Below are 113,637 nucleotides of genomic sequence, written 5' to 3' on the forward strand. Positions count from 1 at the left end.
CTGATGATGGGGGGCGGAGGGGGGGAGCGGGGGGGGAATTCCCTGCCCCCACTGGTGGACCTGGGATCCCTAGTCCCAAAAGTGATGATACAACATTCCTCCAGTTGTATCTCCCCTGCCCTTGCCCCTGTGCTCATCTGAGCTCCTGAAGAGTCACTGCCAGTCAGAGAACATTACAATGAGTTAGACAGTCCAGTGTTCTGATGCTGTAGCCATTTGAATTGCCAGTTGCTAAGCACTTTAGAATCTCCAAAGTTTCTTGGAAAACAGTGTCTCTTCTCCAAGCTAGTAAAATTAACTCAGGACTCCTGTTTACAGCACTTCTTTTCTGGAAAGCACAGCACTGCAGGACTTAAGTATGTGTTATTTGAAGGTTGAGTATTCATCTCCAACTGCTTTGTATTAGGAAAAATATGGAGACTTTTTTTTAAAGGTAAGTGTTGTGTTCATTTAGGTCTACTGCAGTGACACTCAGTGGCACAGGAGTTACTAGTGGATCTTTGATGATTTGCTCTTCTGAGCACCATTCCCCAGGGTGGAACATGTCCCATATTTCAGGAAAATTGGCCAAGGCCGTTGCCTTGTGGGGCTTGTGGTTGGCAGGTGGTTTCCACCTTGATACAACCACCAATGTGTAAGCTGTGGGCCTAATGCCAGGAATGGAAGCAAACGGGTCTGTTTTTGGTTGATGATAATTGCAAATGCGGCTGTCCATGAGCCATGGTGTGAGTACTGTCAGGTTCTGCCCCGGGGCGCCGCTAGGCCGGGTGCACGTGCGGCTGATCTTGGCTCTGGGAGGTTGTCAGGGACAGCACATGTTCTTGCTGTGTGGAAGGAGGGGGGGTATACATTACCCTCGCTCCCTCTCAGTCCACTCGCAGGCTTGCTCAACCTGATGGAGTCCCGGCTGCCTCTCCTTACTTCTTGCCTTTCACAGCCTTCGGTCTCCTGGGCTCCTGCAGGCTCGATCTTCCTTCTCTCCTCCCTCATGCACACTCTTCCTCCTCCCAGCTCCTCTCTCACTCTACCAAACTCCCTCCTCCTCCTCCCTCTTCCTGCTCCTAACTCGTCACTCCACCTTGGAAGAGAACTTCCCTTATATCCCTTCTCCCATTTCCAGCTCCATCTGCCAACCACACTCCCAGCCCTCTAGCCATGGCTGTGGCTGTCCTAGGCAGCCACGCCTGTGATTGCTTCATTGGCTGCTCTGGACAGCCACACCTGCATCTTCTTTGTTGGCTGCCAAGCTTCCCCTGCTGAATGCCTAAGGCAGCCCCACCGGGGGCTGCTTTGCTCTCAGCCTCATCTGGCTCTTGTTAGCTCCTTCTAGCCTGCCTGCAGGTTGAGGTGTGGCCCTGTGCTGCCTTTGTTGCCTTCCCTCCACTACAGGTAAAGTTGCTGGCTGGCCTGCTGCTCACTGGCCGTTCCTGCGCCTTGTGTCCTCATTCCCCTTGTCTAGGCTCCTAGGCTCCCACCAGAGGGTGGGGCTAGCTGGCTTCCACCTGCTCCGTCTGACCCTGTGAGGCTTTGGTGCTTCTCTCCCTCCTTCTGTTGCTGTCAGGTTTTGGACCAGGGTGTCAGTTAGGGTGGCTGGGTAGCTGTCTCTTGGCTGTCTCCCATCCCCTCCTTCTGGTAAGTCCGGGGGCTGAGCCTCAGACCCCAGACATACCTCCCCCCTTGACTCTGGCTTGTGGGGGTTGGGGTCAGCTTCAAACATATGGGGCATGAAGTCTGCATCTGCACGAGCAGCAGTGGGACTTCACATCCACATTTACTGACAGCCAGAAGAAGTGCTCAAGGATCTTCGCCTGGGGTCTTATGAGGCCCTAGGTGGCCTGCCCTGGCATGCTCGTGGGCAAAGCGAAGAACCTCAGCACGGTAGGCGTTGGGCACTAGAACCTGCTGGATCTTGCCTTGCCCATTCAGAGCTCTGGCAACCCTGACCCATACTCCTTGTTGCTTTTCGATCCATGGCACTCGCCCCGCTTTCCGCTCATCGCGCACCTGCCCTTCTTCCACTGCCACATCATCTTGTAGTGCCTTTAGGGACGCATCCCTCTCCTGCGCCCTGCAAAACTCAGGGTTGGACAACCAGGCTAGCGGGGCTTCCTCCTTTTGCCTGCGGCCCCCTTGGGCAGTGCTGGGCCCGGCGTCAGGGTCATCTGTGGAAAGAGGGGGGTATACATCACCCTCGCTCCCTCTCAGTCCACTTGCAGGCTTGCTCAACCTGACGGAGTCCCGGCTGCCTCTCCTTACTTCTTGCCTTCCACAGCCTCTGGGCTCCTGCAGGCTCAATCTTCCTTCTCTCCTCCCTCTTGCACACTCTTCCTCCTTCTAGCTCCTCTCTCACTCTACCAAACTCCATGCTCCTACACAATCTACATCTTTTTCCTTCTCTCTCTTCCTGCTCCTAACTCATCACCCCACCTTGAAAGAGAACTTCCCTTATATCCCTTCTCCCATTTCCAGCTCCATTTGCCAACCACACACCCCAGCCCTGTAGCCATGGCCGTGGCTGTCCTAGGTAGCCACACCTGTGGTTGCTGTTGGCTGCCGGGCTTCCTCCACTGAATGCCTAAGGCAGCTCCCACTGGGGGCTGCTTTGCTCCCAGCCTCATCTGGCTCTTGTTAGCTCCTTCTAGCCTGCCTGCAGGTTGAGGCGTGGCCCTATGCTGCCTTTCCTCCACTACAGGTAAGATTGCCAGGCAGCTTTCTGCTGGCTGGCCATTCCTGCGCCTTGTGCCTTCTTCTACCAGTGGGGTCCCCTCCTGGCTGTCCTCATTTCCCCTGTCCGGGCTCCGAGGCTCTCACCAGAGGGTGGGGCTGGCTGGCTTCCACCTGCTCCATCTGAGGCTTTGGCGCTTCTCCCCTCTGTTGCTGTTGGGTTTTGGACCAGGGTGTCAGTTGAGGTGGCTGGGTAGCTGTCTCCCGGCTGTCTCCCGTCCCCTCCTCCCGGTAAGTCCAGGGGCTGGGCCTCAGACCCCAGACAAATACCACTGTCCTAGTATACCGAAAGGGCTGCTTTCTCCTATTTGAACATGCCCATTGGCTGAAGTCTTCACTGGGGGCTGTTCTCCAAATTATCCCACCTTTTGGACATTAGTTCAGCGGCTACTGAAAAGAAAGCCTCTTATGTAATTGTGTCCCATGTATGGAACTTCTGAGGGATGTTCACCTGGTACCATCTTTGTTACCCATTACACACTAGAAAAAGTGTACATTCTCCTGAGCCATGAGTGATTAGATGCCCTCCACCCCTTGCTGCTATTTAACATAGGAAGAGTGCCACTGGATCCAACCACTCTAGTCCAGCAACCTATTTCACACAGCAGTCAACTAGCTGCCGTGAAGGGACAGCATACAGGGTATAGAGACCAAGGCCTTCCCCTGAAGTTGCCTCCTAGCATTGGTATTTGGAGGTTTCCTGTCTCTGAATCTTTATTCGCCATGGCTAATAACCATTGATTGACCTATCCTTCATGAATTTGTCTAACCCGTTTTAAAGCTTCAGGTTGTTAGCCATGTTGGTCTGCAGTAGAAGAGCAAGATTCAAGGCCAGTAGTACCTTAAAGAACAACTAGATTTCCCTGTTTAAAGCCATTCATGCTCATGGCCATTACTGCATCTATTGGAAGTGAATTCTACAATTTAATTAACTCATTTGAGTAAAGAAATATTTTCTTTTGTCTATCTACAACATATTGCCCATTAACTTCTTTGGGTGCCCTGAATTCTAATATTTTGGGAGAAGCTCTCTCGCTCGCTCGCTCTTGCTCTCACTCTCACTCTCTCAAGTATATTTTTATAAACCTCCATCATGTCCCCCACTTGTCTCTTTTCTAAACTGTCAAATCTCAGGCTCTTTAGCCTTAACTCACAGGAAAGGTGCTCCAACCCTTGAATCATCTTGGCTGCTCTCTTCTGTACTTTTTCCAGTTCTGCAATATCCTTTTTGAGATGACCAAACCTGTACCTGTACACAATATTCCAAATGAGGCCTTACCATATATCTATATAGAGGCATTACAAAATTGGCCTTTTTGTTTTCTAGTTTATTGTCCTGATAATTCCTTGCATGCTGTCACACACTGAATTGACATTTTCATCAAGCTTTCTTCTACAACTCCAAGATCTCTTTCATTCTCAGTCTCAGTCAGTTTAGACCCTATCGGCATATATTTAAAGTTAGAATTTTTCCTTCTAATGTGTATGACCTTTCACTTACCCATACTGAACTTAATTTGCCACATTGTTGTCCACTCATCCAATTTAAAGAGATGTTCCTGGAGAATCCACCTTGGTTTTCATCATCTTAAATAATTTGGTGAAATCCATAATTTGGCCACCACCCTGCTCACTTGACCACTAGTTCTGGGCTCCTACATTGGTAGTTTAATTCTGTTCAGTTTTGATTGAATAATGGTCTTGCAGTGGTGGGTTATTCTGGGATATTGTTTCAACCTGTTCTTTGGTTGTTTTCTGAGTACGGTGTTTTTGTATTGATTATGTATGGAGATTTTTTGCTACCTGTTTTATAACTCTTTGTCACTGATTGCTTGCTATTTTTGTTATTGGAATCCATGTTGAGTGCCATAGATTGGCAGAAAGGTGGCATAAGATCTCTGACAAGATAATATATGCTGCATACAAACAATAACTTTTTAGAGACCTGGGCTGTATCCATAAGATTACTGTGACAGGTGACATTTTCCACATTGTGCTACTGTCTTTGATGCAGCAGTGCAATATTCATTTATTAGATTTACTTTATAATCCATCTTCAAGGTGAATTACACAGTGTAAATCAATGTAATCAGTAGGATGAAACATTTAATAAACAATGTAATAGGATCAGGATTACACCATTCTGAAACAAAGCATAAAGTAATAGACATGATATATTTTACAATGCAGAAAATATAACATATACATATTTGTATATTGATTTTAGTTTTTGTTTTTATCGATTTTAATTGTTCACCGCCCAGAGCCCCTGGGGATGGGCGGTATATAAATTGAACAAACAAACAAACAAATAAATAAATAAATAAACAAACAAACAAACAAACAAACAAACAAACATGAGTACATAGTGCTACACATACAAAGGGGAACGAACTTGTTACAAAGATTACATTTTTGATGATATCCTTGTTTCTTGTGATGTATAGTTCTGTTAACCATAACAAAGTGAACCTTAGAGGATATTCAGTGCTAAATCCTTGGGATTCATAATTCCCTCACTACAGGGTTTGCTAGGAGGAAATGGAGTTAAATGACACAAAGAAATCTGGAGATGAGTTTTAAAACCTTCAAGTAACCCCATTAAAAAACATATACATATTGCATTTGGGATATATATCTATTCCAAGCAAAATTCCTGAAGTATCTTGGGGTAGAATAATTTTCACAATTTTTGTTTGTGGTGGCAGAAGGCATTATGTTTCACATGACTTGAAATTACATTATGATATGAGGCAGACTGTTTCTTTTGCATAGATTCACCCATTTCATTTTGAATAATTCACATTAGTATGGTTCCTCTACAAAATAATTTCTAATGTTTTGGATCTCTGATGCATTTGTTTACCCCAAGAACATATTTCTTTCTGGGGAGGGAAATACTTAACAGGTTATCAAGAAGAGTCATCCAGTTGTCAGAGCTCTTAAAATGGTTCCCTGGATCAGAGTTTTCTTAATAAATTCATGGTATATTTTTCAACCCCAAACATTCAATGGCACTGAGGTAACTATACCAAAATAATAGATTTCTAGTTGCTTTGGCTCCTGAGTGCTTTTTTGTTTATAAAAAGCAAACTGTAAATGTAAGTGGAAACTGGCTGTACTTTGGTGATGTTTATTACTGTTGAGATGACAGTGTTGTACAGGTACTTCTCTATGTATTTTACCAACAAAAGTTAATGGGTGGAAAACTTATTCTGGCCATAGAACCAGGGTTAAACCATTGTTACTTTAATTCCAATAACATTGTCGCATTGGTAGAAAGTCAGTTATGAATCCATTTTACCATCTTCAATTGTGAGTAGATCTTAGGTTTCATTCCACTGCAACCAGGCCTCTCTTCATTGTCTCTTCCACAGCAACCAGGCATCACTTTCCATCAGTGATGAAAAGCAATATATGAGACCTGCTTGACTATTTAAACAGGAATTTAGTTCACTGTAAGGAGAACACTAACTACAATGACCGCAGAGGATAAAAAACTCTTGTTAGAATATAATAAATTAAGGGAAACCAAGTGTTTGCTGGAAGGAAAAAGTGAAACGAGCTGGCTACGACCTCAGAGAAGACACTTTCCTCAGTCTAATCGCAGTTCAATAGAAAAAGTCAGAGAAGAGAAGCAAGAGTTTAACAGTGGCAGGACTTCCTGGATAACAATTAACCCTCCTCATCATAAGGAAAGGAGGCATTTTCCAGAAAGAAGTAAGTTCATATATATTACATTGTAAATTGAGCAACATAAGTCTGGAGTGTTTTTTAAAACTAAAAGTCATTTTCAGGGAGATAACTAAGCTGGAGCCAGCCTGATACTGGTGTCCCTCTCCCAGCCAGCCTCTGCTCTGTTTTTTTCTCTAATTCTCCCCCCCCCCTTCCTTCTCCTATCTTTCCATTCTGTCCTTGATGCAAGGCTGTTGAGGATTTTTGGCAGTCTCTTTCATTCTCAGACCCAGTCTCATTGGCTCCAGTTCAGAGTAATAGCTATGTTTAATGCTCACTGTTTAAAAATTAGAGAGGCTGGAATGTATGGTTGCAAATTCCATGTGGGAAATTCCTGGAGATCTAAGGATGGGTGTCTGGGGAGGGTAGAGGGATATACCATTCAGCCCACACTTCAAAACATCCGTTTTCTCCAGGGGATCTGATCTGCGTAGCCTGATCAGTTGTAATTCCTGGAGATCTCCAGGCCACTATTGGAGGTTAGAAGCCCTACTGGGACCCCCCAACCTGCTCGAAAGAGAATTGAAGTCTAGATGTATCCAGGTAAAAGGAGACCATTTGTCACTAGGCAATAGAGAAAAGAAGACTCAGCGTATAAACAGTTTCAGGCCAATAGTTGTGTTAATCTACAGTCCAACTAGATTGCCAAGGTATGAGCTTTTGAGAGTCAGAATCTTGAAAGTTCATACCTTGGAAATCTAGTTGGTCTTTAAGATGCTATTGGACCCCAATCTAGCACATAATTGGGGGAACGTTCTTTATATGATTTCACCTAATTCTATGGCTGAGAGCCTTGTTACTGCAAATAGTTACTTGGGACTGATGTCCAGTGAGCCCTGACTCAAATTAGCCACAAACTACATCTTTTGAAAATAATAATACAAGGCTAATAGCACCTGAGCGTAACGTTGCACCATCCAGTTTATTTTAGCCATTGCTCTCAATACAAGGGGAACGGATGAACTTATTTGTTCAGTTTCCTCATGGCTAAATTGTAGCCACGGCTGGCTCCATTATGTGGAGTAGTCTGTCTGCATGGGGGCTGACACTTGGCTATAAAATATAGTAGTAACATATTGACCAATCCTTTTTAAAAGAGTATTGTAAGGGTTACCAATGAAAACTGAAATTTCTATGCAAATGCTTACTACTAAGTAAAGAGTGAAATCAATAAGCCACATCCTTAAGGCCTGCTGTTGTGTGGTTTGTGTCCTTCTCCCCCTCCCATGAGCAACTGGTTTAGATTTGTAGTGTGGATTATGTGTTTTTCATAGTCATCACTACCGATCAAATCTTGGTCCCTCTGCAGATAACAAAAACTGCAGAATGAAGCCAGGCATAAGAAAGATGGAAACTTTTATATACTAGAGATGGGTGACCCCAAGGTATGCAGAAAATATAATATGCTTGCAAAAGGGGAGATAAAATCCCCCTCAAACAAGTAGATCAGGTGCTTGCACAGGCAGCCTTCCTTCTGCCCACAGATCTAGGCTGAATGGATCCAAACCCTTTGCTTCTTCATAAAGGACAAATCAGCAGACACTGATCTTGTTGTAGGGGGTGGGTAAGGAGAGGAGGTGTGAGACAGGTGCTCTACCCCACATCCCTCCCCAACAGAAATGTTATAGGGCTGTTGCTCCATTGGGCTGGACTGGTGGCCATGGAAGCACCAAAGCATCAAACTAGACATCCCTGTAGACCCACTAAGCTATACATCAAAGAACTGCTTTTAGAAGCTCCAAACCACATCTAAAATATTTCCCACATCAAGCTGGAAGTGTTGTTTCTTAGACTAAATTATTACTAAGAAAGTGTTTGCTTCTATTGTATTTTCAACTTTTTAAAAAAACTCTTGCAGATAACGCTATCTTTGGATGACCTGTCTTCAAATGCAGTGTTCTTTCTACTGAAGTGCTGGACATCCCATTGTTCTTTTAAAAATTAATTTTCATTGTAACTCTGAATATTAAAAATGCAATATTTTCAGTATATTTACATGAATGTTGGACCAGGAAAATGAATAACTAATAAAGTTAATTAACTGGAGTTATATACATTGTATAGCATTGATATTGCTATTTTCTAGTGCTTGAAATACTTTGGATTGGATCCCATAAAACATTCCCACTGATGGTAGGATTTCCATCAGCAGACCATGATCTTCTCATGCTTGGGCGGGAGGGGCAGGAGTAGCATTTTGGAGGGTATTTTGGGCTGCAGAAGGATGGGAGAGGTAAGGAAATCATCATTCCAACCTTGAGAACCAAGCCATTTGCTAAGTAATTTTTACAGCAGCTCTATAAAGTAGGTATTATTACTTCATATTACATATTTGGGAGAGGGTAGTAATAAGGCTAGGAGATGATGGCTTGCCTAAAACTACTGGACTGTTCATGGCAGTCATGGAGTTGAGAACCAAACACATCTTTCTAGCTCAATTTCTTATCCATGATGCCTTACTATCAAAGATCCACTGAGGTCATTTTAAGACCTGTTGCAGCTGCCAGAGTGTGTTCATAATCTGTTGCTTTGCATGAGTGACACATGCCAAACTGAACCACCATTACCAGATGTATTATGGTGATGTCATATAACATTATTAAATACTACAGACATGGGTGGGACTGGAGACTCATAATTTGTTTTAAAAGACTTTATAGTACTATCTAAGGCTTTTTTTCAGGGGGAACGCGGTGGAACGGAGTTCCGGCACCTCTTGAAAATATTTGGCAATAGTGCTTGAAAATAATATTATTTCAAAGAAACCCGTGTGTTTCCTCTTCATTTTCCTCTCGAGAGTTCCACCACCTCTTTTCCCAGAAAAAAAACCATGGTACTATCCCATGAAACTATGGCCTGTGCAGTTTACAACAAAAACAACTGAAATAATAATTGCAAGACAAACACAGTTTAAAATAAATTATGAACTGCTATCAAGTAGTGCCCTGGAAAGACAAGTAAAACATAGCACAGACAAACAAGGTCACAAGAATGGCAAAAAATTTTTACAAGCCATTTAAAGATAGAGAAGGACAAACCCAGGAGAGACTCCTTTGGAAGTGAGTTCCATAGTTTTGGCATCACCACAAAGAAGATTCTGTTTTGTGCATAAAAGTTCTGGTTCATAAGGACAATTACCTCACCAATATAATATAATATAATATAATATAATATAATATAATATAATATAATATAATATAATATAATATAATATAATATAATATAATATAATATAATATAATATAATATAATATAATATAATATAATAAATTAGTTTTTATTGCTACTAAGAGTTGTCTGGTAGGTTTTCAGTTTACCCTGTAAGTTAAGTTAAAGTCAAATAGTACATGTTTTAATCAAAAAATGTGAATTGTTTGGCTGAGTGATGGCCACTGGTTTCCTCCCAAGGTTTTTAGCTGTCTTCATAATGGGGAGCCCAGAATGCTTCTTCAGCTACACATCCCACCAGGGCTGAGAACCTGCTAATGCAAACACTTTCCTAGGAGTAATCACGTTGACTAGATCTGGATAGGATTTTGAGTAGACCAGCTTAGAATCACTCTTGGCTCTCATAGCAATTCACACAATATGCTTAAAATGGTAGTGATGTGGGGAAGAAATAAGGACCAGCACACACGGGTTAATACAGGGACAAAGCTCAAAGGAGTGAACATTGTGGAATGAGAAGGCAAGGTCCATCCCTTCCAAACTTGAACAAAAACTTACCCAAATGCATACCCTCTCTCTCTCTTCTGTCCCTTGTGATGTTACCCAAATGATGTACTTCTGTAAGGCCTGGGACATTTAGAGACCTACCTTCTGTGCCAGGTCCCGACACATGCACTTCTGGGCAACTTTTTTTAAGAGATCACGTTCTGGTGTACACCGAGGGTCCCCAATCTAAAGAGCGCTTTGTGCACAAGCAGAAGAGAATTAACAAGAAAACCACCCAGAAAAATGGTACAAATTCAAATCTTTTATTGGAAAAATACAGCAAGAGGCACACGCACAGCAAAACTATTACCTAAGACCTAGGCTCTAGAAGGAGATTGCTAACAGAATAAAAAGGGAGAAGGGAAATCATACAAACCTGATTCTGATGAGAGGAGAAATCTTGGAAGGTCCAAGGGAAGAAGACAGACACATAGCTACCAGGTAATCCCAGATGGTGACTGGTGTGCAAAGGGTGAAGAAGAGAAGGCAATGCAGAGCCTGAGACCTGCTCAGAGTTTCTATGCAGGGTCCTGTGCACGGGGGCAGTAGATGGGATGATCCTTCAAACAAAGTACTGGGGATACCAGGGTTACTTTTATACTCTGTTGATCTTGTTTTTTGAACAGTTCAATAAAGTTTGTTTCTTTTGAGAGTTACTCAGCTTCTACTGCCATTTCATATACAGAAGGAAGAGGGGTCCTGCTCTTCCCCCTATCAAGTTCTGGGCTAGGCTAAAAAGCCTAAAATATAACCACACATCAGGATGGGACAAAAACAGACACACTCTGCTGGAGGCTACTCAGCCACTGTGAGCAAACTTTAATTTTGGCGGGAAAATCTGCCTCACAGTGGGGGGAGTAAAGGGGGAGCATCATAATTTTGAATGTTTGAACAGAATGCCCCTATCCTTCTGGACCAGGGTTGGACTATGAAAAAGAGTTTAATTGTTATTGAATAATTTATCATTTATTTATTTATTTTATGTCATTTATAGTTTGCCTTTCTCACTGAGACTCAAGGTAGATTACACAGTGTGAGATTAGTACAGTCAATATCAAGGACATTTCAATACATAATGTCACAGGATAAACACATGCAAGTTTACAAAGACATAACATTAGCAAAAATCCAATACAGAGTTGAAATAATGCTGAAGCAGAGCATAAGCAATTCTAGGACTAACATTAGACAACAAAGAACTACCCAGTAGGATCATACTTGAAGCATAGGTAGAATATACTTAAAGAAACAGACAGTACATAAGGCAACATAATGGTGAAGTCTATGGTCCCTAACTCATTAGCAAAGCATCTGAGACCCCCCCTCCCTACAATACAGTCATTCTATCTGAGTTTTAAAAAACCCTTTTTGAATAATTCAGTTTTGCATAATTTGTGGAAAGCCAGGAGGGTGGGGGCTAGAGATGGGCACAAACCAGGAAAAAACCGAACCATGTGGTTTGTGGTTTGTCAAATTTCACGAGCCATGAACTTTCACAAACCTGCCCCTGGTTCGCAAACTGGTTCGTTTGGTTCATAAAAACGTCACATCCAGGTCAGAAAAATCATCACTTCCGGGTCAGCAGAAGGTCTGCAAGAAGTCCATCCCCTGTTGCCTAGGAAACCGATTGATTAGCACCAGGCTGTCTGCAGTGACGAACCAAAAAACGAACCAAACGAACCAGCCTAAAGTTTGTGGCGCTTTGTCAGAAATGGGATCTGATGAACTGTGGTTCGCAAACCACGAACTGGCTTGGTTCATGCTTAATTTTGGTTCGTATTTTGGTTCGTGCCCATCTCTAGTGGGGGCTCTTGTGACCTCCTCAGGCAGGCCATTCTACAGGGCTGGGGCCACCACAGAAAATGCACTTGTTTGAACAGCTGTTGATTTTGCCCATGTGCAGGGTTGGCACCTTCAGAAGACCCTGTTCAGATGAGCAAAGCTACCATGGAGGAACATAGGGAAGGAGGCAGTTCCTTAGGTATGCCAGACCCAGTCCATGAAGAGCATTGTATGTGATAACCAATACCTTGAACTGAGCACAGTAACAGATAGGTAACCGATGGAGGGTCGGCAGGATGGGAGTTATGTTCATTCTCCTACTCGCTCCTGATAACAGTCATGCTGCAGCATTTTGCACCAATTGGAGTCTCCTAGTTAATCAGGATGGGACTCTTGATGTTACCATAGCATGAATCCAGGTGACCAGGTTGGCTATGTCAAGGTAAGAAGCCATCTTCCAGGCTAGAGTGAGATTATAGAAAGCATTTTGTGCAACTGCTTTAACTTGTTTTTCTAGCAGTAGCAGTGGTGGATCCCGTATAACACCTAGGCTCTTAACCGAGTCTGCAAGGGTCAGGCAAACTCCATCGAAAGTGGGGAGTACAATGTCCTTCAAGATCTCTGCCTTCCCGGGGGGCATGGCATCGGAGCCTTAGGGTATGGATGCACATTGAAAGAGCTCCGTCTCCTCCCTCCCTGAAAGCCCTGAAAAACAGCTGATATCGCCTACCTTACACTTTAAAATGAGAAAACTGGACCAGGGGAAAAAGAAAAACTACCCAAAATAGGCAAAAAACCTGCAGCAGCTTTTTCAAACCACGACTGAAACTGTTCTGCAAGAACACAGTGAAGCTGAGCTACTCAAAATGGCAGACGGAAGACTTCCTGGATCAGTTGCTGCAACAAAAAACCCCGATCTCTCCCTTGAAGCACAATTTGCAAGACTGGAACAAAATTTACTCAGGCAAATGAAGCTGCTTATCCAGCCATTAACAACACAACTAGCAGAGATTAAGCTAGAACTTCAAAGAACAAATCAAACAGCTGAAAATGTTTTGGAACTCAGCATTATGTCTCAAAGAGATGTGAGAGAAATGCAAAGCACAATCGAACAACAGGAGGAAAGAATCCTTAATCTGGAAGTGACTGCTCGAAATAAGAACCTTAAACTTCGCGGAATTGAGGAATCCCTTTTGGAAAATGAGGACATAGCCAAAACAATAACAACTTGGTTAACAAAACAACTAGACTTGGATGGAAAAGCAATCCAATTTATAACCAAAGCCTATCGCGTGGGATCCATAAATCAGCAAAGACAAAGAAACATGCCAAGAGATATCATTGTTGAAATACCAGACTCTACCATCAGGAAGAAAATAATCAATGAAGCAAGAATTAAAGGCTCTATATTATTCAACGATACTCCAATCCATGTATACAACGATTTACCTAATGGAGTCCTCTTGAAGAGAAAAGAATTAATATCAACTGCAGAAGCTTTAAGGAGAGCTAAAATTTAATACAAATGGCTGAACTATACTAAATTAATGGTTTTCCACAAAGGTCATCGCCTCATTGCCTCAGACCAAGACTCTGCAACATCAGTGTTAAATGACTTAAATTTAGAAGCTCCGATGGAAACAAGCAAACCCAGTCAAAAACGGAAGTTTCCTCAATCATCATCTCCATCTCCCCAGAAGGGAAGTAAGATACCTATAAGAGACAATTGACTTAGTTATTTAATCGCAAGGCTAAAAAGCCAATGGTAGAGCTATCATAATTATTTCTATTTAAAATAACAAATGGGGCAAGAAAGGGTGGGGGGAAGTTCAGTCCTTTCATTGTAACTCCTATAAGTTAAGCCCAGTAGCTTTGGTACATACCAAACTAGTGTGTGTCTAAAACACACTAGCTAAAGGGGCTTTTGCAAAAAACTATTATTCAAGTGTATTTTGTTTTAACTAGCCAAGGACTTTGTGGGAAAGAAGGGAAGAGTAATTAAGGGAAGGGAAGGAGGGGGTTAAGAAAGGGAGTGAAACATTTGAAGTACATTTATATTGTTGGTTAAGATTAAAGGGGGATATTAAAGTGGGTTAGGGGGAAGAGAGGGAAAGAAAAATTGAGAAGGGGTGGGAAGGGAGTGGGGGAAGAAACATTAAAGCAAGTCAATTTATTTAATTTTTAAAAAAAGGAAGCACAAAAGGAAAAAAGGCGGAGAAAAGGGGTGAGTTGTAAGAGAAAACTAGGTAAACTCTTTTTATTTTATTTGGACTACTTAGCGTGAAATTGCAACACTTTAAGTAGATTTAATTTTTTTAAACTAATTTTATTCTTTAACACAAACTTAAAAGGGGGGTAAGACCCCAAAATTTTATTTTTGAATCAATGGAACAATATTGAAACTCCACAAATTAGAAGAGAATTAATCAGTAACCTCTTAGTTGTAGCTAAGAATCTGATAGCCTTAAACTGGAAATCAAAGAAGGTACCCTCAACAGACAAATAGCTAGAGAAAGTATGGGATCACTACATTCAGGAAAAAATATATGATAGATTATATCAAAATGAACACTACCCAAAAGAAACGGACTTTATAGCAAAATGGTTACCATTTATTGAATTTATAACTATTACTAATCACCAACCCCTAAACATTTATTCTTTGTTGCACAAGACTGAAGAAATGGCTACTAAGTTTATAAAGCTTTAGTTTTCTTTGAATTAGCAAAGTGGTTTATCATTCACCATCTCTCTTCTTTCTTTTAGTATAAAACTATGTATAGAATCAATAGAAATTACAAGTGTATATCTATATATATGAATATGATTGTTTGTTCATTTGCAGTTGTTTGTTAACTTTGTTTATTGAATTTGGAAATTTAAAATAAAATTTTTTTTAAAAAAGATCTCTGCCTTCCCAACAAGCATCACTTCCGTCTAGTCTGGGTCTAGCGGCCAGGTGGGAAAAATACCAGTGGGAAAATTATAAGTTGAAGCAACAATTTGGCATGATTATTCTGGGGGACAAAAGGCCAGGTGAGTCTGATGGCTGGGGCAGACAAGGACTTTATGATAGGGAAGTTTGCGAAGTGGATCCTTCTGTGTGTTTGGCTTATTATTAGTCCTAATCACTGAGACATCACTGGAATCTTAAGTGGGCAGGGTGTTGATAAAATTGCCTCAAAGCAGACCTTTTTCCACACAATGGCCTGCTTTCCTGTTCACATGTGGGAGTATCTTAAGGCTGCTGGAATTTTACAGAAACCCTAGTCTTAATTGCTACACACATGCTCCAAACCTTGAGAGAAACCAAAAGTAAGAAGCAAATGCACAGGCCTTTGTGGGGATCCTGTGTTGGGGCATACCCAGTAGGTTTCAATGATAGCATCCTCTTCCAGTGATATTTGAACTGACCCTTATCATAATGAAATAAGCATGCCAAGCTCGCTTTGCACAGTATAACCCTGGCACATGCAATATAATGAATCTCCAAAGTGTCGCAGATCTTTAGATCTTTACGTTGGATAATTGGACTTGGAGGTCACTGTCTTGGCATTTGTGCGATATACTGGAATTTTTGCCTTCACGTATTGATTGCAATACTCATGGACTGATGAACTTTACCAGTTGGACTTGTATGCATGTTGATGAACTTTACCAGTTGGATTGAAGTGACTATTGATTAATGTTATTGTTATATGCTTGCACAATATTAGCACTTTGCAGTTTTAAAAAATACAAAATAATTTAAAAAATTTCTTCAGAGATTGTGGAACCTTGTAGTTCCTATACACCGGAATATTTTGTAGTTCTTAGATTATGTATCTGGTGGTGCCCATCCAAGGTTAGGCTTCCCCTGGAGAAAATGGCTGCTTTGGAGGGAGGACTCTATGGATTTATCTTACACTGAGGTCCTTTCCTTCCCAAAGCCTGTAAGATAAATCCATACAGTCCTCCCTCCAAATCAGCCATTTTCTCCAGGGGAAGCCTAACCTTGGATGGGCACCACCAGATACATTACATAAACTAAGAACTACAAAATATTCTGGTGTATAGGAACTACAAGGTTCCACAATCTCTTAAAACAGCCTGATACAAATTTGGGAATCGGTTAGAAAGAGAATAAGTCTGCTGATATTGCCAATATTTTCACCAATTGATGCTTTTTGTGATAAAAACCAAAGAAAAGACAATGACTTAATAACGTATAGAGATATGATAAACTCTCAAGGAAAGATAAAATCATGGCAAGAAATTCAAGATGAAGGAATAAAAATACAACGGTTGATACACTTCCAGGCGGTTTCCAGATTAAAAGAAGCTCTTAAAATTTACAGAGGACAATTAAGAGATCTTACAGAATATTCCGCAATACAGAGGAATATAGCACTATTAACTAGCCTTTGCTAATTCAGCATATTTTAATTAATTTATAATTGGTTAATAACTTTAATATAAATATTCATTTGAGCTATAGAAAAGGAAATATTTGATTTATTTATCCACTCTTATCCTTCCAATTGTCCAAGGAAATCAGGATAGCATTCCTGATTCTCTCTTCCTCCATTTGCACTGATAAAGATATGTTTAGAATCCGACTGTAATAAAGTTTTGAGTTTAATTGGATGTGATTCAAAGGCTCTGCTTCTCACTACTTTTCTTAACAGAAGATTTATTCACTTCATGCCAGTAGAGCAATTTGAAAATCAGGTTACAAGTTAAAGTTCCTTTTTTTTCCACCTTAAAAACTATTCAGATATTCCCTAGAGAAACTTGATAAGGCGAGTTTTTTCTAGACCATCTCAGATTGGTTTGTGGATCACAGTGTGATGATGTGGGATTCAATTCTTATTTTTCTCAGTTGAAGGCACATGATATGTTTTCTTTGAGCTTTAGGGTTGCCAACTGCCTGGAGAAAAAAATGTTCTGTCCCTTTAATATGGGCTTAATGGAATGTTATTTACTAGGTGATGTTATTTACATCATACCATGAAAAGCTTCAGCTACACATTTCCACAAATTAAACCTCTATTAAACGGACAGGACATTTTTCTCCAGACCTGTTGACAACCCTGCTGGATACCAGCCTTGTAGGCATGCCACACATAACTCACTGCCAGCGATCTGACTTTCTAGATATGGCAAAACTATTTGCCTGGGACGTCAGTAGGACAAGCAGAAGCCATTAGAGGAAAAACAGAGAGAAAAGATGGGACAGAGCCGGCAACTCAGCAACAACTCAGGTTATTGAGTTGTTTTATAGTATCTTGTAAATACCAAGCATTAATTGAGGGAAGAGCTGGAAGGTGGCAATATTTACTCCCACGCACACACAAACACGTATATCTCACTCAAGCAATATAGGAAAATAGAGTTCCTGTCTTCATGGGCCCCCAAGGTAACCAGGGACACTGGAAATGGTATCCCCCTAGTCCCCACCATCAGTGTGGCTGTGTCTTGAGGAGAGGGAATAACTATAACAGTAATTTGGGTCTGCAGTATAGATACATCTCCATGGTTGGCATAGTGGCAGAGATCATAGTAATGGGAAGGAAGAGAAAGGGAGTTTCAAGGGAGTTGTTTCATAACAGTTCATCTTAACAAACATTTCCTGGAGGATAAAAGGTAGTTATGTAAAAAGATGACACATGACTTAATTAATGGCATGACACCCAAGCCAAGAATATCTCAATAACAAAGAAATCAAAACAACCTTTGCTTGCAATAATGACACGATTCTTATCATGCTTCTCCAGCATGGAATGAGGAACAGTACAGTCTCTGCATGAAACCAGTCAGAATAAGCAAAACCTTATTAGACCTCAAAACCTGAAGAGACCTTTGATTATAAAAGCACAGGAACAGGCACATGCTGAGGCAAAGGATGGCATGAGAGATTTAATATATACCTTTAGACAGGGCTTTTTTTCAGCTGGAACGCAGTGGAACAGAGTTCCAGAACCTCTTGAAAATGGTCACATGGCTGGTGGCCCCGCCCCCTGATCTCCAGACAGAGGGGAGTTTAAATTGCCCTCCGTGCCGCATATCTAAACTCCCCTCTGTCTGGAGATCAAGGGGTGGGGCCACCAGCCATGTGACCATTTTCTCCGAGGTCAACCTACTGAGTTCCACCACCTCATTTCCCAGAAAAAAGCCCTGCCTTTAGATATTTTATTTCTTACATTATTAAAGCAACCTGCTAGAGCATGATGATGCAAAAGGCTGTCTGAAGGAGATTATCTCGAACTCTTTTTATTGTTTGCTCTCTTCTGCAGAAACAAAATGTTAGTTTTGTGCGTAGAATAATATTATGCAAATCAATGATATTTAAGTATACTTTATTCTCATGAACATATTTTCTCCATTTACATGCTTTGTCCTGGGTCAAATCCACATTACTCATTCTAAGTCGCATGTTCCCCGCATTCCCCACGCAATCCCGAGTGCCGGTCACATTACCTCATTAAACAGACGCATTTCATTCGCATTTCTCCCGAATATGTGGTCACAGGTTTTCAACGGGAGTTTCACGGTGGCTGTGAACGGGCCAATGCACAATTTACGCGATTTTTTAAAAAACCACCCCCCTTCCTGTCTCTCCGGCTGTTCCGAGAGTTCCTATTGGCTGATTCAACTTGCAAGTGCTCCGTAGTCTGCAAAAGACTGTTTTTGACTTCATAGCATTGGATTTATTGATTATGCTGTTTCTGAATCAAATCTGGTAGTTTGAAAAATCATTTTGGGGTGAATCCATCCTCAGAACGGACTCGCGAAACTTCCTTTTTAACTGTTTTTTATTTTTTTTATTTTATATTACTGTAATATCGAAATTACGAAATATCAAAATAATGACACTCCAAGGAAGTGAAACTTCAGTAAAATTCAGGCACTGAACTGTCCTGCATAGGAAATGGCCAAGAAAGCTTCCCACATGCTTCCAAATTTCCAAAAAAAGAAACGGGAGAGAGCCATCAGTGCTGTCAGAGGGGGAAAGAGAGGCATCATTATCTTCAATGATGTTTCTTTATAAGGCAAGATCAAAATAATGGAAAAGTGAGCTCCAAAAAAATTTTAAAAAATGGGCGGGGAAAAAGGTCCCGCCCAAAAAAGCGGTTTTCGAGCGGCCGTGTGACCGGAGGGACGCGCAAGAAAGACGGATTGGAAGCAGGAATGTGAACGAAGAGGAAAAAATCGCGGATTGGAGGCAAATGGAAGATATCCGATAAACATGCGGGTAATGGGTGAATGTGGATTTGACCCTGGAGTGTAAACATTTTTACTTTGACACCTAAAAGGCTTTTTTGGATAATTATAAAACAGTCAATCACATCATCTCTGGGACAGCAGTAGCTTTGGAAACCTCTAGGAAATCTGATGGGTCAGCTGGTTAACAGTGCAATCCTAAAGAGTTATGCCCTTCTAAACCTATTAAATTCCATGGACTGGGAAGGTTATAACTTGTTAGGATTATGGGTCAGCTGGTTAACAGTGCAATCCTAAAGAGTTATGCCCTTCTAAACCTATTAAATTCCATGGACTGGGAAGGTTATAACTTGTTAGGATTGTACTCTTAGGGTCACCTTTTCCCCTTGCATAGAGAGAGTATACATTTTCTTCCCCTTTTCAGGTTCCTCATCTCCCAAATCTTAGTTTTGTCCTGCTTAGAAGTAGATGACATTGTGAGAGACTGGGGCAGTTTAGGAATACAACATATGATCAAAGACGTCAGTTCTTTGCCGTCTTACGATCTTGGCACAGAAACATTTAATCATAAGTATCATGATCATGCTTGATCACAAGTAATATTAATTAATTTCTGGTTCCTCTTAAAATAAGGAATGAAAAAACTACAGCTAAGGAATTTGCATAAGAAACCAACTTCAGCCTCATGGCAGACGGTTAGTATACCAACAGTGATTTTGTTACTTCAGTGTTACTGAGAGCAAGTTCATATATTTATTTTTTGTGAAAATGTAAGCAACTCCAATCCATCCTTGGCCATATACTCTCTTGAAGAAATATGATAACTGGCAGATCACAGTGCTGCCACGATCTTGGAATTACTACCTGCTCTTTGCATGGCTAATTCATACAAAATGTTTTCCACATGAATATTTGCCTGGGGTAGTTGGATCTGCTTGTAGACAAGACACAAAATATATTGAGGGTGCCAGCTTTTGTTCATGTTGGTAAGACAAGTAATTCTCAAGCACCGAGAACAAGATTACTTATTAGCAGACATTCTTACACAGAGGCATGTATGAACCACTATGCAGCATGAATTGTAATATTTAATGTTTTTAAATGTTTTTAAATGTATTATTTAATGTTTTAAATGTTTTTAATGATGTTTGTATTTGTTATCCGCCCTGAGCCTGCGAAAGCGGGGAGGGCGGAATATAAATATAATAAATTAAAATTAAAATTAATTAAATTAAATTACAAAATTGAAGATAAATAGAACCTGCCTCATGATTTAGCATCCTCCAAGCTGTGAGACACATGTACTGGTTTGTAAATTATTCTTATTTATTCTAGTAATTACGGTAGAGGAACTGGAAGATGTTTGAGAATAAACTGGGCTGTTTATTTTTCTGCTGTGGCTGCTATTGGCTTCCCAACTCTGTCTTGCTTGACTCTATTTTAATATGCACCTATTTGGCATACAGCATTTTCTAATTTTTTGATGTATACCACTTAACTATAACTGATTTGAAAAACAACCTGAGTGCATTCATAGAGGATGTGGGTCTATCGATGGCTGATAGTCATGATAGCTAAATAGAACCTCCACAAGTGCAGACCCACAAGGACTTGTGGGAGGCATTTCATTTTTCCCCTCCCCCACCATGTTATCTTTTCCTTCCTTGTCCCCACAGCCTCTCCTCCCTTTCCTGCTTCTTTTCCTCCTTCCCACCCAGCTTTGTCTGCTCCCCTGTCCTCACTTTTCCCCTTTCCAGCAGCCCCTCCCCTGTAGCCCAGTTGTAGGGTTGCCCGGTCCTCTTACCTCCCAGCACTTACCTTTTGGGAAATCTTCACACACACATGGTGCCAGAGCTAATGAGATGATGTCACTTCCAGGAGTGACGTCATTGCACCAGCTATGGGAATGCACTGGGCTGAAGCGTGGGAGCATTTCTGTGGCTGGTGCGATGATGTCACTCCTAGAAGTGATGTCATCGTGCCCCACTGGGAAAGAGTCTGACTGCTAACAAAATGGAACAGCCACACTTCTGGTAGTCAGGGAATCCCACAGTGGGGGGAGGGGAGATGAAAAAGACCCTCTCATGAATACCTACGAAGCCTATGAAGCCTAATCTCTGATCATGCAGGCTGTTATAGCAGGGCACCTGCTGGCTCATCTCAAATACTGAGGAAGACTTACATGGGCAGAACCTTGTGAACTTTCATAGAGATCTGGTTAGCTGATGTTATACTGATGAGTCTGCAGCCTGACAAGTATTTCTTAGGTTTTAGATAGTGCAGTTCAAAACACAGTTGCTCTTCTATGCCAATTTACTTCAATAGCTTTAGAAGGGTGTAACTCTGTTTAGGCTTACATTGTAAATTTCTTTTATTGTAATCCAGACTTCCTATTCAGGATATGTCTGTTCTCTTTGAATCAAAACCCTGCTCTCAGAGGCATGCTGTGAAAGTCTTCAAAAACCCTAAAAATACTTTTTTGTTTGTTTTAGATGCTCATTGATCTTTCCTTTGACTTTTTATAACCATCTGTTGCCATGTTTCATGGCGGATGCCCCAATCTGTGTTTGTCATTCAGCTTCTGTAATCACTCCAGTCTCCAAGATATAAGGACAGATGGACTTACACTCTACCTGTATCTGAAGAAGCGAGCTGTGACTCACAAAAGCTCATACCCTACCACAAATTTTGTTAATCTACAGGACTCTTGCTCTTTTCTACTGTGTTTCTAATATTAGATATCTAACAATCTGCATTTCAAATATTTCCCTGATTTGACTTGTTTTATTAATGGACAGAAGAATGGCTTAGCTTCACAATGAACCAAATAATCAACTTCCCCACATTCTTGTTGCTCACCTCATGGGAGAGAAGGGGAGCAGCAGCAGACAGCTGCCTTGTTCCTTTGATCCCGTAGCAGCTGCTAAGGTAAAGGGAGGACAGAGACATTGTTTTCCAGAATGCAAAACTCTCTTACTCCCCTCTCCTTTCCCTCTCCTGGTCAACAACAACTCCTACTTAGCCGCAGGTTTCAGATAATGTGTTCAAAAATGTACTTTTTTCTGTTTCTGTCTTTCCTAGTGTTGTAATGAAGAGACCAGTTGTAATGATTTTAAGTAAATGTGTGTGTGTGTCTTTATATGCTTGGTGTGGTATAGATGAAGAGTGGGGGTGAAAGAGAGGGATAAGTGAGTGATATGATTGGTTGATGACTGAGTGGGCAGAGTGAATGCTTAGATGGAGAGTGGAGAGAAAAGATTCAATCAAGGCAAGAGAGGCTGTGTGCAGCCTGAGTATTTTTAAGCAGTTCTGAGAGAAATATTTAGTCAGGAGAAAGCAGGCAAGCTGTGTGCAGCCTGAGCTTCTTTATGTTGTCTGAGTGAAATATAACCTGTGTGGAAGCCTGAACTGTGTGTTTGTGAAAGAAAATTCAGTCAGGGAAAAGCAGGTAAACTGTGTGTGCGCCTGAGAAAAGGTCTTACTTGTAATTGAAAGAGAAATTAGTATCAAAAGCAGGCAAACTGTGTGTGAAGCCTGAGAAAAGATCTGTGTGACTGGGTTTAAGTAAAGTAACTTTAAGAACTGAGAACTACTCTTTTGAAACCATCAAGTTTTACAAATAATATGAAGCCAATACGCTTCTTATAAAAATAAAAAAGTTTGTTTTTTATATCCCAGAGTATCTGTCATTGCTATATCCCATTCCTATCCTCAGGGCCACATAGTACCACGAAGGAGCCTGATGCTTGGGCACATTACTAAAAGGAGAAATATAAGTTATTCTGGAATTTAATTCCTGGTGGCAGCATCTACCAAAAGGGGGCAAGAATAAAAGGTTTAAAGACCAAATCTACCTAAGAGAAAGAAAGCCGTAACAAGTGGAGGCTTAGCAGTGGGATATCAAACATCCTGAGGAAGTGAAATATTTTAGGTGGGATATCCAACATCCTGAGAAGGAGAAAATATTTTAAGTGGGATAGAATATCCTGGGAGGAAGGAACATTCTGAGACAAAAGCATTCTGAGGGGACAGATAGCCAAGGAGACAAGAGTGTTCAGTTAAATTCTATGTGGAATATTGAACTGTTATAAAGGAAAGAGACTCAGAGAAACTAGTAGGATTTATAAGAGAGAACATAATCTGGTGAAGTTTACTACAATTGTAGAAGGAAATACAATTAAATGAGAGAAAAATTGCAAGAATTTCTGGGAATGAAAAAGGAGGCTCTGATTCAGAAGTGCAAAGAGTTAAATTTACCTCACGAGGGGAAAAGTGTAGAAGAACTGAGAATTATACTGATACAAAGCAGTGTGGAGCCTAGTACTGCATCTGAAACTTTGAGGGAATGTATAATCCTAGTCCAGAATATTTAGAGTTTCTGAGAGAACAAAACCAGTTTGAGAGGGAAAACTTCACCAGATTATGTTCTCATAAATCCTACTAGTTTCTCTGAGTCTCTTTCCTTTATAACAGTTCTATATTCCACATAGAAATGGAACTTACGAGTTCAGGAGATGGAAAGACCAACCAGTTTGGAAGCAGAAAGATTACAATTAGACAGAGAGAGACTTAAGAATGAGGACAAAAAGGAGGGAAACTCTGAACCCAGAGCTGATTTACCTCGAATTACCCCAAAAGATTTTATGGTGTATGTGTCAGGAGAAGGTCCACAAATTTTCCTGTCTACTTTTGAAAGATCTGCTCAGAACTGGGGAATACCAGAGACATAATATATGAAGTATTTGCCCATCTTAATTAGAAGAGAACTGCCTGAGATCTATAACATATTTCCCTCAGATAAACCTATTGTTTATGCCGAATACAAAGAGGCAGTATATGACAGATTTAGGCTAGGTGCTGATTACTTCAGAAAGAAGTTTAGAAGCCTAGTACCTCAGAAAGAGAAGTCATTCAAGTCTTTTAGCACTAAACTAACAGACTATTTTGATAAGTGGATTTCATCTGCCAAAGCTAACTCTAAAGAGGGAATAAGGTATCTAATGATTTTGGATCAGTTTTTATTTCAACTTCCCTCAGAGATCAGACTTCTGTTAAAAGATAAGTTTCCAGAGAATGTCAACCAAGCATCAGAATGGGCAGATAGATTAACATTTAATAGAGGAGTTTGGGATCGCCATGAAAAGAAATACTATTCTTATAAACCAGAGTTTAAATCAAGAAGAGGACAAGAGGGAGAAAGGAAAGGAACATATGAGAGAGCTGAGATTACAAAAAAATCAGGATAAAAATATAGAAAGAAACCAAGATGGATACTGGAAAGATAGATGTTTTGTATGTGGTCTGAAAGGACATTTAGCTTACAAATGTCTAAAGAACCAACCTAAGCAAACAACACTTGAGCATGTAAGGAGGGTCACTAGAACTAACTCAGAGAATGAGAGTGAACAGGCAAGAGACTCCAGTAGCTCGACAAACACAAATGCTTCCAGTAAAAATACTCAGGCTGCACACAGCTTCCCTCTCTTGCCCTGACTGAATCTTTTCTCTCCACTGTCCTTCTAAAACTGCATTCACTCAGACTCATGTACAAATGAAAATACTATCATTTCTATGGTTTGCCCACATTGGCCTCATTGCATAAGAGGATTAGAATGTATTCATTCCATGATTGTGTAAAACACCTTTATGTAATTTAATAAAAATATTAATAGGTTTCAAACGTAAAATTTTGTTCTCCATGAAAAAAATATATATATACACAATAATTATGAATTTCTCACTTTTTTCAGGTCCACTTTGTGCTTGGTCAGGCATGTTGCATTAAATAGTTAATACTTATGGTGTGTTTTAAATGAGATTTGACCACCAAGGAAGGCCTTAGATGGAAAAGTTTTTGGTTCTGTACATATGGTGATGTTTGTACAATAATACCTGTGTATTTGAAAACTGGTAATTTTAACATACAATAGTATGGTACTAATATGTGGAACCACACTTCGATTGTTTTAACAACATTATTGTATTGTCTATTATTTGATTTAAATTTTTATACTTGTTCCTTATTAATTTGTACAACATTTTTAGCATTCTGTGAATTTTGTTTTTTGTCTCAACCTATTTGGTTACCCTTCCTTTTTGGGTTGTGTTTTTTCCCCTTCTCTTTTTTTTCTCCACAACATGTTCCAAACAATATTCCTTGTTGGAGGGAAGGTGGCATGTTATAGCTCAGTTTCATCAGATCACAGAAGCTAAGCAGGGTCTGTACTTGGATGGGATACCATCAAGAAAGGATCTGCAGAGGAGTCCATCTTTGCTTCTCACTTGCTTTGAAAACCCATTGCTGGGGTCACTATAAGTTGATTATGACTTGATGGAACATACACACATAAACTTTGTTATGTATAAAGAAAACTTGTTTCCAGTTTCTACAGTAAAGCTCTAGAATACTTCCGTTATCACAGACTCTCTATTTATTTATTTATTTATTTATTTATTTATTTATTTATTTTATTGGCCACCTTTCTCAGTGAGATCCAAGGTGGATTACAACAGTGTGAGTGAAAATACAATTCCGTTGACAGCTAGGACATTCACTGAACAAAGTACAATAAGGAACAACAGGACATTCAGGGAAACAGATACAACAGGGAATGGAAGCAGAAAATATTTAAACAAGCATAAAGCCAAACACAGAGATGAAATCTGAAACGAAGCATAACTAATGTTCATGCCATGACACTCCCTAATAGGCAGATATCTACATCAGCAAATAGTACTCAATAGCGTAGCGTTTAGTCCCCTTCCCTACCAAGGCATCTCTCTGAGCTACTTCTTATGATACAGTCTTGTAATATGGGTAGTTTTGCATAATCTGTCAAAAGACAGGAGAGTGAGGGCTTTCCTGACCACCTCAGGCAGGCCACTCCGTAAGGCTGGGGCTACCACAGAGAAAGTACGTGTGCAGGGAGCTGTTAATTTTGCCCAACTACAGGGTGCTATCTGCAGAAGGCTCTGTCCAGATGAGTGAAGCTGCTGTGGTAGAATATAGGGGGACAGGCAGTTGCACATATATGAGGAGCCAAGGCCATGAAGAGCCATCCAGAGATTTATTCAATTGTTTAATAAATATTTTCTGGGCTAGAAAAGGCCCAACACATTACATTTAGTTTTTTAAGTTTGTCATTCAAATGTTACTTCTTAAAAGAGCCTGCAAGTATACCCATAAGTACCCAGTTTCCTGGGGGTAAAGTGAAGATGACTGGGGAAGGCAATAGCAGACCACCCCATTACAAAAGTCTGCCAAGAAAACATTGTGATGCAATGTCCCCCCATGGGTCAGTAATCACTCAGTGCTTGCACCTTTACCTTTTAAGTATACCCTTGTGTATGTACACATTGTTACTTGCTCCCAATTTCTCTGACCAGAGTCAGCGCTTATAGGGATATTTCCCTTTGGAGCAGAGAGCACTGGAGTATTAAAATAAATAATATAAACATACCATATATACAACTATTCTACAGGTTAAGACAAAAGACACTTATGCAGCAAATTCCCAGAGAGAAAAAGATTGGGCACTTCTGGGTGCTGCAGGAGTGTCCAGCCTCTAACAGCCTCTAGCTGCTTTTCTCTCATACTCATAACCTGCTTTTCTTGTCAGTCATGCTCACACCTCCCCCCTCCCCAAGCTCTGATGGGTACTTGAAAACAGCCATCTAAGAATCCTCTCTTAACCATTAGGAGCCAGTGTGGTGTAGAGGTTACAGGGTTGTACTAGGAGCTGGGAAACCTGGGTTTGAATCCCCACTCTCTCATGGAAGCTTACTCTCATTCTCATTCTCTCAACCTAACTTACCTCATAGGGCTGTTGTGAGGATAAAATGGATGAGAATAATGTAAATCACCTTGGGTCCCACTGGAGAGAAAAGTAGGGTATAAATAAAGTAAACAAGCCATTAGCCTTCACTCACATTCCTTAAGGAAGTCTTGTCATAATACCTGGCTCTAGTCCCTTTGGGCAAAGTAATTAGACACCAAGCCCACAACAATATACAGGATACCTGTACTTGCCTCAGTGCAAGTAAATGGGGTGTGAATTGCAGAGGCATTTGCAACATCAACACAGCTCCTACACAGCACATTTCACCACACTTTCCTTGCTTCAGCCCTCACAGCCACCATTTCCTCTCCATCATGCTAGCGCTGTTTCAGGCTTTTTAAAATAAAACAATTGTAAGGCCTCTCTAAAGCAATGATGTTATTATGATCTATTGCCATAATGCATTTGCTCCTCTGAATTCTCCCCATTCATTTTAAAAAGTCTCTACGCCCTTCCCTCTTTCTGCGGCATATATATTTCTGCTGACTGGGAAATGGAGCCCATGTAAGCATACCCTTCAATAAATCTATTCGCCTTTAAAGACCCACAAGATTTGTGTGTGTGGAGGGTCTCACTCCCACATAAGTGGGGACAGGACTGCATCAGTGAGCCACCCAACAATAGTTCTATATATCGTAAGAGAAAACAAGAATATTTCAGGATTTACATTAACTCTGTCTTTACTCAAAGAAAACTGTTCCCCAACCCCTTCTGTGATTTTGGCAACAACAAAAAAAGTCTGTAAAAAGATTTTCCATGCCATATGCACCTAAAGTAAACACTGACTAACAAATGCTAATGCCAGAATAATTCTGATTAGTTTTATAGGTGCCTCTTAATTCTTATTTTGCCTTGCCAAAATAGAATATTTAATAAGAGCAATATTTTCTAACACAGTGTCGGGATGCGGCCGGGCCCCCCCCTCCTTACTCATCCGCAGCGGAGGAAGGGGACAGCGCAGGACAGACCCAGGGTGCCAAGCCCTGCGATGGCCAGCCAAGGAGAGGGGCAAAGCCCCCCCGCCGTGTTGCTGCCACAGATGCCCACCGCCCTCGCCGTAGAGAAGGGGAGGGCGGAAGTGGAGAGGGCGGAGGCGCCCCAGAAGAGGTGCTTCAACCTGGCGGCAGGGCGCGCGGCGGGCGCAGCGGACACTCAGCGCCATGGCGTGAGCAGCACCAGTGGGCAGGGCCAGCCAGCCCCTCACTTCGCCCAAGAGGAGGAGTGCCGGGCGGAACGAGGTGAGAGTGCGAGCTGCGTGCTGCACCCAGGGGAGGAGAGAGACGCCCGTCCACGGAGGGGGCAGGGGAAGGACGAGGGGAGGAACCGGGAAGGGGGAATAAAAGGGAAGAACACCGAGAGCATGAGATGGGTGCGGGTGTGCGTGCGGGGGTGGATGGAAAGGGGAGAATCGGGATCTTTGGAAGGAAGAGGGAAAGTGATAAGGGCGAGCTAGGGAAGGAGTGAATACGAGCCCAGGGGGAAGGAAGAGGGAGAGTGATAAGGGAAAGATAGGGAAGAAACTAATACAAGCTCAGGGGAGAGAAAGAGGGAGAGTGACGAGGGGAGTGGAGAATGGGCTACACGGGCGGTGGGAGGTTCAGGGAGGCAGGGAGGGGCCGTGTGGCACAGGAGCAGGGTGGGACTGAGGGGGAGAGGCAGGGCATTGGTGGTAGACAGGTGGATAGTGAGAGAGAGAGGGAAGCGGGTGCAGCAGACCCCCCTCCTCTTTAGGACAGCAGGGTAGGGCTGGATGGGAAAAAAGGGGGGGTGCCGCTTAACCCCTTTCCACGCCATAAGGAGGCAGCCCTAGGCCCAGGCCCCTGTGGCATTAGCCGGCAGGGGGGGTCCACGCTGGCGACAGCGCCCCCTGCAGGCCCCGGCTGCCCCAGAGAAGATCCCCACAAAGTGGTGAGCCCCTGTATGGGGACTGAGAGACACCCGCTGCCACGGTTACCCACCCCTGTAGGGTGGACGTCGTGCTACCCGAGGCTCACCCCGGCTAAGTTGCTCCCCCCCTCAGGGGGAACCCTGAGGGGCACAGAGCCTGCAACCACGGACCCCACCAGCCCGGCCAGCCCTGGTGCCGGTGCTATGGACCTGACCCAGTTTGGCCAGTGGCTCGCGGAGCGGCAGGAGCGCCTAATGCGGGATGTGGTTGTCAGACTATGGCATCCCAGTTAGCCAGAGTCTGTCTTCCTCCCTTCTGCAAGAAGCCAAGGTCTCTTGATTTTAAAAGGTTTATTTGAAAGACAGCATACAGGCCCAGATGTCCACATTCCAGGACCAGGAAGATCCTGGCTGAGCACAAGCTTTGTTAGGAATGAGTTACAAAATGAAAGTTGTTACAAACCCTCCGTTCCCAGCCTCCCCCCATAGTTCACATTGCTAGGCGCTCTTCTGTGGGAAAGCTGGTCCGTCAAGGTCGACTCTGAAGAAAAACAGATAAGATGCAGCATCCTCTCCCATGGAACGTGCGGTCACGGCTTAGCTGGACCTGGAGGGAGAGAAAGACTAAACAACTACCCAAATTAACATGGTGTGACTTAGGTTAAGTTCTCTTAGCCTGACAGATCCTGACATTCTGCCCCCCTTAAGACTTTTTTTTACCATCTCCCCCCGGTTTCTCAGGATATTGTTGATGAAATTGTTTTAAGAGCCAGGGGGCTCTGACATGAATTGATTGTACCTATTCTCTGTTCCCTTCCTCAAAGTCCTTCCAGCGAACTAAATAAAAGAGTTTATTACATCTATGCTTGGAGTCCAAGATTTCTTCAATTTCACAATGTATTTGATCATTAATCATGGTAGGAATAGGTGTTGCTGTTGAAGGATGCCACTTATCTGGAGCAGGAGCTCGTTTTAGCAAGCTGATGTAAAAGGTTGGGTGTACTTGGCGTAGATTTTTTGAGAGTTCGATTTCAGCAGTCACTTTGTTGATTACTTTTTTAATAGGGAAGGGGCCCAAGTATTTTAAGGCTAGCTTTCTGCTGAGTTGCTCTGCTTTGAGGTTCTTTGTAGAGATGTAGACTTTATCTCCAGGTTGCAATTCCCACTGTGCCTTATGGTGGCGATCAGCATATTTCTTGTAGTCTGCTTTGGCTTTGTCCAGAGCTGTTTGAATTGCTGCCCATTGTTTCGAGATAGAGGTCCACCATTGTTGTAGATCTCCAGCAGGCTTGCTTCCCAGTTGCATCTCGAAAGGAAACGCTTTGCCATCATATCCATGTACTATTTTGAAGGGCGTTTCCCCTGTAGAACTGTGTACCGCTTTGTTGTAAGCGTACTCTGCGAAATAGATTAGGTTGGTCCAGTTGTCCTGTTGGAAATTAATATAACACTGTAGGAACTGTTTTAAAATTTGGTTTGTTTTTTCCGACTGCCCGTCGCTCTGCGGATGATGGATGGAGCTAATCCCTTGTTCCATTCCGGTTAGCTGTAGAAGCTCCCGCCAGAAGTTGGCAACGAACTGTCCGCCCCGATCCGAGATTACCTTAGAGGGAAAAGAGTGTAGCTTCACAATATGTTTCATAAATATTTCAGCTAGCTTTTTGGATGTCGGGATGGTTGTGCATGGAATAAAATGTGCTTGTTTGGAAAATAAGTCCACAACCATTAGTATACAAGAATATCCCTTGGAGGGAGGCAGATCTGTGATAAAGTCCATTGAAATTACTTCCCAGGGCCGATTGGGGGTTTTTAGGGGTTGTAAAAGTTTTGGCGTTTTTTTTTTAATTTAGCGCTTATAAAGGTTGGACAGGAGGAGACATACTGGGACACATTTTTTTTGATGCCCGGCTACTAAAATTGTTTTTGCACTAGGTGAAGAGTTTTTAAATATTTGAAATGGCCAGCGGTACGGGCATTGTGACAACGCTGCAGAATTTTTTTTTAAAGGCTGGCAGGTATATACAGTTTGTTATTTTTTATTTAGTCTCCTTCTTCCATTTGAGATATTTTGGGGGGGTGCTCCCTCCCCTTCTTTTTTTATTTTGCTTTTTATTTTAGTTTTTTATTTTTATTTTTTTGTTTGGGTTTCGGTTGTTTGGCTATGAGTGGTGACTATATTTTTTAGTTGTTGTGGGGAGAAGACAGTGTTGATGGGGTTTTTTTTGCTTTGGTGTTGGGGCATGCGTGATAGAGCGTTTGCTAAAAAGTTGGTTTTACTTGGAAGGAAGTTGAGTGTGAAGTTAAATTTTGAAAAAAATTCCACTTAGCAAAGTTGTTTGGCGTTCAGTTGTTGGGGTTTTTTAAGAGAGTTTAGGTTTTTATGATTAGTTTAAACTTTAAATGGATGTCGGGGCCCCTCCAGCTAGTGGCGCTATACTGTAAGGGCTATTTTGACACAAATGCTTTTTTTTTAAATACATTTTAATTGCACTTGGATTTAGAAAATTTTTGGGACAAATATGCGCATGGCTGGGCTTTTTCATCCTCCCCTTTCTGCAGGAGCAGGTAAAAGCTGGCGTTTACTTGCACTATGAAGGGGCAGTTTTTATTGGGGTGCTGTAAGACAAGCTTTGACGTAAATTGGGTTTTGAGCTTGTTAAAAGCTAGTTGGCATTTAGGGCTTTACTTTAGTTTGGAGGATGCTTTTTTGCTTGATTTTTTTTTTGGTTTTTAGTAGATTAGTTAAAAGGAGGGCAATTTGAGCAAATTTTGTTATGAAGTTTTGATAGCAGCAAGAGGCCCAGGCCTCTATAGTCAGGGACCTCTGCTGGTCCTGGGAGGCATCCCAGGCCGCCACAGGGGCGGCCAGACCCCAGGGCCCGCTCCCGCGAGCTCCCCCTTTTTCCCTCACAAAGTTGGGGCCCGAGGAGGACATTGAGGCCTACTTAGAGATTTTTGAGAGAACGGCCGAGATGGCCCAGTGGCCTAGGACCCAGTGGCCCTATATTATCGGGCCCTACCTCACAGGAGGGACCCAGGCGGCACTGAGAGCCCTGCCGAAGGACCAGGCGGCCGACTATGCTACCCTGAAGGCGGCCATTTTAGACCGCTACGAGATTACCGAGAAGACCTTTAGGCAGCGGTTTCGCTCGCGCCCTTGGAGGAAGGGGGACCAGTCCCGGTTAGTGGCTGCCAAGCTGTCAGAGTTGGCCACCCGGTGGCTAAAGCCTGCCGACCCTGGGGAGGTGGCTCTCATGGAGAAGGTGGTGGTGGAGCAGTTGATCCAAATCATACCCCCAGAGGTCTGGGTGTGGGCCCTCCGCGGCAAGCCCGGGGACCTCAAGGAGCTCGTGCGCCTCCTGGAGAATTTCCTGGCCGCTGAGGCCACCGGCCGGGTGGGAAAGGCTGGGGCCTCCAGCTCAGCGGGGCCTCGGCGCAGCCGTGTACCAGAGGCCAACCATGAGGGGCAGCGCACAGGGGATCCCCCCATAGGGGGGAGGCCCCGCATCCCAGCCCGAGCGTGGCCCCTGGCGCCTACATTTCACTGGGACCCCCCTTTCCGAGGCCCCTGGGGCTGGGGACCGGGACCACGGAGGGAGGCACTGCACTTGGCCCGCTGGGGCCGGAGCATAGCCCCAGCATGGAGAGGGGCCCCTGCTTCTCCTGCGGGCAGCTGGGGCATTTCAAAAGGGAATGCCCGCTGATGGAGTGTGATGAGGGGTGGGAGATGGCTATGCCCATGGTGGGGGGCCGTACCCGCCCGGCCGTAATGTTTGTGGGGGTCAGGCTCGGGGCCGCTACCTATGCGCCCTCCTGGACTCTGGGAGCACGATTTCAATGGCCAGGGCCAGTCTGCTGCCAGCCAACCTACCCATGCAGTGCTGGACCCATGTGGCCTGCATCTACCACCACGCCCACAAATGGCCCATTGTGGACATCGAGCTGGAGTACTGAGGGACCCAGCACCTCCTGGAGGTGGCCCGGGTACCCAACCTGCTCTACCCCGTGCTGCTGGGTCGAGATGCCCCGGAGTTCTCCAAGCTGATGAGAGAGGCACTGGACCAAAACATCACCTGTTGGGGGGAAGCAGCAGAGGACATGGGGGATGAGGCTGGTCCCACACCCCATGGACCAGATCCTGGCCCCAGACACCTGCCCGCTGGACCTCAGGGGGACCCCGAGTTCCGGGCAGCACAAGAAATGGACCCCTCTTTGCAAGGACTGCGAGACTCAGTGGCGGTGAGTGAGGGGCAACCCTGTGACGACTGCCGAGCCCAGCGCTTGCCCCAAGTGGAGCAAAGGGGGGGTCTGGTACTGGGTCACCCGTGCAGCACGGGGACCCGGGGAGGTGCAGCAACTCCTGGTCCCCGCACCCTTTAGGTGCCAGGTGTTGCAGGCTGCCCACGAGCACGAGTGGCAAAACAGGCTAGATATCCAGTATGCCTAACTAGACAACAGTGAAAAACCTCCTGGATATCATGTAACAATTAATCATTGATTATTACAGTAGTTTTAGGATACATATACAACTATACAACAATTCTATAAATACAACAATATTCAGTTTATAGGAGATCCAATAAATATCACATCCAATTATTTCAATGTGCAACACAGGCTAAGAATATTTCTATTCCATATACAGTATATAATATCACAGTATAAATATCACATCCAATTATTTCAATGTGCAACACAGGCTAAAAATATTTCTATTCCATATACAGTATATCAGAGAATCCAATAAATATCACATCCAATTATTTCAATGTGCAATACAGGCTAAGAATACTTCTATTCCATATACAGCATATCAGAGAATCCCCTTTAACAATTTCTTCTGTGGTGAATTCAAGTGAGGTGGGGTTTGCTGTTACGTCCTTTGCCCACAATAGTCACATAGTACTATAAAGCGTCTCTGTTCCTTTATTCCCAAACATTTCAATTTCCTTAATCTTTGTGGACTTTGGAAACAGATCACCCCAACTAGATATCTTCTATAGTAGGTATTATCCAAACAAGGTATGCACTCCCTGGGCTAAGGAGACGGTGTTAGAATACCCATTATTCATTTGATTTTATCCTTTTGTTACAGGTGCCTTGAGGGATCCATGAGGTAACCCTCTCTCTGAGAAGGTGTGCCACTCACGGTCCAAACTGCAGCCGGCTAAGCGGCAACTTTCATTGGGACCACTTCCTCAGGGACCGGTGGCTCGCTGTAAAAATGGAGGCATATCACTATTTACTTTTGTGCTAGTATTCATAAACTAGTGTATGATAATAAATAAACAGCTTTGGTTACATACCCTGTGGTTGATTCTTTCAAATGCACCCAGGAGTGACGTGAAGAACCACGTAACTCTCCAGGTGTTTTGCATCTCTATATATTGTTCCTTCTGATAAGAGAACCAGAATAGTTAAAGGGAACCAAACATTTTAGTAAAGCTGTGACCTCATCTGCGTAATCCATTACACCAAACTCTATCTTAAAGGGTGTGTTTAATCCTCACTCTTCAAGATGCTTCTCTGACTCATCATAAGAAGCACTGAAATGACAAGTCAGTGTTTAAGCCCCTGGGTTTCAAGGTGTTCAATAAAAAGATTCATTCTGCTTCATGTTTCAGAAGCTCCCTGGTGCTCCCAACCGCAGCAGCCAACCGTGCTACATATAGTACACTAACTTTAATGTTGGTGGCAGAGTGATGTGCCTGTAGATAGTGCTCTGTTAAGGGAGCCTCCAAGACTTCATTTCTAATTCTTGAAACGTGTTCTAAAACCCTGACTTTAAGGGGTCTCATGGTATTACCCACATAAAGCTTTTTACAGAGGCAGATGAGAAGATAGACGACAGCCGGGGTTTGGCAGGTTACAAAATGTTTGATGTGGACCTTCCTATGCATGTTAGGTATTTCCAATTCTCTGCCCTGTACCATCAGAGGACAGAGTGCACAGTGCCCACGTTTAAAATTGCCCCTTGGCATATTGGTATTCATGTTCATGTGTATGTCTGAGTGTATGATCATTTCCTTAAGGTTCCTAGTGTGCCTAAAACTGATGCATGGGGGCTTGTCACATCCTGCTATATCCTTTACTAAATGCCAGTGTTTCTTGACTATATATTCCAAGGATCTGGACAGGGGTGTGTAAGTCCAATGACCAAAAGAGCTGTTCGTCCCTTTCCCTTCGCTTCTGATCTAACAGCGATTGTCTAGTGGTTAGATCCGCTTTCCGTCTGGCTTTCTGGATGGAAATTTCAGGGTAGCCTCTACTCCTAAACGCCGCCTCCATTCTACTGGCACCCCGTGCATAATCTTCCTGTGATGTCGAGTTTCTCTTTATTCTCAAAAATTGCCCATACAGTATGTTGTTCCTTAATTGTGTTGGATGATGTGAATTATACGCTAAATATGTGTTCCTGTCTGTGGGTTTGGTAAATGGACGAATTTTTAGCCTACCATCATGACCCTTGAAGACAGTGATGTCTAGGAAATTTATTTCTTTTTCATTACAGCTCCATGTAAATTTGATATTGTCATCCCTGTCATTCAACCACTGGCAAAAATCACTAACCACGTTCTTACCCCGGAATAAAAAAAAAAGAGGTCATCAATGTACCTCTTGAAGATGTGGATGTGGTTGAGAAAGGGGTTGGTCTCATTCATAATATGTTCTGCTTCCCATGCTGTCATAAAGATATTGGCGATGCTCGGGGCGGCTGTGCACCCCATCGCCACGCTCTTTGTCTGCATGAAGAAAAAATCCTTGAATCTAAAATAATTTTTCTTCAATATTATTTCTAGAAGTTGTATGAGAAACTGCATGCTGGGTATGGGATTTTGCCTCTTTTGTAGGACCTCTATGATGGTGGTCCTGGCCATTTCATGCGGTATGGAGGTGTATAGTGATTTCACATCCATAGTTAAAAGGATGTGATCTGCCTCCACGGGGATGTCCTCTATGATTTTGATGAAGCTTCCCGTGTCTTTGATATATGATGGAGCAGTCCTGACTGCTATTTGGAGAAAGGTATCCAGATAAATGGAAAGTGGCTCCAGGATTGAGCCACAGCTGGAGACTATAGGTCTTCCCGGCGGTGGGAAAACTCCTTTGTGGATTTTGGGTAACACGTAAAACACTGGTGTTCTCCCCGTCTCTCTATGTAAGGCATCGTATATTTCCATATTTATCTCCCCTATGGCCAGAGCTTCATTAAGGACTACACTTATAATCTGTCTAATGGTATAAATAGGATCCTGGGGGATTCTTTTATAGTTGGTTTCATCACTTAGTTGGGTCTCCACCTCCTTTATATACACCTCCCTGTCCAAAATCACTATACCGCCCCCTTTATCCGCGGGCTTGATTATAATGGAAGAATCGTCATCTAACCTTTTTAAGGCACTGCGCTCCACATTCGAGAGATTGTTCCAACCCCTATCTCCTTCAGCTTCCACTTTCTCTATTTCTTTGAGGACCATATACTCAAATGCGGCAATCATATGGTCCTATACCGCTGGGGTAAAGGAAGACTTTGATCTTAATTTACTGGGTAAGGTTTCTGTTTTATTTGTGGGTGGAATCTCCGGGGGGAAAAAATTTAGTTTGACAGTTCTAATCAACTTGAAATGATCTATGCGCGTTTGAAAAGGTTTGTAAATCAGGGTAGGAACAAAATTTAACCCTTTACTCAATGCTCGCTCCTCCTCCCTACTTGTTGGTCTGGAAGACAGGTTAAAAACTAAGTTTTCATCCGACCTTTGGGTCTGGAGCGAGGCTGGCCTTTTCCTAAAAAAGGGGGGCACTGTTGGTGCGAGATGGTTCGGCTTCGCAAAGTTTTGGTACTGGTCCCCTCGTCACCTGAACTGTCAGGTCCCGAGGGGCCTGACGTTTCCAAATCCGAATAGGTTTCTAATGTCTTTGCCCATGCAATGAGCATGAGTGTGCTGGCCACTTAGGGGCCCTAAAGACCATCTGGAAGATTCTGGAGCGGTTCTATTGGGCCACCGTGGCCGCCAACATGAAAGCCCACTGCCAGACTTGCCCCGTCTGTCAGCGAACATCCAATCAGCAGCCCCCCAGGGCCCCCTGACCCCCTGCCTATAATAGGGGTCCCCTTTTTCTGAATAACCATCGATTTTCTTGGGCCGCTGCCCCGGACCCCCAGGGGATTCCAGTACGCCCTAGTCGTAATGGACTATGCCACCCGGTTCCCCGAGATTAAACCCCTGCACACCATGCAAATGCCAGGGGTCGCCCACGCCCTGTTGCACCTCTTTGCCATGGTAGGCCTGCTGGCTGAAATCCTCTCAGACCGAGGGACCCCCTTTCGGGCCACCCTGATGAGACACCTGTGTAACAACCTGGGGGTCCGCCAAATTTTTACCTCGGCCTACCACCCCCAGACAGATGGGTTGGTGGAACGGATGAACCAAACCATCAATGAGGCCCTGCGCAAACTGGCCCCCAACAGTGGGACCTCTATATCGACCCCCTCCTCTTTGCCCTGCGGGAGGCTCCCCAGGCCTCTACGGGGTTCAGCCCATTCAAACTGTCCCTGTTCGACCCCCCTCCTCTTTAGGACAGCAGGGTAGGGCCGGATGGGCACAAAAGGGGGGTGTCGCTTAACCCCCTTCTGCGCCGTAATGAGGCAGCCCTAGGCCCAGGCCCCCGTGGCATCAGCCGGCCGGGGGGGTCCACGCTGGCGACAGGCCCCGGCTGCCCCAGAGGAGATCCCCACACACAGTATCCTTTAAACGTCAAAAAATACTTTGTTATTGTCCACACATTCCTTCCTATCACAGTCCTACAATCATTAATATTCTTACCACAATGCTGTGGCTATCACTGTTCCCATTTTACAGATAAGGAATAAAATTGAGAATTAGAAATTTGGCTACTGAGTAGTACTTTTTCCATGATGTTTCTCCTACACATGTATATATGAGTAAAGGAAAAAGAATGCATCTATGTATAAATATTGCACGTATTTATTTTTACTGCATGTGTGTATGTATTTTTCCATAGGGGAAAATTGCTGGCCATCATGGCTTCCCGATATTGTATATACAAGTTGACAGTCACATGTGTTATCTTGCATACAATGGTGTATTTTTCCAACAGCCCTTATTAAACTGAGATTTAGACATAGTAGAACAATTCATATACCCTGAAATGTTTGGGAATTGTGTCAAGCTTTCCCAAGCTGCAGACCAGATCTTTTGCATCAGCTTGCTTGCAGGATCCCAAAACCAGCATGGAAGAGAAGCGAAAAGGCTAAGATTAAACAGGAAAAACCCAGTTTCAAATCCCAATTCAGCCAAGAAGTTCCAAGAGTGACTCTCCCCTAACGTACCTCACAGGGTTGTTGTGAGGATAAACCTCACTGAGCTCCATAGGAGAAGAGTAGGATACACAAAGCAGCAAGTGACTAGACTATTAACTTGATCCCAATTTGTACTTTCTTTAGACCCTAAGTAAATTAATGCACAGGCATTAAAATAAGAATTATGTAATAGTCCTTCTTTAGGAAAAACTAAATAATGCCAGACTAAACAGAAAGGATTAATAATTCTGTATTTGACAAATTGTTCCATTGAAGAATCCAGACAGACTGATCATTACTTGAAAGTAGATAACATATGAAGTTATAACTTAGTTCTACATCAGAATCATTTCACAAGAATTTGCCTGCTTTAGATTGCAGCACCTCAACTATTTGCAGAGAAAGTTTTTCAGTTTGGGGAAGAGTTTCAGTGCATTTTGTGTTGTCACATCTATAACTTCTTCCAGAGAAATTCCTTTAATTTTAGCAATGTATTCCGCAGCAAAGAAGATATTCTTTGGTTCATTTCTCACCTGAAACAAATGTAGGCGGATGAGTCTCACAACACCTGCATTGGGTTCCAATTGTGTCATGCTTTAAGCCTTACTACTTGCAGCCTTCTCCTATTCTTATACCATATAGTGACCAACAGGAACCTCCATATACAGAGGCAGCAACCCTCCAAATACCAGTGCTAAGAGGCAGCATCAGGGGAAGGCCTTGGCTTCTGTGCCCCATTTTATTTTACTTTTATTTAGTTAAAACATTTGTATGTTGCCTTTCCACCCAACTTAGTGTCCCTGTAGTGGCTAAGAACCAAAACAATGTTTCAAATACAGATAAAAATACATATAATATTTAAAATAAACACAACGTATAGATACATACACACTGTTCATTGGCCCCTGAATGAAATAGGTGCTCGACTGGGTGGACCACTGGTTTGATCCAGTAGAGCTCTTCCTATGTTTCATCTGCACCTCTAAAGTAGGTGTTCTCAATCTTTCAATCCTAAGCGAATTTCACTCTCCTAATTCCATGGAGGTCATTGGGCTCAGGAAGGTATAACTCTGCTTAGAATTGCACTGTGAATCCCAGTAGGTTGCTCCTATTCTTCCTCCATAGCCAAAAACTTTTCAGGTCCCCCTTTCTCCATCTCTATGTTATTGCAGCTGTTTGCCCGCACATTGCTTTAGCCATTTTCATTGTGCTGTGGAAGGACTGGGAAGCTGATCCATGCAACTCAACAGGCTTCTCATGCTTCTCCCTTTCCTTTGTCTACCAAAGGGCCTTTACTTTGGGAAACTGGCTTTGAGGAAGGTTAGCTGCATCAGCATTTCAGGTTGCTGCTTCTCCAGTGTGAGGAGGACTTGTGAAGTATGTTGCACCTTACAGGGCTGACGTGGTGTGAACTGAACCAGCACTAACTCAGTTTGAGACCCTACGCAGAGGCTACTGGCATGACTGCATCATACCTGGGGATCCCCATCCTATCTGGCTTAGAAGCAACACTCAACTGACCTGTCAATGGTAGGTGCAGTCTGCACATCTCCCTTCTTTTCACCTCAGTGCCTCAAATTTCTGTGGGTATCACCTGCCTTGCCACTTCTTTTTCAGATGATCCTTTATTGATGATCTTGATAAGAAAGAATTGCCGATGACCCTTACCTGTTTTTCAGGACCTAGTGCAGGAGAGTCTGTTTCTAAGCAAATGCTTTCTAGAGGAAGGTGTTTCACAAGCTTCTCCTTCTTAAAGAAAATCAAGGAAAGCAATTAATGTTGATATTCCCTGAGCAGATTAATCAAAGATTTTTAAAAGTTAGGCTGTCAGTAGACTGAAGAGTTTTCACTTGACCCATCTCCTCTTTTTTAAAAAAAAATTTTTTTTATTAATAATGCTTATAAATACAAAACAGTTACAAAGCTTTTAAGGATAACTATTCCAAAATATTAATAGATAAATGTTCATAGTGAAATATTTGTGGCATAAAGCATAAGATATCTTTCTAGTAGATAGTCTAAAATTGTTTCACAAAACATGTGAAACAAGTTTAGTCATAAACAAACTTTAGTCATAAACTTGGACTTAAGAATAGTAAGAGAAAAGGCAATAATATGTAACTATCATTGAATCACTACATTAAGAACAAATCCTTCTTCCCTCCCCCCTCCCCCCTTTCCCCCTAAAGATAATTATCAACCATAAATTCTCCTGACTTTCACTTCCCTCCCTCTTCACCCCCCCTTTCTCCCATTCCCCTGACCCCACATATAGACAATCCTGACATGGTGACCTGCAGGTAATTACCTAACAGGTTATTGGTATAAAAAACCAATTCCGAAAACAGGAAAAGACAATGAGGGCTAGATGCAATTACCCCCTATCCCCCCTACCACCCCAATCCCCTATGGTATCTTAATTAAATGCTTCTTTTTTAAATTCACAAGATGAAAAATTATGTCCTGCTTACTGAGAACAATCCTCTAATTCAAATGAACTGGTATTTTGCTATTCTTAATGGGAGATAAGGCAAATAGCATTCTTCTTTTCTGTGTGTTTCTCTCCATTTTTATTGTGGAGTCAATTCCAACGGCTCTAAGAAGTGCTTCTCCAGACTCTTGATCAGTAGCTCTGTAGATTTGTTCTTGATGTGTGACCTCTAGATGAACAAGATTAATCCATTTATAGTCGATTTGAGCTTTCTTTAGAGCCTCAGATGTTCTTTTCAGCTCTCTTCTTTTGCTCAGTACTTCTGGCGGTAGATCAGTGAAGGCTAATATTGGGGTTCCGTTGTAATCTAGTGCTCCCCTCGCTCTAGCTGTTGCAAGAATTTTTTTCTTAATGCTCCTATCTTGAAATGTAGCTATGATGTCTCTGGAATATTTGTTCCTTCCGCTGTTCCTTGATCCCACTCTATAAGCATTTTCTATTTTTAGTCTCATCTTCATTTTCATTCCACTGCAGCTGCTTTGTTAGCCATGAGGCCAGAAAGTTTGGCAACTCTTCATTTGTATTAATATTTTCTTTAAATCCTCTAAATTTAACATTCCTCTATCTTATGGCCATTTCCAACCTTAATAATCTTTCCTGATGATAAGTATTTTTACGTTGAAGCTCTTTGACTTCTATCTGAGTTGTATTGTTTATTTCCACCGCTTTATTAGCACTGTGAGTTGCTTTATTTATTTCAATTTTCATTTCAGCAAATTGTGCTGTAAATTGCTGTGATAACATTTTTATGTTGTCAAGCAGATTTTGTTCCATTTATTTTATCAGCTCAGTAAAACTGTCCTGTTGGGAGGGTGAGCTTATTTCGGCAGTTTTAGTTGCGCCCGCCATTTTGTCTTCCTCTCCCTGCTGTCTCCCTGACTCTAATGCCGTTTCCCGGCTCGGAAAAAAGTTCTGTAAGTTTTTTATTGCCTTTACCTGGTACCTCTTTTTCTCAGACATCTGCTTTCCCATAATTAACAAATTTCTTTTTGTTGTGACGATTTTAAAGGGGAAATTGGAGGGGGTGGGGACGGAGCTCTTGCACTAAGTGTCCTTCCTCCTCTCCATCGACGCCACGCCCTACCCATTTCCTCTTTTAATCAAAATTTAAACTTGTTTATTTAAAATGTATATCCTCCTTCTCTGTAAAAGCAGCTCAAAATGACTCAAAGAAAATAATTAAAGCACATATCAGTAAAACAGAAAAGGCAGCATAAAAAGGTAAAACTAACTGAAGCAGCAGCAGAGGATAAAACACAAACTTATATCCTAACAAAAGCAGGGGGGAAATCTAAAAACCAGTAACAAAAAAAAATCAGACAGAGAAAAGGGCCTATTGGATCTTTTATATTGGTCTTTATCCTAGCACTTGGCTTAGCCTTCCTCCAGTCCCTTAACTTAGAGGAAGTATCCTTAAAGCCTCAAAGCGTATAATGGCCATTACATACATACACAGGAGCAGGCAGGAGCAGGCACTAAAATGTTTTTGGCAGAAAGTGCCACTGTCCTCATGATGGTAGCATGTATTGATTTGGGGAAGAGTTAGCCAGGTTCTTTTTCCATTCCTTATTTCAGTAAAACATGAGAACCATCACAGCTTCAGTCAACAAAATTGACTTCATTTATACCCAATCTTTCTCCTCAGTGGAGACCCAAAGTGGCTTACACATCCTTCTCCTCTCCTCCATTTTATCTCCACAACAACTCTGTGAAGTAGGTTAGGCTGAGAATGTGCAACTGGCCCAAAGTCAGCCAGCAAGGTTCCATGGTAGAATAGAGATTTGAATCTGGTTCTTCCGGATCCTAGTCTGACACTTTAATCACTACACCACAGTGGCTCTCAAAAGTGGTTTTAACTTTCAGAACCAGATAAACTTGTGTCTCAATCAAATGAAGTGTTAGTTCAATCAAATCAACTGTTCAAAATGGGTATCCCTCTCCTCTGCCCCATAAAAAAGCAACCGAACAGTGGTCTCCTTAATGTTATTTTTATTCTTGGCATCTTTGTAAATGTTTCATCATTCTAATTACTGAATTACAAAAATCTTGTAAATGGAACAAACTCCTTTGGATTAGGATTAATTCATAAGAGACAAAGCACCTGTCTACTTTATCTGGCAGAACATGCCCCAATATTTTACCTACCAGCCAAGGTTATTTTTAAATAACAATTACAGGAAATCCATCCACAAGGAATACATTTGGAGAGTACCCTTGATAGAGGTATTTATTTGTACTGCTTAGAAAAAGAAAACACAGCTTTCCTCTTGTGCTGGAGGTGAGAGAGTGAACAACCTTTGAAGATTAAAATAAACCCTAAAGAAAAGGGTTATGTTTGAACACTCTAGTAGCACAGCTTTACAGCAGGACATTTCACCTAAAAAAAGATTAAAACAGAAGCTTTCGGACCTGGCCATTGTTGGAAAGGAGATTTGGGGCCCTTACCTTGGGACCTCATGGGACCCCATTCGACTTCCTGCCCTTGCATGGTCAACAGACCAGAACCTTCGGCCTACTTTTGAGGCTCTTGGCTAGCCATTCCTAGGCCCATTCTGTGCACCGTAACTTTTTTGGTATCTGGAATCTAATCGTCAAATGCCAGTAAACAACAGATAGTTTATGATAGATGCAGCATGTAGAGACTGCCATTCCAAAGGCCTTTAAAATTACCTTTGTAGCACCAAGTACACTGAGAATGAATGTAAAATGAAGGGGAAAATATTGTCTGGTTAACCTTGCAATTAACTGCTTTTCTGATATGCCAAAGATTGGAATTAAAAAGAAAAAATGCATGCATAAACATCTGCCTAGCCACCCTTGTGTTGTCTGCAACAGATCAAGTACGAGTCAAGTGCCAACATCTCCATATACTAGGATGATGCCATCCTTCCCTTGAATCTCACCTGTTCACTCCTTGTAATGGAAGGAGGAATGGAGAAAAAATATCCAGCCTTCACCCCTTCCATGGCCACTGAAGGCTTGCCATCAAACGCATGAAGCAACACTCTTTCGGCACCTATGGAGAACCACAGGAGTCAGGACAGGAGTTTGACACACCAGTTATCTGCTGTGGCACATCTATCTAGATTTATATTCCTAGTTTACTCAATATTAAAGGTCTAAGTGATCTCTTCTGATTGGCAGGTCTGAGTTAGACTCAAAGAAAAAAGCTTACATGATACTAAAACTGGAGTGTGTCCAGTTCCAACTCCCTACCTTATTGTCTGGGTAATAAAAATTCACTTTTGTTATGAACTGGTTGAAGGAATATTGGGAGGGAAAAAAGACATGACATGGGATCATTCTGCTAAAATGAGTCTTTCAGAGAGTTTTTTTAATTGAAATTTTTTATTAAAAAGTTTTAAAAACAGATACAAGTTAAAAAACTCAAAAAGAAAAAAAAACTAGAAAGAAGAGCAAATTTAAAAAGGAAAGAAACAAAAGGATATATAGGAAGAGTTGAAGTTCCTCCAGTTTGGATCCACTAGAAAAGCTTGTAGAATGTGTGGGCAGAGCAAATCTTTCCCTGCCTTCCCCAGCCATTTCTCATGAAAATCCTATGTGACAGCTACACCCTTATAAGCCCAGTGATTTCAATGGATTTACAGAGGTATAACTCTGCTTAGGAGGACACCGTGAGCATCAGGAAAGCCTTGCAAACAAAATGCACCATGGTATGGAGTATTTTAACAACAAGGAGGGGAAAAAATCAGAGAAAAAACCCACCTCCCTCCTCATCCATTAGCAGTTTGGATCAATGCAGGAGGCAGAAGGAGATTTTTCCTGAAGCTCTCTCTTCACTGCAGGGTCTCCTTTTGTTTGTTTGCAAGACTCTTAAGCAGGGCTTTTTTTCTGGGAAAAGAGGTGGTGGAACTCAGTGGGTTTATTTTATTTATTTATTTTTTATTTTATTTTTTCAATTTATATACCGCCCATCCCCAGGGGCTCTGGGCGGTGAACAGTTAAAATCGATAAAAACAAGAACTAAAATCAATATACAAACACAGGGGGCAAGTCTTGCCAGCACAGGGGGCAAGTCTTGGCGGGAGGTGGTGCCCCTGGCACCACATGGGCACGTGCAAAGTGCGTGCATGCTCTCAGAACCAATGATGTCACTTTGGGTCAGCTGGAACAAAGGGGGAGTTTTTAAAAGTTTAAATGGCCCTTGGCGAAAATGGTCACATGGCTGGTGGCCCCGCCCCCAGATCTCCAGACAGAGGGGAGTTTAGATCGCCCTCCATGCCACTCCAGCAGCATGAAGGGCAATCTAAATTACCCTCTGTCTGGAGATCAGGAGGTGGGGCCACCAGCCATGTGACCATTTTCAAGAGGTTCCGGAACTTCATTCCACCGGATTCCAGCTGAAAAAAACCCTGCTTTTAAATCCCTTGGAGAAGGGGAAAGAGGGAAAGATCTGCTCTGCCACCTCCTTCCATGACCTCTTCCACTGGATCCAACCCAATATGCAAAAATGCTGGTCAGCATAAAACAGTATCGCTCGAGAACATGCTTATTTGTTATTTGCAAATTACTTATCTAAGTGGACAGTTTCCTGCAAACAAATGCATGCAATTTTAATCTGTAACTTGAATGTTGATTTGCATATTCCTAGCCAGAAACATAATCTTGTGCCAGAAACATAAGAAACTTCCTCTGCATAGTCGTGCTTTGAATAAAGCTGAACAAGCATTCTATGACATGAACTGCTGAAAGCCTCTGCCAGTAAATGCTTCTTAAGGAAGGACCCTGTGGCTGTGAGTAAGGCAACCTGAAAAACCCCTAGACCATGAGAATGTATTGCTTTCCTTTCCAATGGGGATAACAGAGCACTCCATGATTTAGAGAAACTCATACAAACATCATCTGCATAGATGCAGATCAATGTACACGCTAAACTATTACAACTGAGCACCGAGCAAGATACATTCTGGGAGCTCAGCATGTCCAGTGATTTTCAAACTTAATTTTCAGGTGCACAGTTGCCCAGTTGGGATCAGGATCATGGTGCAGGCAGGTATCAATCTCCAAACTGTTTTCCTAACCTTAAACAGCCCTGAAGAGCTGCTATTTGCTAACACGTTTTGGCAAGAAAACTGGAAAACTATAAATCAAGATAAACCATAAAATAAAACAAATGATACCTTGCTCCTTTAAGAGGTTAATGGTCGGTCTTCCAGCTGAGCGGGAGTGGACATTTCTAGGTAAACAAGAAGTACAAAGAACTAACAGCAGGGGTATTGTTGAAGCAGGGTTTTTTGGCAGACCTGGGCTGGCTTTTCATGGCTGGGCAAACCAGTTACATGGGTGGAATTTTAGGATTTTTGATGATTTAAAGCTTGATTCAGGGTGGAGGTTTTAACTTACTATTAAACACCCCAAAACCTTAAAGCCAAGACTGTTGACAAATATGTATAAACGAACAAACTTCATCTTAGACTATTCACTCAGCTGCTGCTAACAGCAAAAGGGGAGGAAGAAAAACCATTTTAGTGCCAGGAAGGATCTCAGAACTCTGTTCAAATGTTATAGAACAATGCCACTTATTGCCCTGAATGTGCAAGAGCAGCATTCTCTTAAAGAACAGAAACCATTCCAATCTTAAGTAGAATTTTAATTATCCCACGGCATTTCAGCTAACAATTCTCAGATCAATTAATCTAGACTCTAGTAATGACAAAGGGTCAGAAAAACAAAGGAAGAGTCTTGGGACACCTTAAAGACTAACACATTCAATGTTGCATGATGAGAGCCGGATCTAGGGTTGCCAACCCTCAGGCAGGGGCCTGGAGATCTCCCAGAATTACAACTAATTTCCAAATTACAGAGATCAACTCCCTGGAGAAAATGGCTGCTTTGGAGAATGGATAATATGGTATCGTATCCCTGGTGAGCTCTCTCCCTTCCCCAAACTTTACCCTCCCCTGGACCTAAGTCTAAATTCCTAAAACTCCAGGAATTTCCCAATCTGGAGTTGGCAACCCTAGCACAATCTGACTTTGTTAGATGTATGATCTTCATCAGCTGCCTCTGACAAAATGGCCTCAGACTCATGAAAGCTTATGTTAACGTGTGTTAATTTTTCAATGTTACTAGCCACGGTAACTGAACAAAACCTACACGTTTGGGGGCAGTGACCCTGTGAACACTAGTGCCAAGAGGCAATTTCAGGGGAAGGCCTCAGCCTCTATGCTCTGATGTTGGCCCCACCAAGTGACTGGTCAGGCACTATGTGAGGCAGGATACTGGACCAGATGGACCACTAGTCTGATCTAGCAGACCCTTCTCATGTTCTTAGGTGCCACAGGACTCTTCTTTCTGCTGTCCATGCATTCGCTACAGAAATCTGATGTTCTGGTTTTCTAAAAGGCCAAGTAAGAATCACTCCTGCAATACCCCAAAGTCTTACAAAGGCAGATGAAGTTCCTTTGCCAGCTGAATCTGCTTGATCAAGACTCGCCTTTGCTCTTCTTTCTGCTCATCTGTGCTGGCAAATCTGGGAGTGAAATCCAGACCAACCTGCAGCAAAAAATTGGGTAGGGGGGAATAGGTCACAATTTGTTCCAATATGTCACTAGAAATCATTTTCCTTCCTGGGTCCTTGCTGAGGAGAAAAACAGGGTAAAGTGCTGGAATAAACGAAATTAACTAGTTCCATATTACATACAAATCCTGGCTTCATTATGACTCGCTGCTCCTCACACTCACTCCTCAGGCAGCAGAAGTGCCTAGAATGACCTCTGAACTGAAACTACTCACATCTCATCTCATCTCACCTTAGGCTGAAGGAAGTTCCTCTGTTCTAAGGAGTCTTCCTTCAGCCTAAGTGGCTCTTCCACTGGAGCGAGGCTCCTTAGGCTGGAGAAAGGCTTCAAACTGCTTCGTGGAGTGGTAGGATACAGGTCATTGTTCGCTCAAGGCAGTTTGCTGCCCCAAGGGCACTCTTCCTGTGCCGCCCCTGACAGTCAGGCCAGCTCCACAGGCAGTGTTTCTGCAGTCCACCTTGTAGCCAAGACAAGCAGCAATGGCACAGGTGGGGTGGGGGGGATGTGCCTTTCTCCTGTCAACTCAGCCCACAAGAACAGTGTGTGGAAAGAGCATCCCTCTACAGACCTGCCTCACCACTACTGCAGTGTTAAGTGTTAACCCAAAACGTAGGAGGGTAAGTGGATATGAATCAATTCCTGCTTTTGGTGCTCCCCCCCCCCTGCACATAGTGTCACCAGACAATGACAGTCCAACTTGGTGTTGCCATTGTTCTGGATGACTCTGATCAGGCCTAATTCAGATACAGGCATGCACTTAAGAAGCCCTGAGCATCTAGTTAGCTTTCCTATATCAAAACATTTAACTCCTGGCAAGAGGTACACCAAGATAACGTCTTAGGTGTGTTACCGGGTATTATACACAAGTAATACAATTATGGAGTCTCTTCCATTGTAAGCCTTGATTATTACAAAATAATTATTCAGTATTATTAATATCAATTCAATCAACAGAAAATTATACCACCCATTATAACTACATAGATCATTAAAGGAGCACAATTGCATGAGTCCAAAGAAGAATCTTACTCAAAGATATGAAGGTCACAGGAAACAAGCCTCTTCTAAGAAGACGCTCACGATCAGTTTAGCTTGTCATATTTAAATGGTTCAGAACCTTTTCTTAACAACAGCTGCTTCAGAAACTCAAATGTTTGGCTAACTTATTATCTTTATGATTTCATACACCAAATAAGATTATCCATATTTGAAACATCTTCTTGAAAGATGTAATAGTGAGTTTACTCTTGCTCCTTTTTGTCTTAACAAAGGCTATGTAAAATCAGTGATTACAAATTTCTCATATATCTGATTATCTTTTGGCTTTCCACCAGTACGTCTATAATCTTGCCAGCTTTTATGAAGTTAGACATCCCTGCCATTCTCAAATACTCCTTGCACCTGGGCCTTGGAACATTGTATATATTGACAGGAGTTAAACAGCTCTTCCAATCTACACATGGCAATGTAACTGTGTAACTCTTGCTTTATGCTCCTCTCCAAGGTTGTTCTGTTCTAGGTCTCTAAACTCTGTTTGTGGCCTGTCTAGTTATGGGGCTGAGCTAGCCCTGTTTCTGTGTGCAAAGGTATCTTAGCCATATCCAGCAACTGTTCCTCAATAGTTCTACATCCATGACACCATGCAAGCTGGAATAACAACCAGGGTTTTGAACAGAATGATAAAGAAAGCACAATGAAGATTTGTCAAAACCAGGCCCCCAACCTTAAACAACAACTCACTCACAACAATGCATTTCTTGCATTTCTTGAACTCTGGGACTAGGGCCTGCAGTAAACCAAGTTACCAACTTTGCCCCCATATTCACTCCAACAGCAGAATCATTGGATCTAACAGCACCAGCTATACTATCTCAGGCTCATGCACTTGTCCACTTTCCATATGCCAAGCGTCAGTAGTGCCCTCTAACTCTCTATATTGGACAAATAGGTTAATCCCTTCAAAAATCACAGCATTCAAAAACCAGTGGGAGAACATTTCAGTCTGCCAGGACATTCCATCACGGACCTCAGAGTAGCAGTTCTCAAGCGGAGAAACATAAAAAAAAAATTACAACATGACATTGCTGAAATTGAGTTTATTTGCAAATTTGGAACAACGGACCTCCCCCGGGTTGAACTGAGACATAGAATTTGTCTTGCATTATAGATGCTAATTTTCTGCACTTTACACCCAGGCTCTATCAAATTAACATGTATTGTAGTTAACTTCCTGACACTTCAATTTACAAAAACCCCCTCCAACCTTCTGCCTGGAATATAAGGATTCCTCTCTTTTCCCACTGCTCATACATGACAAAAAGAGATCTGACTCTCGAAAACTCATACCCTGGAAATCTAATTGGTCTTTAAGGTCCTACTGGACCAGAAAATGACACACAAACACTCCTATGGTGCAATTATCTACACAAAGGTTGCACATCCTTTCCTGCACTAAAATACCATTTCTGTTGGGGGGAGAAATTTAACAGACCAAGTGTCCCTTAGTGAGATTCATTTTACTAACCTCTCCAATGGCCAACAAGCAGTCTTTATGGAGTTCTATGAGTGGCAATGCTTCATCCAGATCCTGCAAGAGGAACTTGAGTAAGTGCAAAAGGAACACTGGTGGCCTTATATAACATCTGGATCTGTTACCCAAATAGGCGTTCTCCTAATTAGTTGGGGGAAATAGCTTAAAGGAGACAAATGAGAAGGGGTAACTAGGATTTTCCATCTATGTTTATGGGGATTATTCCCTTAAGAGAACTCTCAAAATGAACCAACCAGATGTTAAATTGGAAAGGTTTTTATTAAAGAACAATAAAAGGACAAATGTACAAATATCACATACAGCACACACATGAGGCTGACTAAAAGAAAATCAGGGAGGAAAAGAGGAGAAAGCAGTTTTGGGGAAGGCAATAATTAACAGTCTCTAAGATGAGGTCAGCAGAGGCAGTAGCAAAACTACTAGTATTTCACAGAGAAGAAAAGAAGACCCAAAGGGATTTGAGAATGTATGTATGGCTCCAAAGACACACACACATGCACTGGTGGCTAGGGAGTCCAGATACAGGGCAACACGCTCCCTGGAGCGAGCTGATGTTCTCACCCCCAAAACAATAACTTGATGGGTTTTCTGGAGGTGGATAATGGGTGTAAATGGTGCTTGATGACCCTGTGAGAACCAGATGGGAAAAGCTACCAGGACTCGTGAATAGTGTTAGGTGGTGCTTGATTAGGGTAAATGGGTGAGGGGAAGTGAAGCTGGGCATGGATGAGATTAGTCAGGAGTTTCTTGGGAGACCTCATTGTCCTAAATTATGCATCTCTCCAGGGCATGGAGGGAGCCTTTAGTCAATCAGCCCCTCTGACTCCCTTCTAAAATATTTTTCCAGGCTTTTACCTGGCTGGCATCCATTTTGTTTCATTTTCAGCCAGGCAGTGCCTTGAGCTTCCGACATGTGAGGAAGGGTGTTTATAGTTTCATATCTATAAACTGCCCCTCAGCAGGAAGAGGGGTCTGACTGCTAACAGATCTATGTTTAAAGTCAGTGCCCCATTACAATATGAAACTGTTGCTTTCCTTTGACATAACCTGCCACTAACAATTGGTTAGTGGCAGGTTGGCTCTTTCACAAAAACCTAGAATCTGACCATTAGGACTAATTGGTTCTGCATGTGTCTTGCAAGGTTGTCACAGGTGAACAGGTAGGTGGCGGTGAACCTTTCAATATTAACAAAGTAAACGATGCAACCTAAAAAGATGATTTTTTTTTCAATTTCATAATACCATGAGACATAGTGATACTCCACACCCTCCAACTGAATGTCTTTCATTTTAAGGAAGTGTCTTGTTTTTTTTGTTTCAAAAGATATGCGGAAAAAGGTGAAAGGAGTTTATTCTATCCTCTTACCCCTTAAAGGAAGGAAAACTACAGGACAGAATAGAAGCTAGCTTTTGTCCCAAGTTAGTTAACCTCTTACTAACCAAGCTCTATCAGCACCATTTCTTTGTAGAGGCAATGTAATATCTACATGGAAGTTTTCACTATACATTCCTTGCTTCAGCCTCTTACAAGGGACATTCCTCACCAGGGCCAGCGCCTCCATTGAGGCAAGCCCGGCAATCACCTCCAGTGCTGAGGCGCCGGAGGGGGCGCCGGGGCCAGGGGCAGGGGTGCGCGCTGCAGAGCTGGCAGTGACAACGTGCAGGCAGCTGACCGGGAGGGATGGGAAGCTGCCTGTGCGCCACCCCGTCCACCTGCCATGCCTGTCCCGCAGCTACTGCAGCCTCCCAGCTCTCCCGTGCTGCTGCTGCTGCCAACATACGTCCCCGACTGGGAGCAGCAGCCATGGGCCAGGCGCAGCAGGCGTCCAGGGCGGCGCGTGGAGCAACGGAGCGGGAGGGCTGGGAGGACGCACACATGCCTCCCCAGCCACCCGCCATGCCTGACTAGGCTGGCAGACTCTCAGCCCTCCCGCCCAGCCGCCCGCTGCCCCACAGTCCGGGTGCGCATGCGAGGGGGCAGGAGCAGTCCTGAAGCTGCCCCCCCCCCCCGGCATCAGGCACCAGAAATTCTGGCGCCAGCCCTGTTCCTCACCACCACCAGAGGACTTTTTCTTTCAATCAGAAACTGACATCTCGCTATAGCTTTATAACATTATAATAATACATTGCCACTATCTACTAGTTCCTCTGAATTCCCAACTTTTCATTTTAAAAAAAGCAAATCTCTAGGCCTTTTCCTTGTGGAGATATATGGAGAAAATACCCAACTGCCTTTTCCTTTCATCTTCAGAACACAATGGACTACATACTTTTAAAATGAATTTCCACTTTTAAAAAAATCCTGAAAAAGTCCTCTCATAGTTGGGGGAATATTGGTTGAAGGGAGCTGAAGCTAGGAAAATGGTGCAGATGCAGGCAGAACCTGAAAAGCTCTACACCTTCCCATCCGTGTAGTGTGCAAATTTGTTTTAGCTGCAGTCTTTCCAAAAAGATCACAGTGGTGAAGGAGAAAACACAAAAATAGGATGAAAAAGGTATGACATCAAGTGGATGGCTCCCCAAAAAGCACTGAACTCAGAAATTCTATAGAAATTATCAACAGTGACAGCAATTTAACTTGTTTTTAAATCACCTTTAAAGTAACACTGCGCTCCTGTCCTGTTGGAGTTCTTTGAACTGGATGCACACCCAGACATGAAAAGACAAATCCTGGATGCCTGCACACAAACAATGCATTAAAGGATGGGCAACATCAAACTCTTTATATTGCTGCTGATAAGAAGGAAGGGAAAATGTAACAAATGCTGTATTATTTCAATCAATGGTACAAATTTGGAAAAATGGCTTGACCTAAATAATGAAATAAAACCCATTTTTTCTCTTACTTTTTCCTATTACTACATCCTAATAATTACACAATTTTTTTTTCAGATGTTGGCCTCTGATTTTCGAAATCCCTAAGAAGCAAATCCAACTTTTTAATACAAGCTTTAGCAATGCCAGCTTACTTGTATCCCACCCTTTCTCCAAGGAGTTCAGAGATTATCTACAAGAAGTTCAGGTTTCCCATATTTTATCTTCACAACAATTTTGTAAAATAAATGTGAAACTGCAAGATGATACCTGGTCCAGGAAGCATCAGTGAACTTCATCGGGTGTGCATTTTAACATATCATGTACTACACAGATTTGCTATCTTGTCATAGAACCAATTACATTAAATTGCTCTAGTTTTACCAGAATTTTATTGCGGGAATCCACAGTTGTTATTTTTGGAACGTTAACAGGTTTGTGTGTGTCCAGTGAGACTTCTGGCTGCATTCAGATGTCACAATAAACTTGTATTCTTGACAGGTACAAACCTGACTTATCGCTGTGTTTGCATGTTCTCTTTCTTCTCTTCTCCTTGTTTGGAGAGGGAAATTGAAAGTTTTCTGATTTTGGAATTCTTTAATCAAACTCCAGTTAGCCGTGAAGTCTGCATACAGGTTCCTGGTCAAACTGGATTCTGTTACCTCCCCCCAAATCAAGATTCTGAACTGGGATAGTTTAAAATCATAGTTCTTTGGATCCTAGACTGGAAGTTGTTTTCAGCAAGGCAGAAAAATTGGAAATGTGGATACCTTTCTGAAAGTTGCATAATTCTTCCAAATTCTCCTGAGTGTTCAGCAACTACAACCAGGGCTAAAACTTTTGCCTGAAACAAGAAGATGCAGGTTAGTTAATTTCAAAAACAACAGTGAGAAATCTTACAACCTGATCTAGAATTCATTTATTTGAAAATACCAGATCTGGCATTCCTAAGGAAAAAGGCAACCTGACAGAACAACCAATATAAAAAGTAACCACAAAAAGATTTCCACCCACAAAACAAGACTTCTGCAGCTTTCCCCTCTTGCAGCAGCCTCAAATGACACCCCCTCCCCAAAATCCAGGGGGAATGGGGTGTGAGGGGACTCACCAAAACTCTGTTTAGGATTGTACTGTAAGTATAAGTTGCTAAAACTTCACAGTGCAAAATAATTATAGGTATAACAAACCTGCTTTGCTTCTTCCAATACATCTTCAATGTCCTGAAAAATATTAAAAATAAGAGTGCTGGGAGACTGCTTGATACAGAAAGTACAGCACCAAATAAAAAAATATACCTTTTCCCTTTCAGAGATTTAGAGATTATTTGTGAAGTAAAGAATGGAGTTGAGTATTTTAGATGGCTCTTTACTCCAAAAAAGAAAAAAATGCCACTACTGTCCATCTATACACCTACTCCTTTTAGGCCTAGGTATTCAGATACAGATAAAGGTTTTGTACTGATGCATTTAATACACAAATAATCTGTTGTTCTTTTTTAAAGTTTGTTTGTGGCTTTCAGTGACAGCTACTATTGTCAAAATTATCACAGACCAGAGACTTCTAGAACCAGGGTACTTTTTACTCTGCTGAGGGTTATGATGGGAACAATTAGTCCCTAACAAATATCATAACTATCAAAAGAGACACTTGTATGCTAAAACTAACAGTAGACAATCTGTCTTAAAAGGTGTATATATTTCTCCTTAGCTACCATGGATTATACATACACTATTCTTACTGCTCTATGCTGACATTATAATCTTGTATCTTGCATCCAGATGTGTTCAAAATGTTTTTTAAGGATTTTGGTGGATCCTGTTGCTATATGTGTCCCAATTTCATAGGATAGACAGATTCACAATACATTTCAAGTTCACAACCTTATAGCCCCCTGTGACTCGAAGCTTACTGGGCCAGTCACATTCTCTCTGAGCCTAACCTACCACAGAGGGTTGTTTTGATGAAAAAATGATAAAAAGGAAGAATTACAAAAGCTGCTCAGAACTCCTAAGAGGGATGGGATAAAAATGTAGCACAGTATCAGGCTGAGGGGTATCACTGTCTACATTCTTGTCCTCAGTGTCTTCCTTGTGTGTCATGCCATCTTCTTTCCTATTGGGGCTTGCAGAGCCCCAGAAGTGAAGAGAGAAGGGGCTTGCAGTTTGCTGTTGTTTCTCTCCACTGGGTCTCTCCTGCACAGTTTGGTGAGAGAACCCAGCCACTTTCTCACTGGCCTGCTTCTAAGCTCCTTATTATGAGGGCAATGCAGCAGGCTGCACATGCTTAGTCAATTTCCCTAAAGTTGTGGGCCTTGATTGAAGCAAGTTGCTGCTATTGCAGCATTTCTTTATTGCTGCTGTCATCCTGGCTACTGTCGATTGTGGCTGAATTGGGGCAATAAAGGGCCTATATTGTAGTGGAGCTATTGTCACTGCTGTCCTGGTGGGGTTCCAAGTGAGCATCCTGTGGCTCCTAGGTAAGTCCAAGGGCAGTTCTGGCAATGGGGGTGGGCCTACTCTTGGGACACTCAAAGGGTTGCTGAGGGCACTCAAGTGCTGTTGTCTGCTGACAAAAATATTTCTGTACTTTTATTTCTATTGTTCTTTTAGTATTCTTTTACTTGTTAACATGTTGAAACAGTGTGTAAATGGCTGAAATAATAAAGCAGCAAGTCTATGTAAAGTTTAGACTGGCCTAAACCTAACTGGTTTCAACCTAGCAGCGCTCGGTTGGCATGAATATGTGTAATGTATCACTTACACATTTCTTTAAAAGTAAGTCCAGCTGAATTAAATGGAATTTATTCCAATGTAGGGTTCCAGGCTTAGGCTGCCAACAGCCCAATCTTGTGCCGACTCATTGATTTCAATGGCCTTAAGTGTCTAACTGTGAATAAAATCAGATTGTACAGTAGGCAGAAATGCGAGCCTTTCCCAGCATAAATAGCGCCATTATTAAATCCAGAGGAGTTAGCCGTGTTAGTCTGTAGTAGCAAAATCAAAAAGAGTCCAGTAGCACCTTTAAGACTAACCAATTTTATTGTAGCATAAGCTTTCGAGAATCAAGTTCTTTTCATCAGATGCATAGTACAGAAACTGGTCAAATATAGAAGAGGAGGGGAGGAGAGAGAAGATGCAGTTGGGGGGGAGAGGGAGGGTGCAACCAAAACATTCCTTTGCTAGTAAATGTAAACATCTCCTTTTGGTGTCCTTTTGGGGTCAGTTGGCTTGGGTGAGGCTTCAAGGGAGTTTGCCCTGTTAGTTTGCAGCAGCAAAACAGCTAGACCATCCAATTCCTATGTAGTTTAAGCCCTCAGTCCCCAAAAGCCCACGCCAGGCGCCTGGCGTGAGCTTTCGGGGACCACAGTTCTCTTTGTCAGATGCATCTGACGGGGAGAGCTGTGGTTATCGAGGGCTTATACTACATAGGAATTGGATGGTCTAGCTGTTTTGCTGTTGCAAACTAACAGGGCAAACTCCCTTGAAGCCTCACCCAAGCCAACTGACCCCAAAAGGACACCATGCATCTGATGAAGAGAACTTGATTCTCGAAAGCTTATGCTACAATAAAATTGGTTAGTCTTAAAGGTGCTACTGGACTTTTTGATTTTGCTACCACAGACTAACACGGCTAACTCCTCTGCAAAAGGAGATGTTTACATTTACTAGCAAAGGAATGTTTTGGTTGCACCCTCCCTCTCCCCCCCTAACTGCATCTTCTCTCTCCTCCCCTCCTCTTCTATATTTGACCAGTTTCTGTACTATGCATCTAACGAAGAGAACTTGATTCTCGAAAGCTTATGCTACAATAAAATTGGTTAGTCTTAAAGGTGCTACTGGACTCTTTTTGATTTTGCCATTATTAAAGGGGCAGAACAAACGACCCCTGTCAATATTCCACAAACAAAGAAACCCAGACATTCCTCGAAGGAGCTCCGAGCGAGGTATATGGCTCTTTCCTTCATCATAACCCTGTGAAGTAGGGGACAGTGACTTCAAGGGTGGCGTGGGATTTTGAATCTGAGCTTCCCCAAATCTAATCCGACACAAATCATCTGGAATAGCTCTCGGGGAAAGAGAATAAAGCAGTGCAGCTACACTGGTACACTAGAGGCTGATGAGAGGAAAGAGATACAATAATATCAAGAAGACGGGCTGCAGACGAAAGAAGTTTCCCTCACCTCTTGGAACTCGGGCGCCGCAAGGTGGCAATGACAATCCACAGCCCCCATCCTTACAATACCGGAACTCCTAGCAAAGGCGTTAGTTTTTAGGCGGATCTATTTCCGGACCTCCCGTTTTGCCTCGGTTCTACTTTCGATGGGGCTCGGCTTAGTTCTACTTCCGGTCTAGGGAGCGCGCCCAGTGGGTGGCTCGCCGCGGCAACGGTTTTGGAAGAGCGGGAAATGGCGGCAGAGGCGCTGCCTTCGGCGCCGTCTTCCCGCTCCCCTCCGAGCCGAGACCCCCGCGTGCGATGCCGCTCGCGCCGCTGGACGGCGGAGTTGCTGGGCCATTGTAAACCTTACCTGCGCGCTTTCGGGGACGAGCAGCCGGTTGAGGCCGAGAACTTGAAATGGGCGCTCAAGGAGGCTCTCTGGGTAAGGGCGGGGCGTCTGCGGCAGCTTTTGTTTCCCCTCGATTTTGGGGAGAGGGACTTTAAGCATCTCTTTTACAGCTCTCGGGATAAGAATTGGTAGGTCGAAAAGTAGGTTGTCTCGATCGTAATGCGCCATCGGTCCCTGTTTTTTGGTAGTGCTGCCGGGGGATTCGCGTTCGGTCCCGTCCCTTTTGGGGGCTTTTTAAAAGGATGCTTTAAGTGCTGGTCTGCAGGGTACAGCTTCTTCACCAGGCTTTCTAGACGTTTAAACTTGGAATTGATGCAATCTATTTCTAGCTTGCATGAGGGGCGTGCGTGGAAGTAAAGACAATGCGCTGTCTGTCATTTCACGCTCTGCAGCTGACGACGTATGTTCTGAACTTTTGATAACACGTTGAGGGACAATTCTGTTTTTTCTGATATTGTGTTTTCTGTGGTTTTCAGTGTTGCATGACAAGGGGCAAAAATCAGCCAATACAGCTCTCTAAGAAACTGTCTCCAGGCTTTGCCTGTAAATTTCATTCGCATCTCAGGATCTTGACTAAAATCAAATAAACATATTTAATAAAACTACCTACTTCTAAAGTCTTTTTAAAAAGGGATTTACATCTTTAGGATTTTTACAACAGCCCTGTAAGTTAGCCCAGCGTTATCCTCATATGACAAATCCAGCAGCTGAGGATGAGAATTGGTGACTTGCTTCAGAGTTGTGTCTGAGTTGCAGTCTGAAGAGGGATCATTAAACTGATGAGATACTGAACTATGTGCCCAGTATCTGTCCCAGTCTGCGAGGCTGCCTTATTTGGAGCTTATTTAGAGCAGTCTTGGAAAGAGCCTGTCAGACTAGAGAAATTCTCTTCTTCCTCCTGCTGCAAAGTTGTTTCAGGTCTCCCTCTTTTCTTTTCCTTTGTTTTTTTGCAACCAGTGATAGCCTCTAAGCAATACATGAGCTATACCAATTGCTCACCAGCTGTCAGATTGGGCCCTCTTTTACAACAATCCCTCCCCTGGGCAGACTCCCCACATACACTAACAGAATAGTAAGCAATATTCTTTCTTATCAAAGGCTATTGCATGGTAGTTGATTTTTATCTTAGTTTTCAATTTCTGTGTTAGTTCTTTCTGTATGTGTCCTGAGGGCCAAACTTGCTAGGTGGCCTGAAGAGCCCCTTGTTTTTTCAACCCTCGACAAACAGGAATATTAAAGTCCTGGTGGGCGGCATTTGGGAAGGTCAGGTCTACGGGACAAGGCCTGGTAGGTGAAGTGACTTCTCTCAGACAGCAGATTTGGGGGTACCATTAAAGGGCAGCAATTGTCAATAGTTACATTTGTTAGCCAGAGACCTTTGACATTTCATAGTCCTGGGCTTGGAGGTTCAGCTTTTTACTCCATCTTTTCACATCCCTTTCTTGTGATCTTGTTTTCTCTCTGCATTCTATTCCACCCGTCCTGTGGCAACATTTATCTGCTACTGTCTGGGTCCCCTCCTACCCAGCATCTTGAAAAATGGTATTCTGAAGGTGGTTAGAATCTGTTACATCAAACGCAAATGCAACTAACCGAGTATATGATCTCAATGAAGCTGTGTATTTTCATATTTTTACTGTTTTTTTATGGTGACCATGTTTATATACGGTTTTGGTTTACATACAACCTTCTCTGACCACAGGGACACATTTGAGCAGTTGCTGGAAGGTTACCACTTAAAACTTCTGTTACTATGAATGAGGTCTACCAACTAATGATTGTTAGTATGTGGACACTGATGAATAAAGCTGTGATTCAAATGAATATTAGAACAGCCACTGGCTTTTAAAGCATAAAAGCACACCACAGTTTCCCATGCAGTTTCATGTATTCCCACCTGCTTTTAATTTCTTTCAACCACCATCATTAAACATCAAGTACATTTGGTGTCTTCCTTAGGCTGTGATAATATGTGTAAATTGATTGTTAGGTGATGGCCAACATTTTATTTGGGCTGCTGCTAGATTTTTGACACTGGCACCAAAATCTCTATGACAGTGTATGCATCAGTGGCAGTACAGTGGGTGTGAAATTGGCATGGTTCATCAGCTTCAAACCATGGTTTGACATTGTTTGAGTTCTGTACTCACATGCTTCTTTCTACCACCGTGTTTGGAGTCAATGAATGACTTGTGACTTGCACAGCCCACCGTTTCTCTTTATATCTTTTGGATTGTGTCTTGTGCTCCACACCTGGATTGTAAAGCATAGTGGTTTGTAATCTTGCTTCAAAAGGAAAGCACAAAAAACAGCTTCGTATTTTAGCTAGACCAGTGAATGGTTTGCATTCAAGCGGAGGTCATTTAATTCTGGGGTACATCATGTGAGGGAAGAAAAGAACATGCGAGCACAGAGATTATTCATGTAGTGCCGAGCCATTGTTTATTAGTATTTCTGACCTGTGCCAACATTTGGTGGCATTTTATTGTATTTTGTTACGACTTTGCCAATATTTAGCAAAATATTGCCATGCATTGAAGGAAGCAGCCTGATGAACACAAATGTTCACTATCACATTTCAGCACAACTGCAGGATTATATGAATTAATTCTTCTGCACAGGGTTTCTACATAGTAATGTAAAAGTGATGATCGTGTAGGAATGCTTAAGGGGTTTCTGGTGCATATAAATTCTACTGTATTTTATTGGTTTTGACATATACATTTTCTACAGAATTTTGAAACAGCCGTACAAGAGAACATCACTATTAATGGACAGCCATGGCAGGAGTCATCAAACGATCTTCAAAATGGTGTGTGAATTTTTCAGTACACTTTAATTGTATGTTTTGGTTTTCAGTATTCAAGGAGTTTTCTTTGTTGGTCTTGTCTGTGAGAGCCAACAAAATGACTCTTTGTTTCAAATAGCTTTTAAGTAATTTTTACCTCACTGGTTACCTTTTATTCACTGTTCTGTTTCAGTGATGTTCGTTTTGTGGTTAATTTAGTTCTATCAGCTGTTTTGTTGTTTTATATGGTGCTGATTTATTTTTTAATAATTTGGGCAACTGAATTCCACGTAGGGCACTATTATCCAAGTGCATTTGCATAGCGTCATTAAAAGGCACTTCCAGTTCAAAGGCTTACATTAAACCACTTTATTCCTGTGATTACATTTAAGCACTTATGAGAAGTGACAAACTCCAATGTTTCCCCCTGGTTTTTGTCTCCCTTTTTACATCATTTCATTTATTTGTACCTGCTATTGTCCTCCGCAGTGGCCTAAGGTGACATACAACTATGTCCTCTCCTTCTCCAGTTTATCTTCACAATAATCTTGTGCGGTCGATTAGGTTGAGAGAATGTGACTAGCCTAGGGTCTCCCAGCAAGTTGCATGTCAGAGTAGGGATCTGAACCTAGATCTCCCAGATTCTAGTCCAACACTGAAATCACTATACCACGCTGGAACTGAATACTGGGAAGAGATGCATGTCTCCTAGTGGGTTGTTGTTTCCATGCTTGTGTGGTTCTAGTTAATGAAGAAAACGGATTCATTTGAAATGTGGTGCTGGAGGAGAGTTTTACAGATACTGTAGATGGTCAAAAAGACAAATAAGTGGGTTCTAGATCAAATCAAGCCTGAATTCTCCCTAGAAGCTAAAATTATTAAACAGAGGTTCACATCACGAGAAGACAAGACTCACTGTAAAAGATAATAATGCTAGGAAAAGTTGAAGGCAGTAGGAAAAGAGGAAGACCCCAAACAAGATGACTTTTTTCAGTAATGGAAGCCACTGCCTTGCTTTTGTAAGATCTGAGATGGGCTGTTAATTATAGGACATTTCATAGAATCATAGAATCATAGAGTTGGAAGGGGCCATACAGACCATCTAGTCCAACCCCCTGCCCAGTGCAGGATCAGCCTAAAGCATCTCTGACAAGTATTCATCCAGCCTCTTCTTGAAAACTGCCAGTGAGGGGGAGCTCACCACCTCCCTAGGCAGCTGATTCCACTTTTGAACTACTCTGACGGTGAAAAAGTTTTTCCTAATATCCAGTCGGTACCTTTGTGCATGTAGTTTTAGCCCATTGCTTCGCGTCCTACCCTCTGCTGCCAACTGGAACAGCTCCCTGCCCTCCTCCAAATGACAGCCTTTCACATATTTAAAGAGAGCAATCATGTCCCCCCTCAACCTCCTCTTCTCCAAACTAAACATTCCCAAGGCCCTCAGCCTTTCCTCGTAGGGCTCAGTCTCCAGACCCCTGATCATCCTCGTCGCTCTCCTCTGCACCCTCTCGATTTTGTCCACATCCTTTTTGAAGTGAGGCCTCCAGAACTGCACACAATACTCCAGGTGTGGCCTGGCCAAGGCAGTATAGAGAGGGGCTATGACCTCCTGCACATTGTCCGTGTGTGTGTGTGTGTTAATTCATAGTGTTATCATAAGTTGGAAACTACTTGACGGCATATAACACACATAATTATTGTTAAAATAGACATTTTAAAAATTTATACAGTTAAGTAGAAGTATTTGATCACTAGACTCCTAGGTGGGCAGATAGTGTGTTATAGAAGCATCTGACGTGATCTCATAGTATGGAACTACTCTGGAGGAAACCTGTATTTCAGCACTGTGGATATTGATAGTTGTTTGCTTCCAGTATCCAGTCCTGTGGTAGAATGTTACATTAGATAAGTGGCAAATTGATTTCTTCCAGTTGTGATTCTGTGGCGAACATCTCAATAATAAATCCAGAAGAGTTAGCAGTGTTAGTCTGTAGTCGCAAAATAGTAGAGTCCAGTGGCACCTTTAAGACTAACCAACTTTATTGCAGCATAAACTTTCGAGAACCACAGTTCTTTGTCAGAAAGCTTATGCTACAATAAAGTTGGTTAGTCTTAAAGGTGCTACTGGATTCTTTACTATCAATCGTAAATGTATTTGTTTGATTCTGTGAGACTTCTTTTAAAGGAAGGCTGTCTAGGATCACAAAGTCTGTAATTCTAAGTTCAGTAGACTTAGAAGGGCGTAACTTTGCTTAGAATGGCACTGTTAGTTCCAGTATTGTTAACAGGTCCAGTTCTGCCTTGATTGTATTATGAGGGTAGCTATGTTGATTAAAACTAAATAAAGAGCTGGGTGCAATTATGTTATTAAATTCCTGACATTTCTGATAAATTCCCAAATCTCTGCATTCTAGAAGGGTAGTAAGTATGTAATTGTAGGAAATTGTTTTTTAAGAATTAGTTGAGTGTTTGATATTGTCAAGCAGTTGTGTACACACTTTCTTTCAATGCCATGTGCTGACCCCTGGAGCTCAGTACAGAATATCCGAAGTGAAAACTAGTGTAATGAGTAATGTTTGAATACTTCTCAGAAAATAAAACTGTAATTCAGAAGCGCTTGGTAATTCTTATCTAATTCAGTGTCCTAATGAGGCTTTTCATGAATAGTATCTTCAGTACCAAAGTCTTATTTTGGGAAAGCACTTAACATTGTAAGATTAGACAGCTTTTATTAAGCTTTTAGTTAAGCTTTTATTTGAAATGCAAACTATTATACAGTTATTGGTTCCATTTAGTGAGGTGAAAATATTAAAGGATGTAGACAAAATTAGGCTTTCCTAGAAAAAGTTGCTAAATATGTTATTCTATAATGTACAGGTATCCATGTTGTGGCTCCTTCCCAGGCAAAATCGCTATCTAGGGAGAACAATAGGAAGCAAAGCAGCTTTGGTATATATTCAATTAGTCTGAAAGCATTACTTCAATGGACTACCTGCAGATTATGGTGAAGTACAATCCCTTTGCCCCTTTCTGGGGAATGGGTTGGTAGGCTCTTCAGTGACTTGGTATAACCCTCAAATGAGATTCTGAGCAGGGTGTAAAATCAATATTATTGATCTGTAAATGAGAAAAATCATTTTCTTATCCTGTTATATGTAGATTGTCTGTAAAATAGCTTCTGTGGTTTGTTAAGATTAGTTATTGTTTTGAGCCTTGTCATTAATTTTTCATCCTGGTAAATTTTATTGTTCCTAGGGTTGTATTACATATAGCACTAGAACATTATGCAAGGGGAGTAAAACTAAACTCAAAGATATATTTTTGCTTGTGCAACCTATTGTTACTATGGTGTACTGATACATTGATTTTCTAGTGCCATTTTTTTTTTAATGGCAGAAGCCCCAGTGGCCGGGGTGGTGGCAGCCACGATGTGGGGACTGATGGACAGAAACTTCAGTGACACCTGCCTTTAAGAAGCCCCAGTGCCACTGCACCTTATCTGCAGCCACACCAGGAATGGAGAAACCACATATGCCCTTCCCCATATAGAAACCACCTCAATTTAAATAAACTGGAGTTTAGCAGTGATGGGCATAACCAGGTTAACTGAAAGGCATTCCCTCCCTCCTTTCCTTTTCCCTATGGAAGTCTTCCAGACTAGCTCCAATTATTTGTAGTCTCCAAATGTGGGCACCTTCACTGACTGAACTTTGTTTCGGTCGCACCAGCTAGGATTCTTAATCGGCATTAAGCGGTGATCAAGAATTTTTTATAGCTAAAAGTATTGAAATGTGTGTATCTGAAGAAAAAAATGTAAAATCTGAAGGCAGTTGTTGAATGTCAAAAGATGCATTATTAACTCCAAATACAAATTAAAACATTTATTGAATACTATTAATGTGAGTTCTTAAATATGCTCAAATCTAGTTACTGCCTGCACACTGTAGTGGCCCCCACGCGTGGAAATCAGGAAGGCACCCACACTTTTGGCATCCACAAACTATGTAAAACAGAACTGTTCAGGAGGACATTCCAACTGAAGTAAGGGACACTGCTGCAGCTTAGCTCAGCAGAAGCAAACTGAAGCAAAGGCAAGCCTTGTACTTGTGGCTGAGTACTGCTTGTTTCTGTTCTGTGGTGTTTTCCCACTGGCTGAACCAAGTACCTGGCTGCTGTGAATGACACTGGTTCTGTTGGGCTAAGTTGCTTGTTTCAGTTTGGTTTGGGTAGAATGGGTATGATTCTATAGCGGGATGTTGGTCCCCTTGCTTCACTTTGGTTAAAAGGGAATTCCATTCCTGTGCTTCAGTTTGGTTCTGTTCTGTTGGGGTTTCTCTGGGATGAGCTCAGCTTGCATTTGGGAGTGTGCCTTGGCCATGACAGCCTTGCCCCAATGTGTTTCTGAAATTGGGAGTCAGCTTGGACTTTTTTTCCATAGGAAACAATGGAGTGTCTGGGGTCCATAGAACTGACCTCCAGTGTCTAATCAACATGAAACCTGGGGGTGGGGGGTCTTTAGAGGACAGCCAGGAGTAGGTTTCCTCCAAATTTGTTGAAGTTTGGTCGAAAAAAATCTCCCCTCCCTCAGTCCACTAGATAGCCCACTAGAGTGATTTTTTCCCATAGAGAACAGTGGCTGAATTTTTCAGCTGAACCAAACCAGAGAATCAATTTGGAATTCAGGGGATTCTGAATTTTTTCTCAGATTCAGTAAAAAAAATTATATATACCAAAAATTTATATATACCGACACCTTTAATGTCATGTTTAATACTTACACCTTAATTCATATTTCTACTATCCTTGTCCTATTACATTGTTTATATGTATCCTATTATTGATTGTACTGGCTTACATTATGTAATCTGCCTTGAGTCTCAGTGAGAAAGATAAACTATAAATAACATAAATAAATGATGTTGCCTTATGTGCAGATGATCAGTGGCTAGGAAACCTGGGTTCAAGTCTGAATTTTTCCATTGATTTACTAGCTTACCCTAGGCAAGTGTAGCATTACAACTCAGTCTATAGTTTACTAGCCCATAAAATCCATTACTAGCCCATCCACACGTACCTGTCAGAGGCATATATCACACAGTATCCATCAATACTATTAGCAATACCTCTGTGAAGCTTTTTAATATTCAGAACATATATAGCAAAAACTATATTATCACTATTTATTATGGACAGCTAACTTGATAGCATTCCCTTCAAGCTGTTGCTTTCTGGTCAAGTGAGGTGGACCGTCTTTCCATTTTTGATGGTTCTGAGGCTTCAGGGTATATCAAGAGCGCTCTTCTCAAAAGTTGCTAAGTTAATAGTAGTTACAACTGCAGCTAGAGTTGTTTCTCACTTCATGGGTTTCCAAGTTCAGCATGTTCAAATTGGACATAATCTCACTGTCTTCTTCATGAATCCATAATCCCCAAGGGGATTTGGGTATTTTCCCACTTTTAGTGCTTGTCTGACAGCTGAATTTGAGAGAACTGTGTCTTACTGTGTGAATGGGATGAGTGGAAACTTTATCAATGCATTTCTCAGAGCGCCTAAGGATACCTAGGACTTCCTAACCTGGAGACTTGTAGGAAGGAGGTACTTTAGTGGGGGATACAGATACCAGATTTCATATACCAATTTCATATACCAAATATTGATATTTTTCATGTTAATTAGGTGCTGACATCAAACTCCTTGAAGATCAGCTTGATGAATTAGTAGTGGAAGTGGCTTCCAAGCGTAATCAACGTCCCAGAAAAATACAAGCACATGTCGTCAAAAGCATTAAAGCACAACAAGAAATGTTGGTGAGGATCTCTAATTCTTTTGCCATACATTATTTAAATTTTGATTCACTGGAAGGAAAAAATAGCCATGTTCATTTCAAGGGAAATGAAGTATTTAATCATTTCCTAATGGCTTGATTTTTAAGTAGTCCTGGGTGTTACACTTCGGGAGTTTCAATCCTGGTCTTCATAAATACATTGCAAACAGATTCTTCTCTTTCAATTTGTTTCTATGCCAGTGGAGGAGAATTTGCCAACAATGGTTCTGAGGATTAACACAGAAGTTTGAGTGCACTGTTAACATCTTTTTCAAGAAAAAAAAATTTAACACAAGAATTTGAAAGACCTTTACATCCTGGCATCTTCCTTCTCTACACCCCTCCTATCTAATCAAGCTGTGTTGTACCTTTGCATCCTGATGCCCTTCCCCTCCCACCTTTTGGCTGGAATATAAAGGCTCAGGGATCTCCATTCCTACTCATATCTGAAGGAGCTCTGACTCTCAAAAGCTCATACTCTGAAAATCTTATTGGTCTCCAAGGTGCCACTTGGATTCAGATACTGCTGAAAATAAGTAGTGTGTGATGCCCTCTAATAGTACTCCATATTCTGCATGTTTGTTGTTCAGCTTCTGCTTTTATGTCAGTTGTATACAAGGTGCTATTTGCAGTAAATATGCCGTGGGTTTTAAGTGTTCTTCCAGTAATATGGGCTATGGCTATGGGGGAAATAGTGCGATGAAATTGCATCACACATTGTGTAATACCAAACATCACCAAGTCGAAATGAAGAGAGGCAGGTTGAAATTTTGTGTCTGGCAAAATCTAGTTAGATGTTTTGGTCTGAAGTAGACACTTTAATTTTTTTTTTCCCAAGTGAAGTAGTGCCATTTCCCAAACCTTGCAGCAGGTGGCATTGTTTCTCTTTTTAAACTTCTTCTAAATTGCATTAAAATTTAATGAAGTGAGTTGTATGTAATAGCAATATATGTATATCCTAGATAAATGAGATGAGAGCAAGCTGTGGTTTTTGTGTAAGCCTGAGTATAGAGATCTCTACTAGGTTCTGGTCATGATGTACCCAGACTCTCAGGTCTTCTCTTTTTATGTCTGTTGCCTTGCTGTGGGCATCATAAAAGTGTTAGTTAAACCAAGCCAGATACTTAATCCTAGAGACATTAAATGTGTTTTTATACCTGCAGGGGTGCTATCAACCTGTTGTGAAACCTCAAGAGATTAAAGCAACGCCTTCTCAAGGTAAGTACTTGGCAGGAAAGATGAAATGATATAGCTTACTACAAATTAGAAAATGCAGCTGCTGTATTAGTTATATATTGAAAGTACGTCCCTGCTTCTTTTCCAAAATGGTTCAGTAGCTTATAGTAACAAAATAAATGAAAACAGTAAAACAGATAATTTCCCAGAACAACCCCAAATGCCTGTAGAAGTATTTCTTTGCATGATAACTATTCTTCATAGCTCATGACGGTCAGATTGCTTAAACACTCATCTTTTCTTTCTGTAAGCAGTGCGATGTAAGAATGTTTGTTGTTCTGAACATGAAATGACCTGCCTTGGTGGGTTTAATTGTAGTGCCACGTACAGACCGTGGTGACAGTCTAGCATTGCAGCACTAAAGCCCACCTTACTCTTGCTAATTTTTTATTTAGAATATTTCTGTCTTATCCATTGAGAGTCCTGCTGAATGTGGCTTACAGTTAAAAAACACAATATAAAAGCAAACAAGTCATTTTAAAAGCCTGTTTGTTTTCTAAAAAAAACATTTTAAAACTCCTGTTCTTCAGAGGATTGTCTACCCTATGAACAAGTTGAAAATTTTTTTAAGTAATTACTGGCTGGTGGTCTCATAACTGCCCACTGAAAAGTTCCACACAAGCTTCCTCCACAAATCATTAGTAGTGGGATGGCATTGGACAAACCCAAAAGCACCGTACAAGTGATTGCCAAGAACTGGTCCAGCAAATTCTTGAAAACAGTTAATAAAAGTGTGTCTCAAGCACTCCAGAATAACACTCTTGTCCTGAAACCACATTACATGTCCATGTGCATCTTGTCATAAAACTAAAGCTTCTATTTTTAAATTTCCCCTAAAATAATAATATATTTGAGCAGTTCTCTGTGACTCCATATAAATACTAGTGCCAAAAGGTGAGCATAAGAAGGTTTTAAGGCAGGATCCTGAAATAGCTAGATTGGAATTTTGAAGAAATTTCCACCAAAGACATTAGCAAGGGAAGGCAGTAATAATATTTAACATATTTATAATACTTTTAAATGTTCAAAGCATTTCATTTGCATTAATTTGTTGCAATCCTTACACCATCCCTATAAGGTAGATCAGTATTATCCATGTTATAGACAGGTCACTGAGGCTGAGAAAAAATGTGTTGCCTAAGCCCACATGGCAAGGGTAAGATTTGAACCAGGAGCCTTCTGATTTGTATCCTAGTGTTTTGGCTGCTATGTTCATAGCTTTCAAGGTATCTGTGGTAAGTGGGTGCAGTTTTGTATTTACAAGTGGGAGACCTGCAAGACTCAGGGTAGGATCCCATCCTCCTCCCCTTTGCTCACTTGTCTGTCCTTGGGCTGCTCCTTCCTTTTGCAGGGACCTGCAAAACTTGCAGGGGAGGGGGAATCTCACCTGCCATCTCCCTGCTGCTCTGCCTGCCTCTCCACTGCCCATGCACCAATCCGCCTCCCAGCTTCTCTGCCCTCATCTGCACCTGCCCCCTACTGTTTTGTCTGCATGCTTGCCCTCCTTCACACCACTCAATGGGTAGTGGCAGTGAAGAAGGTGGCAGTTCCCAACCTCCTTCCTTCTCTCACTCGTCATTTTATCTTGCCTTTTTCATCTCGGGAAGAGAGACAACATGCTACTTCCATCCTCAGCAGGTTTATTTCTATTTGGTGAGGGTACAGGGGTTTTTTTGTCTGAGAATTCCCAAAGTGGAACACTGAGCAGGAACTCAGGAAGAGGTATGGGTTGTACCTGAAGTTCATGTGAGTATTAGCAGTTCGCTAGCTGACACTCTTTGCTGGACGGATGTGGAGCTTTGCTGCTAACTACCAGTTATAAACTGAATATAGGCACCATTTCCTCTTTAACTTGCTGCTTCCTGTACAGCAAAGGATTTTCCATTATCTGTGGTTTTGGTCAGATTTCAGACACGGAGCACCACGTATTTGAATGGCTGTCTTCATGTCCTCGTCCCAATAGTGACCTGGGCTTACTGGATGACCTGAGGGAAGGCAACAGAATATGAATATGAATCACTTATTTAACAGGAGAGTAGTGATAGTGCTATAAAAAGGCTTAGTAATAAATCTGAGTCCTTCCTGCATCTTTTAATTAATACTCAACAGTCAGTGCATCTGACTCTTGTATCTAAACCAAGCAAAAACAAAATAATTAAGTTACACAGATAAATGCACAAATGTGCATATTTGCATAGTATCTGGGATGTTCATGCATCCATATTTAGTAACTACGGTAGCGAGAAAGCAAAAATATTTAGATTACTCACTACCTTTCATTTCCTCCTTTCATTTCCCCGTGTTGTAGTAGCCATGTAAATAATGCTCAGCAACTAAGAATCAAATAAATTGAACATATTGTCATGTATCAGTCTTCATGGCTAACTGAATCTATTAAGAATTGACAGGCTAGCTATCAGCTGTTATTTTGCAAATAAATGTGTTGTACCTCACTGCAGCTTTAATCATTACTGTTTCCCACATTACAGATGGGAAACTGAGGCAAAGAGGGAGTGACTAAGGCTTTATTACTCAGGAAATAGGGCTGTGCTGTAAGAAATGGCTCAGAGAGATCCTTTGGTAAAGGGACAGGAGACTATACAATCTGGTATTGTCTGCTGATGAAGAGATGGGTAGTTGTGTGCTTAATTACTTATACTTTATTTCAGCAGTTTCATCTCTGTATTTAGATTTATGCTTGTTTTCAAATGTATGCAACCTGTACCCTATTGTATTGTTCATTGAGTGTCCTAGCTGTTGAATATATTAACCTGCACTGTGTAATCCACCCCGAGTCTCAGTGAGAAAGGACAAAATTAAATAAATTAAATAAATAAATTTATTAATTTGAGAGGTTCATGGCTGAACTGGGGTTATGTTTTAACAGATTTATTCCATCCTTTTTCCAAGAAGCTCCAGCCAGCCAAGCACTTCTAGCAGCTGTTTTGTTATGCCAGCCCTTGGTGAATCTTGACCCTTTTCCCATTTGTAGTGTTTTCTTGTCAAAGCTTAAGCTGTACTTTTGAGTGGGGAATCACAATTCCTGCCTCTTCGGGGTTCCTGAATACAAAATGTGTCTTGTGAAGGGTTGGTGAGTTACCTTGAAAGTTGCTGGGGGGTTTTGCCCTTCTCTTGTCACGGTTCATGCACCAAAGCACTTGTTTGCTGAAGTTGTGATTTCCAGAATGAAATGTTGCTTTGCTATCGATTTAGGCAAGAGTCATAATTGTTTTTCTCCCTTAATGTATGGGAAAGTACACAAGGAATAATGTTCAGTTAATAATGTTCAGTTAATTTCATTTTCTTTTTACTACCATAGTGTCAACACTTTACAAATGCCTCATTTCTTACCATTTCTCTGACTTTGACTCAACAGAAAAGGTTGTTGCTTTGGGGTGGGCAGCTACTAGGGAATGCACTAAAAAAAATAGTATTATTCAGATTCAGGTATCCAGAATACCACATACATTCAGTATTCCCAATATTTGGATCCAAAAATAACAGAATAGTATTCAAATTTGGGTTTTATATAGATAATTTCCTACTGGGTAGTTCGACATTGCTAAAGATGTCATGTTAATTACTTACACTTGAAATTCAGAAAAGTTTCACCCATGTGTTCAGCTTTTTGCTAGTTTTTCAAATTTGTGGCTACCATACTCTATTGTATCTGTTTTCATTGAATGTCCTTAAGTGCTGATCAGGGCTTTTTTTCAGCGGGATCTCCCAGGATCTGAGATCTGGCACCTATGAAAAAAGATCACGTGACCGGTGACCCCGCCCCCGGTGCCCAAAAACCCATGGGCTGTCTCCCCAGGTGGAGCTTCTCCCGGGCTTCCTGCTTCCCTGGCCTTTCCCTCCCTCCTCCTTTCCTTCCTTCTTTCTTGTGTTAGTCTGTAGTTGCAAAATAGTAAAGAGTCCAGTTGCACCTTTAAGACTAACCAACTGTCTTGAGGCATAAGCTTTTGAGAACCACATGCATAAGCAGGTGTCATCAAAATATATTTTTTTTCTTTTTCCTCTAAAATTTTCTTAGAAAAAATATTGATGGCACCCGATACCAGTGCCTCAGACAATCTAATTCAAAAGTCTTTTAATCAAATGGATTCTGGCTTTGGAAAAGGCATGACCTAACTTGCATTTTGCTGTTCACAAAGTAGATTTCTGGCTCACAACACTGTACTGCTTAGAGGGAACATTGCAGTCAGATAAGGGTCAGGGAGGCGAGCGGGCTGTAATTAAGGGAGCGCTCTGAGGGGTGGCTGTGCCCTGCATGACAACCTCACGAGGTCACTTCCAGAAGTGATGTCACTTCCTGGAAGTGACATCATCATGTGTTTCTGGTGGTGCGCACGTGCATATGATAATAGAGAGATCCACCACCTCTTTTCCCAGAAAAAAGCCCTGGTGTTGATCATGTTGTATTTTTGCTTTGTGAGAGTCCTAACTATTGAGTATGTTGTATTCATTTGCAGTATGTAATCTGTCCCGGATCTCAGTGAGAAAGGCAGAATATAAGCTGCTGCTTATTATTATTATTATTAGTACTATTATTATTATTCCAAAATTGCAGGGGACCTAGTCCTGCCTGTCCACTAAAGACCTTGCCCAAGTTTTAAGTGAATTGGGCAATGAAGAAGCTGTCCCCAGCCACTCTACATTGTTTCCTATGGGAGGGAGGAAATCCAAGGTTTTTTTCAAGACACAGGAAGCCTTAGTCAAACGCACAACAGCAACCAATGGCCAAAAGCCTCCCAATGTAAACAGAACTAGGAACGCCTCACAGAAACAGTGTCAAGCAAGAGAATCCCACCAGAACCAAACTGAAGTAGGTGTGGATGGGAGTCATCTCTACACCTCAGTCATTTAGAAACTCCCCATGTGAAGCAGGCCAGTCTCTACAGCTGCACAGGGGAATTGACATATATGGCAGATCCACACAAAGCCTGAGCCTCAGGAAGGCCCGTTTTGCTTGAATGACTTATCTTTTCCTCTTCTTGAAAGTGACACATAAGTAAAGATTTTAGACAATTGGGCATTGGCTGGGATGCTCGGGCTACAGTACTGTTAGGACCAGTCACTTGGGAGGATTTTTAAATGTATGAATGAGGACTGAAATTATAAGAATTATTTCAAGCATATACAACATGTAAGTTTTGAGGTAAGATTTTCCATGAAAGTTATGTTCTAACAACCATTTCTAGCAAACATAACCATCATAACTACAGAGCAGTCTCCATAGTTCCACCTTGTAGCTGGATGTTTTATCATGCCATTGAATCCATCCCTTTTCAAACATGAATCGTGTGCTTCAGGTTGATGAGTACAGGGATTACAAAAGACCTAGATTAAACAGGTCTTTGTTCATTGATAGCTAATAGGAAGATTATACCGTGAATAATACAAAAAAAAAGTTTAAAAGTAATGATTTACCAATTTCAGATGGTAGAGTTACCTATGATGGTTCCCTCTTTTTTTCCTTTGTGGTAGGCAAATGGATTTTTTCCTCCTTTTCTTTTTCAGGAATATGTATTTATTCTGTTGCTGTTTCTTTGTAGATTCTCTTATGGCAAACCTGAGGCTTTCAGCAGAAACAGCATCTAGACACATTGGAAATTCATTTAAGGTGAGATCTGTAAGAGGCACAGCTGTAGATGTACAATCAGACAGAAGCATTTTAACATTTTCAAATATAGATACAGACTAAATTGGCAATTCTCACTGCACCCCACCCCCGCAATCTCCTAGGAGCAGTGGTTTGTGAAGGGTCAATGAACTGCAGTGGAGGGGGACGGCAGGCAGGAAAATTCTGTTCTGCTGATCAAAAATTTAATCTGGATCCAATTCATTGTTATGGGACAGCTGCTGATGCACATGCCCTAGGTAATAAGTAAGCTGACCAATTTACTTTATATATTAAATAATCTGCAGCTATATTTGAGAAGGCTTAGGTATTTTTCTGAGACAGCCTGGGAGATCAGTGAGGATACTTTCCTAGATCCAGAGGATGTGCATCTGATGAAGAGAGCTGTGGTTCTCGAAAGCTTATGCTACAATAAAGATGGTTAGTCTTAAAGGTGCTACTGAACTCTATTATTTTGATACTTTCCTAGCAGCTGGACAGATCCCCTGTTTGGCTTGGGTGGAGAAGGGTTTTTGCCCATGCCACTTTCTTGACTAGAAACATCATATTGGAGCTGATGTTTCTCCTGTTAAGAGAAACATATAGGCAAAAAATAGATGACTTCCCTTGAATAGGGGCAACCAGCAGCTGTAGGGGGACAGCATTTTGGGTAGTGACAAGGGAATGGTTAAAACGCCCTTCCCAAAGGTGGAGTCTTGAGCCAAACAGGGGGCCAGCACAGCTTCTAGGTTACATAGTACTAGGGTGCTTCAGCCATAAAACTCCCAACATTTTTAAATAAACATTTTTATGCCATCTTTCTATCCAAATAGGATTCCCAAGTCAGAGAATATTAAAGCATTAAAAAGTTTAAAACAACATTTTAAAACAAATTTACAACAGCATGTAAAACAGTATAAAAACAATTCAATAAAATATACACAAACACCACAAAGAATGAGTGGGGTATGCCAAACAAATTTTTAAAAAGTCTTTATGTGCTGGTAGAAGACAGCAATAAAGGAGGTCAGATGAATCTCCCACAGGAAGGAGTTCCAAAGTTTTTGTGCCATAACAGCAATAGAGGAGGTCAAATGAATCTCCCTCAGGAAGGATTTCCAATGGTTTGGTGCCATAACTGAGAAGGACCTTTTGTGTGTTGCCACTCATCTAACCTCAGATGGCAGGGGCACCCAAAGAAGGACCTCCAAAAATGACTGAAGTTAATGGGTAGATTCATATGGGAGAAGGTGACCCTTAAGGTATTCTGGCCCCAAGCCATAGATGGTTTAAATGTCAATACCAGCACCTTGAATTGGCCGCAGAAGCAAATTGGGAGTCAGTGCAGATGGAACAGGACTGGAGTGATGTGAACCCAATGACCCATTCTAGTCAGCATTCAGGCTGCAGCATTCTGTATCCATTGTCACTTCCAGATAGTCTTCAAGGGTAGCCCCGCATAGAATGCATTGCAGTGACATAATCTAGGCACTACCGGTGTATGTACTTCAGTGACAAGATCATTCTTGCCCAGGAAGGATTGCAGCTGGCTCACTAGCCAAATCTGGTGAAAGGTACCTGTGATAACTGCTGCCACCTGTTTATCCAACAAGAGGCCTGGGTCCAGCAACATCCCAAGCTACACACCTGCTCCTTTAGGGGAGTGCAACCCCATTTAGAACAGGAGGTAACGCATTTCCTGGGTCTGGCCTTCCCTCCACCCAGTAGCATCTGTGTGTTGTCAGTTTCAGGTTTCAGCTGTCGGCCCTCATCCACTCCAAAACTTCTTCCAGGCACCTTTTTGCAGTTTCTAAGGCTTTCTTGGAATCTGGTGGTAGGGCAAGATATAGCTGAGTGTCATCCCCATATTGATGGCAGCTCAGCCCAAATCTCTGTATGACCTCTGCCAATGGCTTTACCGTGATGAAAAGCATGGAAGATAGAACCTTGGGGCACACTGTAGGCCATAGGCCAAGGAACAGAACAGCAGTCCCTCAGCAGCACCCTCTGAAACCTACCCTTGAGGTATGACTGAAAAACTGCAGGCCTGTGCCTCCTAGTCCCAGTCCTAAAAGGTGGTCCATAAGGATACCATGATCCATGGTATCAAAAGTTGCCAAGAATCCAGGAGAATTAGCAGGGTCACAGTCTCCCTATCCATCTTCCAGCACATGTCATCCCCTGGCCTGAAACCAGATTGGAATGGATCCAAATGCTCCATTGTATCTGGTTCGGTTACTGGAATAATTTGGCAGTGGAAAATGGTTGGAATTTAGTATTGTGATTTATATTCTACTAAAGGGATCTGTTGCTCAGGTCCTACGTATTGCTTTTGAAATTTTTACCTGGAAGCAAAAATTTCTTCACCTCTTGGGTTTTACTGTTACTGCTGTTCATCAGTAGGTTTGTGGATGTGTAGAAACGTATTCTCTAGAGATTACTAACTGTAAACTACTGTGAGTCCCTGTCTGCCCTTAGGAAATCCCTAGTTTTATATATTTTCATTAGATTCATTAAAAGTGAATCTGTGTCGGTAACAGAGAAAATTAATAACTCCCTGGTGGCTTAACTCTAGGCCACTGAATATTAGCTAAAACAGCTCAAGTGCAACCCTTAGAAAATACTTGGGTTTTGAACCTCCCAAGAAAAGAGAGTTTTAGACATCTGCTATTGGGAGAGTGTTCCTCTGTGTGTTTGTATTGATTTAAATATAGTGCAGTGGAGTGATAGCTTTAAGGTAAAAAGAACAGGGTCACTGTGAATAGGGAAGTATAACAGTCACTATGTGTTCTGTTCCCTAGGAGAAATGAAATTTCATTCTATTATTCTGTAATAAATGTTGGTTGCTCTGCACAGCTAATGGCAGCTTTTAAAGTTCACAGTATGTGAACTAATAACAACAACAACAACAACATTCGATTTATATACTGCCCTTCAGGATGACTTAACACCCACTCAGAGCGGTTTATAAAGTATGTCATTATTATCCCCACACTAATGTTGCAGTCTGACTTCAGATCATTACTGTTATTTATGAATACCATTTTAAAAGTAATAATTTCAATTTTATTTTCCCCATAAGTCTATGACATCTCTCGTGGGAAAAGCAGAAGGTTTCTCCACAGTGTTGTCTTTGCAACCTACCTTGGAACTGTGCAAAATCCACCAAGAAGTGTTTTCCAGCTCTGAAGTGAAAGCGGAGAATCAAATTAAGGGCAAAAACCTTATGGAACAAGTGGAAGTCAGTTCCCCGGAGACTGCTACCAGCAATTCCGTTATATTGAAAATAAAGAGACCGCCATGTTCCCCACTGAAAATGTACCCATTACGACGAAGGAAAATTGGTCTTGATACATGAAATTTTTTCTGCTTTCAAGCTTTAAAAAAATGCCTATCAGCTTTGAGAGAACTGCTAACTTGGACCTTCAATATGAATACATGATTTTTCTTTTTCACATTTTTGTGAGGCTTTGCCTATTTGAATTTGTCCACAGCACTGTCTGGGCTGTTGGCAAAATATTGGTAGTGACATCCTCTGGACACAGACTACTTAAATCAATTTCATCTGGCTGTTATGGAGGTTCCTTGGGTCCTCTCACTGTATAACTCTAAACATTATGTCAGACACATGCACTCTTTTTGTTTTATATTTCCTCGTATCCAGTGATTGTTCAGTGAGGACAGCTTGTCAGCAGGGAAGCAACTTGCCAGTATTGTCATTTGAGTTTGAGACCTAAGACTACAGAAGCGTATGTGTATTACAGCCAAATGATCAATGACAAGATCTGGAGTTACTGTAGAAAAAATAAAGCAAGCCTCTGAACAATTGAGGGTCAACAAAGATACACGAAGGCCTTGATGCAGAGAGCTGTGTTCCGGCATAGCCAGGATTCTCCCTTTGCATGTCTGAGCAGAAGACTCTGTGCCATGGTGAGCTTCAAAGGCCATTTGAAGAAAGCTGACAATTGTACAGAAAATGTGCAGTCACTAATGTGTACATAATGGGATTTCTGGATCTCTGCAATAACTTGCATTTCTGATGTGTCAGTATAATTTCAGAGTTTACTTACTTGTATAGGTTCTTTTCAAAAACGTGGGATAGCTGAAGTCAAGCTAGATGTTCCGCGTCTGAGACGGGTCTTCTCTAACATCTAAAAAATGACAGAGGAACTTTGGTGGGGGGTGCCTAACCCTTCTGCCATACCTCCTCCCTCCCAACCGGTTTTCTCCCATTTGGGACAAAGTTACTGGCAGAAGGGTACACATGAAAGAACTGAAAGGCAAGAAGAGGCTTAAACATCCCTCCCCAACAGCCACTTCTCCCCCGCAAATTATGTCCTCCTCCCCTCCCCATCCTGCCCATGCTTTTTGTATCTTCTGTGTAGACTTGGGTTCCCAGAGTGAGACCTACTGCAAAGTATCTAGCGTAGCCCTGACAAGCAGGTTGAGATATATGTAATTGCATCTGGCACTTGTAATGGAATTCTCCCCCACTCCCCCACTGCCCTTTGTCCAGCTGTAGTGTGCTATTTTAAAATTAAAACCATATCCCATTATGCATCTTCCATAAAGAGTAAATCAATCTCAGGCTGTTCTATTAACAGTTTGATTAATTTATGTATTATCTCCCTGTTACAGTCCTGCTATTCTGTTATGCAAAGTGAAAAGATGCCTCCCCCCTAGATTTTTTGGGTTTTTTTTACTATAACCTAAGTAATTCATAGTGAGCTTATAAGTACTAGCTTAATAGACAGTTTGACTGCAGTTTTAAACTCATTTGTAACGTCCTTTGAGTTACTTTCTCCAGCAGAGTGGTATGGGCAAAAACTACTGGATTTGCTTCAGTTAAATTTGGCCGTACGTGTGCAAAGATACAGTGGTAGTTTAGAGATGCTGCCTTGGGTTTGGCACTGCCTGCTTGGGTTCTTGCTTTGCCTCAGAATGCCTGTTCAGCCTGTGTATTAGTAAATCCTCAAATTATTACAAAAGCACTATTAAGTCTCCAGTGCTTTCTTCTCAAAAACCCTGCACTGTAAAAACTGTTTGACCTTCCTTCTACCTTTGGGGTACATGAAATAATATATGTATTTACATTCTGTGACTAATTAAGACTTATTTTTAAACTTTTCCAAAATCAGTGCTATTACTAGGACTTGTTTTCCTTTTTACTAATTAGAATTTATTGTGTATCAATTATTCCTGAAAATGCAAACTTTTTAAAAGGTTTTTTAAGAATAAGCTTAATTACTGTTTCTTAGAAATATTTTTTCTTGATTAAACAGCCATAAAGAGGAAAGTAAAACAAGTGAAAGACTGTTGAACTCTGCTCTTGAAATTCCATTAAAAATGTGTTAACAGAGTAAGCTTCCATATTGAATATGTACATATTTATTTTGTTGTTGTTGTAAAATGTATATTTGTACATAAAATGTTTCTTTTGTATACATTACAACTCATTGAGAAAAAGAATTGTGGCTTTGTGTTCAGATTTTGTCCCATGCTAACTTTGTTCTTCCAAAACAGCTAGAAGTTGAGAAATCAGTATGGTTGAAGTATTACAGCAGAGTCAGTTTGTGTAATTGGACCTGGGGGTATTTATTATTATCAGCAGCCAAGGTTCAAATGATGGCATAACTGGTTTAATTATAATAAAGGGGATTGTGAACTTGTGTTTTCTGAGCAGTAGCCCCCTTCCCTCAGTACCCCATGTAAAGTCAGTTTTGAAATGAAACACTATTGGCTATCATGGTAGTCTGCCCATCAGAGTGGGAAACTAAGCAAATTGATTGCCTTAGAGTTGTAGCTATGGTTAGCTGCAAACCCAGGTTCAGTTTAGATGGTTTGGCATTACATGAATAAATCTTAGGCTTGAATGCTTTCCCTTCAGGCATTCCAATTCCCACCCTGCCTTGGAGCTCATCTGAAGGAGTTGGACCAATTATTTGCATTTTATCTGTTAATAATATCCCAGTTTTAATCAGGCATTCCTGGAATAGATGGAATTAAAGGACTTTTCCAATACGGAGCCAATATTATCTTAGCTGCCAACGGAAGATTTATTCATCTAAAATATTTATTATTCTTTCTTGTTCACCTACTAATCTACAGCATTGTCAGTGCATCAATTTGTTTTTTGTGGCAACTAATGTTTAGAGAGAGGATATACAACACTGGACAGGAAAGAATAGAAAAGTTGAGTGGTGAAGGAGGGCAGTGATTGGTTTGGGCAAAGGATTACTGGAGGGGGCGGTTTATTAAAGTATCACTGCAGGAATTCTGATTTTGATACTGTTGGCATTGTCTCTGAAGCCGAGATCCATAACAAAAAGAAGAAATGATAGATGAGGAATTTCATGGGAACTTTCATCATGGAGAGCAGGTCAAGTACAGATATTGCTGCATTTTCAAATTAACTTCTTTGTCAAAAAAATTGTTTTTATTTCTAGCTGTCCTAATGATTTGTTTTCTAGGAGTTAAAATATTGTAAGGAGGTTTCTAAAGTCTCCTTTTTATTTAAATGTCACAACATTTGTCCTTTTTATTTTTAGCTTAGATGTAACAGATTGCAACAGAAAGTGTCTGGCAGCCTTCTTAATATAGAACAAGCCCTCTGAGGGACACCTAAGGAAGGATTGCTGATCAGTCTATGTACTGATATGTCGTGATACAGCCTTGAGATTAGCATGGGTAGGAAGGTGGTTCGTGGGGTGGGATGGAGAATGGTTGCAGAGGGTTGCTCTGTCATCCCAGTTGACTGGACCCAATGAAATTTCTAACATCTTCAAAGCTCACCAAGTCTGAATTTGTTCTGCCTCTAAAACACCCCACTCTTTTATAAAGTAGCTTATAATCAAATTTATAACAGTTAATTTCAAGAACAGAAAGAACCAATGGAGTAATTAAAACATGGTTCTTTGGGGTTCCTGCATAAGTCCCACATATGGATGTGTGCTGTGCTGGTTCAGAAGCAGTTCTGGAAAGCCCTAGAGCTCTAGCCTAGCTCTCAAATCCCCCTACCTACGGGGTCATGTCTCAAGGGAAGGGTGGGTGTGATCCCACTCCTCTTTTGACTGTCGTTCTGGCTTGGTTTTCTGGAGAAGTTACCTCAGGTTATTTTTTTCTTTGTGCACAGAACACTGAATATCATTCTCTGTATGTGTAAAACAATGGAAAGCAGGCCTGCAAGCTATCAGAATGACTTTTCTGGATTTAAGTCTGTGGCTTAATCCGATAGAAAACATTATTCAGTGTCCTTTGATACCCAATCTGGTTTTATGATCTTGCTTTTAACTCTTTCTCTTGCTTTCTCTTCTTCCCTTCCTCTTTCATTCCATTCTTATTTTCTCCCCCTTCTCCCTTTTAAAATGTTTTATAATTTTTTTCTGGAATGGTGTGATGGGTGCCTGAGTTGGGGTGAAGGATATGTTAGGACATTGCTTGGGGGGTGATTCTTTGGCTGCATTAAATAAGAAGACTTTTTAATGTAAATAATCATATTTATAGAAACCCAATTTAATGATTTTATTTTTCAAATGAAGGACAGTGGCTTCTCTTGCTATACTGATGAGATAAGGTTCTTGCTGATTACCTGGTGAAATAATGGATCAAATATGCTAAATGAATGCTTTTACGTGGCAGGGATAGTGAAGGGGGGAAAGTGAAATAAGTGTAGTTCAAACGGATGATAGATTTTAGAAGATAGCAAATAATTGTATTTCATATCGCATATCTGTATGATGGGGCTATAATTCTTTTTAAAAGACTCTTGCTGGGTGAGATACCATGTTGCAAATGGCCAGAACTTTCTTGAATGTGCTCCAGATATCCAATCATTCTTGAACTCTGGCAAGAAAAATAGCTACTAGAGATGTGTGGGGGGGGGTAATAATATTTGATTTATATACCACCCTTCAGGACAATTTAACACCCACTTAGAGCAGTTTACAAAGTCCTTACAACTATCACCCTGTGAGGTAAGTGGGGCTGTGAGAGAACTAGAAGTTGTGACTGACCCCAGGTCGCCCAGCTGGCTTCAAGCAGAGGGGAATCAAACCTTGTTCTCCCAATTAGTCCTGCTACTCTTAACAACTACACCAAACTCACAGAGAGTCCAGAGTTTGTTGTTTGGTTTTTAACTGCTTTACAGTGTTGAATTCAGCAATTTCCAATGACTGGCATGTTCTTACCTAAAGAATAGATGGGTCTTGTTTGAACCTGGGTCTCATACACAACCAAAGTTGAGCATGTTGGAATGCATAATTTTAATTGATCCAAATAACAGCAACTATCTGTTATGCACAATGGGATCAGTCCATTATGCACAATCCAATGTGATTTCTGTAAGTTTTGTGTTCATTTTTCTTGCAGGTTTGAGTCCAATTGCACCTTAAAGATCAAATTTTTTTCCAGGGTATAAGCTTTTGAGAGTCAAGTTCCCTTGATCATTTTCCTTGCAGTCTGTCAGTCTTTCAAAATTAGGTTCTCATTAGCTCTGGCTTCAGGGGGGCAAATGATTAAACACCTGCTTATTAGTATCAAGTGTTGTTTAGCATGTGTGGATCAGGTAGAACTTTTTTCATGGATAACTCATCTATGGAACATTTAGTGGCCACACTTCCATCCGAAAGTGCTTGAGTGATCACGTTGCAAAAATGCTCAAGGGCATTTTGTGAGCAGTTGGCTGCAAGCTTCTCTGCTAAGTTCAAATGGAGTGCACTTAAGTTAGGTATTCAGTGAGAAAATAGTGCCACGTCACTTATGGGACTACAACGCTGGCAGAAGAATAAGGTGGCAGAGCTCTGAGGTGATAAAATGGACCACATTATTTTAGAGTGAAGGCAATTGGTTCCAGGTTTCTAGATGTAAAATAATAATAACTGCACTGATATACTGCTGTTCTAGGCAGATTAGTGTCTCACCCAGAGTGGTGAACAAGTTAGTGTTGTTATCCCCACAATACAGCTGGGGAGCTGGGGCTGAGAGCAGTGGCTTACCCAAAATCAACTCCTTACAACTAGAAAATCAGCACAGCTAGGAGAAATGCCCCCCCCCCAATTCCTGGCTTGTGCTGGTTCTCTGTTGGAATATTTTTAATACAGTGGACCACGGTTCTCTTTGTCAGATGAATCTGGCGGGGAGGACTGTGGTTATCGAGGGCTTGTGCTGCAGTGCTGCTGAACTCTTTTTGATTTTGCTACTACAGACTAACACAGCAAACTCCTTTGAATCTTTACACAAGCAAACTGATCCCCACACCAAAAGGAGCTGTCTGCATCTCCATATCAAAGGAGTTGTTTACATCCCCCCTCTCCTCCTTCCCCCCTTCCCCCCCTCTCCTCCTCTATATTTGGCCAGTTTCCTTCTGCCCTCCATGCATCTGATGAAGAGAACGTGATTCTGGAAAGCTTATGCTACAATAAAATTGGTTAGTCTTATAGGTGCTACTGGACTCTTTGATTTTGCTACTACAGACTAACACAGCTAACTCCTCTGATTTTAATATAGTGAAGCACTTAATGTGCAGGTTGAAATGCCATTTCCCCTGTCTGTGTGAACCTAGACCTCTTAAGGATGTGTAGGGTTAGAGTGCTGGACTGGGAACTGGGAGATCCAGTTTCAAATTCCCGTTCTGCCATATTAGCTTACTTGGGTGATCAATGTTAGCTGCTTTGAGCCCTCAGCCAGAGAAAAGCGAAATATAAAAATATTCGAATCTCCCTTTCTTTCATGGAACTGAAGGGTATTGACAGCGTCCCCAGAGAGTCTCCCATGGAGGGCCTGACTAGCGCCCTCCGTCGCCTACTTTCCAGCCATACTTTTGGACTTCCAGGGGTTACATCCACGCATTCTTCACAGGATGCTGAAGCAAAGGGGCCCTACGCTCGTGGGAAGAGAACTTTTTTCTCTCCCGGGACCGCCCGTCTCTTTTGGTTTCTTCTGGGGAACTCGGGGCTTGCCGGAGGCCAACCAGTCCCGGCTGCTGGCTCGAGCGAGGCCAAGGCGCAGGCTGCCGCCGGGGCGGATCCGGAGGGGAAAGCCCCGAGGGTCTCCAGCTCGGCGGCGAGGCGAGCGCCCCCCTGCCCTTCTCAGTTCCCCATCTGACGGGATCCAACCAGGAGCGGCCCCGGCTGCGGTTTGGTGGCCAGTTCCCTCCGAGGTTTCAAAAAGCGCCACGTGATTTCCATGAACTTGGCAAGCGGTTTAGCGGCAGCCGTGGCGTCGGGCGGGCTCCTGCTTCCCCGGGCCCAGAGCGGGGAAGGGACGGGGAAGCACGCGAGGAGCGGCGGTCAGGTGCACAGCTGCAGCCGCTAGCAGCTCGCCCCAGGGCTCCCCAGACCCTTTTTCCGCCGGCGCGGCGTCACGCTGGCCGCTCGACTTCCTCGGGGATCGTCGATGCGCTCCTCTGGCCAGCAGCAGCTCGAGCCGGGATGTCTCACGGGGTGGCTGCCGCGGGCAGCCTGTTGCAACGAAGCTCCTCCTCGGAAGGCGCTCAGCAGGTAATGCGGCAGGCGACTGGGGCGCTGGGCGGCGGGAGGAGGGCGAGGGGCAGAGACGTGCCCGGCGCGGGGCTACACGAAAGCGGCTTCCAGCTTCGGTGCTCGCCCCTGGCGTTGGAGAGAACTTGCTAGCGTTCCCTCCTGCCTTCGCAGAGATCTATGCGATGTCAGATCCTGGCTGAAATGCGGTGCTCAGTTTGAATTGTTCTTTTAATTAAAAAAAAAAAACGCCTTCAGGCAGCCTTGTTGCCTGAATTTCAGTTTAGCAAACATCTCATCTAAGCCTTTCAAAAATTCAAACAGCTCACCTAAGCCTTTCTGAAAAGGCCAATGCCTGAGCTCCAGACCACTGAACTCGCCCAGCTGATGCTGCCTCGCACAAACTCCCTGGGGGACATCATCCCCTTTGGGGCTACAGTGCCCACAAGTACCTTGTGGATCCGTGCTTTCCTATTGTACGTTCCTGGCAGCCGCCCAAGAGGACATGGAGCCTCATAATGTGATGCGAGTCCACTGGGCACCTGCTGAGTAGTTTCAACTGTTACTACTTCCAAGGAGGTGCTTTGATTTGGGTGGGTTCCTCTCATAGTGTACCAGCTCTGGCTCACACAAACTTTGGCACTATTGCGGCTTAAAACAAATTTGTGAAGACAGCTTGTAGGAAGCTATTTGTCTGGAGCGCCTCCCTGTGTGATGTTAGCAATTTCCCTGCACCAACTGTCTCCCCCAAAACCAAGACAGAGCAAGAGACTCTCATGTGAGGCGTCATCCATGCACGTTCCCTGTGCTGCTGTTTGCATTTGTGATCTGGCCTGGAAATTATTTAAAAGCGAGGAAGCGGCAGAAATATAGACTCCATATTTTGGAGGTTACGCCCTCCATGGGATGGGAGTGGCAACACAGCTTTGAAATATGGAACTGCTTTAAGTTCCGTCAGACTGCCTTGTACTGTTTACACTGACTGGCATTAGCTGTCCAAGGTCTCGGGTTGAGAGAGGTCTTTCCCAACCTGTTGCCTCAGTTCCTTTAACTGGAAATGCCAGAAAATGAACCTGGAACCTTCTGCAAGCAAAGCAGGTGGTCCTTTCTGAGCTGTGACCCCTCCTCTTTATGTACTTCTCTTCTTGGACTATACTTAAGATTAGTGTTCAAAGCACGTGTGCTATCTCAGTAACCCTTGCAACGGCCTTCTAAATGACCCTAGCTTAGCAGCAAGGGAAGTATTTTTCAGTCAGTAGGTTCTGAGTCGCATCTGGCTAGGGTAATGTTTAAATAATAACATAACATTTGATTTATATACCACCCTTCAGGACAAGTTAATGCCCACCCAGAGCGATTTACAAAAGTGTGTTATTATTACCTTCACAACAATCACCTTATGAGGTGGGTGGGACTGAGAGAGCTCTGAGAAGCTGTGACTGACACAAGATCACCCAGCTGGCTTCAAGCAGAGGAGTGGGGAATCAAACCTGGTTCTCTAGATTAGTCCCACCACTCTTAACTACTACACGAAACTCGCTCTCACAGTGACCGCACAATGAGTGACAGTTGATGGGGGGCTTTTTCACTGCCCCCCCCCTGCAAAATGGGATAGCGATTCATAGGAAAACACACAACAAGAATCATACTTCAAGGGCCCCTTCAAAGGGCCAGTATTATTATCTTCAAGTTACAAATGAGAATGTTGAGCAATAAATAATGTGATTTAAGTGCAGTGGCAGAAAAGTGTGAGTGTGGAAAGAGAAATAGCATCTTACTAGCATACACAGCAGAAATGAGATTTGAGCTAGGAACTTCCAAAACACACCAGTGCCTGAGAACCAATATAGTACTGTATAGAAATAAGATATACCCTTCTGAAAAACTCCTACATTAGGTTCATGTCATTCTGACAGGGTGAAAGATAGCCAGCTTCCAAACATTTGGGACTGAAGTTTCTGGTCAGTGCATCCTTGTAGCACCTCTTTTAAAAATAAGGGTCAGTTTGTGTGTTTTGACTGCTACAGGGAAGCTGCTCTAAACAGCGCTCTTGAGTAGCTGCTGCATATGGCACCTCTAATGTCTGAATCACTTCTGCTGTACAACGCAGTGTCAGAATGCACAGGATTTTCCCAGTGCCCTCCACATGACATCCAAAATGTTCAGGGCAGCCCATATGCATTGCTGTGGTGGAATCTGAACCTAAGGATGCTAAAAAGAACATGGCACTGCCTGTGGAACAGGGAGAGGTGGCTCTTGGATCGTGATAATTTCTTTCCACCCTACAGACCTCTGTACTCCCCTCATCTTCTTCAGGAGCCCAAAGCGGAGACAGGGACGTGCTGAGGATCCAATTCACAGTTGCCCAGTGCTTAGGCTGGTTGCCGGAACGAGGGGAGAGGTCTCTAAATGAGTGTGTGGGAGGATTGTAAGTGGGAACAAAAGAGCAAAAAGCTCTATGCAAGTAATCTAACATGTTTTCATTTTAATGCATTAACTGTTAATAAAATGAAAGTTAACTATAGGCTGAGTCTAGCTTATCTGTCATTGCAGAGTGTTTGCACTTCTTGGCCAGAATGTTGGAAGGCAGGAAAAGGTTTACTCGTTATTAAGTAATTGCTTAGAATATTTCTGTAAAGGAAAGGGATAGAGGCTTATGAGGGGGAGTAAGGAAATGGGGTCTTAAATATCTCTGAGGTGGCAAGTTCCCAGCAATTCTCTGTGGTCATGGCCTTGTGTAGGCTACCTAAGCTTCATCTAGCTTGTCTTCCACTGCTGTGTGACTTTCCTGTTACCACTCTAAGAAGATTATTGACTTCACTTCTACTGTCTGACTCCCTGTCTGTCAGAGATAGGTAACAACCTGCTGGCCCAGACCTAGTCCAGAATCCTGCTTCACATGGTAGCCAACCAGATGCACCCCCCCAACCAACAAACTGGGCACACTCCTCCTCTTTTATTGTCCCCATCACTGTTATTGAGGCGGTTACACCCCTCTGAACATGGAAGCTCAGTTAAAATAATACAACCTTCAGGTCTGTGACGATAGCATGAGCATACATTAGCAGTACTGTATCAGTGCAAAAGTAGTATTTAAAGCAGCTCTCCCCTTGTAGTCAACTTGTATGAACCAGTGAAGCGCACACACAGGCACATACCTCTCATGGCACTCCACCTTGATAGTTGAGGGTATTGAAGCCATTACTCAGAACTAAAGCTGAAAGCCAAATCCATCTATATTTCTAGCTTAGCAACATCATTCCTTTCTTCATCTGAGCTCCTCTTTATTTAGGATCTCTCGATGTTGTCTGAACAATCACTTGATTTGGAGGTAATTTTCAAGTCTAAGCTCAATTGGGTCCAACTTTCTGCCTTAAGGCTAGTTTTGTTAATGTATTCCTGTCGATCACTTCTCTAGCTTGTTCTTCAATTACTTTGATGGATTTAGCGTTACTACTATAGAATACAAAAATACAGAACAAATGAGGCAAGTTTTTAATTGGGCTAATGTTACAAATGTGAACTTTCAAGTTGCATAGAGTTCTTCCTTGAGCATCACATATAAGTATTTTAAAAAATCAAGATGTTGTTGCATGGCAAGATGATATTAATATGATCAGACTGAAAGCATTTCACACAAGGGGTTTAAGTCTGTGATGTTCTCGGCTGGTACTCAACACTAATGCTAAACTTATTTTGCTATAGTGTTCATTCCATTGCTTTCCCAAATTCTGTGCTAATAGCATTAATTTGCAACACACACAAAGATAAATAATTGTTCCAGGGGGTGACCACATTACAATGCCAATCTAAGCAGCATTATACCGTTCTAAATTTGCTGAAGTTAATGGGTTTAAAGGAGTGCAATTCTGATTGGGATAACACTGTTAATTTGTCACAGCCAAATTAACAAGGAGTCCAAAGATACCTTAAAGACAGGCGAAAGTTATTCCAGCATAAGCTTTTCTGAGTCAGAGCTCACTTTATCAGATGAAAAAGTTTATGCTGGAATAAATTTTATTAATCTTTAAAGGCTGTTATCTAATAAAAGAATTAGAGGCTCAAATGTATTTCATGTTACATGAAAATCCCCACATGTTCCTGAATCTATTGGTCCTCAGCCTGAAATCCATTTTGATCACACTTTGCCTCCAGGGGTGCTGCACATGTTTCTCCTCTCCCCTATATCATCCTCACAAGAAGGCTGTGAAGTAGGTTAGACGGAGAGAGTGTGGATGGCCAATTCAAGCTCACCTAGAAAATGTCATGCCTGAACAGGAATTTGAATCTGGGTTTCTCCAAGCACTCTAACCATGACAGTGCGCTGGCTTTCTAAATGTGCCATGTTCTGATAAGGTGGATTGTATCAGTGACACCTTGATCTTTTGCTTTTTAAAGAAAAGTGTAAAAACAAGAGTAGGAGGATGTGGGAAAGAATAGCAGAGAGGGACAGTGAGTAAAGGGCAAAAGCAAACGAGTTAGACTGGGAATGCACCACATGCACAGTGGAGAATTCCCATGTGCATGCAAAGTATTTACCATCATAGAAGGGAATATGAAGTCCGTGTGGACTAAGTGTGTTTGGACCATGTCCCTAGGGTGCAAGCTGGAGAGTTTAGGCATCTAGCGGAGTCTTTCAGTGCCACTGATGTCAGACCTTCTCTCAGCTGGGGCCCTAGAACATGTGCAATGGCATCTGTTATGGCATACTTTTTTTACTCATGGAAACTTGGAGCAAATAAAATGAAGTACCTCCTGAATGACCTTGGCTTACCCTGGGCTGCCCTGAGAACAATGGAGGAGGCTTGGGCTAAGTGCCAGCTTTGCTGTCCCCATCTTACAGAAAGGGTGGAGGCTGAGAATGAGAGAATTGTGGTTTACTCAGAGTTTGTGGCTGAAGTGAGACTTGAACTTAAGGGCTTTCTGATTCAGACCTCACATGTTCATCCACTGCCCTGCATCTTTTCTCCTCTGTGTGGCAGCAGAAGAGGGTCAGTGGGGAATGGTCGGCGCAATCTGGATGGGGAGGATCCAGATCCAGATTGTGGTTTGTGGAGCTCCGGGATTTAAGCGCAGCAGCAAACTAACCCTCCAAGCCATGCTCCAGAACGATGAAGCAATACTTATGCTGAGAAAACTTGATCATACCCTGCAGGTCTGTTGTGAGGATAGATTGGAGGAGAGGAAAATGATGTAAGTTGCTTGGGGACTCTATTGGAGAGAGAGGCAAGGTATAAATGAAGTAAATTGGTATGTCACCTTTTTTGAGAAAGCAGCTGCAGTACAACTGTAAGCCGTTTTAACAGACAATTTCTTTCTCTGGGGACTCTGGGAATCTTTATGTGATTGGAACTATTGATCTCTACATTTCCCAGAATTCTTTGGGGAAAGTATTGATGGCTGAACTGGTATAAAAAACTTACAGTTTGCAGTTTATTTTATTTATGTTTAAGCTCTGTTCAAAAAACATGTTTAACAACATGTTTAAGCTCCTTTTTTAAAGGAACCTGCTTGAAGCAGCCTGCAAAATAAAACATAATAAGGTATAGTAAACCTAACAGTTTATGTGTTGACTCTGAGCCTTGAAATACTGGCTATATTGTCTCTTAATGGCTGTGCACTCTGAAAACTACAAAATCAATCCAGCTAAGTTTCATTTTTCAGTGTGAAATTTGTTCCTAAACTGCCCCTTAATGGCTAGTTCTAGTTCCCTTACTGAAAACTTTTTATACCACTTTGCTGAATCAGAATGTAGTACAAAGTGGTTTACAATAAGTAATAAAAACCACATAATACAATAAAAACTGGGGGCACAATTCTAGTTAGAATTTGGCCCCTTTACGCTGTGTCAAATTGTCAAGTTATTCCACAGCAAATAATGCCAGTGAGCTGTTCTGCTATTTACTTGTTGGTGATTCATCTGCTCCATATGCAGCTCCTATTGAACATGTTTCCCAGAATCATTGACCATTAATGGGCATCCAGGTCAAAGGTGTTTGTGTCAACACAGCTTTTAACCTACAGTTTACCTGTATAATGGGTTGGTAATAGGCACATTGGAGGCCTAAAGATATTACTGATTTACACCCATTTCTCTGCAACCCATACCCTATTGTATTTGTTCATTGAATGTCCTAGCGGTTGTTATTATTGACTTGTGTTGTGTAATCCGCTTTGGGTCTCAGTGACAAAGCGGACTATAAATAAATAAATAGAACAACAACAACAACAATAAGCAGCTTGAGCTGCATTGGCAGCGGCAGCAGCAGCAGCAAAAAAAAGTCCATCCTATCCTCCAAAGGCTCACACTATTGTAAAGTTGCTTTTTGATTACCAAAACGCGTAGGCACACACACCTTTCTCAAAATCTTTGCATATTTTTTGGTATTCATTTATGGAGAAACAGGATCCCAGTTAATGGCTTTTGGGCTGCTGCAAACCACTGGAATGTGCATGAATGAGCTGCTCTCTTCCACAGACAAGGCACGCTTGCCAAGATGCTGGAGTGCAGATAGTCCATCCTTTGGCACTAGGACTGCTTCCACCAGCTCATCCTGAGCATTTATAAATAAAGAGTTTATAACACAAATGGCACAAGTATTTAGTTCTCTGTCCTTACAAGAAAATAATCTGTAAAGTCTTCCTCTTTGGAAAGTGGACAGCACAAATATACTATTCTGATAGTCCTTGGGATCAATTGTTGACTCTCTGTAAGTACCTCTCTGTTCCTACCTTGCTGCCTGCAGAATGGTTTAAGTCCCCACTGATACAGCTGATGGTGCAACTGACTTGAGTCCTTGCATTGGCATTGATTGACTGAATAGTTTTTATCATATTTGTAAGCTGCCTTGAGTCCGAATGAGAAAGGCAGACTACAAATGAAGCTAATAGCAACTGGAGGACTGATTCTGCCCTTCTTTGGGTGTGGGTGGTAGTTGGAGTATATTTATTAACACGGGCTCTGAAGATGCAGCCAGCGTGGCATAGCATAGTAGATCAGGGGGACTGGGGCTCCGATCAGTGAACAGCTGTGGCCTTGAGCCAGTCACCATTTCTCAGCCTAAGATGGTGAGTATAAAACAGGATAACTTCATGTACGGCATCTGGAATTCCTTGGAGAAAGGTCCCTCCCCCTGTATGTTGATGGGCAGGAATCTGGAATTGACCCCATCTTGGGACAGTTATTATCTGTTGTTGATTTTATGAGGAACTGTTGTTTTATGAATAGTTTTATTATTGAGCCTGCTTGTGGGAAGGGCGAGTTAGAAATGTCAACAACAACAACAACAACAATAGACAAATACTTTGTCTAACCAAGGTGGAGATTTTATCTCTCTGCAATCTGTTATATGAAGGGGTTGACTTTTGTAACAAAAAAAAATCTGAAAGGATGTAGCTTTTTTGAATTAAATCATTGTGGTTATACATGCATCATTACCGAATTAAACTGGTTTAATGGTGAATCCTTCTTTCCTGGGCACAGTAGTTCTGTCAAGGTTGCCAGGAATCTTTAATAGAAAAATTGTCCAAATCTTTATTAAAGTACCAGAATTCTTGAGGGGAGCATAACAGGTATAAAAATTGTGTGTAGTGGTTAGTCCAAGATCTGGGAGACCCAGATTCAAATCCCTACTCTGCCATGGTAGCCCTTAGGCCAGTCATACAGTCTCAGCCTAGCCTTCCTCACAGGGTTGTTGTGAGGGTAAAATGGAGGAGAGGAGAACAATGTAAAGCACTTAACGGCAGGGTATAAATGAAGTCAGTTTCTAATCTGTATAATGGATACAGAAGATTTCACTTTATCTTGTAAAGTGTTTGCAGATACGAGGGCTGTATGTATTCCAAATGTGCCTATCTACCGCAAATGATTCCTTTGTTTCTAGAATACCTTAGTGTTAACAAAATCAAGGTGCCTAACCCATTTGGTTTCATTGACCAGGGTCACGAAGATGATGAAAGGAAAGTAAGGCGGAGAGAGAAGAACAGAGTTGCTGCCCAGAGAAGCAGGAAGAAACAAACACAGAAAGCTGATAAACTCCATGAGGTGATTACTGCTGTGACTCTTGGGCTGCATCTGCTCATTGTTGGAGACTGTTGCATGGCATTTCCTGTTCTTCCTCTTATGACTTTGGCTCTCAGCAACTTGATGAGGGAAGGTTTCTCAGCAATCATAATAGCCCCTTATTGGCTGAGGCAAGCCTGGGTTGCCACTCTGTTCCAAATGGCACAGAGCAGAATGGCACAGGGCAAACGCCACACCTGCTACAGAATGATGTGGTTCTCCATCACAACCAAGCCACTCTGAAGCTAACAGCCTGGTTAATTTCCCCCCTGGACTGAGTTTCTCCTCCCCAGTCCAAAAGGGACTATTGGAAGCTGGGAATCCTGTTCTTCTGTGCAGGCACACATCCCTCCCCCCTTCCCCTCTGTGTGCTCTTTTTTCTTGTTAATTTCCTTCTACACCAGGCAGCTGCTTGCCCCACCTTTTATAGCCATGCCTAGGGGGAAAGTGCATGAAAAGGCTAGGCAAGTGTCTCACGCCTTTAGGAGCTTTAGAACATATGTGACTGGCTTGAACATGCACAGTTCCCTTGTGTGCCTGCACAGAAGACCATTCAATGAACAACAGTTTACAGATAAATGCAACCCTGTTTTCTGATTGGCTTAGAAAAATAGCTTTGACTGGGGAGTTCTGGAGGTTCTTAGAAATGTATCAGTAGTTCCTTAGAAAAAAGTTCAAGAAGGGGGACATGAGATTCCCCAAATGATAGCTAGCAGACAGCTACCAATCTAATCCAGTAATGTGCAGCTTCAAAAGCGAGTTTTGTGTAGTCTCGGCTGTTGCCTCATATGTGTTTTATAGAAATGTCCAGAATCCTCTTTAATGCTTTACTGGCAGATTTTTAGGACAGTAGGATTTGAGTCCAGTGGCACGTTAGGGACCAACATGATTTTCAGGGTGTAGTCTTTTGAGAGTCAGAGCTCCCTGCTTTAGGAGGTTCCTCAGCAGAAAAGTCAGTATGACAGGTATGGGAAAGGAACGTTTTGAAAAACACTGGCATAGAGGTTTGGGTGGTATGAAAATATTGCTTCAAGTACTGGGAGAAGATGATCTTTCTAAACAATCAAACAGACAAACAAAACTGGGACATTTTTTTACAGAGGATGCTTTTTCAGTGTCTTTTTCCCATCCAGTAGCTGTTGCTTATGCCACAACCTGTTTATAATGCAAAAACCTCTAGCCTTTCCATACTTATTCCTACTTAGAATATATTATATATCCTATATTCCAAGAGGCTTTCTCCTTCAGGCCACTCCCCATCCCTGAGATCTCTGGCATTGATTGTGTAGGACTGGTGTGGAATGCCAAAGAAAGTTTGGCTATCTGTTTGGTTTACCGACCGCCCAGTGCACCAGCAGATACCCTGCCGCGCCTGCTACAGGTGGTTGCTGGGTGGGCCTTGGAGTATCCCAGACTGATAGGGCTGGGGGACTTCAATGTCCACGCTGACGATTCCGCCTCGGTGCAGGCTGCACACCTGGTGTCGGCCATGGCAATGCTAGGACTTTCCCAATTTGTATCAGCTCCCACACATAAAGCAGGCCACACGCTAGACTTGATCTTCAGGGTGGGGTTGGATGTGGTTCTGGATAGGGTAGAGTTGATGCCATGGTCAGACCATGCGGTCTTGAAGGCTCGACTGGGGATACCATGCCCCCCCCCTGCAAGGGCGGGGAGCTAATTGATGCTTACCCGCGGAAACTCATAGATCCGATTGGCTTCCAGAATGCTCTGCAGGAACCGATGATCCATGGTGGATCGTTGGATGAGCTGGTGGAGGACTGGCAAAGCCAGCTCTCCGAAGCCATCAACGAAATCGCACCCTTTCATCCTCTTCGCCCCCACAGTTGCCGAGCTCCCTGGTATATGGAGGAGGTTCAGCAGAGGAAGCGGGAGCTAAGACGACTTGAGCACATGTGGCGGCGATCTCAGGATGAAGAGGCAAGAACATCTTATAGGTCACTTATGAAATCCTATGAGGTGGCAGTGAAAGCTGTGGAGAAGGAATTCTACGCAGCTTCCATTGCATCAGCTAGCTCACGCCCAGCTAAATTGTTTAATGTGGTACGTTCATTGGTCTCCTTATCGGGTGGAGACCATCAAAATTTGAATTTGGCCATTAGCTGTGAGGCTTTTGCAAGCTTTTTTGCTGATAAAGTCCTGTCTCTCTGCCACGATCTGCAGGCCACAGTTGACACAGTATGTGAACTAGAGGCCCCTTGGCCATCTTTGGGATCGGTATTTGATCATTTCAGCCCTCTCTCTGGGGAGGAGGTGGACAGGATCCTGCAGGTGGTGAGGCCTACCACTTGCCTCCTGGACCTGTGTCCATCATGGCTGGTGAAAGCCAGTGTTGGTGGACTACGGAATTTCTTGGAGGTTATTGTCAACACATCCTTGGGTTCCAGGGGTTTTCCTGGGGCACTAAAGGAGGCTGTGGTGAGGCCTCTGTTATAGAAACCATCACTGGATCCCGCTGACCCGCTCAGTTACCGCCCAGTCTCTAACCTCCTGTTTCTGGGTAAGGTGAGCGGGCAGCGGAGAAACAGCTGCAGAGTTTCCTGAAGGAGACCAGGATCCCTTCCAGTCCGGCTTCCACCCGGGCCATGGGACCGAGACACTGCTGGTCGCCCTCATGGACGATCTTCTCAGACACCTGGATTGAGGTGGAACGGTGCTGCTGATTTTACAAGATCTTTTGGCAGCATTCAATACGGTCGATTATGATCTTCTGACCCACCGCCTCGCCGACATGGGAATTCAAGGGACGGCATTACAGTGGCTTGTCTCCTTTCTCCATGGTCGGGGACAGAGGGTGGCGCTAGGGGAGAAGTTGTCATCCCACTATCCGCTAGTGTGTGGTGTGCCACAGGGGGCAATACTCTCCTTGTTATTGTTCAACATCTATATGCAGCCCCTCACCCAGCAGGTGCGAAGTTTCGGGCTTGGGTGTCATCAGTATGCTGATGACACCCAGCTATACCTGTTGATGGACGGCTGGCCTAGATCGGCCCCGGATGTCCTGGAGCATGCTTTTGAAGCCGTGGCTGGATGGTTGTGGCAGAGTTGGCTGAAGTTAAACCTGTCGAAGACGGAGATCCTGTCCTTGAGTCACTGGAGTGTGGATTTGGGGCCCAGGCTTCCTACACTCAATGGGGCGGTGTTTACACCGGCTCCAAGAGTTAGGAGCCTGGGGGTGATCCTGGATGCCTCCTTGAAAATGGAGGCCCAGGTCATGGCGGTTGCCAGGTTGTCGTTCTTCCGTCTTCGACAGACCAGACAACTCGCCCCCTATCTTTTGACCCACGACTTAACTACAGTGGTCCAGGCAATGGTCACCCCTAGGTTAGACTACTGTAACGCGCTCTACACAGGGCTTCCCTTGAACTTGATCCAGCAGTTACAATTGGTCCAAAATGCGGCGCTCATGTCATCACCGGAGTGCCTTCTAATGCACACGTTACACCGGTATTGCGCAAGTTGCATTGGTTACCGGTGGAGTACCAGATCAGATTCAAGGTTTTGGTATTAACCTATAAAGCCCTATGCAGACTGGGACTGGCGTATCTGTGGGACCGCCTCTCCCTATATGAGCCCCAAAGGATGCTTCAATCCAGTGACAAACAGCTGTTAATGGTCCCTGGCCCCCAGGGAGGCCCACCTAGCATCGACCAGGGCTAGGGCCTTTTCGGTCCTGGCTCCAGCCTGGTGGAACGCTCTGTCTAAAGAGACTAGGGCCCGGCCAGATTTATTATCCTTCCGGTGGGCCTGCAAGATGGAGCTGTTCTGCCAGGCATATGGTTGGTGCTGATTGGGCCTCCCCACTGGCCGACGAGAGGAAAACATACCCCCCCCTACCCACCCAGCCTGTTAAATACTTTGGAGATGGTTGGGTGGTGGTTATTGGAGAAGTCTACTGCTGTGTGTTTTAAATATTTATGTGGTTTTATTGGTTTTAAAGTTATATGTATTTTAAATTACTATATCAATTGTAATCCGCCCTGAGCCTGCTGATGTGGGGAGGCCAGAATATAAATTGAATTAAATAAATAAATAAATAAATAAATAAATTATATTGCCCCTGTGGTCTCTATGATCAACTTCAACTTCATAGACCACATCTATGGTGTGGTCTCATTTGGAATACTGTGTGAAGTTCTGATCACCATATTTTGAAAAGGACATTGAGAAAGAACAGAAGAGAGCAGCCCAAATGATTATGGGCTTGTGTACCTTTCCTATGATGAAGGGCTGAAGAGTCCAGGGCTTATCACTGTATTCTTCTTAATTCAACTAATTGATTACTATAAGGTTCTCACAAAAAGTCTCAAATATAGAATGACAAGGCTGTTTGCCAAAACTTAGCTTATAGTAATAGCAACAAACCATTTTATCCCTGAGGTTTCAAAGCTTCCATGAAGCAATCACAAATACAGCGTAGCAAACTTTTAAGTGAGGGTGGAGGTTTAGAGACTAAGGGAAGAACTACTTTGTCCAGGTTTTTTTTTCTTTCAGATTTCAGTTCCAGGAAATTTAAAGCGGAAGATATGTGTGGACCCGTTTAGCTCTTGCCCCTCATGCCATTTTGTATGCTGAACATTATCTCTAAATTAATAAATTAATGCTGTTATCCACCCTGAGCCTGTTTGCGGGGAAGGTGGAATATAAATACGATAAAATAAAAATAAATAAATAAATAAATGGCTTCTGTAAAATTACAGGTATTTGTAAATTTTCCAGAGCGAGGATGGCAGCTTGAAGGAGATAATTTTTTAGCACAATCAAAAGCAAGAGGAGAAGTTGATCAGATCTCTTCTCTATAGACAGACGTGCGTGCATGCGCGAGCCTCTCCCTTTAAAATGCAGTTCCCACAGTTGCAATCTGTTTTTTTTTTAAGTCTGGAAGAAGAATAATGAGCCTGCCTATAATTTACAATTGCCACCTCTGACTTGTGAAATTCTTGGAGATTTGGGGACAACTGCCTTCAGCAGAGTTTGGGGTGGGAGTTCAATAGGGATGTGATGCCATGGAGTCCACTCTCCCAAAATGCCTTTTCTTCCAAGAGAACTGATCTTTTGTAGTCTGGAGATCAGTCGTATTTCTAGAAGAACTCCAGGCCCCACCTCGACATTGGTAATCTTATCTCAACATGTAGCTCTTCCTAATGTGCCTTTTCTGTGGATAAGAGTAGATTATTCATTCATTCACATGGAGTACAGAATAATGTTCATACACATAACCAGGGCTTTTTTTCTGGGAAAAGAGGTGGTGGAACTAAGGACCGCACAATGATATCACTTTGGGTCAGCTGGAATAAGGGAGGAGTTTTTAAAAGTATAAATCACCCTTGGCAAAAATGGTCATGTGGCCAGTGACCCCGCCTCCTGATCTCCAGACAGAGGGGAGTTTAGAGTGCCCTCAGCGCCACTCAGCCAGTGGCCATGTGACCATTTTCAAGAGGTGCCGGAACTCCATTCCACCACGTTCCAGCTGAAAAAAAGCCCTGCACATAACAGGGATACCAGTCATGGTGGCTGAGCAGCTAATGATCATTTTTTTAACCTCCCCCCACAAGTGGTAGTGATGCATTCTCTGTCTTACCCACATTCAAATTGAGCAGGACTCTGAAGAGGTGGCATTGCAAATAAAAGGGCAAGTAGCAACTAGCTTCTGAATTTGCATTGTAAAGCTAAAGTGCCTAAGTCCCCCTCACTTTCCCCTCTGCCTACAGTTTTGAAAGAAGCCCTCCATTCATGCTAATGATGAAGAGAATGGGTAAAGTTTGATAGAGGAGCAAAGAGGATAGAATAGGAGAGGGTCTCCAAAAAGCACAGATTAAAAAATATAGCTGTACTGATTCAGGGAAGGAATGTCAAAGGATGTGGATTTGTAGAGCGATTTGAAGGAATTCAGCTTGTCAGCTCTACAGCAGAAAACAATGTATATGGCCCTCTTCAGTCTTGGGAAATGTTCTGGTTTTACTACCTGCCTTGGACTGCAAAATCAGGAAGGCTGTTAAGCACCAGGAGGGTGACTGGCTGTCATGTCCAGTGGTCAAGCACATACCACTTGTAAAGAATATAAGCTTGGAATAGTAGTACCAGCATAACAAGGGGTGCAATTCTGTCCTGAGAAAAAAACATGTGTAAGGGCTATAAAAATGTTAGCCATAGGTAAGACCTTAAGGAGAAGACTGGGGAAGAGGAGATTTTTAGTAGAGATATTCTGCACAAAAGAGGTATAGTAGAAAGGAGGGCCATATACAAAGTTATGGTTTGGAAGATCAGCAGAGCACAAAAAGGGTTCTGGGAGAAACTTTATTTTTAGGTTTCAGATAGGTAACCATGTTGGTTGGTAGCAGAAGAACATGATTCAAGTCTACTTTTAACTGTTATTTATTATATTTTAAATTGTGGTTTTATGGTGTTGTGACCCACCCTGAGCCCACTTGCGGAAAGGGCAGGATATAAATCCAACAAATAAAATAAAGACCAACTAGATTTTCAATGTATGAGCTTTCAAGAACCAAAGCTCCACCCCACCATCAACCTGACCATGAATCAATCCACACAAGAAGGATATTTTTATGGTGTTGTGACCCACCCTGAGCCCACTTGCGGAAAGGGCAGGATATAAATCCAACAAATAAAATAAAGACCAACTAGATTTTCAATGTATGAGCTTTCAAGAACCGAAGCTCCACCCCACCATCAACCTGACCATGAATCAATCCACACAAGAAGGATATTTTTAGACACTACTGTACAAATACATGACGGAAGCATAAAAATCACCATATCCCAAAACCCAGCTATCTCCAAACACATCTACACACCTCCAGTCACCATCCAGAACATACCAAACAATCCATCATCCACAGCCAAGCTCTATGCTACAAACACATCTGCTCCAGTCCCTTTTACAGAGACTCTCACCTGCGCAATCTACAACAAAGATTTCTGGAATTACAATATTCACTGGATGTAGTAAGAAAACAGATCAACAAAGCCAGAGTAATGCCAAAGGATGACCTGCTACAAAATAAGCCCAGATGGAACAACAACAGAACACCTTTGGTAGTCACATACAGTTCCAATTCAAACCAGTTCAGCACATCATTAATGACCTGCAACCTATGCTGGAGAATGATATTGCTCTCTCACAGGCATTGGGAGGCAAACCTTCTCTTGCCCACCGACAGCTCCCCAACCTTAAGCAACCCCTCACAACAATGCACTTCCATCATAGACACGAACTCTGGGACCAGGGCCTGCAGTAAACCAAGATGCCTATTCTGTCCCCACATTTGCTCCAACAGCAGAATCATTGAACCTAAGAGCACCAGCTATACCATCTCAGACTCATTCATTTGTTCATCATCCAACGTTATGTATGTCATCAAGCATCAGCAGTGCCCCTCAGATCTTTATATTGAAGAAACCAGCAAAGAATAAATGGACATAAATCTGATATCAAAAATCATTCAAGAGGGAGTGGGAGAACATTTTAATCTGCTAGGACATTCCATCGCTGACCTAAGGGTAGCAGTTCTCAAGCAGAGGCACTTCAAAGGAAAATTACAATGCAGGGTTGCTGAAATTGAGTTTATTTGCAAATCTGGAACAACGGATCCCTCCTGGTTGAATTGGGACACACAATTTTTCTCGCATTACATATGCAAATTTTCTGCACTTCGCACCCCTGAAGGGAGCTCTGACTCTCAAAATCTCATACAATGGAAATCTAGTTGGTCTTTAAGGTGCCACTAGACCGAAATTATTCTCTTTAGTTTTAGAGAAGATGTATATATACCTCATGCTGGGGACTCCAGACAGAACAAGGATTCTGTTAGTGTACCTCCCACCCCACTGCGCAACAATCTCCCTGCCGGACCTGACAGACAATCTCAAACTTGGTACTGAGGACCCTGAGGTTTGTTGTCCTTGGGGATTTCAGTGTTCATGCTGTGGTTGCTCTAGCAGGAAGCAGCTCAGGACTTTATGGCTGTTATGACAACTGTAGGGCTGTCCCAGAATATTCTAGCCCCTGTGCATACAGCAGGTCATACACTTGACTTGAGATAAGGCACATGGTTGGGTAATGGGGAATTTTCCATTCTGCCGTTGTCTTAGTTCAACTATTATCTGGTGAGATTTAGACCCATGGACACTCAGAGCCTCTGCAAGGCTGGGGGGACTATTTGTATGGTCTACCCCAGGAGGTTGATGGATCCAGAATACAGAGAATATAGAATATGGAAACAGCCTGGGCTGTGGACACGATTGGCCCTGAGTGCCCTCTCTCCTTTCATGGAATCCAGAATGCTCCTTTTTTTTTGCTGAGGAGCTTCAGATGATGAAACAGTTGGGTAGATGATTAAAGCACAACTGAAGAAAAACTTGAAGCAAATTTGACTGAATTAAGGTGAGAGCACATTATCATGCCTACTCTGTGGCGGTGATAGCAAGGAAGTGACCTCATTTTTCAGTCACCATTGCATTTGCACTGTGCTATCCTCTGGAGCTTCTCCACATTACAAAGGGGTTTTATCTGAAGCTCCAGAGGATGTTGATTCAGAAAAAATACAAGCCCACTGTGATTCCTTTGCAACACACTTTACAGATGAAACTGCTTGCATCTGCCACAATCTTTCACACATGCTGGATAATTCAATTTCAATGCAGTTTAGCAGTAATTTGCAACTGGATTTTCCTGTGTGGAACAGGACAATTCACTTGAAAATGATTGCTGAAGTGCATGGAAGTGCATTTTCCAACATGTGTGAAAGCAATCATTGATATCCTAGTTGGACTGGCTAAATCTCAGGATGTTATTGGAGCACAATCTGGTCCTAGATGCATAACTGTCAGTTGTTGAGACCTGATAAAGTGGACAAGGGTGGTCTACTCTTTTCCATCATGGCTAACCCAGGCTGGGTTGATTGACTAGGTCCAAACGCCTCTCTGCAGATGAGTATACTTCCAACTACCTTGAAAGAGTCAGTTGTGAGACACTTCCTGAAGAAGGCATTCCTGGACCCAAACGACCTACACAACTACCACCCGGTGGCTACTATTCCATTCTTGGGCAAGGTGCTTGAGCAGGTGATGGCTACACAGCTTCAGGTAGTCTTGGAGGAGATGGATTATCTGGATTCAGGCTTGGCTTTGGGATGCAGAATGACTTTGGTTGCCCTGACTGATGACCTTCTCTGAAAAAGTGATAGGGAAGTGGATCCCTGTTGATTCTCCAGGACCTGTCAGTGGCTTTGGATACCATCAACCATGGTATCTTTTTGTAGAGGCTGGCTGGGTTAGGCTTTGGTGGTTGTGCTCGTACTTGACCAATCAATTCCAAAGGTGATGCTGAGGATTGCTGCTGAGCCCTGTGGCTGCTCAGCCCTGCAGGACTGTCTTATTCCCCATGGTATTTGTCATCTTCATGAAACTTCTGGGAGAGGTCATCTGGGGATTTAGAGTGAGGTGTCACCAATATGCAGATGACACCCAGCTTTCTTTTTCCATTACAGCTAAACTTGGTAGGTAGTGGAAGTCCTGAATAGGTGCCTAGTAATGGATGGATGATGGCCAATAAACTGAAGTTCAGCCCAGACAAGTCTGAGGCACTGTTGGTCAACAGAAAAGTTGCTGGGAGACTGCATTAGCCTGTCCTAGCGGGCGTTGCACTCCCCCTGAAGGAACCGATTCATAGCATGGGGGTGCTGCTGGATCCTGGCCTGTGGCTGGTCCCATCCTTAGCATGTAGTGCATTTTATCAGCTCTGGCTGGTTCACCAGTTACAGCTGTTCCTTGAAAAGTGTGATATGGCCACAGTGATCCATGCTGTAATCACATCAGTGTTAGTTTACTGTAATGTGCTTATGTGGGGCTGCTTTTTAAAAAGGTTTGGAAACTTCAATTAGTCCAAAACGCAGCAGCCAGACTACTGTCAGGGGTTGATTACAGGGACTGTATCACTCCTGTAATGAAAGATCTGCACTATTTATTTATTTATTTAGACTTCCTATTCCATCTTTACCAGTTTATTTTATCTTAGCACTCTCCTTCCTGCTGTTTTAAAAGAAAAATGAACTTTTCATAATTTCTTTTACCCCACCAGAAGAAAGTAGTGAAATAAAAATGATAACTGCTGCTGGTTTTCCTTTTGTTCTAGGAATATGAGTGCCTTGAGCAGGAGAATACATCCCTGAAAAGAGAGATTGGGAAGCTGACAGATGAAATGAAACAATTGACTGATGTGTTGAGAGACCATGAAAAGGTCTGCCCTCTTTTGCACTGTTCCTTAAACTTTGGCTTGATGCCTAGAATTGATGCCCTCAGTGGTCCCCTGCCAAGATGAGTGCTGCTCTTGAGGGCCGTGAAGTGCTACTGAAAAGCTTTCAAGATCCAACGTTTTCTCTTCGTCGTGCTGTGTGAATATGAAAAAAAAAACGTTCAAAATTGTAGATTTCATCTTACAACCACCTGCCCATCTTGGAATCTACCAGGTATCACGAAGTCATGTTTATGACTAAAATGTGAATGAGTTACAACCACATGGCAGAATCTTTGGACAGAGCTCTGTGTGTGGCCACATCTGTTCTGTGTACTCTATATCCAGAAAGGAATCTGAAATAGTACAGAAGAATTGTAATGTCAGGGTTTTTTTAGATGGAATTGTTTAGCCTGCATTGTAGAAAACTTCTGTAAATTGTAACAGAACAGTTTGCTAGAGAGTCAGGACTGGGTACAGCATCCTAAGATCAAGAAATGGGTCTTCTTGTATACTTTGCAGGTCTCTGGCTGAGTCCTTGTTCTCTGTTGCCATGGGGTTCTCCTCTTCCCTTGGTTCCTGCCAAACATTTCAAGTTCTGCAGAAATCCAAATGCTGCAGTTGAACATGCACCTCTAAATCTGCCAGAGGGAGGCAAGGCAGCCACAGCACCTCCCCCTTGTTTTATCTCTGATTCTGTTGCCTGCCTTGGTCAGCTGCTATGCTAAGCACAGGCTCCAGGTATACTGCAAGGCATGTGAGGGGTGGACAAATGGATGCATGGAGTTGCAGCTGCCTTCTCCCCCACTGCTTCAGGACCTAGAATTTCCTGAGGGAAATGACCTACAGTGTTCCCATTTTAAGCAAATGACAAGAGGGGGCTGAGAGTCAGCCTTCAGTTTGGATTTGTTTTGTAGAGGCAAAAGAAGGAATGATTCCTTGTTCTAGGTCATCCTGCAAGACACCTTTATGTAGTACGCATATATTCTTGTTTTCTGTTTACTCTCCTCTTTATCTTTATGATGCCACCTCCCGCCTTTTTTAGTACCCATTGCCTTAGAGAACAGATCCAAAGTCTAAGTCTAATCACCTTTTCAGCATCTTTGCTGAATTGCTCCAGGGTCTTAGTGTAGGTGTCATTGTTTTCTTTATGGAGGATGCTTCTCTGATGAATATACATCATCGTTTGTATCCTAACTGGAAACCATCAGTTCTTTAAAAATTTCATTTCCAAGAATATGATTTCTCTTTAAAGTTAGCTCCCTGCTCCTTAAATGCAGAGGGAAGGGAGGCTCCACAAGGGACCATCTCTTGTACCCGCTTTGCAGAATTTCTGCCTCTTGCTTCTGTACTGGAGTCAATTGAAGCAAGTAATTTTTCACTGCACTTGTAGAAGTTTTGAGTTCTCCCCAATGTTTCCTGTATGTTTCCAGTATGAATTACTCTAATTAAAAGTGATTCTGTTGACACATTGTATAGATAATGTTAGGGCCGCCCAATTTACAGTGCAATCCTTTTCAGAGTTACTCCAATCTAAACTGTTTTATTTCAATGGACTTAGACTGGTGCATAAGATTGCACTGTTAGACTGTGATTGTGGTAGCTTTAAGAATTATATAAAAAGGAAGTTTTTCAGTTTCACATCACAGTGCTGTGGTGGCAATAGAAATCACATGGTAGATTTTTCTCTTTTATTTGACTTTTAACACTTTCTCAAACCACTTTTGAGATAGGTAGTTGGAATAACAAGATCTGCCTAAGTGAATTTGTTCCTCTTCATTGTCTTATACATTCATTAAGATTTACATGGATCATTTGGAGGAAAATTATAAGCTGAATCGTAAGACTCAAGAGGGAGAGCTCTGTTTGTAGAATGGATCTTTCTACCTTTTCTTGCTTTCTGCAACCCTTCACCATGCCACCAAAAAGTTTTCTGAAGGTAAGGGAACCAACAGGAACCCTATGGGATATATTTTTACAGGGTTCACATTTGCTACATCCCATACTATTCCTGAGGGAGAAAAGAGCCATGACTTTAACCTAGTACGTATAATATAGGTATTTTAAAAGTTCTGGTTTTTTTAAAGGAACCCTTTCACAGAAGCAAGGAATTGATGTTTAAGAATTCTAATTTCAAAACTAAAAGTGTACTTTATAAACAAGGATAAAAGCATCCTCTTGCACAAAGTATGAGAAACAAGATACATTTTTTTTAAGTTATTAACTTCCCTTTTTGGAGAAGCTCATATCCCCATTGTTGTCAGCATTGTAGATGTGGCTCTGCGATAAATGTTTTTTGCCTATCTCAAGGACCTGATAATGGAACTGAAATTTCTATATGAATCAAACTCTTAGTTTCAGATGTACATGTGTACAAGACAGTTTTCTTGGGAAATGCATCTATCCAATAGAATTGAAACCCAATCTAGATACACTTGCCCATGTCCAGATTATAGCTATGTGCATGCTTCTCAGAAAGCCTAGGAATCCCCCAGTTTCCTTGAAAGGAGCAGATAAGTGTTAAACCACTTTGTAGTATAGATTAGTATCTTTCCAGATGATTTTTCATAATGTAAAAATGTCCAGTTGTTACTCCTTTTTTAAAGCATACAAATGTCTTTCCTCAAGGAAGTACTTCTTATAGGAATGTCGTGTTTTCTTAGCATTCATAGAAGTACTGCTGTCCCTGGGAATTTCCCCCCAACAATGCTACCAATCGTAATTGTGAGTGCTGGGCAGGATGTGGTTGCCTCAGTTTCATGGGTATTCACTGGCTAAGGCCTAGACTGTCACTACCAAGAAGTAATACAATGTACTTCTGTCAAAGTTCACAACCATTCTGGGAATGTTGAACATGTGAACTCATGAAACTGCCTTAGACTGAATCAGACCTTTGGGCCATCAAGATCAGTATTTACTCAGACTGACAGTAGCTCTCCAAGGTCTCAGGTAAATGCTTTCTGCATGACCTGTTACCTGATCTTTTTTAAAAAAACTGGAGATGCTGGGGACTGAACCTGGGACCTTCTGCATGCAAAGTAGGTGCTCTACCACTAAGCTACAGCCCTTAAGAGAAATGTGTATTGAACTCACAAAGGTGCCTTACAGTGAATCAAACCATTGGTCCATCAAGGTCATTTGTGGCGACTCCGTAGGATTGCCAGGTCCCCTTACCTTTCTGGTGGGTGTGGAGAGATCCATCACTTACCTCTTGGATGTAGGGTTGTCAGGACCCTTGAGTCCCCCGGCGGGGGACTGGGAACCTGGGACTTACACTCCACGCTCTTCTGCCTCTCCCAGCATGTGTGATGATGTCACTTCTGGGAAGTGACATCCTCACACATGTCAAAGGGCGGCCCGGCTTGCACTTCCATGCTCACCAAAGGGCTGAATCGCCCCCCATGGGCCCAATTTGGCCTGAAATGGGCCCATTGTGGGGCACGGGAGCATACCACACTCCCCGGGGGCATGCTGCACTGCTGGGGGGCGCCCTGGGGGTGCACCCCCTGCTGGCCAGGTAAGTGGGGTCAGGGAGAGGAGGTGGGAACAGGGGATCCCCCACCCCAGGAGGAGGATTGGCAGCCCTACTTGGATGTCCTTGCATGCAAAGCACGTGCACGCTCCCAGCATAGTGCAATGATGCCACTTCTGGGAGCAAGTCATCATTCGGGCCCCAGGAGTGCTCCTAGGCTTCATACCAGGCTGATTTGGACCCCCAAACACTCTGAATCAGCCTGGCATGAAGCCCAGAAGTACTCCCAGGGCCTGCACAATGACATCATGCCTGAGAGTGACATCACCACACCATGCCGGGAGCTCACTCTGGGAGGCCCATTCCTGTGCCTTTTCCCCCACTGGCCAGGTGAGTGGTGGTGGGGGAAGAAAACTGGGAGCAAGGGATCCCCTGCCTCCACAGGGGGACTGGCAACCATACTACTCTGACTGGCAGTGGCTCTCCAAGGTAGCAGGAGGAGGTCTTTCTCCTCACCTACTACTTGATTCTTTTAACCGGAATGATACTGGGGTTTAAACATGGAACCGTCTGCATGCCAAGCAGATGCTCTACCATTGAGCCATGGCCCCTCTCTCCATTCTAAAATATTACATCTGTATTGGGCCTATGTCCATAGCACTGATATATATAACTAGCTGTTATGCTAGTTTCAGATAATGTGAGGGCAGAAGTACCTGGTTTGGTAAGAGTAGAACTGTTCCCTTGTTCAACCTCTACTACAAGTCCAAGGTTCTTATGCACTCTTTTTTCTTTGTAGGCTGCAGTTTGCCAGCCCACCCACCACCCCCATTGGACTAACATATAGGTCTGGTACAAGATTGGTATGTGTGCTCTAAACAGCCACTCCAAGGGGAAATTCCCAGTCTCTTGTTTGGTTTGGCCTTCAAAGTCAGTATGCTATAGTAGTTAGAGGACTGGACTTGACTGAAAGACCTCGAATACCCGCTCAATCATGAAACTCATGTTTTTGACCATGAGCCAGTCACTAATTCTCAGTTTAATCTACCTCACAAGCTTGTTCTGAGGAAAATACGGAATGACTCACCATGTATACGATTGTAAGAGCCTTGGAGGAAGGCTCTTTTTGTGAACAGTCAGGTTAAATCAAAGGCCTCATTTCACTTGAACCAGGTACTCTGTGGCTGGAGCTAAGCCTCTACCTGAGCTGTCCATCTCCTCTACTCCAGGGTAGCCATGTGATCCCTGGTGAAGGGTGAGCTTCACAGATGGGGGCTGTTCTGTGGCTCCCATGTCCAGCTACTGTTCATGAGGCCATGGTTTCAGTGGGTGGCCTATCTGAGTCCTGGGTGTCTGCGCGTCCAGATACTATGGGGTCTTGCAAGATCTTGATCCCCACAGAGTCGGCAATGTCCCAGAAAAAGATGTCAAGGTACATATCACATTATACTCCAAGTCAGATATAACTCTGTGGTAACTGAATGTGAGGACTGGAAAATAATTGTAAGATTAGCCGATATCTTCCATGCACTACCAGTTGGCACTCTTTGGTCTAGAAAGGAACTGCAAGGGCATTTTGCCATATACTCATATTTTTTCTCAAGTCCCTGGCTTCAAGTTTCAAGTCTTGATACAATTCTTGCCAATGTACACTTTTCCCCAATGAAAGGTCCACAGGAAACTGTGGAAACTATACTTCTGGATGTGGACTGTTCAGAAATAAGGTTCACCTTCATAAATAACCATCTAAAGCATATCTAACGAGCGTTGCCTTTACTCGTTTGTGACCATGGTCTGCAGCACAGATCTCATGGACTTACTGAACTATTAAAGACCTTTTATAGACTGGTGATGGCTAACTGGCATTGCACAGATAGTATTCTGCATTTTAGTATTATTTTCCAGCCCTCACATCCTGTAGGGAGAGGATATGTTCAATCCAAAACCTAATGTTGACTTTCCTAAGAACCTCTAGTGATGCCCCCACACATGCAAGGCAGAAGCGCTATGGTTGAAAAATTAGATACTCTTTTCCCACCTTTTAGCATGTTCCTGGAGGTTGTTTTATGATTATACTAAAGCTAGCAAGCAACCCGAGCATCATGTGTTTGTTGCATGCTGCGATTTGACTCTTTATGTGGAAGATGTGGTCAAATATATGCATTTTTTTTTACTATGGTGAAGTTGTTACAAGTCATCTTCTCCGGGTTTTCTGGACATACTGAACTGACTTTGATATATGTCATGATTCCCCAATTCCTGGGTGTTGCCTGTCAAATGTATGCATGGTGGAAATCCTGAGTTTCTGCCTCTCTCACCTTCCCAATATGCATGGGCCTGTCTGTCTGAGAGCAGGTACAAAAAAAGGTCCACCTCTGCCTAGCAAGCGCATCTCCAGATAATGACTTAGCTCATACCTGTGCTTGTGTGGAATCTGAAAGCCCTTCCAAAGCCACAGGTGGCACAATGGTTGAAGCAAAGTGGAAATGCATGCACAGAAACACCAGTCAGGACAATATTGTTTAGCAAACTGTTCTGATTGGACTACCTCTTCATCAGGCACATAAGCACTCAGTCATTCCTGTCACTGCCCCTTCTACCTCCTGGGAAACAGAAATTAGAGAGTGAAATGCCAGAATAATGGTAAACTGCAAGCAAACCAAATGAGATCCATGATGACAATCAAAACCAGTTTCACATCTTTCATTTTTCTTGAAAGTAGCTGCTCAGGGTGACTGATTTGGGAGGTAATCTTTTCACATGGAATCAGACAATTGGTCCATCAAGGCAAGTACTGTCTGCTCAGATGGGATGTGGCTCTCCAGAATATCAGGCAGAAGGTTTTTTGCATCCCCTTCCACCTGGTCTTTTTAGCTGGAGATGCCAGAGATGACCTGTGTGCAAAGCTTGTAACTCTACTACTGAGCCACAGTTCTGTCCCACTTCACCTCACTTCCCAGTGGCTGTTAGCCCAGCAGGGAAGAAATACAGGCAACCTTTTGAGATTAATGGGCCAAACTAGATGTGACATCTGCTCATTCATGTGAAGAGAAAGGGGATATAAACACCTACTTTTACTCTCTCTCTCTCTCTCTCTCTCTCTCTCTCTCTCTCTCTCTCTCTCAAATGATAGCATGAGAGAGGACTAGGAGAGCTAAACTTTGCCCCTCCCCATGCCTTACCTTGCTGCTTTCCATTTCATGAAGCACCTTATTCCCAAACGGGCTTACTTCTATAATCAAAAGACAAAGAGACGTTAGTTGTAACATCTGAAAGCAACCATAATAAATGTCCATACATTTTTTACATGTCACATCTGAAACAGGTAAACACATCACCACTTCTCTGGAATGCATGATGTTACACAAGAGTTTAAGTTCTAAAGGATTCAACCCACTAATATCAACTCTGTAAAGCATATAATAGATAATTTAATAGAGATATTCACTGACCAACTGGATCTACTGTGATCTGGCCTTTACAAAACATGATCACACTAGCAAAACCAATAATTCCTAAACATTGACAGGCAGGCACATTAGTAGACTGTGATAAATGCATTTAATACACACTTAAAGAGTTCTGTGTACTGTTAGTACTCCCTAGTTGGAGCACCCCCAATTCAGTGTGACTCATGTACAATCACAGGGCAAGCCACTCTTTCTCCTACACACTCTAAAGGCAACACTTTTCAATTGCAAAATTAAAATGGGGCTACAAAGTTATTTATTTTTTATAAGTGTTCCTCAGCTGCCAGAAGCCTGGCAGTTGGGCCAAACTAGATGTGACCCCCCCCCTCCTTGGGTCTAGATTCCCCCAATCTGATTCTCGTATCAACTGCTGTGAACTAAATTCCCGAGTGCTGCAGGGACCCGGTTTGGATTGAGGCCATGGCCGGTGAGAAGGGGTTTCAGCCTCCCCTGCTGCTGTTTTCCTGGCCTGAAGCTAGAATAGCCAGGCCTGAATGTGGCAATCCCAGGGGCATTGTGGGGGGGGGGCATGGGGAGAGGGAGCACTGCAGTGAATCTGAGAAACCATGGTGAGATGATACAGCATGGTGACTAAGAGGCTGCTGGTTCAAAGTTCATCTCAGCTACAAAGACACTAACAGTGAAATCCTAGGCAGAGTTACTCCAGTCTAAGGTCATTGAAAGTAATGGGCTTAGACTGGAGTAACTCTATTTAGGATTTCACTGTAAGTGGTCTTATGCGACACTCCAAGCCTCATCTGCAAGCCTGCCAAATAATACAGGCCTTTCTTGGGGTGGGGTGGGGGAGCGGGTTACTGCATGATGTAAAGATTACTGTGAAGGGCTTTAAATACTGAAAGTGCTAAATAAATGTTACTAGATTTATTTGGCATAAACTTTTATAAACCAGAGCCCATGTCCTCAGGTACATGCCGTGCCGCACACACACACACAAGCAGAAGGAGAGGGGAGTGTTTACAAAAGAAGATCCACATTGGTGTGTCTTCATTTTTACACTTTGAGGGAACCCATGCGTGCACTAGCTCCACCTAGTGAGGAACTGTTGCAAAGTGGCACAGCCTTTTTTGAAGCCTATGCAGAAACCACAAGACTTCCTGTCCCCACGAAACAACTCTGATGCACTCTGTGTGGGGTTTCCATTGGTGAATCAGTATAGAGAATGCTTGAGTATCTTAGTGAAAGTGGTGGATTAAAAAAAAACCCTTGCCTCTTCTTCCCATCAATGTTGTGGCATCATTTCCCTCACAGGAAAGAGTGAGGAAGAGGGTTTTTAAGGTTTGCTGTCATGCAGATCTGCTATTCCCGTGAAGAGAATTAAGGTTATGTGTAGGCAAACCATGTTGCACAATTCTGGACCATCCAGACTCTTGTGATATGATTGTAATATTTTTTAACCTGAACTTAATCTAGGACTTTCCCCCAGTTTGTTTCATTGGATATTCTTACCTGAAACTTTGCCACAAATCTTAAGCATATGCATAAGTGTATAAACATAATATTATGGCCATTTCCACACAGGTTATTTGCCTTGAGTTCAGTGTTGTTGGGAAACATTTCCTCCCTTGCTTCTTCCCAGCATCACGGTACATTTGTGCACCTCCCAAATTTCCCTGGCTTTCCCTCTCTATTCTGAACCCACTTTCTTTTGAAGTTTTGGGAAAGATATTTTTAATTTGTGAGGATGAAACTAAGAATTGGAGCTATCTATGAATGCAGCTTCCGCCATCTTACCAAATGGTTATGCATGTGAAGGCTGTTATGTAATGTTAAATAAACCATACTTACTGTCCTTAGTGAACAGTTAGTATTAGCAACCACAGTGTGATACCTTTATCCTCCTGTGATGAAAGAACTATATACAGCTCAGTGCATATAGCTCAGACAAAATGCATTCCTGCAGGTGGGATAATGCCTTCTCTTTTCAAGAACTGTAAAAGGAGGAGTAAAAGAGTGTGCTTCTGGAAAAAGAAAGAAAAGGCATAGGGAGAAAAGTGTTTATCACAATTCACAACATGTTTCTGGGGTATGGAGAATGTGCATCCCATAAAAACTGCCCTGGCAAGATCAGACTAGAGGTTCATTGAGAGTCTCTTGTGGGCTTGTGTTCGTCAAGTGTCGGGAGACTCAATGTTAGCCAGGAAGCATAGTTTTAAAAGACAGAGCCGGAAGAGATTGCTCCAGAGGGGATGGATTCTCTCACAGCCCTCCGCTGCCTCTGGCATGCCAAACTGTTTCCCCTGGAGCCTTTGCCCTGCCACTCTCGCTGCTTAAAAGTTTGAGTTAACCAAACTTCAGAAGGACAAAGGCTCTGGAAGGGTTAGACAGTCTGGCATGCCAGCTGTGGCAGAGGGCTGAGAGAATCCATCCCCTCCGGAGCAATCTCCACCAGCTCTATCTTTTAAAACTATGCTTCCCAGCTAATATTGCATCTCCCAACACGTGAAGAACACGTCAGAAGTCTTGTGTAGAGGGACTCTCAGTCCAGCATTTTGTTTCTAGAACACAAGCGAAGATATTGAATCAGACCATTGGTCTTTCAAAGTCAGTCCAGCCTGCTCTAATTTACAGCATCTTCCTTTCATACCACCTACTACTTAATTCTTGAAACTGGAAATGCTGGCTGGGGATTGAATTCTGGACCTTCTGCAAACAAATCAGATGCTCTGTTCAGTAGGCCAAGTGAATTTTTCCTTATTCTTTATCTTCCCCCTTTGTGGTATTCAAAGCTCTCGCTCCTGTTTCTCACATGAGTGATCTACCCCAATTTGATATTAAGGAGATCACTTATAGAACAAGTTTTGAATTTGAACATATGAAGCTGCCTTATATCCAGTCAGACCATTGGTCCATCTAGGTCAGTACTGGACTTTTCCACCCAGCTTATTCCTGATTTTCTGAGCAGTTGATACATAAGCTGTAGAATCGGTTTGGGTACAGTTCTTCCTCATGTCTGCCCACATCTCTGCATTTTTACAGTTCTGGATTCAATTTATTTTGTTCTACATATGCCTTAAATAGTCAGGATTTTCAAGTGAGGGTGCTGTTGTCATCGGTGGCATCACTGGTGACATCACAGCACCCTCCCCTTTTAGTTTCTGTGCATGCTTATATTAATATATCGATATACGGGCTGAATATTTTTTAAAAGATTAAAAATGAACACTCTGTCAATCTTTGCATGGAGAAGCCTAAGAGGGGAGCAGCTCCACAATCCATATCTAAGTTCCCCCGCCCAGTCCAAATTGGACAGCTCCACCAGAGCCAGGAGGAGGAGGCTGGCAGCAGCGGGCAAATCAAATTCTGTTGGGATGGAGCCCAGAGCAGCAGCTGTAAGGTACTTTTCAAACCACATTGCTTTTTCTGGCTCAAAAACTGGCCAACACTCGCGCCACCAGGTCTTTTGTAATTTTTTTTAATTGTCTTTTTCACTTTTCTATATTGACCTACCATTTCAATAACAGGTGTAGCAGGTTCTATGAATTCTCAGCTTTCATCTTTAAAAAAGTAGGTCTCTAGCCCTTTCCTTTGTGGAGATATAAGAGAAAAGGCACATGTCTCCAATGGAATGGGCTAGATAGGTGCATTTTAAAAAAACGAAAGGTGGGGATTCAGAGACCTGCACTACCTATTACTAGTGGTTAGGTTGTTATAGCAATATGAAACTGACAATTTTAAAAAAGGTAGAAAACAAAACAAAACCAAAAACAGGAGGGAGCAAAAGGAAAGTTGGGGGAGAAGTGTCTTGACAATGATGAACATCCATTCATCACAAAGTGGATTGGATGTGGGTGGGAATGGACAGGACAAACAAAACCAAAAGAAACATTACGTACTAGGAAAAAATTGACTCAAAATCAGCTTCCAGAGAGTAAAAGAGTTAAAGAAGGTAAAAGAGGTAAAGAGGTTAAAATCAGAGTAAAAGAGGTCTCAAGACGTGGCTGGGGGGCGGGGGGAGAAGCAAAAACGAATGGCAAAAAAAATGTCTTTGGAAATCACAGAATAAACCAAAACAGTATGAGGCCGGAACTGATGGGGGGAAACTGTGCGGAAAAGCACATTGTTTGCCTGTCTGGTAGCAGCTCTTCATGGTCTCAGGCAGAAAAAGGCCTCCCAACGTCTACTAGAAAGCCAGCCCAGAGGGCCACCATTGTGTAGTGGTTAGAGTGTTGGACTAGGATCTGGGAGACCCAGGTTCTAATCCCCAATCTGCCACCCAATGGCTTGGGGTTAATTATTGGCTCTCTTCTAAAATCCCATATAGGGAGGATAAAATGGAGGACAGAAGAATGATGTTGTTGTAAGCCACTTTGGGTTCCCATTGAGGGAAAAAATGGAATATATCTAAATAAATAAACTGGCTTCCTGATAACCTTTTAGCTGAAACGCTAGGGATTGAACCTGATGCCTTCTGCACATAGATCATGTCCTGTAGCCCCTCCCTTATAAGTGGCCAGCTGGATGTTTCTAGGAAGCAGACAACTAGTCTCCCATTTCTCCTATCATTGGTACTAACTTGATATATTGTCTTTACCTATCATTGTAAATAGAGGCTGATAATAGTCCTTTTGCCATTTAAAAACAGTGGCCTTCAGTGTAGCTTGTAGTAATGCAGTTTCTGTACTTCATTTCTTCTGAACCTTTGAAAGTTTGTAGGATAAATAAAATCTAATTAAGTGTACAAAAGGTGTCCAAGTTTCTTTGCATTCTGCCAGAACATAGATAAACCTAAAAGCTAGCAGTTTCATTCCCTTTCTTGTGCCAAGTTCATTACCTGGTACTGATAAATGCAACATTTTAAAATGGGATTATGTACTAAGTAAAAGGCAAAGTAAGTTTCTCTTGAAATCTTAATATTTTAAATGAAACAAAAAGCAGAAAGTTCTTTCATGGGGTCTAGTAATTTCCAGATATAATACTGAGATTTTTTGGTGATGGTGGGGAATAAACATTTGTCTAGAGTTTAACATTATTTTACTTTCAGTTTATTAGAAATGACCATAGTAAAACATATCAGTAGTTCTCGCATGAATTCCAGTTCTTACAGTGTGGGATCCAGATCTACATTGTGAAAACATCAAATTGATGTAGCCATCCTGGTTTGGCCCAATTATTCTGAATAACCCAAAAGCTGGAATACTCTTTCATCAACAGAATCTGACCCAAATAACGTATATGACAGTTTATTGTATTTGTCGTAGACCATGCTTTTCGGAACCAATTTTTTTT

The 113,637-nt window shown here is 42.6% G+C and overlaps 4 protein-coding genes across 4 annotated transcripts; 3 read left to right on the plus strand and 1 right to left on the minus strand.

Annotated features, from left to right (window-relative positions):
* The first annotated feature begins 6,203 nt into the window (after positions 1-6,203).
* On the plus strand, positions 6,204-8,337 carry SPATA45 (spermatogenesis associated 45). The gene is made up of 2 exons (XM_055004008.1): positions 6,204-6,444; positions 8,318-8,337. Exons 1-2 carry the CDS (start codon positions 6,204-6,206, stop codon positions 8,335-8,337), a joined length of 261 nt encoding a protein of 86 aa, XP_054859983.1.
* A 29,541-nt stretch (positions 8,338-37,878) lies between these two features.
* Positions 37,879-56,849, minus strand: TATDN3 (TatD DNase domain containing 3). Its single transcript, XM_055000177.1, has 10 exons — positions 56,784-56,849; positions 53,791-53,823; positions 53,374-53,447; positions 52,383-52,467; positions 49,763-49,825; positions 47,103-47,212; positions 45,838-45,893; positions 43,600-43,712; positions 39,874-39,951; positions 37,879-38,738 (listed from the first exon to the last, which is right to left on the minus strand). Exons 1-10 carry the CDS (start codon positions 56,832-56,834, stop codon positions 38,595-38,597), a joined length of 807 nt encoding a protein of 268 aa, XP_054856152.1. The 5' UTR covers positions 56,835-56,849; the 3' UTR covers positions 37,879-38,594.
* Positions 56,850-56,965: 116 nt separating this feature from the next.
* On the plus strand, positions 56,966-78,098 carry NSL1 (NSL1 component of MIS12 kinetochore complex). The gene is made up of 6 exons (XM_054981272.1): positions 56,966-57,200; positions 59,901-59,979; positions 65,632-65,762; positions 66,943-66,997; positions 72,574-72,641; positions 75,721-78,098. The coding sequence occupies exons 1-6, from the start codon at positions 57,009-57,011 to the stop codon at positions 75,994-75,996; spliced, it is 801 nt and encodes a 266-aa protein (XP_054837247.1). The 5' UTR covers positions 56,966-57,008; the 3' UTR covers positions 75,997-78,098.
* A 4,852-nt stretch (positions 78,099-82,950) lies between these two features.
* Positions 82,951-101,535, plus strand: BATF3 (basic leucine zipper ATF-like transcription factor 3). The gene is made up of 3 exons (XM_054971472.1): positions 82,951-83,134; positions 91,053-91,157; positions 101,350-101,535. The coding sequence occupies exons 1-3, from the start codon at positions 83,066-83,068 to the stop codon at positions 101,533-101,535; spliced, it is 360 nt and encodes a 119-aa protein (XP_054827447.1). The 5' UTR covers positions 82,951-83,065.
* Positions 101,536-113,637: the final 12,102 nt, after the last annotated feature.

The sequence above is a fragment of the Eublepharis macularius genome, chromosome 1 (genome assembly GCF_028583425.1).
Source record: "Eublepharis macularius isolate TG4126 chromosome 1, MPM_Emac_v1.0, whole genome shotgun sequence".
Taxonomy (NCBI): Eukaryota; Metazoa; Chordata; class Lepidosauria; order Squamata; family Eublepharidae; genus Eublepharis; species Eublepharis macularius.

What these genes read in the sequence shown, in the direction of transcription:
- BATF3 (XM_054971472.1), top strand. Translation starts at nt 83,066, where the DNA reads ATGTCTCACGGGGTGGCTGCCGCGGGCAGCCTGTTGCAACGAAGCTCC. An exon ending in CCTCGGAAGGCGCTCAGCAG is followed by an intron (nt 83,135 to 91,052) that starts GTAATGCGGCAG and finishes TTCATTGACCAG; the next exon opens with GGTCACGAAGATGATGAAAG. An exon ending in AAGCTGATAAACTCCATGAG is followed by an intron (nt 91,158 to 101,349) that starts GTGATTACTGCT and finishes CTTTTGTTCTAG; the next exon opens with GAATATGAGTGCCTTGAGCA.
- TATDN3 (XM_055000177.1), bottom strand. Translation starts at nt 56,834, where the DNA reads ATGGGGGCTGTGGATTGTCATTGCCACCTTGCGGCGCCCGAGTTCCAA. An exon ending in AGCGCAGTGTTACTTTAAAG is followed by an intron (nt 49,826 to 52,382) that starts GTGATTTAAAAA and finishes TTCCTCTTGCAG; the next exon opens with GATCTGGATGAAGCATTGCC. An exon ending in CACTAGGTCCTGAAAAACAG is followed by an intron (nt 38,739 to 39,873) that starts GTAAGGGTCATC and finishes CATTTGTTTCAG; the next exon opens with GTGAGAAATGAACCAAAGAA.
- SPATA45 (XM_055004008.1), top strand. Translation starts at nt 6,204, where the DNA reads ATGACCGCAGAGGATAAAAAACTCTTGTTAGAATATAATAAATTAAGG. An exon ending in GAGGCATTTTCCAGAAAGAA is followed by an intron (nt 6,445 to 8,317) that starts GTAAGTTCATAT and finishes AAACTCTTGCAG; the next exon opens with ATAACGCTATCTTTGGATGA.
- NSL1 (XM_054981272.1), top strand. Translation starts at nt 57,009, where the DNA reads ATGGCGGCAGAGGCGCTGCCTTCGGCGCCGTCTTCCCGCTCCCCTCCG. An exon ending in AAGCACAACAAGAAATGTTG is followed by an intron (nt 65,763 to 66,942) that starts GTGAGGATCTCT and finishes TTATACCTGCAG; the next exon opens with GGGTGCTATCAACCTGTTGT. An exon ending in ACATTGGAAATTCATTTAAG is followed by an intron (nt 72,642 to 75,720) that starts GTGAGATCTGTA and finishes TTTCCCCATAAG; the next exon opens with TCTATGACATCTCTCGTGGG.